Source organism: Arachis hypogaea, chromosome 11 (genome assembly GCF_003086295.3).
Source record: "Arachis hypogaea cultivar Tifrunner chromosome 11, arahy.Tifrunner.gnm2.J5K5, whole genome shotgun sequence".
Taxonomy (NCBI): Eukaryota; Viridiplantae; Streptophyta; class Magnoliopsida; order Fabales; family Fabaceae; genus Arachis; species Arachis hypogaea.
Genome location: NC_092046.1, coordinates 125,799,080 through 125,943,258, shown reverse-complemented (window position 1 = coordinate 125,943,258; position 144,179 = coordinate 125,799,080). Strand labels below are relative to the sequence as shown.

The 144,179-nt window shown below is 37.0% G+C and overlaps 3 protein-coding genes, 2 long non-coding RNA genes, 3 other non-coding genes and 1 pseudogene across 10 annotated transcripts in view; 3 read left to right on the top strand and 6 right to left on the bottom strand.

Moving 5' to 3' along the window:
* The window catches only part of LOC112722538 (uncharacterized), a 3,811-nt gene extending 681 nt beyond the window's left edge, over positions 1–3,130 (bottom strand). Inside the window, exons 1-6 of one of the 3 annotated variants that reach the window (XR_011867718.1) lie at positions 3,073–3,130; positions 2,767–2,875; positions 2,250–2,326; positions 1,704–2,177; positions 1,208–1,427; positions 128–239 (exon numbers count right to left, since the gene is read on the bottom strand). This is a non-coding gene — a long non-coding RNA (uncharacterized lncRNA). Of the gene's footprint in view, positions 1–127; positions 240–1,207; positions 1,428–1,703; positions 2,178–2,249; positions 2,327–2,766 lie in introns of all 3 variants that reach the window. The other 2 variants (XR_011867717.1, XR_011867719.1) reach the window with 2 other exon arrangements.
* Positions 3,131–22,451: 19,321 nt separating this feature from the next.
* On the bottom strand, positions 22,452–22,559 carry LOC112724677 (small nucleolar RNA R71). Its single transcript, XR_003163829.1, has one exon. It is a non-coding gene; the product is annotated as a small nucleolar RNA R71 (small nucleolar RNA).
* Positions 22,560–33,201: 10,642 nt separating this feature from the next.
* LOC112724044 (uncharacterized) lies at positions 33,202–34,579 on the top strand (annotated as a pseudogene).
* Positions 34,580–54,050: 19,471 nt separating this feature from the next.
* LOC140176194 (protein FAR1-RELATED SEQUENCE 5-like) lies at positions 54,051–54,716 on the bottom strand. Its single transcript, XM_072206097.1, has one exon. The coding sequence runs from the start codon at positions 54,714–54,716 to the stop codon at positions 54,051–54,053; it is 666 nt and encodes a 221-aa protein (XP_072062198.1).
* Positions 54,717–54,857: 141 nt separating this feature from the next.
* On the bottom strand, positions 54,858–85,169 carry LOC112721747 (protein FAR1-RELATED SEQUENCE 5-like). The gene is made up of 3 exons (XM_025772782.1): positions 85,056–85,169; positions 81,834–82,014; positions 54,858–55,615 (listed from the first exon to the last, which is right to left on the bottom strand). The coding sequence occupies exons 1-3, from the start codon at positions 85,167–85,169 to the stop codon at positions 54,858–54,860; spliced, it is 1,053 nt and encodes a 350-aa protein (XP_025628567.1).
* On the bottom strand, positions 73,751–73,858 carry LOC112725046 (small nucleolar RNA R71). The gene has a single exon (XR_003164177.1). It is a non-coding gene; the product is annotated as a small nucleolar RNA R71 (small nucleolar RNA).
* Positions 85,170–97,869: 12,700 nt separating the features above from the next.
* LOC112721745 (uncharacterized) lies at positions 97,870–112,318 on the top strand. The gene is made up of 2 exons (XM_025772780.1): positions 97,870–97,978; positions 111,780–112,318. The coding sequence occupies exons 1-2, from the start codon at positions 97,870–97,872 to the stop codon at positions 112,316–112,318; spliced, it is 648 nt and encodes a 215-aa protein (XP_025628565.1).
* A 19,400-nt stretch (positions 112,319–131,718) lies between these two features.
* Positions 131,719–131,826, top strand: LOC112724416 (small nucleolar RNA R71). Its single transcript, XR_003163579.1, has one exon. It is a non-coding gene; the product is annotated as a small nucleolar RNA R71 (small nucleolar RNA).
* A 10,738-nt stretch (positions 131,827–142,564) lies between these two features.
* LOC140176394 (uncharacterized) overlaps positions 142,565–144,179 on the bottom strand; it is a 1,797-nt gene continuing 182 nt past the window's right edge. The window contains exons 1-2 of the long non-coding RNA XR_011867716.1: positions 143,954–144,179; positions 142,565–142,771 (exon numbers count right to left, since the gene is read on the bottom strand). The exon at positions 143,954–144,179 is cut by the window's right edge and continues 182 nt beyond it. This is a non-coding gene — a long non-coding RNA (uncharacterized lncRNA). The remainder of the gene's footprint in view (positions 142,772–143,953) is intronic.

The window sequence follows — 144,179 nt, the reverse complement described above, 5'->3', positions numbered from 1 at the left end:
ATGTTTCTCAAATCTCGTTTCAGGACAAAATTAATAAAATCTAAAGGCCATATAGATAAGCTACAAGCTTTCAACCTAATAATTCATAAATTATAGACCAAAGAATAAAAGAACAGAATGTACTTGCCACTATTTATCATGACTTTAGAAATCACTTTATCACTGATGTGCCTTTGCACTTTGGCTCTCAAGCTTCAAAGGAGTAAACATGAAATTTCCTGAAAATAATGCTTCTTTATCTGCCAATTCAAAAGATTCACATCTTGGTTAAACTCAAAAACTGAAACTCAAAAAGAAATATAAATATCTCCACCAGATCCTTAGAATGCTTCCAAAATCATTTCTTTCATGGTTTCAAGCATTCTAACAGTACGAAGACATGTAACAACCAAGGATAACCCAAGTTTAAAAATCAAAATAACTCTCTTCAGGAATTCACAAGTGGCACAAAGGGAGCATTGGGTAAATATTTAATAACTTGATTGAGATTCTATTTAGTTTATAATTCAGATCATTGCAGACTCAAGGAAGAGATTGGTGTATGACTATATCTTGGAAGTATTTTAGTGAAAAAAAGGGACTGGTACTAAGTATAAGGAAAAGAACTGATAGGGTAGAAGTTTAAAATATATAGATAAGTAGGATATTCTGCATATATAGAGCGAGAGAGACCTTTGCAGAGTGATAGGGAGCACTTCAACTCACTATAGTTTACAAAGTAGTTAGTATACAGTGCACAGCAATAATTAAACTAAAGAAAATTCCATGCTAAGATCAACAAAGTATTAATTAGAGGAAACTGGATTTTAGTTTCAACATGTAGCAACCACGTTATACACTCTAAGTTAAGATATATAAGCTTTTATAATCTATGCTCTAGCATCATATTCAACAAAAATTCATCCCAAACTACTCAGACTGATTTAAACTATAAAATAAATTATAGCCAATGAATTATGGATGCAATTTCAGCCATGAATAGTAACTGTTTTGCATTTTTGCCTTAATGACCAAGACCATCAAAGATATTGCAAGAAAAATTTGGATCAGTCAAGATAAGCCATGAACAAGAGCTGACGTTTTCTTGAGAGGAAGAATTGATGAAGTCTTGGTCAATTTCTCAACAAGAAGACTCATCCTAAACATCATATGAGAGTACAGTCAAACTATCTAAAGTTCTAAACATCGAGGAACAGTAATAAGTTACCTGGTAAAGAATCATAAGTATCACAAGAATGATCCCAACTGCCATTGCGCTGCTATAATAAAATGCTAACGATTTGCTTAAGAAGGATGCCAGTGTTGAGCTAGCAGTCCTTATATCTAAGAGCTTGTGGTCAAAAGGAGACATTGATCGAACCCAAGAACCCTTGGTAACTTTTTCCCACTGGCCTTGTGAGCACATTCCTATAGCAAGAGATGCATTCCTGAACAAGACGCACAAAATTGCCCTAATAAATTAGATATACCATTTTATAAATCCTAGTTCAATTTAATACACGAAAACTGTGAGTTATAAAGGGAATAATATTGCATAATCAAATTGAGACTTGAGGTATAAGCCCAGTCCTAGAGAAAATGGTGTTCACCATGTTCACTCAACAAGACAACAGATCACTAGAACCAACCTCATTGATCAAATACATATTCATACCGTGCACAAAGAGATTCTTCAAAAGCAGATAGGTTACACAAATACACACCTATGAAAACAGATCTCTATGTTTGGAATGCGAATATTTGGATCTGCAGGCAACACCTTCACTTTCATGGAGTGCGCGAATTTACTCAGGTTTCTAAACCTTGACAGCCCGTGTATCCTAACTCTTTCGACAACCACAGCAACACCAGGCTTAGAACCAGGAGATTTTCCCACAGAAAAGCCACGTGATAGCTGCAGTGTCGAATTCTGGTTAAGACCTGCAAAAAGAATAAGCCAAATTTCAGGTTAGATATCTTTCGATTTCCTTTGAAGCCATGAGGTCCTTATGCATCCATCTAGATTGCTGAAAGGCTTTATGTTGCAGCTCTCTGCAGCATCATCTTTCGCTTTCTGCCTTTTGCATCTCTCCCTTCAACATCTTTTCTTCTCCAGCAGTAATTTGAGCTTATTGACCGTTCTGAGCAGCTCCCTTATTATATTCAATGGCATCACCCACCACAGAGGCTCTATCCATCTGTTAATAGCAGACTCAACCTATTAGTTTGATTTGTAAAAATTGGTAAACAAGTTTATAAGTGTTTTATACCTTCGTGGGGCTTGGGATAACACTCCTCAGGATTTTGTATTTGCCATTCAGTTGCTCTCTTCTTTGTTTCTCAGTTACTATGGTTCAAGATGAAAATCAAGATGTAATTGAGTGCAAAATGAAAAGAGAGAATAAATGAAAAGCGCAACAAGCTATTGAGAAACTATCCATAAATAACCGATAGAGAAATCAACGCTTACAAGTGAACAAAAAATGAATAATGAAAATTACATTATTGTGCTTATTTTCCTTCCCCTACCAAAACAAGAAGATTATAGTGCCACTTTAAAAATCTCAAACTTCATCTAATTGGCTTGGCTAAAAGAGATTAGAACAGAACCAATAGGAACATATGTGACATGTAACAATGAATCAAAGAAAAATTCTCTCTATAATTTATATTTACATTGCATTTGAAGAGGCATAGCTTTCTAGTGATAAGGATTAATCCCCTCACCAAAGACTAATAAAAGCCTTTCTAATTTTATACCTGAATAAAAGATCAATTATTTTATACCTGATTAACATAAATCACCACAGGAAAAGGGTAATTATCTTACTCTCCTTCTAGTGCATCATTATTATTGTTATTATTGGCAAATCTTGATGAAGCTGGAGTAGCACATCTGAAATCAACAAATCTTCTATTATCACAAAACTTAATAATACTTTATCAAAAGCCAAGAAACCAAGAAGATTAGATTCTTAATTCGACAATGAACAAAAACAAACAATAAAAAATTAGGAATTTAAAAACTCTAAATTTCAGGAAAAAAGTGAAAAGAAGAAAGAAAGTCTTAATGTAGCGCTGGCGAATGAAGACCATGGCGTGGTGGATTGACTTGGCCACGCCGAACTTGAAGACGAGAGTCTGGAGGCGGTCCTCAAGGAAGTATTTTTAGTTAGTATAATACTATAATTATGATACAAATTATTTAATGCAAATTTAGGAAAAAAATTTGAATGGAACGAGTGATGAATTATACCGTAGTAGTTAAAATTTAAATTTTATATTATCAAGACTTTTGTATTATTGTACAAATTTTATGACATGACCGTATTAATTAAAAAAAGTGGTAAATACTAGTTAATTATGTGAGTATATATAATGTCAATTGCTAATTAAAATAAAAAGATTGCACAATTACATATTTTTCTAATCTCATTCTGAATTTAATATGAAATTTATGATAATCCAACAATTAATATAGTTGAAGGCACGTATTTTTTTTATCTACGTAATTTTTGTCATGTATTATTGATAATTAAAATCACACGAATATACAAAATTAAAAAAAAAATACTCAAATCTTAGATGGCATAAATTTTTTTACATTATCAATACAAAATTTATTGTAAAATAAAATATTTAAAATAAAATAAAACTGAAAAAAAGGGATACTGTCATGCTTCAACGGAAACAGAAGCAAAAGAAAACAAAAAAGTAGATAATAATATAATATAATAATGTAAAACAAAGAAGTAAATAATAATATAATATAATATTGTTAAACAGTTGGTGTTTAAAAAAAAATAAATAATAATAATATATATTTAACGAATTATATCTCAAATGATATAATTTTTTTCATCTTTATTTAGAAGTTTTGAATTTGAATTATACTTTTAATTTAAAAAAAAAGATAATAATATACATTTAAACACATATTAAATTACCCAGAAACAAGACGGTATTTTAAAAACGAAAAAAATTTCAAAAAGATTAGTATGTATTTGTTACTTTTCTTCTTGAATGAAAAGTAAATAAATGCAGAGTATTAATGATTATACCACAAAATTTAATTATATTATATTTTTGAAGCTAGCTAGGTGTGAAGCAATGGAAGAGTTGAATTAATAATGCAAAGCAATGAATGAAAGTGTTTGCGTTTGTAACTTCAATTAATTTGCGTCTCTGATAGGATGAGATAATGCTTATTATTGCAGTGACTGATTCCTTTAGTTCCCATTCCATACTCTTTCTGTTTGATGATACACACAATTTGAATGCTTACCTCTTCAGCAATTCATATAACTTTGCACTTCCTTTCCTCTCCATCAGTTTTCTGCATTTATGGTTCTAACGTTCATATTACTCAATTCTCATTCTCTAGCTAATTGCATTGGAAAGGTAAATTTATCATCTATATGATTCAACAAATATATTATTATATAAAGAACTTTATTAGTAAAGAAATTTCACTCCTTTAATAGTAATTATTTTATTTTATTTTTGTTAAAGTGAAAAGGGCAATAAAAACTTAATAGATAGTACATTTTATTAGTGAAGAAATCTCAGCTCTCCAATAATAATCAACCAAAATTTCATCCATAAATACAATTAAATTGTTATATGTGTCCTCCACAATTTAATCATTCTTTATCGTCCATCATTTTTCAATTTTCATGGCATCCAATCATATTAATAATAACAATAATAGTTCACCCGTTAATAACGAAATCAACTTTATAGTGAGTAACCTTGAGCAACAACAAACAATTATCAAAAACCCCATACAATGAAGAAGAAGCAAAAAAGAAAGAGGAATTTGATTACTCAAAAAGATCCCAATAACTACGTGCAGCGGTGCTGGGAGCTAACAACAGCTGGTATCAACGGTGGCTCTGATGATGGGAGTGGGAGCAATGAGGGAAGACACGAAGGCCATGATATTGTCCGGTTTCACAAGCCTTGTGGCAGGGGTATGTAGCATAGCCATTAGTGAGTTTGTTTTTGTGCATTTAGGGTTAGACATAGAGATTGCTCAAATAAAGAGACAAGAAGAAGAAGAAGAAGATGAGATAGAGAAAAAGAGTTTACCGAACCCTTTGCAAATAGCTGCAGCATCAAGTTTTACATTCTCAGCAGGTGCAATAGTTCCTCTTCTTGTGGTATTTTTCGTAAGGAACTATAAATTCAGGTTGGAACTTATTTTAGAGTCAGATAGTTTTGTTTTGATTTTGTTTGGTTACTTGGTAAGACTCTTCCATTTAGGTCTTATGTTAGAGCCTTCTTTAGTGAATGGTTAGCCATGGCTATAACTTTTGGCCTAACCAAGTTGATTGGCTCAAGTGTCTTTTAATTACCTTTCTTGATAACATTATATCTGTATTGGGCTATCATTTTTATATATTTATTTCTGTTATAAGTGTAGTAGTTATCTTTTAATTACGTGTCTCATGGTTTGAAGTTGGAGTCCCCTATTTAATTTATCGTCATCATCTGTGTGTATTTATCACTAAAAGTTGTATCTGGGTTATAATGTGTAGAAGTTCTAATGTGCCTTTCCATAGGGTAGGAGTCTAGGAGAGAGTAGGTTAAAGTAGAAACAAAACTTGCTCGTAGAATTTGATTTCGAACTCGATCTGGTTTTTTTTTTTTATTTCAGAAAAAAAAAAAAGAAAAAGAACCAAGTTTGATAATTATTCTGAAACAAAAAGATACTGCTACTAGGAATGAAAACATATATGGAAAAGGACATAGACAAGTTAAAATTATCTAGCTATTGAAAATAATTTTAATAAATTTATTTTTAAAATTAGAATATATAACACACTTTTTAAAAGCAAAACCGTTTAAGTTAATATATGTACTTTAAAAAAAGAATGAATTTCAAGAACGTGATTCAGTTATATATCTATTATTTCTATATTTTTTATCACCCTAAGATAGAAATCAAATAATACTCAAGAGAATTTAATTTGATGTTATATACCCTAACTAAGTCAACTAGAGCATTTAGTGAGTTGAAAAAATTAGGATTATCCTACCATTTTTTCCCTCTTTTCTTATGTCAAAATATTATTGAATTTAAGATGGGAGTTTAATTAACTAGACCTATGTATGTGAAGCTGTGAACCCTGTTATTTGTTACAGATTTTTATTTTGCTTCCTCTTTGTTCCTCTCTAGTCGCTTCTAATGTCGGTCTTTACCCAAAAGATGAACACATAGAACATGCATTGTTGTTATATATTCCATGGACGAAACTTGTTAATATGACACTTTTTGCTTTGGACAAGGAACGTGATCCCTGCCATACACCTTTACTAATGGTGAATAGAAAAGACAATTAGGGGAGTGACCCTCGCTTTAATTAGGATAGTTACGCACTACCCATCCCAATATATAGAGAGTCCTTAATAACTTCAAATCAATCTTTTCTCATGTTTCATAGTAAAAGATAGGGCAATTTACGTATTTAAATAAAATGGACGAATCCTTTATCCAAATGTGCAAAATAGATAGTTGTTACGTGCATGTGCAAATTCTCTATTCTATATAAACCGTGGCAACCAACCACGGTTTTTAGATTGTACATAAACCGTGGCTGGCAGGGACGGTTTATGGGGAAATTTTGTTGCGTGTAAACCGTGGGAAGTTCCAGCGGTTTATGAAGGAGGCGTGGAAGGCATAAACCGTGGTAGGCTACCACGGTTTATGAAGAAGGTGCAATGGTCATAAACTCTTGTGGGTTACCGCGGTTTATGTAGTTGGTTGATTCGTGTAGCGCTTCGTGCACGAAAGGGCACTTGGGAGGTTAGGAGGTACAACGGGCCACACACATGCTTGGCAACCTCTATTTCAAGTGATCACCGTCAGCTGGATTATCACGTTATCTGTGCGAGGATTCTTCCTTTGGTTAGGGCAGATGCTGCGGTTACGGTAAAGGTACTACAACAAGCGACAAAAGCCGACTACGGATTCAGGCCTAGTTATAGGAAGGTTTGGATGGCCAAGCAGAAGGCAGTGGCACAAATATATGGAGATTGGGAAGAGTCTTACGCGGAGTTGCCACGTTGGATGCTAGGGGTCCAGTTGACAATGCCCGGAACAATCACGGTGTTGAAGACCTCTCCTGTTCGGCTTGGTGGTGAGGTTGATGAGTCGACGGTGTACTTTCACCGGCTTTTCTGGACATTTCCACCCTGTATGGAGGCATTCCGGCATTGCAAGCCCTTCGTCAGTATTGATGGTACCCACTTGTATGGGAAGTATGGAGGGACGCTGCTGTTGGCGATAGTTCAGGACGGGAACTCGAACATCCTCCCGATAGCATTTGCCCTTGTGGAGGGCGAAAATGCAGAATCGTGGTCATTCTTCTTGTCCAACCTCCGAGAGCATGTGACTCCTCAGGAGGGTATACTTGTTATCTCTGACAGGCATAATGGGATCAAGGTAGCGCTTAAGGCACCTGAGACTGGGTGGCTGCCTCCCCGGGCTTTCCGAGCCTACTGTATTAGGCATGTGGCTGCGAATTTCGCCCTAACGTTCAAAGGTAAGGACTCAAGGAGGATGTTGGTGAATGCTGCGTACGCAAAGACTGAAGCTGAGTTTTACTACTGGTTTGACATCATGCGGACTGAAAATCCAGCAATGTGTGACTGGGCCAACCGGATGGAGTACGACAAATGGACCCAACATGAGGATGGTGGTCGACGGTTCGGGCACATGACCACCAACATCAGTGAATGTGTGAACTCCGTGCTAAAGGGAACTCGCAACCTCCCGGTCACATCATTGGTTAAGTCAACTTACAGGAGGCTTGCTCAGCTATTTGTGGAACGGGGACAGACAGCAGAGGCACAACTCGGATATGGGAATGAATTTTGTCAGGCATTAGTCAAGGCTATTGATCGGAACCTAAGAGACTCTAGGTGCTTCACTGTGACGTTATACGACAGGCATCAGTCCGAGTACACCGTCGCGGAGACGACACCAACCGGGAGCTTCTCGCTGGGTAGCTATAGAATTTCCCTTAAAGATCACCGATGCGACTGTGGCCACTTTCAGGCGCTGCATTATCCTTGTTGCCACGCCATTGCGTGTTGCGCCTACTCCCGCCTTAACTGGGCGTCATATGTTCACGAGGTGTATCGTATGAGTGAGGTGTTCAACGTTTACAAGCAGGGGTTTTTCCCACCTATCCCTGAAGGACTATGGCCTCCATATGCTGGGCCTACTATCATTCCTGACCCTAATATGCGGCGTGCAAAGGAAGGTCGTCCAAAGGCAACCAGGATCCGTGGAAGTATTGATCAGTCTCAGGAGAACCAGCCGAAGCGTTGTGGGCTATGCCGTCAGGCTGGGCATACGCGGAGGAACTGTGACCAGCGAAGACAGAGTGGTGGAAGGGATGCCTAGATCTCATGTCGTCTAAAATGTCGTGGGAAACTGTTTTAGTTGTTTTAGGAACTTGATAATTTTAGTAACGTATGGTTGGTTAAGTCTATGACTGTCAACATGTTTACTTAATGCAAAAATTTCAGATGAATAAATTCCTGTTATTTTACATGTTTGATTGAATCACTTTGTTATCGTTCATATTGTGCATGATAATTGTGACGGAAGAGTTACATATAAAAGAAGCTGAAACCGGTTTAACTACATAGTCAAGAGAAAAATAACATTTCACAGAAGTCTCAAAGCCATAAGTCTCACTAGCATGCTAAGTACATAAACTAACAAAGTCCCTACCAGACGGGAAAATATGACATAACTAATCAGAATCCTCAATGGTGTCACTGTCATCATCGTCGAACTGGCCAAGCAGGTGACCTCCGGTGCCACACAAAGGAGGACGCCTCACCCTCCTCGGTCTCTGATCTGTCGCTGGTGCTGATGGCTGTGCAGGAACCACACTGAATGCAGAGGCTCGTGTCCCTCCTAACGCGAACTATGGGTCAGACGGAGATGCTGCAGGCTCGTTGAGGTCAACGGCCAACTGAGCCTGAACGTCGTCACTCTGTGGCTGCTGATCAGCAAACTGGGCATGCTCCTCAGGCATCTGTGGCCTATAATGGGTACCATCATCATCCCTGAGCATGTCTGCTATATCCCTGTAGAACTCGGACTCAGTAACAGGATCATCAATGTCCATCCCGACAGCCGCGGTAGTAAACTCAGCAAAAGCATGTGGGGTCACGTTCCCAAAGAGCTGAGAGCTACTACCCACGTCAAAGGTCGGCTGATCCATAGCTGAGGCTGAACCAACTACGTCCTCACCGGGCACGTGCTGAGTGCCGTCATCCTGCACGGATGGTCCTCTATCACGAGCACCTCCACGGTCATGCCGCCCAGCCTGCCGTCTGCCTCTACGTCGAGGAACACGGTAATCCACTGCATCCCCAGGCTCAGCTCCAGGGACGTCCTCCTCCAAACGGTCAGCAAACAACCTCCACTTGCGATCGGTGGTCCGGGTCCCTATACGGCGACGCCGATCGACTCGTCTGTTATCTGGTCTGTCGTAAACGTGCACTCTAGGAGGTGCCTGGGACGACCCTCTGTGACGAGCCTCCTCAGTCAACACAATCGGCCTAGGATCCTGAAATGCAACATCTGGGAATAGGAATCTGTGCGCCACACGACACCACCACTCCAGGTACTCTGTTGAGGGACCGGGGTCAAGGACTCGATCGACCCATATGACTGACTGGAGCCGGTTCTCCCAAAGCTGATGCCACTCCTAATAATACGTAGAAAACCACCGGTCCCCACCCCTACCATCCTTCGCATGAAGCCAATCTATGTTCAGAGCTGACTGAGGGAGATGCTGAACACCGCCGAACTGGGGTAGAACCCTATCGACCTGATGCCACTCAATCGCAGCAAAATATATCAGGCTAGTGACGGCCGTCCATAGCCTACGGTGCTCGTCAAGTAGTATCTCCGGATGAATAATAGCAGCAACCTCAACAGAAGAATAAGGCTCCCACACAAACTGTATCGAAACAGTAAGAGTTTCATCAGACAATGACATTTAAGAAAAACCAGTTCAAGTATTAGCAATAAATAAATGACTCACATCGTGGACACGCAATCGATCCAATGCAAGGCGTGCGGAAACTAATCTTTGTGCCCCTGCATCGTTCCTCGGCATAAAGGTCGCCCACCTACAATTTTAATTGAAATGATGCCAAAACAAAGAATAACACATGCTGTTCTACAATTTATGAACGGAAAATAGTAAACCCTACCTGGAAGCAAGAGGAAACCCGAATCCGTCAAAACCAGTGGGCCTCAGAGTGGGAAACCTCCAGAAAATCCAAGACTGTAGTAGCTGTAGCGGCCCAGCCAAGTTAACAATGTTTCTGTTTGTCCCACGACAAAGACACCTATACAACCAGGCCAGTGCAGCCGAGCCCCAGCTATATCTGCCCAAGTCGTCCAATGATGCCAAATAAGGCAACCAGCGAAGATGGACCCTGTTTGCATTCTTGTCCGCAAACAGCTGAGACGACAACAGCATCAGAATATAAGCACGTGCGTATATACGCACGGTCTCATCACTAGCATCTGCTGGGAGAACCCGGAACCTCTCGTGGAACCATGTGTAGCACACTGTCATCTGCTTTACTTTACTCTGTGGAGGTAACTCCCCAAATAACTCCCGGAACCACACCCATGCTGGTCTACCGTGTTCCATCAGATTCTCAAACTCAGTCAGGCACTCGTTAACGGGCGCACCATCGATCGGCAAACCCAGCTGATATGCGACATCCTGCAAAGTAATGGTGCACTCACCAAAGGCCATGTGGAAGGTGTGGGTCTCAGGACGCCACCGCTCAATAAATGCGCTAAGGAGAGGCTCATCAACCCAGAACCACTCACTGTTTAGTCTAGCCAGATGATACAAGCCCGCGGTCTCCAGATACGGTATAATCCGGTCATGTAACGGCATATTCTATTGTCTCCTAAGGGCGCTAATAACCCTACTAGGCTGCAAAATGTGGGTAACAAAATCCCTTAACATTCAACCATTACTAATAACATCAAACATAATTTAGTAAAAATTATTAGAATCCTCACATTAATTTTATTGACTCTCTTATTGTATAATTAACAATGAAACTACGAATACTATGCACTCATGATAACAATAAAAATAAAGAAATAAAATATTTTAACTAACAATAACCATAATAATAGCAATTTTTACAAAAATACTATTAATCAGAATAAAACAAAATAAATAAACATAATAAAATATTTTTACTAACAATACCGATAATAATATGAACATTTATATACACAATATTAATAACAACAACAATAAAAATAAAAATAATAAAATATTTATACTAACAATAACCATAAAAATATTAATTTTTATATAAACGTCTCAAATTTTGATTTACAGTAACTATAAAAATATCAATATTTATATAAATAATATTAATCATAATAACAATAAAAATAAACATCATAAAATATTTTTACTAACAATAATCCTAATAATATCAATATTTATATTAATAATAATAATAATAATAATAATAATAATAATAATAATAACTAACCTCTTCGTCGATATATCCTGCCATGTGAGCAACGCCATTTAGTCGGTACAAGCGATCTTTACCCTCCATTGGCTCCACCACCCACCCCTCCTTCAAACCTCCAAGGTTTTTCCAAATCCTCTCAACACAACAAGCTTGAGAATTTTTTTGCTGAGACAAATGATCCGTCCCAAGCTTCAGCGGATTAGGTTTATATAGCCCCTAACACATAAACCGTGGGAGGTTAGAGGGGTTTCTGTTTATTGCGCAGTCTTCATAAACCGCGGTGGGTTACAGGGTTTTATATTTGATTCAACTTCTTCATAAACCGTGGTAGCCTACCACGGTTTATGCCTTCCACGCCCCCTTCATAAACTGCTGGAACCTCCCACGGTTTACACGCAACAAAGTTTCCCCCTAAACCGTCCCTGTCAGCCACGATTTATGTACAATCCAGAAACCATAGTTGGTTGCCACGGTTTACATAGAATAGGATTTTTGCACATGCACGTAACAACTATTTGTTTTGCACATTTGGGTAAAGGATTCATACATTTTATTTAAATAAGTAAATTACTCTAAAAATACTTTAAAATTAAGATATGGCAAATAAGTACAGTAGTTAAATTTGTTAATAAGATGGTCTTTAAAAAAATTAAATAATTAAAATTTTTAAAATATTTATACCGTATTTATTAGTAAAAATATTTAAATTTTGTTTATTAATGATGATTTAAATAAATATTCTAAAGATATTTATTTGTTACCAAAACTTTAAAAAATTATAAAATTTGTTAAAGTGGACTCATAAACTATATATATATATATATACACACACATACGGCAAACCATTGGAATACCGGAATTACTTGACATTTTTTTTTAGTTTATGTTAGCTTATTTTATTCTATAATAATTTACTGTTCTAAAGAAAGTTTAACTTTCAATCTTTCATCACACAGATATTTTTCTTTTTTTCTTTACTATTTAGTATAGATATATATATTATAAAGAAATATAAAAAAATTATTAAAATTTATTATATTTTTTATATTTTTAATTATTAATTTAATTTTTTTAATTTAATAATTTAATAATATATTTTAATTTATACTTTTAAATATTAATAATTAACTAATGACCAAAATTAATAAATTGTTCTGTTCCTCTTACATTATATTCTCATAGTTGAATAATGCAAATAAGTTGTATTGATGAGAATAATCTGATCGAGTAAATACATATGAAGGCGAGAAGTAATTAACACACCATTATTTGTTGGTATCTAGATATTAGATATTTTGATATAGACACATACACTGTCACCCTTAGTTTGTGTATGTGATATCAATCATCATAATCTAAAATCAAAACCATATATGTGGTTTGTCTTTAATCTTATTATATTTTCTTGCTCATCAAGATATATTAGCGAGCTTTGTTATTGTATGTTGGTTGGTTTGCTTTAATAACCGAACCAACAACTTGCTTATCCATAAAAAACATCAAGACCCCACAAAGCAATCTCACTGCATATACAGCTAAACCATTATTTTCCCCATTTTTTTCTTTTTCTCCGTGACTGACCCATTTAATTTGATTTATATATATAATATTATAACATCATCACTCCACTTATTAAGCCATGTGAATCACAACTTCACTATAAAAAAAAACTATAAAGATGAGTTGGATGTGTTGGAAACCATAAATTTTTATATATTAACAACACAATTTATTATAAAATAAAATATTTAAAATAAAATAAAACTTAAAAAAAAAACTCAAACCTTAGATGGCATAAATTTTTATACATTATCAATGCGAAATTTATTGTAAAATAAAATATTTAAAATAAAATAAAATTGAAAAAAGGATACTGTCATGCTTCAACGGAAACAGAAGCAAAAGAAAACAAAAAAGTAGATAATAATATGATAATGTTTAACAAAAAAGAATAATATAATATAATAATGTAAAACAAAGAAGTAAATAATAATATAATATAATATTGTTAAACAGTTGGTGTTTAAAAAAAATTAAATAATACAGAAAAGTTCTGCATACAAGTCCTAATGACTTGTATGCTTTACAAGTTTATTAACAAATAAAATCTAAAATGCGCTGCTACACATACGTCGTATACACGCGCTATATTAGGGCTCCCGCTTTTATCTAACTACCAAATTTAAAAGATTTTTTCCTTCTTCATTTTCGTTATTTGCGGATTTGCTCGTTCTTCTTCTCGTGCGTCTTCTCTCCTTCTTCTCCATCGTTCTTTTTCTCTCCTTTCTCACTGGTATATTCTTCGTCATTTACGTTAGTTCTTCTCTCTGCAACTCCAGCTTCGTTTTCTATTTGATTTGTTGTTTTCTGAAATCAAAGTTTGAACTCGTTTTGAAGATTATGGATGATTCAAGCTCAGATTGTCAGCTGAATCAGGGCGAAGTGGATTATGAATTTGAATCTAACGAAGTCCCTGAGGTTTGATTTACATACTCTGAATTTTGTTGCAGTCATTTGAATAGCATTGTGTAGCTGAAAAATTCTTGAACATTGAACTAACACGTTAACATGAATCTGTCGATTGAATGTAATGTATTAGTTTTGATTAATTATCTGGAATTTATAGCAGACACTCGGGTGTAGATCAGAACTTTTTTGGGTGTATTTTTGCGAGAAGTGAGGGTGTATTTACAGTTTATGGGTTTTTCTGTTGTTAGCTGAGTTGTTGTCGTTTGAGTGTATTATATCAGACATGATTGGGTGTGTTTTTAGTTTTTGACATGGTGTATTCTGCAGCTTGTGTATTTACAGTTTATGGTTTTTTTTTGTTATTTTAGTTGAGTTGTTGCGGTTCGGGTGTATTATATCAGCAATGATTGGGTGTATTTTTAGTTTTTGACATGGTGTATTCTGCAGCCTCTCTCTGTTGTTGATGACCAGTTTGTTCCGAAGGTTGGAATGACCTTTACCACCCTTGAAGATGCTGGAAAATTTTACAAGAACTATGCCAAGGCTGCAGGTTTTTCTACAAGAGTTCGGAGCACAAATAGGAATGGAAACGAGATTAAGAATCAATTGATTACATGTAGCAGAGAGGGAAAATGGAAATCTAAAATATCTCCGACCGAGAAGACCAATCCGACAGCCGGTTTAAACTGTCCTGCAAGAATTTATATACACACATTGAAGGATGTCGGTGCTTGGATCATTTCAAAGGTTGTGCTGGATCATTCACACCCCTGCTGTCCAAGTAAAGCAGAGATGCTCAAACAGCACAAGGAACTAAGCATGTCCATTCGTCGTACAATAGAGAATAACGAGGAGGCCGGTATCAGACCAAGCAAAACCTACCAATCATTTGTCGCGGCTGCCGGGGGTCACCGCGAGTTAAATTTTATCGAAAAGGATGTGAGGAATTACATTACCAGGGAAGTGCAGAATGTTTCCGAACAAGAAGATGCAAAGGAATTCGGGAAATATTTGTTGAGAATGAAAGAGAAGAATCAGAATTTCTTTTTTGAGCTCAAACTCGAGGAGGATCAATTGATTAAGCTGGCTTTTTGGGCCGATGCAAGAAGTAGAGCTGCCTTTGAGTATTTCGGAGACGTTATTTCATTTGACACCACCTACAATACAAACAGGTAACAAACTGCCCCTGTTTATGATGCTAAATTAATGTATTTTTATGAATCCGCAGCAGAGGTGTATATTGGCTGTTTTTTTGGGTGTATACGAAGCATTTGTTGGGTGTACCTAATGATTTTGCATTCTGCACTATGGTAATTTGTTTCAGGTATAATTTGGTTTGTGGTTCTTTTGTCGGGGTGAATCACCACGGTCAATCAACACTTCTCGGATGCTCTTTGATGAAAAACGAAGAAATTGAATCATTCAAATGGTTATTTGAATGTTGGCTTCGTTGCATGGGAGGAAATGCTCCGAAAGGGTTTCTCACTGATCAATGCGCATCAATGAAAAGGGCTTTAGAGGCCTGTATGCCAACAACAATTCACCGTTGGTGTATTTGGCACATCATTAAGAAGATACCAAGAAAATTAAACGGGTACAAGGGACATGCATATATCGAACAAGAAATGAGCTAAGTTGTTTGGAACTCTCATAGCAAAGACTCATTCGATAGGAATTGGAATGATTTCCTGCTGAATTTTGGCCTTGTGGACAACAAGTGGCTTTCAGGTAATGTTTGTTAAAAATCTGCAGCAGAGGTGTAACTTACATTTTTTTTCGGGTGTATTTATAGTCTGTGTTTGGGTGTATTCTGCAGATCTGTATGAAGACCGTCATATATGGATTCCTATCTATCTGGATCACCACTTCTGGGCAGGGATGAGAAGTACACAAAGGAGCGAGAGCATGCATTCATTTTTTAACAAGTTTATCACCCGGAACAGCTCGCTTATTCAGTTTGTCAAACAATACGATAATTGCCTCGGAAGCCGGGAGCAGGCAGAGAGAGAATCAGATGCTGCAGATTTTCATACGGTCATACCGTGTGCAACCAAATCCTCCATTGAAGCTCAGTTTCAAGATGTGTACACTCATCAAAAGTTTAGGGAAGTCCAAGTGCAATTCAGAGGAAAGGCGAATTGCATCACCAGATTAACGAATTCTGCTCTAGGCTATTCAGTATACGAAGTCGGAGAACAAGTTTCCAGCTCAATATTCAACAAGTTTGTGGTTACTTACGACTCAGTTGCAGCCGAGGTAAAATGCCAATGCTTATTATTCGAGTCGAGAGGTATACTGTGTCGTCACGCACTAAGCGTGTTAAGCTTTGAACGAGTAAGCCAAGTGTCACCGAGATATATATTGGAACGATGGAGCAAGAAGGTAAAGAGGCGATACACACACATCAAGAGTAGCCACGACGAGCCACTGTTGGAGCCAAGAAGCAAGAGGTTTGACCAATTGGTTTTTCGTTCGTAAAATATTTACGAATTTGCATTCGAATCGGAGGAGCTGACTGCAATTCTGCACCGTGCGTACGATAACGTCATGGCTGAGATGGAATCATTAAAAACCAAAAGGAAGGGGACATCTTCTTTATCCCACGAAGACGCCAACTTGGAATCCGTTAACGAGCTTCAAAGCCCGCCAAGGATTCAAACAAGAGGACGTCCAAAAAATAGGCTAGGTTCAAAGTTGGACAAACAGATCGCAAATGCCACAAAGAAGAAGAAAACGAAAGTTTTAAGCGAGGTAAAAGTAATGTTCTTTAAATTTGTGGTGATTGAGTTTATTTTTCTCGTTAATAGTTTAGCTAATATGTGAGTTTCTTATATTCAGATAAACTTGTTTGATGCCGCATCAGTGGTGCATTCAAATTCTAGCCAATATCAAGGACATGTTATGAATTATCAGTTCAGGATACCAGGAGCAGGGGATAACTCTTTGGCTGTATAGTTACAGAATATGGGTGTAAAAGCACTGTTCTTTTGGGTGTATTTTTCTGAATTTTCTTGTGATTCACATTTTACATATAGATACATATATATAATATTAGGGTTCAGGGTTTTAGGGTTTACAGGTTAGGGGTAAGGGTTTAGGTTTTAAGTGTTTAGGGTTCAGGGGGGATAGATTTCAGGGTGTATATCCAACTTTGGTTGGGTGTAAAAAATCGCAGGTTATGGGTGTATATTTGATTTGATGTTTTTCTTCATATTATAGTACTTGATTCATACATTTTGAATACAGCACAGACAGTTTAACAGCACAGACAGTTTAACTATGGAAAAAAATTTCATTGAACAGAAGTTGTTTATAAATGGCAAATTTTTACAGCATTTGTTCAATTTACAAACTAGCTAGCAGTCAGATTACTCAGTTTCTACATCAGTAGAATTTATCTGACAAAATGGACTCAATAAGACTAACGATGGCTTGGACAGTCTTATTGCATTACTCGCTCTAATTGCTTGATCTCTCTCTTTATTCATTTCACTGAATAGTATCCGCGAAGCATATTCTACTCTATAGTGGTCCGCCTCCTCCTACAATTAAAAAGTATATTCTGTTTAAACAACAATATTAATTCCAGTAAAGTAATACAGAGTTATATAGCACAGTCATAGCTGAAAACGAAGAAAATAAATTACAAATCTCATTTAGGAAAGTTTAATGTTCAGAGTCACAAATTTATACCTTGATTTTTGGCCTGAGATTTTAACGTATGTTGCTTTAATTTCCAACTCATTCTCCTTTTTCTTCAGAGGTGCCCCGCCGGTATATGCTCTAATTCTTGAAATTACATATCCCTTAAAAAACAAAACAAATCAGTAATACACCCGAATGAAATACACCCAAAAGAGAACATACTTACACCCAAATCAAAACATACATACACCTTATATTGAATTGAAATACACCTATCTATTAAAATAAAGAACACAGAGCCAACTTACAGTAAATTTATTAAGCTGCTTTCTCCCATCGCTTGGAGCTTTCTTGTGTAGCGGGTCAAATATATAAAATCTCCCCTTTGTTGTATCAATCACCCATAACCACCAATGGCCCGAGTAGCAAACAGGCGCAAAAATATGAAGGATTGCCACATTTCAATAGTGTGTTATTTTATTTGGCATATAAGTAAAGAACGGTACTAACAAATTTTACAAATGAAAACTCACATATCGATACGAAGCTAATTTTTTTCCATCTATGAAGGGAATAAACATTGGGTAGTGATGAGCGGATAATTTATACGCTTTTTGGCATTGTTTTTAGTATGTTTTTAGTAGGATCTAGTTACTTTTAGGGATGTTTTCATAAGTTTTTATGTTAAATTCACATTTCTGGACTTTACTATGAGTTTGTGTGTTTTTCTGTGATTTCAGGTATTTTCTGGCTGAAATTGAGGGACTTGAGCAGAAATCAGATTCAGAGGTTGAAAAAGGACTGCTGATGCTGTTGGATTCTGACCTCCCTGCACTCAAAGTGAATTTTCTGGAGCTACAGAACTCGAAATGGCGTGATTCCAATTGCGTTGGAAATTAGACATCCAGGGCTTTCCATCAATATATAATAGTCCATACTTTGGCCAAGAATTGATGACGTAAACTGGCGTTCAACGCCAGCTTTCTACCCAAATCTGGCGTCCAGCGCCAGAAAAGGATCCAAAACCAGAGTTGAACGCCCAAACTGGCACAAAAACTGGCGTTCAACTCCACAAATGGCCTCTGCACGTGCAACACTTAAGCTCAGCCCAAACACACACCAAGTGGGCCCAGGAAGTGGATTTATGCATCAATTACTTACTCATGTAAACCCTAGTGACTAGTTTATTATAAATAGGACCTCTTACTATTGTATTAGGCGTCTTTTTGACCATCTTTGGATCTTTGGATTACCTTATGATCCTTTGATCACGCTTTAGGGGGCTGGCTATCTCAGCCATGCCTGGACCTTCACTTATGTATTTTCATACGGTAGAGTTTCTACACTCCATAGATTAAGGTGTGGAGCTCTGCTGTTCCTCAAAGATTAATGAAAGTACTACTGTTTTCTATTCAATTCATCTTATTTCGCTTCTAAGATATCCATTCGCACCCAAGAACGTGATGAAGGTGATGATTATGTGTGACGCTCATCACCATCTCCCCTACGAACACGTGCCTGACAAACACCTCCGTTCTACATGAAATAAAGCTAGAATGAATATCTCTTAGATCTCCTAACCAGAATCTTCGTGGCGTAAGCTAGAATGATGGTGGCATTCAAGAGAATCCGGAAGGTCTAAACCTTGTCTGTGGTATTCTGAGTAGGATTCAATGATTGAATGACTGTGACGAGCTTCAAACTCGCGAGTGCTGGGCGTTAGTGACAGACGCAAAAGGAGGGTGAATCCTATTCCAGCATGATCGGGAACCGACAGATGAATAGCCGTGCCGTGACAGGGTGCGTGAGCATATTATTCACTGAGAGGAGGGGATGTAGCCACTGACAACGGTGATGCCCTTGCATAAAGCCAGCCATGGAAAGGAGTAAGACTGATTGGATGAAGATAGCAGGAAGGCAGAGGTTCAGAGGAACGAAAAGCACCTCCATTCGCTTATCTGAAATTCCTACCAATGATTTACATAAGTATCTCTATCCCTATTTTATTATTCATTATTCGAAAACCATATCACTGTTTTATATCTGCCTAACTGAGATTTACAAGGTGACCATAGCTTGCTTCATACCAACAATCTCCGTGGGATTCGACCCTTACTCACGTAAGGTATTACTTGGACGACCCAGTGCACTTGCTGGTTAGTTGTATCGAAGTTGTGACAATTTATGAATTGAGATTAGAGCACCAAGTTTTTGGAGCCATTACCAGAGATCACAATTTCGTGCACCAAGTTTTTGGCGCCGTTGCCGGGGATTGTTTGAGTTTTCGGCAAGCTTTTGGTCCGGTAACATCAGTGCCAGATTCCCTTTTGATCCGGCAACAGCACCAAGTTTTTGGCGCCGTTGCCGGGGATTGTTTGAGTTTGGACAACTGACGGCTCATCTTGTTGCTCAGATTAGGTAATTTTCTTTTTATTTTATTTTCAAAAATTTTTCAAAAATATTTTCAAAAATCTCTCATCTGTTTTCGAAAAAAAAAAAATAAAAATGTTTTCAAAAATTTTTTTTTATTCAAAATTTTTAAGAATGAATTCTAGTGTTTCATGAAGCATGTAAAGCCTGGCTGGCTGTAAAGCCATGTCTAAATTTATTTGGACTGAGGCTTGCAATTTGTTATCAAAGAGCAATATACTCTCGTGTTAAAGACTGAAGCTTGGCTGGCCATTGGCCATGTCTAGTGTTTTGGACCGGAGCTTTCTTTGAAAAGCTTGGCTGGCTAGTGAGCCATGTCTAATTCCTGGACTGAAGCTTTAGACTAAGAATGCAAGATTCCTGGAATTCATATTAAAAATTTTGGAATCCTTATTTTTCTTTTTCATATAATTTTCGAAAAAATCCAAAAAAATTAGAAAATCATAAAAATCAAAAAAATATTTTTTTGTTCTTGTTTGAGTCTTGAGTCAAAGCATAAGTTTGGTGTCACTTGCATATGCATCTAGCATTTTTCGAAAATATCATGCATTCATAGTGTTCTTCATGATCTTCAAGTTGTTCTTGGTAAGTCTTCTTGTTTGATCTTGATGATTTTTTTTTTGTTTTGTGTCTTTTCATGTTTATCATATGCATTCTTGAATTCTTAGTGTCTAAGCATTAAAGAATTCTAAGTTTGGTGTCTTGCATGTTTTCTTTGCATTAAAAATTTTTTCAAAATTGTGTCTATGATGTTCATCTTGACATTTAAAGTGTTCTTGGTGTTCATCTTGACATTCATAGCATTCTTGCATGCATCACATGTTTTGATCTAAAAATTTCATGCATTACATCTTTTTAGTGTTTTTGTCTTGCATCATAAAAATTCAAAAATCAAAAAAATATCTTTCCCTTTTTCTCTCATCAAATTCGAAAATTTGGATTGACTTTTTCAAAAATTTTTAAAATCAATTTGTTTCTCATGAGTCAAATCAAATTTTAAATTTGAAAATCTTATCTTTTTCAAAATCTTTTTCAAAAATCAAATCTTTTTCAAAATTATTAGTTATTTTCGAAAATTCCAAAAATATTTTTCAAAAATCTTTTTCTTATTTTTATACCAAATTTTCAAAAATAACATAATCAATTAATGTGTTGATTCAAAAATTTGAAGTTTGTTACTTGCTTGTTAAGAAAGATTCAAACTTTAAGTTCTAGAATCATATCTTGTGATTTCTTATGAATCAAGTCATTAATTGTGATTTTAAAAATCAAATCTTTTTCAAAAACTAATCTCTATCATATCTTTTCAAAAATATCTTCTCATCTTATCTTTTTCAAAAATATCTTTTCAAAATATCTTTTCTAACTTCCTAACTTCTTACCTTTTCAAAATTTGTTTCAACTAACTAACTAACTTTTTGTTTGTTTCTTAACTTTTTCAAAACCACCTAACTAACTCTCTTTCTCTCATTTTTCGAAAATATCTTCCCTCTTTTTCAAAAATTTCTTTTTAATTAACTAATTATTTTTAATTTTTTTTATTTTTGATTTTAAAAATTTTTCGAAAATTTCTAACATTTTTCAAAAACCATTTTTCAAAAATCACTAACTCTTTTTCAAAATAATTTTCGAAAATTATCCCTCCCCCATCTCATTCTATTTATTCATTCATATCCTAACATCTCATCTCACATCTCTTCCATTCGTACAGTTGTGTTTCTTCCTTTACATCACATTCTTTGTCTCCCCCTCTTTTCTTCCACTCTCAAAGGGATCCCTATACTGTGGTATAAAGGATCTCTATTATTATTATTATTTTTCTGTGCCTTCTTCTTTGTCATATGAGCAGGAGCAAGGACCAAAACATTCTTGTGGAAGCAGATCCAGAACCTGAAAGGACTCTGAAGAGAAAATTAAGAGAAGCTAAAATACAACAATCCAGAGATAACCTTTCAGAAATTTTCGAACAGGCAGAGGAGATGGCAGCCGAAAATAATAATAATGTAAGGAAGATGCTTGGTGACTTTACTGCACCTAATTCCAATTTACATGGAAGAAGCATCTCCATTCCTGCCATTGGAGCAAACAACTTTGAGCTGAAACCTCAATTAGTTTCTCTGATGCAGCAGAACTGCAAGTTTCATGGACTTCCATCTGAAGATCCTTTTCAGTTCTTGACTGAATTCTTGCAGATATGTGATACTGTTAAGACTAATGGAGTAGATCCTGAAGTCTACAGGCTCATGCTTTTCCCTTTTGCTGTAAGAGACAGAGCTAGATTATGGTTGGATTCTCAACCCAAAGACAGCCTGAACTCTTGGGATAAGCTGGTCACGGATTTCTTAGCCAAGTACTTTCCTCCTCAAAAGCTGAGCAAGCTTAGAGCTGATGTTCAAACCTTCAGACAGAAAGAAGGTGAATCCCTCTATGAAGCTTGGGAAAGATACAAACAGTTGACCAAAAAGTGTCCTTCTGACATGCTTTCAGAATGGACCATCCTGGATATATTCTATGATGGTTTATCTGAGCTATCAAAGATGTCACTGGACACTTCTGCAGGTGGATCCATTCACCTAAAGAAAACGCCTGCAGAAGCTCAAGAACTCATTGACATGGTTGCTAATAACCAGTTCATGTACACTTCTGAAAGGAGTCCTGTGAGTAATGGGACGCCTATGAAGAAGGGAGTTCTTGAGGTTGATAATCTGAATGCCATATTGGCTCAGAATAAAATATTGACTCAGCAAGTCAATATGATCTCTCAGAGTCTGCATGGAATGCAAGCTACATCCAACAGTACTCAAGAGGCTTCTCCTGAAGAAGAAGCCTATGATCCTGAGAACCCTGCAATAGCAGAGGTAAATTACTTAGGTGAACCTTATGGAAACACCTATAACTCAACATGGAGAAATCATCCAAATTTCTCATGGAAGGATCAAAAGCCTCAACAAGGCTTTAATAATGGTGGAAGAAACAGGTTTAGCAATGGCAAACCTTTTCCATCATCAACTCAGCAACAGACAGAGAACTCTGAACAAAATGCTTCTAATTTAGCAAATCTAGTCTCTGATCTATCTAAGGCCACTGTAAGTTTCATGAATGAAACAAGGTCTTCCATTAGAAATCTGGAAGCACAAGTGGGCCAGCTGAGTAAAAGGATCACTGAAATCCCTCTTAGTACTCTCCCAAGCAATACAGAAGAGAATCCAAAAGGAGAGTGCAAGGCCATTGACATAAGCGCCATGGCCGAACCTGTGAGGAGAGGAGAGGACGTGAATCCCAAGGAGGAAGACCTCCTGGGACGTCCAGTGATCAATAAGGAGCTTCCTTCTGAGGAACCAAAGGAATCTGAGACTCATCTAGAGACCATAGAGATTCCATTGAACCTCCTTATGCCCTTCATGAGCTCTGATGAGTATTCCTCTTCTGAAGAGAATGAGGATGTTACTGAAGAGCAAACTGCCAAGTTTCTTGGTGCAATCATGAAGCTGAATGCCAAATTATTTGGCATTGATGCTTGGGAGGTTGAACCTCCCTTGTTCATCAATGAACTAAGTGATCTGGATCAACTGACATTGCCTCAGAAGAGACAGGATCCTGGAAAGTTCATAATACCCTGTACCATAGGCACCATGATCTTTAAGGCTCTGTGTGACCTTGGTTCAGGAATAAACCTCATGCCCCTCTCTGTAATAGAGAAACTGGGAATCTATGGGGTGCAAGCTGCTAAAATCTCATTAGAGATGGCAGACAGCTCAAGAAGACAGGCTTATGGACAAGTAGAGGACGTGTTAGTAAAGGTTGAGGGCCTTTACATCCCTGCTGATTTCATAGTCCTGGATACTGGAAAGGAAAAGGATGAATCCATCATCCTAGGAAGACCTTTCCTGGCCACAGCAAGAGCTGTGATTGATGTTGACAGAGGTGAAATAATCCTTCAATGGAATGAGAACTCCCTTGTATTCAAAACTCAAGGATCTCCCTCTGCAACCATGGAGAGGAAGCTTGAAAAGCTTCTCTCAAAGCAGAGTCAACCAGAGCCCCCACAGCCAAACCCTAAGTTTGATGTTGGGAGGCCACAACCAAACTCTAAGTTTGGTGTTGAACTCCCATATCCAAACTCTAAGTTTGGTGTTGGAGAGTCTCAACAAAGCTCTGCACATCTGTGAGGCTCCATGAGAGCCCACTGTCAAGCTATTGACATTAAAGAAGCGCTTGTTGGGAGGCAACCCAATGTTTATCTAATTCTTATTTTTATTGTTTTTCATGTTTTCTTAGGTTCATGATCATGTGGAGTCACAAAATAAATAAAAAAATTGAAAACAGAATAAAAAACAGCAGAAGAAAAATCACACCCTGGAGGAGCATCTGTCTGGCGTTCAAATGCCAGAACAGAGCATAGTTCTGGCGCTGAACGCCCAGAATGGGAGCATCCTGGCGCTGAACGCCCAGAACAAGCATGGTTCTGGCGTTCAACGCCAGAAATGGCAGCAAAGGGGCGTTGAACGCCCAAAATGGGCACCAACCTGGCGCTGAACGCCCAGAGTTGTGTGCAAGGGCATTTTACATGCCTAAATTGGTGCAGGGATGTAAAAAAAAGCAAAGAAACAAAGCTTGCAGAAAAAAAAAATTTAGAAAGAAAAAAAAAAAAGCAAGCAGAAAAAGCCAATAACCCTTAAAACTAAAAGGCAAGGGCAAATAAAAAGGATCCCAAGGCTTTGAGCATTAGTGGATAGGAGGGCCTAAAGGAATAAAATCCTGGTCTAAGCGGCTAAACCAAGCTGTCCCTAACCATGTGCTTGTGGCGTGTAGGTGTCAAGTGAAAACTTGAGACTGAGCGGTTAAAGTCAAGGTCCAAAGCAAAAGAAGAGTGTGCTTAAGAACCCTGGACACCTCTAATTGGGGACTTTAGCAAAGCTGAGTCACAATCTGAAAAGGTTCACCCAATTATGTGTCTGTGGCATTTATGTATCCGGTGGTAATACTGGAAAACAAAGTGCTTAGGGCCACGGCCAAGACTCATAAAGAAGCTGTGTTCAAGAATCATCATACTGAACTAGGAGAGTCAATAACACTATTCGAAATCTGAAATTCCTATAGATGCCAATCATTCTAAACTTCAATGGATAAAGTGAGATGCCAAAACTATTCAAGAGGCAAAAAGCTATAAGTCCCGCTCATATGATTGAAGCTCTGTTTCATTGATAGTTTGGAATTTATAGTATATTCTCTTCTTTTTATCCTATTTGATTTTCAGTTGCTTGGGGACAAGCAACAATTTAAGTTTGGTGTTGTGATGAGCGGATAATTTATACGCTTTTTGGCATTGTTTTTAGTATGTTTTTAGTAGGATCTAGTTACTTTTAGGGATGTTTTCATAAGTTTTTATGTTAAATTCACATTTCTGGACTTTACTATGAGTTTGTGTGTTTTTCTGTGATTTCAGGTATTTTCTGGCTGAAATTGAGGGACTTGAGCAGAAATCAGATTCAGAGGTTGAAAAAGGACTGCTGATGCTGTTGGATTCTGACCTCCCTGCACTCAAAGTGAATTTTCTGGAGCTACAGAACTCGAAATGGCGTGATTCCAATTGCGTTGGAAATTAGACATCCAGGGCTTTCCATCAATATATAATAGTCCATACTTTGGCCAAGAATTGATGACGTAAACTGGCGTTCAACGCCAGCTTTCTACCCAAATCTGGCGTCCAGCGCCAGAAAAGGATCCAAAACCAGAGTTGAACGCCCAAACTGGCACAAAAACTGGCGTTCAACTCCACAAATGGCCTCTGCACGTGCAACACTTAAGCTCAGCCCAAACACACACCAAGTGGGCCCAGGAAGTGGATTTATGCATCAATTACTTACTCATGTAAACCCTAGTGACTAGTTTATTATAAATAGGACCTCTTACTATTGTATTAGGCGTCTTTTTGACCATCTTTGGATCTTTGGATTACCTTATGATCCTTTGATCACGCTTTAGGGGGCTGGCCATCTCGGCCATGCCTGGACCTTCACTTATGTATTTTCATACGGTAGAGTTTCTACACTCCATAGATTAAGGTGTGGAGCTCTGCTGTTCCTCAAAGATTAATGAAAGTACTACTGTTTTCTATTCAATTCATCTTATTTCGCTTCTAAGATATCCATTCGCACCCAAGAACGTGATGAAGGTGATGATTATGTGTGACGCTCATCACCATCTCCCCTACGAACACGTGCCTGACAAACACCTCCGTTTTACATGAAATAAAGCTAGAATGAATATCTCTTAGATCTCCTAACCAGAATCTTCGTGGCGTAAGCTAGAATGATGGCGGCATTCAAGAGAATCCGGAAGGTCTAAACCTTGTCTGTGGTATTCTGAGTAGGATTCAATGATTGAATGACTGTAACGAGCTTCAAACTCACGAGTGCTGGGCGTTAGTGACAGACGCAAAAGGATGTTGAATCCTATTCCAGCATGATCGGGAACCGACAGATGAATAGCCGTGCCGTGACAGGGTGCGTGAGCATATTATTCACTGAGAGGAGGGGATGTAGCCACTGACAACGGTGATGCCCTTGCATAAAGCCAGCCATGGAAAGGAGTAAGACTGATTGGATGAAGATAGCAGGAAGGCAGAGGTTCAGAGGAACGAAAAGCACCTCCATTCGCTTATCTGAAATTCCTACCAATGATTTACATAAGTATCTCTATCCCTATTTTATTATTCATTATTCGAAAACCATATCACTGTTTTATATCTGCCTAACTGAGATTTACAAGGTGACCATAGCTTGCTTCATACCAACAATCTCCGTGGGATTCGACCCTTACTCACGTAAGGTATTACTTGGACGACCCAGTGCACTTGCTGGTTAGTTGTATCGAAGTTGTGACAAATTATGAATTGAGATTAGAGCACCAAGTTTTTGGAGCCATTACCAGAGATCACAATTTCGTGCACCAGGTAGTCTTCTACCTTGAATTCCTTATTGGTTTTAGGTGATATGAATTCCCCGTTTGGGTGCTTCGAAACGGCCATGCTCTGCAACAATTGTGAAACAACAAATGAAATACTGAAAATACACCCAAGTGAATACTTTAAATAAACCCAAATGACTACACAACTTACACCCAATTGAACGTAAAAAATACACCCAAATGAATACAAAAACAGACCCGTTGATCAGAGAATATACACCCTAAGGAATACAGAAAATACAGCCAAAATTCGTAGAAGTAACACTTACCACAATATCAAAGGAGAGACAGTATACTTGTTCTTGAAACCTTTTATCATTTTTCTGGTTGAGGATGAGGCACATGACAGATACAATCTAGAAATATATGCCGAAATCAATTTACATTAATAAACAATGCATTTAACTTTGGTGTTAAAACATTAATGTTATTCTAATATTACCTCAGATTCTATATAAGTTCCTGCCTGGAGCGATGCAAGGTGCATTCTATTCAAAATGTATTTGTCTTGGGCAATCAGAGTGCACAGGTTGTCAAACTCGTTAGTACTGTCATCTGCGTATGTCTTCACTCGCGTCGCCCAGATGTAGCACTTCTCTTTCATATCATCCGTATTCTGATTTATTCTCGCAGGAGTTTCAAACTTCCCAGAACTTTCTCTGCCAGTCTCCTTTTGAATTTGTGGACTTTTACTTTCTTCTTTCGCCGCACTGCTTGCTATTTTTTGTACCAAATCCTCTAGTTGTTCCAGCAAATTTGCAGTTTTTGGAGTTTTTGCCCTGTCTGCCTCCTGCGTTGACGCTCCCTCCTGCGTTGCTGCTTCTTCTTGGCTTGAATCAGTGAAGCCCAGGCTGAATGATGGCATTGGATTTGTTTTAGGAACATATGATGCTGTCCGTGCCATCATCATCAGTGCAGCAGCGTCTTCTTCGGCTGGATAACTGCGTGATCATGTATAACGTATTATAAGAGTAAGAATATACGGATGATAAGTAAAGATTGATTTTAGTCTGATGAACTTACCTTTTAGATGGAGCTGGGGGAAGCGTGGGTGTGCTTTCTTCAAGTTTTTTTTGGGGGGGGGGGGTTCAGGAGTGCTGCACGGCACAGAAAATTAATCATGACATAAGAAAAATTATTCAGGAACAATATGCATCCAAACTGTAACCCAATATACACCCAAACTGTAACCCAATATACACCCATACATTGATTTTACTCTGATGAACTTACCTTTTAGATGGAGCTGGGGGAAGTGTGGCTGTGCTTTCTTCAAGTTGTTGGGGGGGGGTTCAGGAGTGCTGCACGGCACATCAAATTAATTATGACGAAAAAAAACTATTCAGGATCAATATACACGCAAACTGTAAGCAAATATACACCAAAATTCAAAACAAATATACACCCGAACTGTAACCCAATATACACCCAAAATCAAAACAAATATACACCCAATACTATTTCTTACGTTTTTGTAGTTCCTTCAATTTGTAGCAGAGGGGTTGCATAAAATTCTGTCTCAGGTGTTTCTTCAAATTCCGGCACGGTGGTTGTTTGGGACATTGGCACGAAAACTTGAATCGGAACTCTAAACAAGAAGAAAAATGAAAGGTTAACAACACCTTTGAAAATAATAAGGTTATAAGGTTGAAATATTCTTGAAAAACTCACATTGCAAGCGCTTCCGACGGTGTCTCTTCCCTCACAACCATTATATTCGAATCAGCCGGCTCACTGGCTGACTCTTGAACAAGACTCAACTTAAAATACACCCAAAGAGAGTCGAAAAATACACCCGAACAATTCAAAAGGAACACAGGCTTTGTTTTTTGAGAACTTACATACTTGCAGTTTTTGCTCTTTTTTTCCTGCCTTTTTTTTTCGAATAAAATAATAAAGGGCTTTTTTTTCTAAAAAAAATATATACAGAATTAGAAGCAGAAGGTAATAAAAGAACGAAAGTAACGGTTCTTTGAAAGAGAAATTACGTGCTCTCTGCAGGCCTGTTTACACTACTTTGTTTTGTGTGTCTTTGAGAGGAAGGATCATCACTTCCCAAGTTGACGTCCAGTATTCTGAACAGATTTCATGTTATTTCAGACAAAATATGATACATGTAAATCATGATAAAAAGATTTTATTAAATAAAGCATCTTATGTTTTAGAAGAGACATAGCGACCTTCTGTCGATCGCATGTCAGCTTCCTTCTCCCTGCGAAACAAGAAACAATTATTAGCAAAGAAAACACAGTAAAATCTGAAATATATACCCCATCAAGACATACCTCTGTGCACCAGAATTTTCATCGTTTTCCCTTAACAATTCATCTAGATCTTCACTTGATATTTCATATCTCTCACTACATTCATAAAAGAAGATGTTAACTAAAATAATTATGATGATGACGGTAATATATCTTACGTATTACTGTACCCATCATAGGATTGATCTTCTTCAGGAGAAGAATGCTCAGCAACAACCTTTTTCTTTTTGGATTGTGTTTTGGGTGGAAAAAATAAGTATGAATCAGAAATAAAAAATTAATTTTATCACAGAATATTGTCCAAAGAAGTGCTTACTTTTTTGGTGTTCTTTGTGTCTTTTTCTTTTTTCTTTGCTTCTCCACCGGTGATGATTCTTCGCTTCTATAAGATAATAAGAGACACTTCAGTTAATACACGAAATCTTGATAATGAAGCCAAAAGAAAGGAGTAATAATTTCAGAACATTACTCATCAGTTGATTCGGATTCTGAATAAGAATCTGAATCCTCTTGACTCTTCTTCCTTTTTTTGGAGTCCATTCTGGAAGGCAAACAATCATTATTTAGAACATACTAAAGATATAAAATACACCCAGATGAATGCACAAGATACAACCAACTGAATGGACAATATACACCCAACACAACAAACGAAATACACCCAAGTTAATAAACAACATACAACCAACTTGATAAACAAAATACACCCAAATGGTTCCACAAAATACACCCAACCCGAGAAAGAAAATACACCCAAGTATGGTACTTACTTTTTTCTCTTTTTGCTGGGTTGTTTTCTTGCTGAATCCTCCGAGTCTTCTTGAGTCTCAGACTCAGAGGTAGAACTGTCACTATTAGTTGTTTCTTCCTCCGAAGACGATGTTGAACTTGCCTTCCTTTCTTTGTTTTTTTGATTTGTTGTTTTTTTTTCTGTTTTCTCTATTTTTTTCATTTTCTCTCTTGTTTGCGCCATCTTTACAATCCCCTGAAACATCAGATAATTTATTTAGCAGCATTCAGATAAATAAAATACACCCAACATATTATGTTCACTTACCAAAATTTCCTCTGTTTCTGCATTCATTCTTTCGACCAACTGCTCCTTACTCCAGTTGGCAATCCAGAGTTTTGGCGGTCTTTCAGCCCTCTTCTTGCCTTTATTTTTAGAAAGATGAAAGTATATTATCATCAGGGCAAAGAGGCAGCCATCAATTGCCTTATTCTTTTTCTCCTTGTAGTCGGTTATGCCCTTGATGATAAAGGTCAAAACATGCCCTCCCCAGTTTCGCTCCGTTATGCTGTCCATCTCAAAAATTGGGGCCAGGTGTACAGGCGAGATTTTGTTTATTGTCATTGGCAAAAGGAACGTCATCTGTATATAGAGGATGAAAATCCTCTTGAACATTAGGCGATCCTCTTCGTTACCAACGCCAATATCCATCATCTCATCTGTAAGACTTTTGAGGGTCTTACCCTGGAATCTTCTAAAAATTACTTTGTCATCCTCAAAAAGTTTCTTATAATCGACTTTCTGAGGAAATAGATCTCCTACAAAAAGGAAAACAACAAAGTATGAATATCGGTTCAAATACACCCAAGCATCAACTAAAATACACCCAAGCATCAGTTAATATACACCTATAATTTTTAGCGAGTTACCTGTTGCGTTGATGCCAAGCGCATGACCTATTTTTCTTGGGGTTATTTTAAAAGAACCGTATCCGATTTCCAGTCTGTTCTCCCCCAATTTGAAGTTGTTAGCCAGCTCCCTTAACACTTGGTGATGCACCCTTAGTGGTGGGATGTGCATCAAGCCACCGAATCCCAAATCCCTCACAATCGTTTTCTTCTCCTCAGTCATGTTTCTGAATTTATCACTTAGCAGATGTGTTGCACACTTAAGGTCTTTTGTTTGCTGTAAACAGAAACAAAATTATAGTCAGATATGTTTCTATTATATAAAACTGATTTCAGGTAAGACATATATTTGTTCTTACGTTTCTTCCTGGTTGGTTTTTTGCTGCCATTTTCTCTGAAATAAAAAATACACACAAAGTTATCAGTAAGATACACCCATATATATGAGTTAGATACACCCATAGATAACAGTAAGATACACCCATAGATATGATTCAGATACACTCATATATATCAGTCAGATACACCCATAGATATGATTCAGATACACCCATATATATCAGTCAGGTATCACTCAAACATGCATCAATATACAAGGTCAAGCAATATACACCCATGGACAAGCAAATATAAGAACAATTGCAACTGCTGACTATTACAGTATATTAGTTCAGAAAAATACACCCAACAATTTGCGCCATATACACCCATGTATATTACCTCATATACACCCACCAAACTACGGAATATACTCCCAAAAATCAGTTACCAGAAGAACTGGAAGAACAAGAACAGTAACACCTAGAAGAACGAAGAAGAACAGTGTAACATAGAATCAAGAATAACAGTGAAACCTAGAACAAGTAGAACATCATAAACTGTAAAATGAGACGTAGAGCAAGAAGAATAGTAAAACGTACAACAACGTAGAAGAATAGTAAAACCTAGTTCGAAATATGGAAAATATACAGCAATGGTAATGTAACTTACCTTGAGTATTATAGCTTTGTTCTCTCTGGAGATTCTTGATCGAGAGTTCTATGGTGTGTTGATGGAGTTTTCGAATGTTAGCGATGAGGTGTATATCTTGAGTTTCAAACGTTGCTCGAAAATGGAAGGGTTGCTTTTTCTCTGAATGGCTTTGAGAAGTGGAAGAAGTGGAAGAGTTTGCCATTAAGGGCGCGGTTTACGTGAAGCGTAACCGTTTGAGTGGAGCGCGTGTAAATCACGCTCCATTCAATGCTCTTCACTATGCGCGTGTTTTTTTTATGGACTGGGCCAACTTGTAAAACTTGTATACCATTTTTGCTTGTATGTGTAGCAGACCCGTAAATAATAATAATATACATTTAACGAATTATAGGTCATGATATAATTTTTTTTATCTTTATTTAAAAGTTTTAGGTTCAAATCACACTTCTAATTTTAGAAAGAAAAATAATAATATACATTTAGGCACATATTAAACTACCCAAAAACAAGATGGTATTTTAAAAACGCAACATTTCAAGAAGATTAGTATGTATTTATTACTTTTCTTCTTGAATGAAAAGTAAATAAATGCAGAGTATTAGTGATTATACCACAAAATTTAATTATATTATATTTTTGAAGCTAGCTAGGTGTGAAGCAATGGAAGAGTTGAATTAATAATGCAAAGCAATGAATGAAAGTGTTTGCGTTTGTAACTTCAATTAATTTGCGTCTCTGATAGGATGAGATAATGCGATAGGATGGGATAATGCTTATTATTGCAGTGACTGATTCCTTTGGTGGCCTTCCCATTCCATACTCTCTTTTTTATGATACACACAACCTTAATGCTTACCTCTTCCGCAATCCATATAACTTTGTACTTCCTTTGCTCTCCATGAGTACTTATCATTCTACATTCATATTACTCAATTCTCATTCACTAGCTAATTGCATTGGAAAGGTAAATTTATCATTTATATGATTCAAGACATATATTATTATATAGAGAACTTTATTAGTAAAAAAATTTCACTCTTTTAATGGTAACTATTTTATTTTACTTTTGTTAAAGTGAAAAGGACAATAAAAACTTTATAGATAGCACACTTTATTAGTAGAGAAATCTTAGCTCTCCAATAGTAACCAACTAAAATTTTATCCATAAATACTATTAAATTATTGTGTGTGTCCTCCACAATTTAATCATTTTTCATCGTCCATCATTTTTCAATTTTCATGGCATCCAATAATAATAATAATAACAATAATAATTCACCCATTAAAACCAAATTAACTTTGTAGCGAGTGACCTTGAACAACAACAACAATTATCAAGAACCCAGAGAATGAAGAAGAAGCAAACGTATGCAAACACCTAATATTATAACATCATCACTCCACTTATTAAGCCATGTGAATCATGATGGAGCTCCATAGGTTCAGCAGCACAGGTTCTTCATCTGATTACTCCAACCACCATAACCAAACCTCTTTATCCTCAGAACCCAGCTTGGCTTCAGTACCTTCTCTTAACAAGAATTACCATTATTCTTGTTCTAATTATTCAATGGCCTCATACAACTGCATCGCAACCCTAAAAGGACACAACTACTACACATCCTCCGTAACCCTCTCCGCTAAATTCCTCTATAGTGGCTCCTCCGATAGAGAAATTAGGTCATGGTCCAAACAATCATTATTAACTACCAATAATAATATAGTCCTTGCTGGGAAAGGTGCAGTCAAGGCTCTAATTATTCACTCCAACAAGCTCTTTATTGCTCACCAAGATAACAAAATTAGGGTTTGGAAGATCACCAACAATATCAACAACCACCACGACCATGAGCAGAAGTACACGTGGTTGACCACGCTTCCAACGCTCAGCGACCGCGTCTCGAAGATATTACTCCCCAAAAACCACGTTAGAATTCGGAGGCACAAAAAGTCCACGTGGGTTCACCACGTAGATGCAATGTCTTGTTATACTCTGTCTCATGGGACAGGACGATCAAGATTTGGCGAACCAGAGATTTTGCGTGTTTGGAATCAGTGATGAATGCATACGATGATGCCATCAACGCAGTCGCAGTTTCCAACGATGGACGCGTCTACACAGGATCGGCGGACAAAAGAATCAAGGTTTGGAAGAAAAAGAAAGGCGGCGGCCAAGGAGTAGTGGGAGAGAAAAGCAAAAGCAAAAACAAACACTACCTTGTGGACACGTTGGAGAATCACAAGTCTGGGATCAACGCTTTGGCGCTTAACGGCGACGGTTCGTTACTATATTCCGGGGCATGTGATAGATCAATACTGTTGTGGGCGAAGAAGGAAGAAGACAAAGAAAGAGAAGGTGGTGATGGAAAAATGGTGGTGGTGGGTGCGATTAGGGCGCATGGTAGGTCTATACTTTGCTTGGTGGTGGTGATGGATTTTGTTGTGAGTGGTTCAGAGGACAAAACGATTCGTGTTTGGAGGGGTTTTGGCGGGAGAAAGTATAGTTGTGTGGCGGTTTTGGAAGGGCATAGAGGACCAACCGCCATGGTTGATCATAACCATGATGATACCTCCCAAGCATCCGTGGTAGTCTACAGTGGCAGTTTGGACTCTGACATTAAGGTTTGGAAGGTTTTTGTTCCTCTTCTCTAAATTCACGTTCAGACGACTTCACATAAAGTTAAAATAATTTCAATTCTTTCTGCGTATTATTCCAAAATTCCTAACAGAAAAATTTAGTACGTTCTTCTTCATTCTTATTGACCAATTTTTCATTTAAATTTATCTTAAATTTTTATTTATTTAATTTTTGTCAAATATATGTATACAAATTGTTTGAAAAAGTAAAGGTTATTATTCTGAAAAGGAAACAAAATTCACGTTTATTTTTTCTTTATAGGAATGGCATAAATAGTACTATTTGTCTTTTTTTGTCTCTATTTCTATTTTTTTGATGAGCTTTATTTTTGTTCATACCCTGGCCTAATGATAAGGCCCAGGTCCAAACGAAAGGCCCAATCCAAAGGATTAAGCCTCGCTCTACACCGACCTTCACCCCACGAAGTCGGTTCCTACCACGACTTGCTCTAAAGAAGTCGGGATGAAGGTTAGCTGGCAGATAAACACCCATTCAAATGAGTAACTGCCCCTAAAATCTCTCTACCCACTTCCTGGAGGCATATCTCAACCTCCCTAAGATAAAGGGACGGTTATTCCCCATGAATAACGGAACTACACCAACGGTGGTTATGAGTTCACCACTATAAATACATTGACACTTCTCAGGTATCTCAGAAGCCCAATACTCTCTAGACCTGTTTTGCTCCCTTTGCTGACTTTGGCACCGGAGTGTCTTTGCAGGTACCACCCCCCATTCTCTCATACCGAAGTCGGACGGGGGCCTTGGATCATCAATCTGCTTAGATACTCCCTCATTCCAATGATTGGGCCAGCCAAACTAATTCAACCTAATAATCTCCGGTTACCCATCATAACATTGGCGCCGTTGCTGGGGACATGAGAGATCAGCCAGTAATTGCGGATGTATCCCCTGAAGATGGTCATGTGGCGTCGGATTCCGAACAAGAGAATCTGAATACCGGAAACCATGACGCAGACCTGACCCTCCACCAGGAAACCAATGACCAACACAGGGAAGGAGCCTCCGGATTTAAAAATCCGAAGACAAATTCCTCGGAGGGGTGTGAGTCAGAAAAGGATGGACCACCCCACGCAACTGAACTAATGGGGCTAGTCCATGTCCACCAAAGTCGCTTGGAACAGCTGGAACAGGAACAGGAGCGACAAAGGGAGATAGAAAAGCACCTAAGAGAGGAGATGGATCGACGAAAAGAGTTAGAGAAAAAACTCTTGAAGTTAGAATCCTCCCTCAGAGATCGAAACTCCCGTGAAGATCGAGAAGAGTCGCCCCCGGGAGGGGAGGACTTTTTTAGTGAGGATATAATGAGGGCAAAAGTTCCAAAAAACTTCAAAAGCCCCGATATGGACCTCTATGACAGAACCACCGATCCAAAGCATCATCTAAGCAACTTTAAAAGTCGGATGTATCTGGCTGATGCTTCTGATGCAATGCGCTGCAAAGCTTTCCCGACCACCTTATCGAAAGCAGTGATGAAATGGTTCGATAGTCTCCCTCCAAGGTCGGTCACCAGCTTCGAGGACCTCTCGAGGAAGTTTCTGATGAGGTTCTCCATTCAGAAAGATAAAGTAAAGCATGCACCGAGCCTCCTGGGAATAAAACAGGAGGTCGGAGAACCTCTACGAGATTATATGGAAAGGTTCAACAAAGCATGCTTAGAGATTCAAGACCTGCCCACCGAGGCAGTCATTATGGGGCTAGTAAATGGACTTAGAGAAGGTTCCTTCTCACAGTCCATATCAAAAAGGCACCCCACCTCCCTGAGTGATGTACAAGAAAGAGCTGAAAAGTACATCAACATGGAGGAAAATGTCAGGCTGAGAGAGTCAAGCTGACGACCTGGGCACCTTCCCTCAATAAAAGAGAGAGAAAGGGAGCCCAAGAAGAAAGAAGACCTCGGTCCTGACAGACCCAGGAAATATCACTCTTATACTCCTCTAAAGGTTTCTATAGTGGACGTATACAGAGAAATTTGCAATACTGAAAGGCTGCCACCTCCCAGGCCCATTAAAAATAAAAAAGGGGGGAGTCGCAGCGACTACTGTGAGTACCATAAAATATATGGTCACTCAACAAATGACTGTTACGACCTTAAAAATGTGATAGAAAAGCTGGCCAGAGAAGGCCGACTTGACAGATATCTCATAGAAAGGTCGGACAATCATGGGAAAAGAAAGTGAGACGACGCAGATAGAAGAGACCCACCACCGCAGACTCCGGAGAGACATATACATATGATCTTAGGTGGATTCGCGAGAGGGGGACTCACCAAGTCCGCTCGCAAAAGACACCTAAAACGAGTCTACCAGGTCAGAAATGAATCGTCCGACCTCCCCACCATCTCATTTACAAAGGAAGATGGACAAGGAGTAATCCCTGGACACAACGATCCAATGGTAATAACTATGATCCTAGCTAATGCCCATCTCCACAGAACCCTAGTGGATCAAGGAAGCTCAGCGGATATCCTTTTCAAGCCCGCGTTTGACAAATTGGGGCTGGATGAAAAGGAGTTGAGAGCTTACCCCGACACCCTGTATGGGCTACGCGACACACCAATAAAACCACTGGAATTTCTACCCCTCCACACTACCTTTGGAAAGGGGGAAAAGTCCAAAACTATGAGCATAGACTTTATAGTCATCGACGTGGGGTCAGCATACAATGCCCTAATCGGCAGAACTACCCTGAATCGACTCGGAACGGTGGTGTCTACCCCCCATCTTTGCATGAAATTTCCGACACCTGCGGGAATAGCAACAGTGCGGGGAGACCAGAAGTTGGCAAGAAAATGCTATAACGAAAGTCTAAACCTGAGGGGAAAAGGCAAAGAGGTTCACACCATAGAGCTCGGTGGTGCAAGGGCCAAAGAAGAGCTACGACCACAGCCAGGAGGAAAAACTGAAGAAATACAGGTCGGCGAAGAGGAAGGGAAGAATACCAGCATAGGAGCCAACCTAGGGGAAACCCTGAAGCAAGGGTTGACTAAGCTCCTAAGAAACAATTCCGACCTTTTTGCCTGGAAGGCTTCCGACATGCCCGGGATAGACCCCGAGCTCATGTCCCACAAACTCTCGGTACATCCGGGATCCCGACCTGTACAACAGAGAAGGCGCAAGCTCGGCCTGGAACGAGCCCTGGTGGTGGAAGAGCAAGTTCAGGCACTCCTAGAAGCCGGCTTCATCAGAGAAGTTAAATATCCAACATGGCTAGCAAATGTAGTGCTAGTCAAGAAGCAAAACGGCAAATGGAGGATGTGTGTTGACTACACCGACTTAAACAAGGCATGTCCCAAAGACCCTTATCCACTCCCGAGTATTGATACTCTAGTAGATTCTAGCTCGGGATATCAATACTTGTCATTCATGGATGCCTACTCGGGATATAACCAAATCCCAATGTATGAGCCAGACCAGGAGAAAACATCATTCATCACGCCCAGAGCAAATTTTTGCTACGTGGTCATGCCATTTGCATTAAAAAATGCAAGGGCCACATACCAAAGGCTGATGAACAAGGTGTTTGCTTCCCACCTTGGGAGCTTAATGGAAGTCTACGTAGAAGACATGCTAGTAAAAACCAAGGAAGAAGCCGACCTCTTAGCCGACCTCTCGCAAGTATTCGACACCATAAGGTTACACGGGATGAGGCTAAATCCTGCAAAGTGTACCTTCGCGGTGGAGGCCGGAAAATTCCTAGGATTCATGCTAACACAAAGAGGGATTGAAGCAAATTCCGATAAGTGTAAAGCTATCCTGGAAATGAAGAGCCCGACTTGCTTAAGAGAGGTTCAGCAACTGAATGGCCGACTCGCAGCCCTCTCTAGATTTTTGGTAGAATCGGCACTAAAATCCCTTCCACTGTTTTCTTTATTAAGAAAGGGATGCCAGTTCGAATAGACTCCAGAATGCGAAGGAGCGTTCCAGGAGTTCAAAAGATTCTTGAGCCAACCACCAATACTAACCCGACCTCTAGTCGGGGAGGACCTCGTCCTTTATTTGTCCGTAGCAGACAAAGGTGTCGCATCAGCCCTGATAAGGGAGGACGAGGTCGGACAGCATCCAGTTTACTTCATCAACAAAGTTCTACAAGGCCCTGAGCTAAGGTACCACAAACTAGATAAGTTTGCCTACTCCTTAGTAATAGCCTCACGAAGACTATGGCCTTACTTTCAAGCACATACAATAAAAGTCCGGATGAACCAACCCATGAAGCAAATCCTCCAAAAGACGGATGTTGCGGGGAGAATAGTTCAATGGGCAATAGAGCTCTCCGAGTTCGACTTGAAATATGAAACTCGGACAGCAATCAAAGCCCAATGCCTTACCGACTTCATAACAGAATATGCGGGAGATCAAGAGGAAAAGCCAACTACATAGGAACTTTATGTAGATGGATCCTCAAACAAGACAGGAAGCGGTGCAGGTATAATACTGGCCGACGAAAGGGGAACTCAAATAGAGGTATCCCTCAAATTTGAATTCCCAGCTTCAAATAATCAGGCAGAATATGAAGCCCTGATTGCAGGACTGAAGCTGGCCGAAGAAGTCGGTGCGACAAAAGTGATGATATACATTGACGCTCAGGTGGTGACCTCCCAGATAAATGGAGAGTATCAGGCTAAAGACCCAAACATGAAGAGATACCTGGAAAAAACTCTGGAATACCTCGGGCGCTTTGCCGAAACCGAAGTTAAGCATATAACTCGGGATCTCAATAGCAGAGCAGACGCCCTCTCCAAGTTAGCGAGTACTAAGCCAGGAGGGAATAATAGAAGCTTGATCCAGGAAACTCTCCAAGAGCCCTCTGTAGTAAAAGCAGAGGGCAAACAAGATGTCCTTGAGGTATCCGAGCTAAATCTCGGATGGATGAATCCTCTGGTCGAATACCTAAAATTCGACATCCTCCCCAAAGAGGAAAAAGAGGCCAAGAAAATCCGGAGGGAAGCACAACATTACACTCTGGTGAAAAATATCCTTTATAAAAGAGGAATATCAACGCCATTGTTGAAGTGCGTACCGACCTCAAGGACCACTGAAGTGCTAGAGGAGGTCCACAATGGGATCTGCGGAAACCATCTCGGAGCCAGGTCGCTAGCCAGAAAAGTAATCCGAGCTGGATTCTACTGGCCGACCTTGTAGAAAGATGCCACAGAATTTGTGAAAAAATGCCAACCTTGCCAAATGCATGCAAATTTCCACGTGGCTCCCCCCGAGGAGCTCATTAGTATAACTTCTCCATGGCCCTTCGCAAAATGGGGAATGGATTTGTTATGTCCTTTTCCCCAGGCACCAGGACAAGTCAAATACTTAATTGTGGGAATAGACTACTTCACAAAGTGGATAGAAGCAGAACCATTGGCCACCATCACCGCCCAGAGAAGTCGGAGGTTCCTCTACAAAAATATCATCACAAGGTATGGGATACCTCACTCCATTACCACAGATAATGGAACCCAGTTCACCGATTCCACCTTCAGAAGCCTAGTGGCCAGTATGAAAATCAAACACCAGTTCACCTCGGTGGAACACCCACAAGCAAATGGACAAGCCGAGGCAGCCAACAAAGTCATACTGGCAGGGCTAAAGAAAAGACTACAAGATGCAAAAGGAGCCTGGACAGAGGAGCTCCCCCAAGTGTTGTGGGCTTATCGGACGACACCCCAATCTGCAACTGGAGAAACACCCTTCCGACTTGTCTATGGGGTAGAAGCCATGATACCAGTGGAAATTAGTGAGCAAAGCCCAAGAGTGATTCTCCATGATGAAATCGGAAACATACAGGGGCACAAAGAGGAGCTCGAGTTGCTCCCCGAAGTCCGAGAACAAGCCCAGATAAGAGAAGCAGCGCTGAAGCAAAGGATGGATACCAGATACAACAAGAAAGTCATTCCAAGAAGTTTCGCACTAAGCGATCTGGTCTTAATCAGAAACGACATAGGAGTCAACAAATCGGGGGAAGGAAAGCTCGCTGCCAATTGGAAAGGACCCTACAAAGTTAATGAGGTCTTAGGAAAAGGTTATTACAAGGTGACCGACTTAAACGGTGCTGAGCTACCAAGGTCGTGGCATGCTTGTAACATGAAAAGGTACTATAGCTAAAAGCGAACTCTACTCCCTGATGTACTCTTTTCCCAACTTCATGATTTTTTCCCAAAAATTAAAGGGTTTTTTCTGAAAGAGGGTTTTTAACGAGGCATCATAGTAGAGGCTAAGGGGGGAATAGATCATTAAACCCTTAGTGGCCGCAAAAGTACCTCCCCAAATAAATAAAGGTCTTTTTTACAATATCTCTTATAAATTTCTTCTCGTTTACTTTTCTACGAAACGCGCCGACTTAAGCTCGACAAAACGTGAAAATCCCATGAACCGACCTAGATGGTCGTCAGGATAAAACGACGAGGTACAAGTCGGTGTAAAGAGGTTATAAAAGTTGATCGTGAGGAACTCGAAAACATTCCGACTCATAAGTCGAAATGAAAAATCGAGTAGAAAAGAAAACGCATCGCAAAAATAACCTAAGTCATAAATACTCAATAAAACAAAGTTGAGTAGTAGGAATAACAAAAAAGGGATTGAAAAAACCTAGAAAAAGCTTAAAAGCTGTCCTAAAGTCCTTAAAACGAAAAGGCTCAGGAAAACAGACAAGCCAAAAGAAAGGTTTTTTAGAAAAGATCAAGGGAGCTTCGAAAAAACAAAATCAGAAAAAACATGCACACAAAAAGGTAGCTGAAACCCTTATACCGAAAAGGGTATTTTTGTTAAAATAACCCTTATCCAAAAAAGGGTAATTATAAATATTCTTTTTGTTTACGGCCATAAAAGGCCAATGTCGACACACCATCGCCACAAATATAAAGAGTTTAAAAAAGGGGGACCCACAGGCCGGGCCCCCATATAGCCAACAAATAAATTCTTAAAGAGCATCACCACCAGGACCAAAGGGAGTAGTCGGATCACCACCAGAGTCGGGAAGAGAAGTCGGAGCGCCATCAGGACCAGGGAGAGAAGTGTCCATAGGAGTCAGAGAAGAGGTGCCGAGAGGTCTGGAGGAACTCGGAACATCCTTTTGACGAGGAGGGGACTCAATGATTCTCTGCCCCCGAGTCTTCAAATCTGACTCAGTGACGACCTCGGGAGCTGGGGGATAAACTATGGCACCATCAATAACGACCTTGTCAGGATCCAAAGGAGAGAGATCCAGGTCGGGAGCAAGGACTCCGACCTGCTCCTTAAAAATCCTCCAGGCCTCCTCTGCCCCTTCAGCAATAGAGTCCTCCAACTCGGCATAGGCAGTCCGAGAGTTCAACAAATCCCTCCTTACAGCCACAAGGTCCTCAAATAAACTCTGATAACTCTCCTGCGCCTTCTTTCTCAAGCCCTCCTCCATGTTACATAGGGCTTGTAACTTGCTCTCCTTCTCTTGGAGGCCATCCCTCTCCTCCTTCAATTTGGTGACCTCCTTCTTCAACTCCTTCTCATGTTCCTGATATATGAGAAGCCTTCCCTCCAACTCTTCAACCCTAGAGGTTAAACCCAGAAAGCTAAGAGGAGTCTTCTAAAAAATATCGAGGAACTTGGCACAAATCCCCGCCGCCCTGATACTCTTCTCAGCCAGAATAGTGAGGTGGTTCCGAATAGAAACATCATCCATACCTATAGGGTATGGGGGTAGATGAATTTTCGGATAAATGCAGAAGCATCCACCTTAGCCTCACCTTCAAAAGAAGAGCCAGGCTCTAAAGCCTTGCGCTTCTTCTTCTCTGGCTCAGGAGAGGGTCGGGGAGGAGGGGACGGCTGAGAAGAAGCCGAAGAGGAGATAACAATGGGTTGAGAAGGAGTTCCCAAATTTTGGGAAGAAGGGGGAGGAAGAGGAAGAGGAGAGCTAGATACCCTGGCACCACTGGTTCTGGCGCGAGACCTCGCCTTGGCCTCCTGGACTCTCTGGTAAGACTCATTGGAATTCTTCCTCGCCATCTCTGTAAAAGAAAACAATTAGTAAAACAAGTCGGTAAACTTCAAGTCGGTAGAAATAAGTCGGAAACAAAGTAGATAAAAGCTACCTAGTTGTGTCTGGACAAAAGACGACGACCCCTGGAGAAATTTTTTGGTATCTAGATATGGGGCCCTCCCCCATACTTCTCGGAGGAACCCTACAATGGCTGCCTCCACCTCATCCAGATCCTCCAAACCATATTTCTCACAGGGGGAAGCCTCTAACCAGTACAAGGGAAAGCGAGGAGAAGAATTCTCATCCAAGAAAAAGGGGTGGTGACCCTCTACGGCTTGAACTTTGAAAAAATAATTTTTGAAGTCATGGAAAGATTCATCAAAAAGGGTAAAGATCCTCCGACCTTGTATAGCTCGAAAGGACACCCATTGTTGCTTATTATTCTGCCCACTGAAGGGCTTGGTCATGTGGAAAAGAAAGAAAAAAATCCTCAAAGAAGTCGGAAATTCCAAGGCATGGCTGATAAACTGATAAATTTTCAGAAAACCCCAGGAATTGGGGTGAAGCTGGGTAGGTGCAACACGACAGTGACGTAAAACAGCAATCTCAAAATCAGAGAAAGGGAGAAAAATTCCCAGGCGGGTGATCATGCTCTCGTACATATAAAAGAAATGAGGGGCTGCCTCTGAAGCCCTCCCAAAGCAAACCCGGTCTTCCGGACCCGGGGCCACCAGTTCATACTTTGGTTCATTCTCATCAGAGGTGCAGAGCCGGTGACGAGTGTGAAGGTCAGTGATAAAATCAGTATCAACCAGAGGTTCCTCTCCTAAGACCGTGACATCGACCCACTGAGCAAGAGTTTCTATGGAAGTCATTTTTCTTTTCCTAAAAAAGGATTAGCGAAACCTACAAAGGAAAAAGGAAAAAGATCACGAACAGGGTCTCTAAGGGGATACGGAATCAAACAAAAAAGCCTACGAAGTCAACTCCTCTCTCTAAAGTAAAGGCATGCAAACAGAAGCATTTCATAGAAGAGACAAGGAGAAAAAGACTAACCTTTGCCTGGTAATAAGGTAGAGGAAAATGAAAGCCTTCAAACGAAGAACGCTCCACGAACGGATGAGAAGAAAATTTGAAAAATCGCAGAAACGAAGCAACGAAAGAGAAGGGAAGTATTTATAAGCACGTTAGGGGCATAATGGTAAAAACGGACGCAGTCATTAATGGGTGCACCGTTACCAAGACAACCCCTACGCAAACCTCTAACGGACGCGACATTTGATTAGACGTAACTGTGAAAATCAAAAGTCACGAAAAGTCACGTCGGTTCCAAACCATCACGTCGGTCCTCCAACAAGTCGGCTACGACCCCGAGTAGAATACTCGAACCCAAGTCCTAAAAGAAATTGGGCTCGAGTAGGGGCACTATTCATACCCTGGCCCAATGATAAGGCCCAGGTCCAAACGAAAGGCCCAATCCAAAGGATTAAGCCTCGCTCTACACCGACCTTCACCCCACGAAGTCGGTTCCTACCACAACTTGCTCTAAAGAAGTCGGGACGAAGGTTAGCTGGCAGATAAATACCCATTCAAATGAGTAACTGCCTCTAAAATCTCTCTACCCACTTCCTGGAGCCATATCTCAACCTCCCTAAGATAAAGAGACGGTTATTCCCCATGAATAATGGAACTACACCAACGGTGGTTATGGGTTCACCACTATAAATACACTGACACTTCTCAGGTATCTCAGAAGCCTAATACTCTCTAGACCTGTTTTGCTCCCTTTGCTGACTTTGGCATCAGAGTGTCTTTGCAGGTACCACCCCCCATTCTCTCATACCGAAGTCGGACGGGGGCTTTGGATCATCAATCCGCTTGGATACTCCCTTATTCCAACGATTGGGCCAGCCAAACTAATCCAACCCAATAATCTCCGGTTACCCATCGTAACAGTTTTGTTTTCTATGACTTACATTTTTAGTTACTAAATTTTTTCTCTAACACAAATTTTAAATTAAGTTATAAACAAATTTTAAATTAAACTGTAAAAATATGTTCAATTACAAATTTACTGTTAAATTAAATTTCATGGTAATCAATCAATTAACTTTTATTTTACTAATAAGCTATTTTCATACAAATTATTGTTGAATTTTCAAGATTATTCTATAAATAAATTATTTTTTTAAGATAATAAGACGATAATTTACTTGCCAATGAGTAATAGTTCAAATGGCATAGTCTCCAATCATGATTTCACTGTTATGCACGCTTTTGTATTTTTACTAACAAACTAAAATTTATTTTCAATAAAACTAGAATTTATTTTCAATGAAACAAAAGTATCTAATCAAAATATTAATTTGGTCTTTTTAAATAATTGAACATAATATTATTAATTTTGTCTACAACAATATTTTTTAAAATAAAATCGACCCAAAAATAGAGAAAAAAAGAACAACTAATGAAAATATTTATTTTGCCATTGCCATCAAGAATAGGATAATCATAGAAAAAATCCAACCAAATAAAAAGGACCTAACTCATACAATTAAACTACCATCATATCAACCAATCCACATTACACCATAATTACATTTTTGTCTTCCATCACATGAAATTGTAATGAATTATCTTAGCATTTATGATATCTTCCTTAGACTTATAAAAAATCTCTATTTTCGTTTTTTCTGTCTTCATACTAACCAACTATGTTAAGCACAATTCCCACAAAATTATTGACACCAAATTTCAAAGCTAATATTTTTCACGTATTTCATTTGCTAATACAATTATTTTTTAAAAAAAATAAAAAATAAAAAAATAAATACACAATTTATCTCTACACATATCTTTTAGGCTTTTTTATTTAAATAAAGTAGAGATTAATTTTATTTGATTCTCTTAGATTAAATTAAAAAACGTGGATATTCTAAATCTACTGATACATAAACCGTGTTAGAGTAGTGTGTATTAAATATTATATTAAATACCATAATTTAGGACAATTTATGCATCAAACTCCTTCAAAAAATGCTCATAAATCGTTACACGACACCAAGCATCCCAAATTATATATAATTTGTCCTAAGATAGGATGGTTTATTTTTTTTTTCACCTAAACCACTATGGGCCGGGATAGCACGATTTACTTGCAACCAGCTATCTCACACTCCCTAGCACGATTAACGTGCAACAATCTATCCCACACTACCTAACGATTAAAAGAACATGCCTACATTTATTTAAATATATTTATATTATTTTTAAATTAAAAAATATATTTATTTAAAATAATAAAAATATATTTATTTAAAATTCTAAAATTTTAAATCAATCTACTTGTATTAATTTCAAAATGATTTAAAATAATATGAGTACGTTTATTTAAATTTTAAAATAATAAGAGTATGTTTATTTAAAATATTAAAATTTAAAATTTTAAATAAATCTACTTATATTAATTTTAAATTTTATTTAAAATAATACGAATATATTTATTTAAAATAAAAAATTAAAATAATAAGAGTACATTTATTTAATAAATTTTAAGTTAAAAATAATATAAGTGTATTTAATTTTTAGTTAAGAATTAACGGTTTCAAATCGTTTTTTTTTTTAAATTGAAAAAATATAATTAATTATATGAGTACAATAATATAAATATATATAATTTTATAAAATTAAATTTAATTATTAATTTAAATTATATCTATTTAAATTTTAAATTTTTAAATAATACAAATTTTAAAATTTAAAATTAAAATTATTTAAATAAAATTAAATTGATTGAAAAATAAAAATATATCAATACAATTTAAATCGTATTAAAACGTAAGCAAGTTTGCTGAGTTCATAAACAAAGTTTACGTAAATAAATAAGTTCAATCAATGTAATAGGTGAATTTTGTACAAACTTTATGAAAACACTATAAAAATTAAATCCTAAAAAATAAGGTGATTTTAATTTGTTTTGAGAATTAAAATTTTATTATATTTTATAATAGAAAAATAAAATGTGATTAACATTGAGTTGGTTCTAATATACTAAATAATTTTGTTTCTTTTTAATGATTTTTGGTAAACCCCGTTAAATTAGTAAATAATTAGTCAATAAATTAATTTTTAATAAAGAAGATTAGAAGTGCGAATATTATATTAAATTAGGAAAGAGCTCATCGAAACGAGAATTTTGACACTAATTTCGAAGAAATCGGTCCAAGATTAAATTGAATGGGTCGAACCGGGCCCGTGGGCCCAACCGGGCCAGCCTTTAAATGAACCCACGTTCCTTCTCTTCCCCATTTTAGCAGCGTTGAAGCACACAGGGGAGAGGAAAGAAGGAATCCCGTAACCCTTACGGTAAGTTCAACTCGCCGTAACTCCTCCGTCCGAGCTCCGATTGCGGCACCGTTTGCGGCCACGTGAGCACCGCGTCGAGCTCTACGTTTCTACCGAAACAATTTCATAGGTAACTTGCTTTATTGTTCTCAGCCACTTCTTCCCCCAATTTTTGAAAATTGAGTGGAGGTATTGAATTTCTTTACTCTTTGATGTTTTAGGATCCAATTAGCTTGAGGAAAATATTTCCTCTTGCTTATGTGAAGCTTGGGTAAGGTGAGGATACCATAATTCCATTTTAATTTTGCTGAATTTATGTTTCGGGTATTAAATTGGGTATATATGTGTTCTAAATGTGTATTAGGTTGTGAATAAATAATTGGAGCTCGAAATTATGAATATTGGAACTTGGAGGAAGCTGAGCCTAGTGTTTATTGAATTTTTGAAGGGCTGTGTTTGTTTAAAATAAGTTGCCTTGATCACTACGTGGGAATCGGCCAAGGTATGGTTTAGGTTTCTTGCATTTAATATATAATATTTTGTGAAAACTTAGGCTAAATGACCATAGAATAGGTTGGAATGTATGTGTGTGTCATTGTTTAGCATTTTGTTGTTATATATGGATTGGTATGGAGCTGTGGATTAGTTGATGATTTGACAAATTGTAATTGTTGAATTGAGAATATCATTATGTATCTTGTGAGCTATAGTTTTAGTTGCAGGATTGGGTATGTGTGTATGTAATTATTGTTGGGTTAAAGTATGACCTTTATGTGGTTATTGCATTGAGAATGGAGGATACTTTGTGTAGTAAGTGTAGGTTGTTGTGTTGATCTCATGGGTTTTGGTTCGAATGAAGAGGAGGTTTTGAAAGTTTATAAAATCTTGGTTTTGGGCCAAACTTCGGCAAGGCGTAACTTGGCTTCCGGACCCTCAATTTGCTTCCAACTTGTTTTAAAATGAAAATTGGGTTTATGAAGTTTACGCCGTTCGAAGAACGGGTGAAAAATATTTTAAATTGAAGAAGTTATGGGTGTTGGAAGATTGGAACTCAAAACTGGTTTTTGTTACAATTCTGCAACTTTGCTACTGAATCTGTTTTTTTTTAAAGAACGTACGCCCGTGTGATCCACGCGTACGCGTGGTATGGAATTTTGGCGATGCGTACGCGACTGGTCCCATGCGCACGCGTAAGGGGTTAGCAAGCACGTCCATGCGTACGCATGACAAAGGGACGCGCGCGTAAGTTGCAGTTTCACACTCCCATGCGCATGCGTGATCCGCGCAGACACGTAGCCCCTGTTCCAGCAAACATGATTTTTTGAGTTTTAAAACCCTATTTTAAACTTCTAAACCTCTATTTTCATTTCTCTAGTCATAAATAATAGTATTAAACCTGATAATCAGATAAAGTTAGAAAATGGGAATAACTTGGAGACGAAGTCAAACTGAAATGTGATGAATTGATTATGAAATGCTACAGATGATCATGTATGATATTTGGCTTGAATAAACAAATGAATGATCATGTATGATACTTGGCTTGATTAATTAAATGATCTGAGATACGAGATTTCCTGGGTAAAGTATCATGACTTGCCATCACTTGTACCAGGTTGAAAACTCGATACTCTGTTGACGCTACGACGTAAGGGTGACTGGACACTTATAAATTCCCGGGAATGTTAACCCCACATTGAGCAATATTGATTATTTGAGAAAAAGATATGCATAGACTCTTGGGGATGCACGTCGGGGGACAGTCTAATGGTTTAGCAAACCGGACTTGTCGGGTTGGCTGTATAACCGACAGATGAGCTCATTAGCCATAGGACAAGCATGCATCATGTGCATATTACTTGAATTACTTGTTTGTGCTCTAACTGGGTTTGCCTAAGTGCATTTGCGATGTTAAGTGTATATTTGCTACCTGTAGTATTTGTAACCTTCTTGTGTTTGCTTTTATCTATTTATTTGTCTATGAAATGTTGATGGAGAAGGAGGTATGGAGGAATGGCAGTCTGAGACTTAAATTTAAGATTAAGTTAAGTTAGGCTTAGATACTCTTAGAAAACCACCTTTTATGGCTTCTGTTTAATACTTTAAGCTCTATAATCTGAGTGTCGGCGTTCTAGGATTACCTCTGGCATTCCCAGGACCTTATATCTTATGTGTGTGGCACCTTTACCATACTGAGAACCTCTGGTTCTCACCCCATACTATGTTGTTGATTTTCAGATGCAAGTCGAGAGACATTTCGTTAGGCGTCTGGACTCCTGAAGCGAAGTGGTTACTGGGTTATTTTGTTGTACAGTGATATATATATGTACTTAGCTTGACTCTCCGCATAGCTTATTCTTTTGATCCTCTTAGAGGCCTATGGAGAGACAGGATTTTGTTTATGTAAATTTGGATTTTGGATATGTATATGTATATATGTGTATATATCTTCCGGTTAGCCTTGACTTCGCGGGCTAAATTAGGAGCTTGTTATTTTGTATCTTTGGCCCTCTATTCCTACTTTCGTTATCTTATGCCTCACAGCTACAGTTTTCTTTGTTCGCAAGCTAACTCATTTTCTGAACATTGCACTTTTATTTCGTGATTTTTATTTCTCCTGTTCTTCAAGACTCCTAGTTTATTATATTCTTTCTGCTATTATATGTACACATTTTATTTTAGAGTCGTAATACCACATCACATCTATTTTACGACTTAAGTGTAAAGCTGAGTGTGGTAGGGTGTTACATTTTTCAATTATAATTTTGGTTTAAACTAGTTTATTATATTCTTTCTGCTATTATATGTACACATTTTATTTTAGAGTCGTAATACCACATCACCTCTATTTTACGACTTAAGTATAAAGTTGAGTGTGGTAGGGTGTTACATTTTTCAATTATAATTTTGGTTTAAAAAAATTTATAGTAATCAATTAACTACAATTTCTCAATTTAAATTAGTTGATTTATTTTTGATAGGGAATAATTGGTTTCCAATGATCATTGTTCAGCCACAAGAGAAGCTTTGATGACACTAAAACCTGGACAGTCTATTGTTGATGATGTATTGTATTTTTTTGCTTTGTTACACATTTATCCAAAATGTACTCAAATTGGCTTTATTTTGTAGCAAAATTTATTGAATTGTTTATTTTATATAATTTTGGACCTTGTGATTTGATATAACTATAGGTCCTTATCCTTGTTGCTTCCATGCTAACTCATAATGATGATGACCACAAGTGGTTTCTTCCCACAACATTTGCGGTATGTTCATTCTTTTTCTGCATTATAGGTATGTATACTCGATCTAATTGATATGTCTTTTACAGCAAATTGCAATGCATCTAGAAAATGTTTCCATCGAAACTTGGAATTATATTAAGGCCAATTTTATGAGAGAAGCAGATAATCTTACTAAGGTAGACATGTCTCATAGAGGAATTTGCTATCAAAGTATGGTACTAAAAGTGATTTATTACTGTAACAAATAATCTTATAATCTAATGTCATTTGTTAAAGTAGATTTATGTTCCAATTCACGTGGATTTTCACTGGTTCTTAACGGTTGTTAACCTACCTAATCACGAAATTGTATATCTTGACTCCAAAAAATCTAAGATACAGAAAAAGTTAAGGATGACAGCAGTCAATAAAGTGGTGAGCTATTTAAACAAACCAGATTGTATTTAAAAAATATTCTTTCATCATATTTGGATTACCACTTATGGTTGATGATGACCATTCAGGCGTCATTTCTTAAAAATATTTTGGGTGACGGAACATATAAATTGCGGGATATCACCTACAATTTCTACTTATAAATTGGTAGATTCCGAAGTTATGCAGCAAAAAGATGGCTTATAAGTAAATAAAAATTTCGCACTTCATTCACTAATTTAAACTAAATTAATATGAATGAAAAATTATAATAATTACATAAACTTATCTTATTATTAGAAAGCAATATTATTAAAATTTTAAAAACCTAGTATTATCTTTTTTTTTTCTTTATGTGTTCTATTGCAGGAATGATTGTGGTATTAATGTTGCACAATAGATGATAATCTTTGGGGATCATATAAAGTTGGGGTACTATAACAATATATTTAATTTATTAAATTCATAAGTTAGTTTCTAATCTAATATAACATTGTAATTTTATTTTGCAACAGAGAGTAAATAATTTTACAAGAATGGGCCTTCCAATTGATCTTATTAGTGGAGATCACAACATCAAAAAGAGAGAAATAGAAGATTTGCTATAAAAAATTAGAACAACAATTCAAGACCAATTTAATTTTAGAATAATTTAAATTAAGAACAATTTTAATTTTTTTCACTTGGAGAAAGTGTTGTGATTATCTTAGTTTTATAGGGTAATTTAGTCTAGTTATAATTCTATATTAGAATTATTAGTTTATTTCTTTAGAAAATTTCATTACTTTTTGTTTCAGTATTAAAAATTGAGCTTATTAGTTATAATGTATTTGCATAAGAATGATTATTATCTTATCTTTATTTTCTTAATACGTAATATTCTACTGTATTACATTTATATTAAAAGAAGACGTGTACTATTATAAAATCAATGGGTATTTATAAAAAGTATTAGAATACTTTAGATTTTAACCTAATTAACGTAATATAACCCAAAAAAAAAAGTGAATAAAAATTTATAATATCTATCTTAAAATTAAATTTATTTTATTCTTCACATTTTTATTGTTTACATATAAATCGGATAGTAATAATATATTGTCTTGTGTGGGTGTAACTTAAAAAAAATGTTAAAATATTTTTTTAAAGAATCTTATAAAAAATAAAAGTAATTTAATATTTGAATATATCACTTTTAAAAAAATACTTTCACGAATGGTACAACGATGTAAAAATATATTTTGTTTATTTATTATGTTTTATAAAAAATATTTTATATCTACTAAATATATTTGAATATAATAATATAAAATATTATTTATTTATTTATTATGTTTTGTTTAAAGGTAATTTTTTTAACTCGGTACACACTATTTGTTAAAAGAAGTAAACGTTAATTAAAAAATATTTTGCGAACAACATAATTACATATACACATGCATTAAATTATGCTTAATTAAAATATCTACTTTCTATCGTCTTATCCTATGATGTACTTCTAAAGGATTTGTATCTAAGGTACTATATTAATGGATAAGAATAAAATTATACTCTAAAATTTTTCATTACAAAATTTTTTCAAAAATGTTTAGAATTGCAAATAGGACCTGATTAGAAATTCTTTTAATCTTATATTTATTGTTTATTTAATTAATTTATTATGTAATGATATTATTTTTTATAAAAATTATATATATATATAGAGAGAGAGAACATATGAGAACATTAATTTCTGCTAAAACCTAAATTAAATAAATAATATTTTTAGTTATTTATATACTTACATCCATCAAATTATGCATTTTTATCCAATGTCAACTCGGTTTTAACAAAATCTATTCAATAGAATATTGTTCTTAATGTAACTTTTTCTTTGTTCTTTTATAAAAATGAAGTACATTAACTAAAAAAAAAGTCATACTAATGCCGAGTACTATTAAGTTGTTAGTATTAATTATTTAATATAGTCCTAATCTATAATATATTTGTTTAATAATAATATGTGTTTTATTATGTATATAATATGCTTAATAAAAAATTATGAAGAATAAAAGCATAGATTTATTGGCCAAATAATAATAATAATAATAATAATAATAATAATAATAATAATAATAATAATAATAATAAATCGGATTAATTTAATAATATTCACGAACAGTTAGTTACAGATATAGTTTGCATTATTTTCTTTTATCAATGTCTTTAAATAAAAAGTCTCTTCAGCTAATATTCACAAAACATATTTGTATTTCTTTAATTTCGATGTCTTTAGTCCCAAAAATACTTTTTTATGGTACAAAACTGTCTATTACATGATATTAATCTCAAAAATCACTCCTTATTTGACTGTGGTGTATTCTGTATGCCCTGTCAAAATAAAAAACCAAATCATTCATATGCTATTAAATCCCAAAAGATATAAATTTATGGGAAAATATTATTTGAAAACTAAACATAAGATAGATAAATGACAACAAATCTTAATTACTTATAGCAACCATCTATGACTGGGAATGAGACCATATAAGGAAGTTTCATAGCCAGCAGAAGTATGGTTGTTATCTCCTCCAAAAAATGTACAACTTGAACCTTTACAAAGACACAGTCCATAATAGTATCATTCCAAAATGATTGAATTTGAAATATACTAAATTGAATAATGTGCATACTAGAATTATAGACTTATATCTTCTTGAGACAATTGTGGATTCTTTTTCTCACTCCAAAAGTGTATATTTTTAACATTCGCCTCCACAGAAAAAGCTATTGGAGTATGTTCATATAAAATTACAAAAAGTTTGTTCAAAATTAACAAAAGTATAAATTTCATATAAAAAAACAAAGTTAAAATGTACATATTAACTCAAAATATCATGACATTAGTTGTTTAGTCTAGTAAGTAATAATAAATTCTCGTGTTACTTGATAATTTGGAATACTAACAGATTGAACACCATCTTCAAATTCATCTTCGCTGACCATTCTATCATTATGTTGAACATCTTTTTCAGCAGTTCTCTCTATGCATTTCCTTTTTGTGTGACCAGTTTGATTGTAATTGTCGTCTTTTATTTTCATCTTTTCGGAGACTTTTGGTGCACCTTTGGATTTTGCATCAGAAAGATCACCAACTTTGTTGCCTTTTTCCGGTGAAATAGTCTGCTCCAATTTTACTTCCAAGTCTTTCGTCACTCTACAAATTTCATTCATTGTGTAGCAAAAATGAGACAATTTTTTGCCTCCTAAGTATATCATACGAGAACTAGCAACTGATAATGCACCTATCCACATCAGAATGCTCCTTTCTTCATCCTGTTTTCCATTTATGTTACCTTGATCATCGTCAATTTTTTTAACGTCTTTAGTCCATCTTTTCAATACAAGAGTTTCTGGCAATTCCTTGATCTGTTCCCGTTTCAGCAAACAAAACATATGAGAACATGAAATGCCATAACTATCCCATCTTTGACATTGACACATCATTTTCTGAGTATCTTGATCATATAAAACAATTTACTCATGATCAGGTCTTCCATACTTGATGATCTTGTACTCTGAAGTTGTTGAACGACTACCAAACCACACAATATCCAAAGCTGCCACACTTTTAATCTCTTCTAATATTTTCCAAAATATCTCCCTAGTATACACTGACGCAGCACAACGCTCAAGAGAATATAAACCTGTTGTGGGCACATATTCTCCATTTATTATTTTGAATTCAGCAACAATCTCATTCTTTCTGTAGTCCCTTAAAGCACGTTCTAGGTTTTGCACCAATGCAAGTATACTATCCCTTGAGTCAACAAAGCTTTTAATGAAAGAATTTATGCCTTCACATCTGGATGTAGTTCTAAATCCAACGCAAAATTTGCTACTCAAATAAGCAGTAGCCCATTGTTCTTTCCTTCTATATTGTTTCTCTACCCAGTCGTTTCCCATAAGATTAAACCTTTCAACCATGTCATGCCAATACTCTTCAAATTCATCACATTCAAATTTGGCATACAAGCATTTTTTGAATTCCTCACGAAATTCTGGGTCCTTGATATGAGATACTACATTTTTATACAAATGCCAAGCACACAATCTATGGGTAGCATTTGGAAAAACTTCTTCAATTGCACTCTTCATGGCATTATCACCATCCGTTATGACAAGACTCAGATGCTTATTCATCATCACCTCTGAAAAGTTATCTAGTAACCACTTGTATGATTTTGTTTGTTCATCTGCTAGCAAACCGAAGCCAAAAATACAAGTTTGGCGATGATGGTTTGTGCCTAAAAAGATAGCTAGCGGCCTATTATACTTATTTTTTTAGGTAGAATCAAATGCTAGAACATCACCAAAATATTGATAGTCAAATTGACTTAAATCATCCGCCCAGAATAAATGCTCCAATTTATCGTCATCTGTTAAACTATGTCTCACAATCATTATAGGTTCATCCTCTGCTTTTCCATGCAAATAATTAAGAGTTGCATTTACATCTCCTTCAATGATCTTTGAACGTAGATTTCTTTCAATATAGTTATCCAAATCTTTTGCAAATTCATAACCACCGGCTTGTCCAGCAATAAGACCCATGATCTTCGAAGGTGGGAGGCCATGTCTATGCATGCTATCCACTTGTGCTTTGTCTGCATCTATCATTGTACAATAATTTGAAATTTGGTGAACTAATTTAAGCAATATCAAAGGGTGGTTATGATCCTCCACAATCTTTCTAACTTTCCACATTGAACAACTCTTGTCAAGATAAATTGACAACATTGCATTACAATTTGTTCTGGTCTCAGGCTTCTGCTTTCTTATCTTACTAGTAGTTGCGTAGCATTTCTTCTCTCTCACACCTGCTCTATTGCACAAGAATTTACGTCGAACATAATTGCCAATACTATCAGCAGCCGCATCCCCCTTTCGAACTCCAAACCCCACACACTTGGCATACCTTACATAACATTGGTACGCTTCTTCATAACTTACACATTGCTGATTCAAAAAATCATTTGCACTCAAAATAGCTGCCTCCTTACCATCAGTAGTTTTATCATAGCCGTTTTCATTTTTTTCCTCTGTATAACATTCATTCTCTTCAGAAATGTGACATATTTTCCATATTTTTCCTTACCCTATATTAGTATTAAAATAAAATAACTTATAAAATTGACGAATTACAACAATGTAATCTCATGGTTTATTTTCTATTGTTCCCGTATCCTTTCTACTAGTGACAAATTTTTTAACAAATAGACTAGAAAAATAAATGAGAAGATATATAAAATTTAGTTCTAAACATCTTTTTAGTCATATACCTTACTAATATTATATAGGTCAAATTTTGTTATGATCAATGTTAAAGTTTAAATTACTTTTAATAAGTTGTTAATAATTTGAAATATGTTTCTATAAAGTTAATACTTTGCTTCACATGATTCTTTTCAAAAAAAAAAATATACAAAAGTTAAACTTGTACTAAGATAAAAATCTAAATCTCAAAACACTATTTTATTCTTTACAAATATTAATGTGGCAAAATTAAAAAAACACTCAGACCTAGTACTACATTATAGTTATATTTGGAATATTTTTGGTTATATATATTTTTTATTCTAGTACTTATGGTTGATACTAAAATTTTTAACCATACCAACTTTAAATATATATATATATATATATATATATATATATATATAAGAATTTCATTCAAATTCAAGTGACTATAATTAACCTCTTAAAATTAATTTCCCCTACTCCTTAAACATCTTAAATCATCACCAAACTAAATAAAGAGAGTAAGATAGGTTATATTCAATTAGTTAGATATTCAATTGAAAAAAAAATAATTTACTGCTCTTTAATCAAATATAAATATTAAATTAGAGTACATAGTTTATTACTCCCTAATTCAATATCCTCTTTGTGAATTAATATATTTCTTAAAATATAATACAAGACTAGATCACATCTTTGTTAATATAAAATCCATTCATCAAAACTAGTTGAGTTTAAATAAAAATACAAAGCGTACAGACATCTTTAAATATTAAGCTTAAATGTATATACAGTTCAATTGATGTAGTTCTATTGAAAAAATTATCTGTATTTTTATAATAGAGTTAAATCTCATACAATTATCTATTATATTTAATTGGGTATTTGTATGGACAACAACAACAACGTTAATTTTGTAACACCCTAATATTCAAATCCTTTTACTCGAGTCATAAGTCAATGATAATAAGGTGGTACGACTCTCAAGGTGGATTTTTGTTACATAAATATAAGTATAATCGAAAGGAGTATTAGTCGAGAAGCCTGAAAGGAGTAAAAATAAAATCGTGAAGTCATATCACTCACGTATCGACAACTAAAAGATAAAGCATGAAGTCGAAGGCGACATACAGATAAAGGTATGAAGGAGAGTAATAGAGGGATAGTATATAGATATATAATATAAGTAAATAGCCAATAGTCGCGATCCGCGAAGTTTAGGTCGGCTAGGGTACAGTATAACAGTAGTTGACAATAGTATCTCCCAATCTCTCCCAAAAGAAACATAAGAGCCTCTATAGGTGAGTTCAAAAGAGTTCAATACATATTATACGCTTTTCAAAATAAAGATGGAGAGATTCTAAGCGAAATATAAAGTAGAGAATGTAAGGATCTTCACCATCCCTCAGATGAACCACAGCTCATATCTGAGCACCTAGGCCTGTATTTGAAAAACAAGAGATATATACGGAATGAGAACTCCCGACCCATGGGTTTTCAGTACGGTAAAAGTGTCAAATAAATACAATGCATTATAATGAAAACTCGCTAAGCATCCTAAACTTCCTTTCACCAAACATTCACCCTATGTTCTCGCTAATCCATAAATAGGCAACTGTCATGAGGGAATGCTAAGTCTAATTCCTCTTCCTCATGCTTCTCAACTCTCTCAAACTCTCCAACGAATCAGAATCAGAAACATAAGCCAAACTATCAGTTATTTTGTCTCAGCAATTCTATAGCGTTACCTCTTATCCTCACCTAGAGCAAGTGAAATCACATAACTGCTTCTACCCAGGAACAACTTAGGGAAGAAATATACTTCTCATGATATTGTGTTACACGCCATGCAAAGCTTCTTCTTTCCTATTTTGTTGATAGAATCCCCCCGTCCGGAGTTAAGGAAGAAGCTAGCTATGTAGAATGCGGGCTTACGGCAGCAATCAATAGAACTCAAAGAGCGCAGGTAGCCGGCAGAAGCCGACATTGATTCCTTTTAGTAGACGTAAGAAAGACCTTGGAATCCATTACCAGTCTAAGGGATGATCTTACTACACTTGAGGAATTCATCAGTAGTCGTCTTTGAGTTAGTTGAAGTTGTGAGCTCATACCGGCTAATCTCTTCCTTAGCTCTATTACTTGCTTCTAAGGCCATTACAGCGGAAGCAAGGAAAAATGGAAGCATTGGAGGGTCATCCTCAAATTACATCATTCAATAATCATCATCATTATCCAATCACATCATCAATTTATCTCATCAAGAACAGCCCTCAGCGTCCACCGACACCAGCATGAGGGACCTCTCAGTTGTACAAACACAAGCAATACAGGCAAGTAATACACAATTAAAGTACAAGTAGAACAAGTAGCACATAATCAGGTAACTTAGCATATATGATATAGCAATCCAAAACAAGTAGGCAAACCCAAACAATTCAAACATATGCAAATGATGTATGCCTGTCCTATGGCTGATGATATCATCTGTCGGTTATCAAGCCAACCCGACGTATCTGGTAGCTAACCCGGGCACAGTCTCTCTGTTGCACATTAATATTATTAGAGAGAATACGTGCCCTGTCACCATTAGAGGGTATCTGCACCCTATCGCCATTAGAGGGTATATGCGCCCTGTCGCCATTAGAGGGTATATGCGCCTGTCGCCCTTACAACCAGAGAGAAAACACAAGCATGCTCACATTCAACATTTTCCAACATTATTCATTTGCCACATTCGTTCATTAATCATATATGCATCTCCGGCATACTCGCCACATGTTAAAGCTTCCTCAATCAATCATCATTGTTATCAAATCTCAATCATTAACCTGGAGCAAGCGGAACAAACCACAACCCTTGCTACTACCTAGGTATCACAACTACACATTCATTCATAATCATACTCCATTATTACCAATTCTCAAACAATGACTCGGAGCAAGTGAGACGAACCACAACCCTTGCGCCCACCCGGGGAGCCTCTATACTAACCAACCTGTAGCAAGTGGGGCGCAACCGCAACCCTTGCATCTACCCAGGAGGTACGTTCTCATATGCCTAGGAAGAACCAAGGAGGGGATCCTAACCTCCCACCATCTCACTGGGGGCAATTTTACAATACCAGGAAGAACAACGAAGGGGATCCTCACCTTCATTCATCTCTCTGGGGTCGCACTTTCGAGAAAGAGAGCTCAAAATAAAACAATCATTCAAAGACATATTTTCATTTCCAGCCATAAATCAATATTTATCATAGCCATCCGGCTCATAGCATAACCTATAACCAGCCAATAATCATTATCAAATACAGCCCTTTGGCTCACGGCATACACCGCACTTCCATCATCACCCTCAGTAACTCATACAGTCATCATTAATCATAATTCATCATTAATTCTTCCCTTACTTCATCCACAAGTTACCATATCTCATAGCCTCTTCCCATCGCTAGACATACTATAAGTATTTAGGACATGAAGGGTGAGAATAGAGACTTAGAAGTCTGAAATTTGGCTTTAAAAACTCAAAATCAGCTTTGGGGTGAAAATAGAGTCACGCGTGCGCGTCGCCCACGCGCACGCGTGGAAAGCAGAAAAGTTACAGTGACGCGCACGCGTCCCCCATGCGCACGTGTGGATGGGAAAAAAAGCCAAGTGACGCCTGCGCGTCAGCCACGCGTACGCGTGGGTGCGTTTTGTGCCCCAAGCACAAAACCAGCACAACTCAAGCACAACTCTCGGAAAATTTGGCTGGGCAACTAATTTAGCCCATCAACGCGTACGCGTCGGCCAGGCGCACGTGTGGGTAGTGAAAATTTGAAAACGACGCGTGCGCATCGGCCACGCATACGCCTGGGTGTGCGTTCTGCAAAAAATTTTACTAAGTTAAAAAGCTGCAGAATTTCGTTTTTAAACCTCAAACTTCCACCATACATAACTTCTTCAAAAGAAATTCCTTTTTCAACCATTTTTGAACCGTTGGAAAGATCTTTGAATAAGCTTTCATAAAAATCTATTTTTGAAGAATTCAGAACTTCGTGGACCGAGTTACGGACCGCCAAAGTTGGTCAAAAATCAGTTTTTATCCCAAAATTAGAAATCACCAATTTTCTAATGTTCACAAGCCAAATTCATTTCCACTCATCCAAATGAACACAACCCAACCACATTCACATAATTACACTCAACCAAACCAAATCTACCTCATCTACACAATTTCACAAAAAAACTATCAAATTCCACACCTCAATTTCTCAAACCTTATTATTCAATAACCAAACCAAGTATTCACATATTCAATATCTAAATCCATCCAATATCTTATATCATCACACAATACACATATCAACTTACTTTCCTTACCTATTCCGGCCTCCGGCCCAAAATTCACGGCCTCCGGCCCAAATTCACAATTTAAATGCATAGTCCACAAACCAATATTCATTATTCACTTTATCAAATTCTCAACACACCATACATACAATTCACACAATTCTCAACCCAATCATTAATTTACATTATATATCAACTATGCATATTAACACCAACCATTCACACAATCCAAACTTAATCCTAGGGGCATCTAGCCTAGGAATTCTCATCACTCCACACGGTACTTAAATGAAACTTAAATTGTACCTCTTGTAGCCAAAATAATTGGGCTCTTTCTTAGAAGTCTCCACCAACCCTTAGCTCCAAGCCTCACCAAAGCTCCTCAAGCAATATCAATCTTCCAATTGTGCACCAAAATCACCTAATACACTAACATAACCAATTTCACATATATACATTAACCTAGGGTTCATGAAAATGATAAATTACAAGGTTTTGAGTACTTCTTACCTCAGCTCATATGAAATAGGGATAGAATCCACATAGAATCCATGTTAGAGTATCCCTACACAACCAAAATCACGAGATTTCAACACTAACTACCAAAAAACGTATAACAGTGGAGAATTTTGAAAACTGGATAGAGATGAATAGAATACTCACCACAAAACTTAGATAGAAATGTAGAGGATGAGAAGAGTGATGCGTGGCCGTAAACGGCTCGTCAATCAGAGTTCCGTAGCTCAAGTTATGGTGATTTGAAGTTGGAGCTAGGATTATGTTTTCTCCTTTCTTCTCTCTTCTCTCAATGCAGCGCCCCTACCCTCTTTCTTTAGGGTAAATAAGCTGAAATGCTCATAACTAATGTTTATATATGTTGGGTCTTAGGCCCACTTGGGCCCGCTTCACTTATTTTTGTCCGTTGGCCCAATTTTGGGCCAAAACCTTCAAGATTAGAGCTTTAAATCGCATTTTAAATATTTCCACTTGTCCTAATTATAAATCCTAATTTCTTAGCCTTATTCACTTATAATTAATTTTTCCAACTGCAGTACCAGATAAATCTCAGTTGGTACTGTCGGTCAATATTCCAGTGCGCGTTCTTATGCAGAAAACTATGTTTTCTGACTCAGAAAAATCTACTGAGTCCAAATATCATGTTTAAATTATCAAATTCCGATTGCTAGATTTTCTAACCATATTCGCTCCTATTTAATTTATTATTTAATTAATTACGGTTTGACCGGGTTTTATAAATTTCTACATATTGTTGATATCAAACCAACACTTACTACAATTATACTTCACAAATCTATTCTATTATATAAAAATTGGGTTTTTGCACTTAATGATGGAGTTGACGTGGCATGCTTCTGAGAATGTTTCTCGATTTATTTCTTTTAACTCAATAAATACAAGTTATTACGCTAAACTAATTATATCAACTAATTGATTTGATTAGATATTTAAATATCATATAATTTATTATAATTTATATCAATTTGATTTGGTAGTATTTCTTAATTCATTTATTTTAATATTTTGTAAGTGTTTTTTAATTTATTTCTTTTAATTTATTAAACCAAATTTATTATGTGTACTAATTAATTAATTTGATTAATTTATTAGTCATTAAAATAATAAATTTATGAATAAAATAGGCAATTGAGATATTTTCAACTAATAATTAAATCAAATAAAATTAAATCATATATATTGAGCTAAATTCAAATCATATGAATTAAGAACTAAATTAAAAAAAAGATAATTTCTTACTTAGTCAAGTTGAGTGTAATAAATATAAATTAATTTTGTTAGATAATCATAATTGTCTGATCTACTATATATAGATGGCCACACAAAATTATAACAATCATGATTTTTATCGCCCTTGCTATTTCAACTCTTCTTTTTTTCTTCTTTTTTTCTTTATGTATAATTTTTTTTATGTATAAATGTACCCAAAATGAGAAAGTACGGATGAGTGTTTTATTGATTGTTTGTTTGGTGAATATATCTCAATTTTTCAAAGTGGCCGATGTATTTTTTTATAGTATTAGATAGAAGAATATTTGTTAAAATGAATATACCCATTGTAATGAATTTTTTTTCAATTGTTATATTTTTATGTCAGTCGTGTAAATTCTTTGAAGGCACAAGATAATAAAATCAGTTGACTTTAATATCATTAGAAGCTAAATTTAATGGTTCAAATAAGCACCACTAATTATGTTAAAAAGTAATTTTGTAATAATAATGTGATTTACATATTAATTTTGTCAAGTAAATTCATTTCAAAATGTAAAAATTAGACTCAATTACGCTAAAATTTTAAAGGTAATATAGAATTTGGCAACAAAATTAACATTCTGGAAATAAATTTATTTATGGCTATTTTCTAATTATAAATAATAACAAGACTTATGAAAAAATATTAATGTCATCATTCTTATTAATTAAATCATAATATTAGGTAGTTGATAGTTTTATAGGCGGAAATTATTAAGTAATTACGTAAAAATTAGCAACGAACAAGCAATAAGGATTCAGAAAAAATTTATTATATAATAACAATTTCATAATTAAAATATGTCATATATCATATTCTCATATATTCTATTTATTATTTATTCTATTATATAAAGATCAAGTTTCTGCACTTAATGATGGAGTTGATGTAACATGCTTATGAGAGTATTTAGCGATTTGTTTCTTTTAACTCATTAAATATAATTTATTATGATAAATTAAATATATCAACTAATTGATTTGAATATATATTTAAATATCACATAACTTATTATAATTTATATCAATTTGATTTGGTAGTATTTTTTAATTTATTTCTTTTAATGTTCTGTTAGTATTTTTTAATTTATTAGATTAAATTAATTATACTAATTATCTGTATTAATTAATTAATTCTTAAAATAATAAATCTATGAATAAAATAGGTTCTCAAGATATTTTTTACTAATAATTAAATTAAATCAAATTATATTTATTGAGCTAAATTTAAATCATGTGAATTAAGGACTAAATTAAAATAAGATGATTTTTTACTTATTCAAATTGAATGCAATAAATAAAACTAATTTTGTTAGACAATCATGATCTTTTGGTCTTCTATATATAGATAGCCACACAAAATTATAAAAATCATCATTTTTATCACTTTTACTATTTCAACTTTTATTTTATGTATAAATGTACTCAAAATGAGAAGGTATGGATGAGTGTTTCATTAATTATTTGTTTGACAAATATTATAGTCTAAAAATGTCTCAATTTAGGCATTCTATCGCTGTCGATGGAAGTTGAACCTGTGATAATTTAGGGTGACCATGATATTTTTTTATAATATTATATAGAAAAATAGTTTTTTGAAATGAATATACCCATTGTAATTAATTTTCTTTGTTAATCTGTTATCTTTTACCTAACAAACAATATCCATGTTTAATATATTATTTTCATCAGAAACCATACATAATTGATTGATAATTCTATATATAAAAGTACTCATGTGGTAACTAAATACTATATTGTAATCTCACTAAAGTTAATTCTCCTATGATTATGCGAATGTATAGCACTATCAAGTAAAAATTGATTGGATTACATTTATTTCCAATGAGATAGGTGATCTTTTAAACCTAATCACGGTCAAAGTTGAGAAAGGTTTGAAAAAGGCTAACAATACAAATACTTTTTATTTTTAATACCTAATAATAAATATATAAATTAAAACTAATATTGTTTCGTATAAAATCATAAAATTTGTAGCATACTCAAAACATATCCAATCCGTATTAACTGTCATTGTTCATCAGTTACGTTATGATAAATCTGGTTATTAAAAAAGATTAAAAGTAACTTAAATATACACAATATTATTTCATACTTTTTATTTTTATTTTATTATCATAAAAAGTCATACATATTATAAGAGAACTTCATCTTTTTACCAACGGTTCTTCCATTCAATGGTTTCTATAAAGAAAAAAAAGGCATAATAATATTGTGTTTGGCAAGAATATATAGAATTTTGAAAGGTTGAAGCATATGTTTAGTCCTTAATATATTCGTAGATAAAGTGTAGAGTAGATAAAAAGATAGCTAGCTAATAAAAGAATAAGTGGTTAAAGCTTTCTCAATACTAACAGTCATAGTGCATGATAGGTCGGTGTTCTATAACTTTTTTGGATTTCATTGTTTCTTTATTATTATATGTTGTTCTATTTAATTTATGCTAAAAAGACTTATGATAATCATCTTATCGTGGTAGTGTAAAAGATGTAGATATTATATTTACTTTGTATTTTTTTTATGAATTTTTTTAATTTATTGCGCAATTCACTTTAACAAAAATAAATTAATTTATGAAAATTTAAACTTGAGCGCTTGCTACGGTTAAACTCAAACTTTAATTTATTTTGTCGTATTATTATATAAATATTAAATTCTTTGATTAAATACTTATTTGATTACGAAATGATATCATATGTTACTTTTATATTGGCAATTAAATTTCAGTTACTACACAAATATTATATTTTAGGTAATTATATATTTTTTTGTTATTTTAAAAATTATTATATAATTTTAAGATCATTTAATTATGTTTATTTTTTTAAAAGCATTGTCATTATTGAAGAGTAACTAATATTTGTGATAGTCTAAAATTGAGAAATAAAAATATAAAATATTAATATACTAAATTTTTGAAGTATAAATCTTGAAGTAAATATATGTGATTATAATTAATAATCATAATTAAAAGTCTTTATTTTATTTCAATTTGTTCAGGACATATTTATCTTAAATTTTATTTCTTTATTAATTAGTATTTTTTTGTACATTTAATTATCATTAATTTATATAAATTAATATGTAAAACTTAAAAAAATAGATACGTGTCTAAAAAATAAAAAAACATTTTTTTATTAGTAAAAAAATTTATGTCGCTTTAGCTTTTTTCTTGGCATCATATCTTACATTTTTACTATAATTAAAAGTTAGAGGTAAATTCTTAAATATAAATTAGTAAAAAAAATATAATACTTAATAAATTATCATAATTACATTTAAAGGTATTTAAGTTATTTTCATATAATAAAAATGATATGCTTCAAAAAATATTTGTATATAATTTACTAACAAATATATGAGATATTTATCATAATTTTTATTTTTAATAAAAATATCATTGTATTAAAATGATGTATTTTAAAGATGTATAAATGAGATTTTTATTAAAAAAAATTTACAAGATAGCAAATGCATTTTTATTTTAATTTTATCCTTAACATTTAGTTTTAATTTTACCTTTAGAGTTTCAATATGTTTCAATTATACCATTAGGGTTAACAATATTAATTATAACTAATCAATTATCTAATTTGACCAAAATTAAATAAACATTAAATTATTTAATAAGTAATAAATAAAAAAATAAAATAAATAAATTTAATTTGAATTATTCTCTTATTGTTTTTTATATCTAAGAATAAGAATATGCTTTTATGTATTTTGATTAATAATTCTTAAAGGAGTTACTATTTTATTTACTAACATTTCAATTTTTTTATAATATTTTCATAAAACTTGATTAATAGGTTCTTCTTCACAATGTTTTTCTTGAATTTTTAACAAAAATATATCTTAATTTTTGTCTTTCATTTTTTATATTCATTGATTATACTAATTTATTTATGGTGTATTTTTATCAACTACATACATTATTTTTTTGTCTTTTTTTTTTTACTTTTTTTAATTATTTTATTACCTAATTTTTAATTATTTATTTTACTTTCACTCCTCATATGTTTATTGTATTTCACTTCATCTTAGTTTCAATTTCATAGTTAACTTTCAATTATATAAAATTCAATAGTTTCTTTCAAAACATGCTCAAATATATTATCTATTATATACAATCATTAGGATAAATAAATAAATATAAATTGAATATATAATTTAATTTTAATTTAAACTAAAAACTAAATGAATTGTCAGAAAAATAGCAACTAATTTTATTTTTAATTTTTTTATAATTTATTTAAAGGTAAAAATCTCTCTATAACCACTAACATCGCCGATAACAAAATTATAAGTCTTTATAAAATAAAAAATATATATAAAATAATAACATATATATAATTTTAAAGTTATTAATCATAGACTATGGACAAATTTTTTTTTATAAAAAATCTTATGGATCAACATGTAATTTTTTTATATTTTTATTTTTTTTCTAAAATTTTTTAGACTTATCAACATTTAAGTTGTCTATACATTATGTAAGAACCGCAACTAATCAACCGGTTAATTAAGTGATTAATATTTTCCAAAATAGGATCCAAAAAGTTAGAATGAGAATTTGAGATTTTAAATGTGATTTTTGGACTCAGTGGGTCTTTCTGAGTAAGAAAATGTGTTTTTTGCGAAAAATCGCGAACCGACAGTTGAACCGGTTCAAGTCTGCCCGGTGCTGCGCAAGAAAAAGTAAAAACAGTCAAAAACCTTAGAAAAATATTAAAAATGGAAAATCGGGTGTTAATTTTAAAGGTTTGGCCCGAAGTTGGGGCAAACGGACTAAAAATGCTAACGGGTTGGACCGGGCCCAAGTTGGGCCCAAGCCCAACATATATAAAGGCTCATTTAGTGAACCCAATCCAGCACACAACACTTAAACACACACACACACCAGCTGAAAGGAGAAGAGAAGAAACCCCCATTAACACTATTCACTTCCATCTTCTCAAGCTCATATCTTGAGCTATAGAGCTCCGATCGCCACACCGTTTGCGGCTACACATTCCTTGTGAAGAGCTCTACAAAACCCACCAAGAAACTGGTAAGGAAAGGTCAAATCCCTCTCTGTTCTTCTCTTCAAAATTTTGGATTTCTAGGGCTTTTGATTGAGTGAGTTTTTATGATTTTGGATGTTTAGGTTCACTCTAATCCTTGTTTAGCATTGGATTTTGGCTACCAAAGCTATTGGAAAAGGTAAGAGGCATTGAACTCTTGTGCGATTATGTTTATTTTGAGTCCTAGGTTGATTTGTGATGGTTTATGTATATATAGCTTGATTATTGTGAGTTTGGAGCTTGTTGGTGCTTGTTGGAGTTACATTGGAAGCTCGGATTGTGTTGCAAATCTTGTTGGTGGTTATTGTGTGCTCGTTTTGGGTTAAAGACATATTGGGAATCGGCCAAGGTATGGTTTCCCTTTCCTCTATGTAGTATATAATATTCATGGACACTTAGGCTAGTGACCCATATGATAGGTGGCGAACGAAACTCTCGCGCGATCTAAAATTTTCACAAATAAATTCCCGTTGTAAGTATAGCTTCTAGACCGACAAGAATTCCTTTCGCACAAAAACTTTGGTTGTCACAAGTAACAAAACCCAATAAAAATCTATAGCCGAAGTATTTCAACCTCGGGTCGTCTCTCAAGGAATTGCAGGGCAGTGTGATTTATTGTTGGTTATAGAAAAAGATAGAATTTTTGGGTTTTTGAAATAAGGAGCAAGTAATTTAAATGACAAGGAAAATAAATTAATAATAATAAAATCTCTTGGCAAGGTATAAGAATTGTAATTTCTATCCTAGTTATCCTTATCAGGTGTGATGAGAATTGGGTTTTAATCCCACTTAGTTAACCCTTACTAAAGCAAAGGAAAGTCAAGTGGACTAATTAATTTGATCCTCAAGTCCTAGTCAACTCCTATGGGAAGACTAGCTTTTAGAGCGATTCAAATCAATTAGCAAATCCAAATTCAATCAACAGCTGAGTTTGATAACTCAAGTGTTACCAATCACTTAACCAAAACCAAAAGGGAAAATAAATCTAAATTAAATTGAAAGTATCATAAATAGAATAAGACAATCATTAATCTGAAATACCTCAAATAATACTAAATAGAATATTCGAATCTCGACATGAAAAGGTTCATAAGCTAAATTGGAACATTAGCAAGTAAAAGCATTGGAATAAATAAAAATAGAAGAGAAACATTAATTAAAGGAAATATTGAACCTGGCATTGAAGTATTAATCATAAAAGGAATCCTAATCCTAAAACCTAAGAGAGAGGAGAGAACCTCTCTCTCTAAAAACTACATCTAAAACCTAAAAGTGTGAATTATGAATGTTGTATATCGTCTCTAAGTTGTTGTTTGATTCCCCCATTCTCTGGCTTATATTCTGTGTTTCTGGATTTGGAATTGGGCCGAAAAAGGGTCCAGAAATTGTTGGGGGCGTTTTCTGCAGATTCTTGTACGTGGCGTCTGTCACGCGTTTGCGTGGGTCACGCGTTCGCGTCATGTTCGCGTCATTGGGAGTTTTCCTTGTCACGAGTATGCTTCAGTCACGCGTACACGTCATTTGCGTTCTGCTCAAGGCACGCATCCGCGTCTTCCACACGTACGCGTCGATGCCATTTCGCGCTAGGCATGCGTTCGCGTCGTCCATGCATTCGTGTCGCTGCCTTTTCTTCAAAACTCCATTTTTGTGCTTTCCTTCCATTTTTGTATGTTTCCTTTTCGTCTCCTAAGCCATTCCTGCCCTATGAGACCTGAAAATACTTAACACACAAATCACGGCATCGAATGGTAATAAAGGGTAATTAAAATTAATATTTTTAAACCATAGGAAACATGTTTTTCACATATATCACATAATAGGGAAGGAAAAGTAAAACTATGCAATTCATATGAATAAGTGGGTGAAGAATTGATAAAAACACTCAATTTGAGCACAAGATGAATCATAAAATAGGGGTTTATCAACCTCCCCACACTTAAACAATAGCATGTCCTCATGCTAAATCCAAGAGAAAGGGTAAAATTAGAATGGTGGAATCTTATGCAATGCAATCTATTCTAAATGCAATCTACCTACATGAATCATAAAATTTTAATTATCATCCACCTATATATAGAGAGCTTACATGTGATTAATTTGATTCATATTTTCAAGGAATTATATATGTATAGCCAAACCTAAATCATGTTAAAGCACTATCACAATTGAGTTGGGTTAAAATATTTCACAAGCTTGCAAGACAGTTAAATAATTAAATATGGATATATGGAGATGAGCTATTGAACCCTCACTGGATTTGTGTTTACTCTCTAGTCACTCAGTGTTTGGGGTTAATCACTCTATTCTTTTCTATTCCTGCTTTCTAAAACTTTGTTCTTCATCTAACCAATCAACAAATATACAATGTATACATACAAATATCATGAGGTCTTTTCAAGGTTGTAATGGGGCCAAGGTAAAGGTAAGGGTATATATAAGGCTAAGTGAGCTATAAGTTGAATCCTTAATTAGTCTAGGATCTCACCTAACATATACATACTCTTTTATAGGTTTGAGAAATTGCCTAGCTACCCTATTTTCCACTTTTTTATTACATACTCATGTACTAACTTTACTTTGATTTTTACCTTATGTGCATTGATTTCTTCCCTAAGCTTATTATTGGGGTAATTTTGTTCCCTTATTTATTTAATTAAAAAGGAAAGATTTTTTTTTAAACATAAACATAACATATATCAATGCACTTAGTATTTTAATTTAAATTTATTTCACATGAGCATGCTCCCAAAATCCTTATTATTTTATTGATTTAATCCTTTCCTATCAACCCATGTTCCCACATTTCCCCACACTTGGTGAATACACAATTTCTATCTTAAGCTAACCAAGGATTCAACTTGGGATTTTTAAATTATTTTTCTGCTTAAGACTAGTGATGTGGTTATAGAACAAGAGGGGATTAAAAGGCTCAAGGGGACTAACAAAGGTGATGTAGGAGGTAGGCTTATGATGAGCGGATAATTTATACGCTTTTTGGCATTATTTTTAGTATATTTTAGTTAGTTTTTATTATGTTTTTATTAGTTTTTAAATAAAAATTATATTTCTGGACTTTACTATGAGTTTGTGTATTTTTCTGTGATTTCAGGTATTTTTTGGCTGAAATTGAGGGACCTGAGCAAAAATCTGATTCAGAGGCTGAAAAAGGACTGCAGATGCTGTTGGATTCTGACCTCCCTGCACTCGAAGTGGATTTTCTGGAGCTACAGAAGCCCAATTGGCGCTCTCTCAATTGCGTTGGAAAGTAGACATCCTGGGCTTTCCAGCAATATATAATAGTCTATACTTTGCCCAAGCTTTGATGGCCCAAACCGGCGTTCCAAGTCAGCTTAAGAATTCTGGCGTCAAAACGTCAGAACTGGTACAAAAGCTGGAGTTAAACGCCCAAACTGGCACAAAAACTGGCGTTTAACTCCAAGAAAAGTCTCTACACATGGAAGCTTCAATGCTCAGCCCAAGCACACACCAAGTGGGCCCAGAAGAAGATTTCTGCATTAATTACTTATTTCTGTAAACCCTAGGCTACTAGTTCTCTATAAATAGGACCTTTTACTATTGTATTTTCATCTTGGTTCTTCAGGTTCCCTCTCTGGGGCCGAAGCCAATGACCACCATTATCACTTGTATTTTCAACGGTGGAGTTTCTACACACCATAGATTAAGGTGTGGAGCTCTGCTGTTCTTCATGAATTAATGCAAAGTACTACTATTTTTCTATTCAATTCACACCTACTTCTTCTCTAAGATATTCATTCGCATACAAGAATATGATGAATGTGATGATTATGTGACACTCATCACCATTCTCACCTATGAACACGTGCCTGACAACCACTTCCGTTCTACATGCAAACAAGCTTGAATGTGTATCTCTTGGGTTTCTAATCTAAGATTAGAACCTTCGTGGTATAGGCTAGAATTATTGGCGGCCATTCCTGAGATCCGGAACGTCTAAACCTTATCTGTGGTATTCTGAGTAGGATATGGGAAGGGATGACTGTGACAAGCTTCAAACTCGTGAGTGTTGGGCGTGTGACAGACGCAAAAGGATCAATGAATCCTATTCCAACATGATCGAGAACTGACACATGATTAGCCGTGCGGTGACAGCGTGCGTAGAACATTTTCACTGAGAGGACGGGAAGTAGCCATTGACAACGGTGATGCCCAACATAAAGCTTTCCATGGAAAGAAGTATGAATGATTGGAAGAAGGCAATAAGAAAGCAGAGGTTTAGGAGAAACAAAGCATCTTCATACGCTTATCTAAAATTCCTACCAATGAATTACATAAGTATCTCTATCTCTATCTTTATTTTATGTTTTATTTATCTTTAATTATCAATCCTCCATAACCATTTGAATCTTCCTGACTGAGATTTACAAGATGACCATAGCTTGCTTCAAGCCGACAGTCTCCGTGGGATCGACCTTTACTCACGTAAGGTATTACTTGGACGACCCAGTGCATTTGCTGGTTAGTTGTGTGGAATTGTGACAAAGTGTGATTCACGTTTGAGAGCTCCAAGTCTTTGGCGCCATTGTTGATGATCACAATTTCGTGCACCAAGTTTTTGGCGCCGTTGCCGGGGATTGTTCGAGTTTGGACAACTGACGGTTCATCTTGTTGCTTAGATTAGGTACTTTTCTTTTTATTTTTCAGAATTTTTAAGAATGAATTCTAGAGTTTCAAGGTGATGTTCTTATCATCACAAAAGCTGATTGATTCTCATCAATTTAGCTGCTGAATGTAATGCCCTGCTGAAGCTTGGCTAACCATGTCTAATCTTTTTAGCCTGAAGCTTTAGACTAACATTGCATGATTCCTAGAATTCTTATTAAAAGTTTTGAATCTCTTTATTCTCTTTTCCATATAATTTTCAAAAAATAATTTTTTTTTATAAAATCATAATATCAAAAATATTTTTATGTCTCTTGTTTGAGTCTAGTGTCTAATTTTTAAGTTTGGTGCCAATTGCATGTTTCTATTCTTCTTGCATTTTTCAAATATATGCATTATGTTCTTCATTGATCTTCAAGTTGTTCTTGATGATTTCCTAGCTCTGATATTTAAATTCTCTTGTTTTGTGTGTTTTGTTGTTTCTTACATGCATTTTCAAATTGTTATAGTCCTTAGTATACAAACTTCTAAGTTTGGTGTCTTGCATGCATTGTTTATTTGATCTTAGTTGCATTTTTTTATTGTTTCTCATCTTTAAAAATTCAAAAATATTTTCAAAATTGTGTCTTTTCAAGTCAACAATACAGAGAATTGAAGATTCAGAACATTCAGTAGAGGAATTAAACAGAAAAAGCTGGGCGTTCAAAACGCCCAGTGAAGAAGGAAAACTGGCGTTTAAACGCCAGCCAGGGTACCTGGCTGGGCGTTTAACGCCCAAAAAGGTAGCATTTTGGGAGTTAAACGCCAGAATGAATGCCATTTTGGGCGTTTAACGCCAGGATGACACCAGAGGGAAGATCTTGTTTTTAATTCAAATCTTTTCCAAATTTTCATAATTTTTCAAAATCAAATCTTTTTCAAATCATATCTTTTCAATCATATCTTTTCAAAATCAATTTTTTTTAATTTTTTTTATTTATTGCTATTTTTGAAAATCCTTGCTACAATTAGTTATTTAATTCAAAATTTTCAAGTTGTTACTTGCCTATTAAGAAAGGATCAAATTTTAAATTCTAGAATCATATCTTCTAATTTCTTGTTAGTCAAGCAATCAACTTTAATTTTAAAACTTTCTCTTTTTAATTTGATTTTCAATCATATCTTCTCAATCATATCTTTTCAATCACATCTTTTTTAAAATTAATTTTCAATCATATCTTTTTTATTTCTAATTTCAAAATCTTTTCAAAAATCACTTAATTTCTTTCCCAATCTTAGTTTTCGAAAATCATCAATCAAATTTTCAAAATTTCTTTTAATTATTTCAAAATCTTTTACTTTAATTTCGAAAATTCTTCCCCTCTTCTCACATCCTTTTATTTAAGGACTAACACTCCTCCACTATCAACAATTCGAACTCTATCCCTCTTGATAAGTTCGAATTCTTCTCTTTCTACCTTCTCCTTCTATTCTTATTTTCCTCTGACACTTCACGGAATCTCTATACTGTAACATAGAGGATTCCATACTTTCTTGTTCTCTTCTCTTTCATATGAGCAGGAGCAAAGACAAAGGCATCCTTGTTAAAGCTGATCCTGAACCTGAAAGGACCTTGAAGAGAAAGCTAAGAGAAGCTAAAGCACAACTCTCTCTAGAGGGCCTAACAGAGCTCTTCAAGGAGGAAGAAACCATGGCAGCCGAAAACAACAATGCCAATAATTCAAGGAAGGTGCTTGGTGACTTTACTGCACCTACTCCCGACTTCTATGGGAGAAGCATCTCAATCCCTGCCATTGGAGCAAACAACTTTGAGCTTAAGCCTCAATTAGTTTCTCTAATGCAACAGAATTGCAAGTTTCATGGACTTCTATTGGAAGATCCTCATCAGTTCTTAGCTGAATTCTTGCAAATCTGTAACACTGTCAAGACCAATGGGGTTGACTCTGAAGTCTACAGACTTATGCTCTTCCCTTTTGCTGCAAGAGACAGAGCTAGGACATGGTTGGATTCACAACCCAAAGAAAGCCTGAACTCTTGGGAAAAGCTAGTAAATGCCTTCTTGGCAAAGTTCTTTCCACCTCAAAAATTGAGCAAGCTTAGAGTGGAAGTCCAAATCTTCAGACAGAAGGAAGGAGAATCCCTCTATGAAGCTTGGGAAAGATACAAGCAATTGATCAGAAGGTGTCCTTCTAACATGCTTTCTGAATGGAGCATCATAGGTATCTTCTATGATGGTCTGTCTGAACTGTCTAAGATGTCATTGGACAGCTCTGCTGGAGGATCTCTTCGTCTGAAGAAGACACCTGCAGAAGCTCAGGAACTCATTGAGATGGTTGCAAATAACCAATTCATGTACACTTCTGAAAGGAACCCTGTGAATAATGGGACAAATCAGAAGAAAGGAGTTCTTGAGATTGATACTCTGAATGCCATACTGGCTCAGAATAAAATATTAACCCAGCAAGTCAATATAATTTCTCAAAGTCTATCTGGAATCCAAGCTGCACCAGGCAGTACTAAGGAAGCTTCCCCTGAAGAAGAAGCTTATGATCCTGAGAACCCAGCAATGAAAGAGGTGAATTACATGGGAGATTCCTATGGAAACACCTATAATCTTTCATGGAAAAATCATCAAAATCTCTCATGGAAGGACCAACAGAGGCCTCAACAAGGCTTCAATAACAATAATGGTGGAAGAAAAAGGTTTAGCAACAGCAAGCCTTTTCCATCATCTTCTCAGCAACAGACAGAGGATTCTAAGCAGAGCCACTCTGACTTAGCAACTATAGTCTCTGATCTAATTAAAACCACTCAAAGTTTCATGACTGAAACAAGGTCCTCCATTAGAAATTTGGAGGCACAAGTGGGTCAGCTGAGTAAGAAAGTTACTGAACTCCCTCTTAGTACTCTCCCAAGCAATACAGAAGAGAATCCAAAGAGAGAGTGCAAGGCCATAAACACGTCTCACATGGCCGAACCTGGAGAGGAGGAAGAGGCAGTGATCTCCACTGAGGAAGACCACAATGGACGTCCACTGGCCTCCATGGAATTCCCTGATGAGAAACTATGGGAATCTGAGGCTCACACAGAGACCATAGATATTCCATTAAATTTACTCCTGCCATTCATGAGCTCTGATGAGTATTCTTCTTCTGAAGAGGATGAAGATGTTACTGAAGAATAAGTTGCTAAGTACCTTGGAGCAATCATGAAGCTAAATATCAAGTTATTTGATAATGAGACTTGGGAGGATGAACCCCCCTTGCTCACCAAAGAACTGGATGACTTGACTAGGCAGAGATTACCTCAAAAGATACAAGATCCTGGAAAGTTCTCAATACCTTGTACCATAGGCACCATGACCTTTGAGAAGGATCTGTGTGACCTAGGGTCAAGCATAAACCTCATGCCTCTCTCTGTAATGGAGAAGCTATGGATCATTGAGGTACAAGCTGCAAAAATCTCACTGGAGATGGCAGACAATTCAAAAAAACAGGCTTATGGACTTGTAGAGGATGTCTTGGTAAAGGTTGAAGGCCACTACATCCCTGCTGATTTCATAATCCTAGAGACTGAGAAGTGTATGGATGAATCCATCATCCTTGGCAGACCCTTCTTAGCCACAGCAAAAGCTGTAATTGATGTTGACAGAGGAGAATTGATCATTCAAGTGAATGAAGACTCCCTTGGGTTTAAAGCTCAAGGATATCCCTCTGTAACCATGGAAAGGAAGCATGAAGAGCTTTTCTCAATACAGAGACAAACAGAGCCCCCACAGTCAAACTCTAAGTTTGGTGTTGGGAGGCCACAACCAAACTTTAAGTTTGGTGTTGAACCCCCACATTCAAACTCTAAAGTTTGGTGTTGGGAGGTTCCAACATTGCTCTAAACATCTGTGAGGCTCCATGAGAGCCCACTGTCAAGCTATTGACATTAAAGAAGCGCTTGTTGGGAGGCAACCCAATCTTTAATTATCTATGTTAAATTTCTATTTTCTTTTGTTATTTTATATTTTCTGTAGGTTGATGATCATGTGAAGTCACAAAAATAATTGAAAAAGCAAAAACATACTGAAAAACAGAATGAAAAAATAGAACACCCTTGAGGAGAAATTTACTGGCGTTTAAACGCCAGAAATGGGCACCAGATTGGCATTTAACGCCAGGAATGGGCAAGAAGCTGGCGTTAAAGGCCAGAAATGGGCAGCAGCCTGGCGTTTAACGCCAGGATTGGCAAAAAGGGGCATTTTTGCACGCTACTTGGTGCAGGGATGAGATATCCTTGACACCTCAGGATCTGTGGACCCCACAGGATCCTCACCTACCCCACCTCTCTCTCTCTTCTTCACCCATTCACCAATCACCTCAATACCTCTTCCCCAAAAACCCCTCACCTATCAAATCCCACAATTCTCTTCACCACTCACATCCATCCTTCATAATACCCCACCTACCTCACCATTCAAATTCAAACCACTTTCCCACCCAAACCCACCCATAATGGCCGAACCATACCCCCCTCTCCACTCCTATATAAACCCATCTTCACTCCTTCATTTTCACACAACATACACACTACTTCTCCCCCTTGGCCGAAACACTAAGCCCCCTTCATCTCCTCTATTTCTTCTTCTTCTACTCTCTTCTTTCTTCTTTTGCTCGAGGACGAGCAAACCTTCTAAGTTTGGTGTGGTAAAAGCGTTACTTTTTGTTTTTTCCATAACCATTTATGGCACCTAAAGCCGGAGAAATCTATAGAAAGAGAAAAGGGAAGGCAAAAGTTTCCACCTCCGAGTCATGGGAGATGGAGAGATTCATCTCAAGGGTGCACCAAGACCACTTCTATAAAGTTGTGGCCAAGAAGAAGGTGATCCCCGAGGTCCCTTTCAAACTCAAAAAGGGTGAATATCCGGAGATCCGACATGAGATTCGAAGAAGAGGTTAGGAAGTTCTCACCAACCCCATTCAACAAGTCGGAATCTTAATGGTTCAAGAGTTCTATGCCAATGCATGGATCACCAAGAACCATGATCAAAGTGTGAACCCGGACCCAAAGAATTGGCTTACAATGGTTCGGGGGAAATGCTTAGATTTTAGTCTGGAGAATGTAAGGTTGGCATTCAACTTGCCCATGAAGCAAGGAGATGCACACCCCTACACTAGAAGGGTTAACTTTGATCAAAGGTTGGACCAAGTCCTCATAGACATCTGTGAAGAGGGTGCTCAATGGAAGAGAGATTCAAGAGGGAAGCCGGTTCAACTAAGAAGGCATGACCTCAAGCCCGTGGCTAGGGGATGGTTGGAGTTCATCCAACGCTCAATCATTCCCACTAGCAATCGGTCTGAAGTTACTATAGACCGGGCTATCATGATCCATAGCATCATGATTAGGGAGGAAATAGAAGTTCATGAAGTTATATCCCAAGAACTCTACAAGGTGGCGGACAAGTCCTCTACTTTGGCAAGGTTAGCCTTCCCTCATCTCATTTGTCACCTCTGCAATTCAGCTAGAATTGACATAGAGGAAGACATCCTCATTGATGGGGATAAGCCCATCACTAAGAAAAGGATGGAGCAAACAAGAGATCCCACTCATGGACATGAGGAAATTCCTCACCATGAAATCCCTGAGATGCCTCAAGGGATGCATTTTCCTCCACAAAACTATTGGGAGCAAATCAACACCACCCTAGGAGAATTAAGTTCCAACATGGGACAACTAAGGGTGGAGCACCAACAGCATTCCATCCTCCTCCATGAAATTAGAGAAGACCAAAGAGTCATGAGAGAGGAGCAACAAAGGCAAGGAAGAGACATTGAGGAGCTCAAGCACTCCATTAGATCTTCAAGAGGAAGAACAAGCCGCCATCACTAAGGTGGACCCGTTCTTTAAATTCCTTGTTCTTTATTTTTTGTTTTTCAAATTTTTACGCTTTATGTTTATTTATGTTTGTGTCTTTATTACATGATCACTAGTGTCTAAGTGTCTATGCCTTAAAGCAATGAAAATGAATCCATCACCTTTCTTAAATGAAAAATATTTTTAATTGAAAAAGAAAAAGAAGTACTTGAATTTTGAATTTTAAAATAGTTTAATTATTTTGATGTGGTGGCAATACTTTGTGTTTTCTGAATGAATGCTTGAACAGTGCATATTTTTGAATTTGATTGTTTATGAATGTTAAAGTTGTTGGCTCTTAAAAGAATGATGGAAAAGGAGAAATGTTATTTGATAATCTGAAAAATCATAAAATTGATTATTGAAGCAAGAAAAAGCAGTGAAAAACTTGCGAAAAAAAGAGGCGAAAAAAAAAAGAGAAAGAAAAAAGAAAAAACAAGCAAAAAAAGCCAATAGCCCTTTAAACCAAAAGGCAAGGGTAATAAAAAGGATCCAAGGCTTTGAGCATCAGTGGATAGGAGGGCCCACAGGAATAAAATCCTGGCCTAAGCGGCTAAACCAAGCTGTCCCTAACCATGTGCTTGTGGCGTGAAGGTGTCAAGTGAAAACTTGAGACTGAGCGGTTAAAGTCGTGGTCCAGAGCAAAAAGAGTGTGCTTAAGAGCTCTGGATACCTCTAATTGGGGACTCTAGCAAAGATGAGTCACAATCTGAAAAGGTTCACCCAGTTATGTGTCTGTGGCATTTATGTATCCGGTGGTAATACTGGAAAACAAAATGCTTAGGGTCACGGCCAAGACTCATAAAGTAGATGTGTTCAAGAATCAACATACTTAACTAGGAGAATCAATAACACTATCTGGATTCTGAGTTCCTATAGAAGCCAATCATTCTGAACTTCAAAGGATAAAGTGAGATGCCAAAACTGTTTAGAAGCAAAAAGCTAAAAGCACCGCTCATCTAATTAATACTGATCCTCATAGATGTTTTTGGAATTCATTGTATATTCTCTTCTTTTTATCCTATTTGATTTTCAGTTTCTTGGGGACAAGCAACAATTTAAGTTTGGTGTTGTGATGAGCGGATAATTTATACGCTTTTTGGCATTATTTTTAGTATGTTTTTAGTATATTTTAGTTAGTTTTTATTATGTTTTTATTAGTTTTTAAATAAAAATCACATTTCTAGACTTTACTATGAGTTTGTGTGTTTTTCTGTGATTTCAGGTATTTTCTGGCTAAAATTGAGGGACCTGAGCAAAAATCTGATTCAGAGGCTGAAAAAGGACTGCAGATGCTGTTGGATTCTGACCTCCCTGCACTCGAAGTGGATTTTCTGGAGCTACAGAAACCCAATTGGCGCGCTCTTAATTGCGTTGGAAAGTAGATATCCTGGGATTTCCAGCAATATATAATAGTCCATACTTTGCCTAAGATTTGATGGCCCAAACCGGCATTCCAAGTCAGCTTAAGAATTCTGGCGTCAAAATGCCAGAACTGGCACAAAAGCTGGAGTTAAACGCCCAAACTGGCACAAAAACTGGCGTTTAACTCCAAGAAAAGTCTCTACACATGGAAGCTTCAATGCTCAGCCCAAGCACACACCAAGTGGGCCCGGAAGAAGATTTCTGCATTAATTACTTATTTCTGTAAACCCTAGGCTACTAGTTTTCTATCAATAGGACCTTTTACTATTGTATTTTCATCTTGGTTCTTCAGGTTCCCTCTCTGGGGCCGAAGCCAATGACCACCATTATCACTTTTGTATTTTCAACGGTGGAGTTTCTACACACCATAGATTAAGGTGTGGAGCTCTGCTGTTCTTCATGAATTAATGCAAAGTACTACTGTTTTTCTATTCAATTCACACCTACTTCTTCTCTAAGATATTCATTCGCACACAAGAACATGATGAATGTGATGATTATGTGACACTCATCACCATTCTCACCTATGAACGCGTGCCTAACAACCACTTCCGTTCTACATGCAAACAAGCTTGAATGTGTATCTCTTGGGTTTCTAATATAAGATTAGAACCTTCGTGGTATAGGCTAGAATTATTGGCGGCCATTCCTGAGATCCGGAACGTCTAAACCTTGTCTGTGGTATTCTGAGTAGGATCTGGGAAGGGATGACTGTGACGAGCTTCAAACTCGCGAGTGTTGGGCGTGTGACAGACGCAAAAGGATCAATGGATCCTATTCCAACATGATCGAGAACCGACAAATGATTAGCCATGCGGTGACAGCGTGCGTAGAACATTTTCACTGAGAGGACGGGAAGTAGCCATTGACAATGGTGATGCCCAACATAAAGCTTGCCATGGAAAGAAGTATGAATGATTGGAAGAAGGCAATAGGAAAGCAGAGGTTCAGGAGGAACAAAGCATCTTCATACGCTTATCTGAAATTCCTACCAATGAATTACATAAGTATCTCTATTTCTATCTTTATTTTATGTTTTATTTATCTTTAATTATCAATCATCCATAACCATTTGAATCTGCCTGACTGAGATTTACAAGATGACCATAGCTTGTTTCAAGCCGACAGTCTCCGTGGGATCGACCCTTACTCACGTAAGGTATTACTTGGACGACCCAGTGCACTTACTGGTTAGTTGTACGGAATTGTGACAAAGTGTGATTCACGTTTGAGAGCTCCAAGTCTTTGGCGCCATTGTTGATGATCACAATTTCGCGCACCAGCTTATTTGGGATATGTAAGGGAAAATTCAAATGATGGCCTCAATCATATGCGTGGATGTATCTACATTCTATATTGGACATATAGATTAAAACAAAGTAAAGATTACACGCATAGAAAAGAAGTGCGAAACACACAGGAATGAAATTTATGGTTGAATATAACCATACAATTAAGCTAAAAAGCTTGCGGGTTGTGTGTTCGTTGGCTCAAAAACCATATATCAGTTATGTATGTCATGCAAGTAGAAATCAAGAGTTCCCATTATTCTCAATGTGAATCTTAGGATGGCTCTTAAAATCTTAGTGTTCTTCCTTGAAGAAATGTTGTTAATTAACCAACATTTGTTGCTATATATATACAGTGTGTGGATTGTTGTGATTCTGTTATACTAACGTCTTTAGTTTACTCTTTTTTTCAATTAATCTAAGTTATCGTATGCTAAAAGGGTAAACTAAGCTAATTAATCTATATATTCTATATCACAACTTAATAAGCTAAAAGTGCAACTAGACTAAACTAAATATCTAAGATAAGTATATAAACCAAAGTGCAAAATATAGAAATACAGTAAAAATACAATAAAATAAGAAAATGTGCAAGTACCGGAAGATAAATAAGATAAGGTAAAATAAAAATAAAAATAAAAATAAAAATACAGAAAAATAAGCAAAATAGGATAAAAAGAGGGTCTGAAAAGTGGTTCACCAAAATAAAGTACGCCAGAGATGGCGACCTCCCCACACTTAAATAATAGCATCGTCCTCAATGCTCACTCAAGCAGGGTGTGAAGAAGTGTCATGTCTGGAAGGATGTGCAGTAGGTGTCTCTGTGGTGGTCTGAGGCTCTGCAGTCTGGATGAGTGTCGGAGGGTCTGCCTGCTGAAGTGGAGGCTCTGCTTGAAGAGGGATCTCTGGATCAGCTGGCTGTATCTAATGGGGCTCCTCATGGTGTGGCGCAGCCTGCTCAGATCCTGCCTACTCAGCCTCTGCACGTGCCTCCTCCTCATGATCGTCCGCCTCCTCCTCAGATGGCTCAGAAGGGGTGTCAGGCTCGGAGGGGATGTCGTGGTGGCCAGATCGGATCATCAACTTTAAGTGCTCATAGCGTCACTTGTTGCGACGCTCCATACGATACAGGCATGCGAAGAGTCGGTGCACGAGATGATAGACAGGATTTGAGGCAGGTGAGGGTATAGTGGTGGCTGGTGGGGCAGTGGATGCAGAAGGGGCAGCAGAAGATGTGGCAGCCTCAGCAGAGTCAGTGAGAAAAGGAGGTTGGTAGCCCAAAGCCTGAAACTTTCTGCTGTAAGGGATGATCTTCTTACAGTCCGCGGCTATTGGCTTCTCATTTGCTAGCTCCCAGGGCACCTCAGCTCGGTGGCCCAACTGAGTAATCAAGTATGGAAAAGGGAGGGTGCCTCTGACATGGACTCGGGCCATGTAATACCGGATGAATCGGGGCAGATATAAGTCCTTTCCCTCCATCACACACCAGATGAGGGTGATCATAGCAGCTGGCACCTCCGTCTCATGAGTGCTTTATTCCCTTTGGGGTTGTAGTTGTCTTACCCATGACCCAGGGGACAGTAGGATCAATAGCAATAGTCCTCTTAACTGCGTCCCAGTCAAATCTCATAAATCGTATATTCTCCTCAGCCTTTTGGTAACCGTCTGGCTGATCTGACTTAGGTAGGAGGTGGATGATTTCTTCTATTGCTTCCTCAGTAACCAGTATCTGCTTGCCTCTGAGCTGTACTCCATCCAAGGATGTTTTAAAGTAGTTACAGTAGAATTCTCTGATCCAGGATGAGTTGACTTCAGTCAGGTTCCTTTCCAAGAAGAACCAGCCTCTCTGTTTGATTTGGTCTGAAGTGTATTGTTTGAGTTCTTCTGGAATTTTGAGGGTTCTTTCTAGGTATAAGTTCCTGGAAGTGGCAAAAACTGGGTACTTCAGCTCACAGTATTTGTTTGCAAATTTTTTTGGGTCAGTGGCAGGCACCAACTGATCAGCCTTTTCTTGCGGGGTGAAATTCTTTTCCCGCCAGGAATCGTCATGAAGGATGTCTAAGATAGAGGTAAAGGATTCGCCTCTTTTCCTTTTGCCAGTGGTTGCTTTGCCTTTTCTCTTACTTTTGGGATCAGACATCCTGAAAAGCAGAAGTTGCAGGATACCATTTAAGAATTAAAGCAGGAAAACAGGTAAGCAAATAGGATTTATCAATATAAGCATAAAGGCAAAAGAGGAATAGAAGCATGAAATGAGTGAAATATAAGTAAATTTTGGACTGTATGCAAATGAAAAGTTTGAGAGTAAAAATCACAATCCAAAATATATGATAAGTGGAATTCATGTTAATTAGGAAAAACAGTAATCATGCCTTTGAGTTGGAAAGTTAAAGTAGTTAGGTGAAAAGAAAAGTTAGAAAGTTAAAGCGGTTAGTAAGTAAAAAGAAAGTTAAAGTAAGTGGCATGATAATGGGTTTCCTAGTTAACAATAAATTCACAAACTTGAAGAACAATCAACTCATATTCAAGCAAAGATTTGCAGTTTATTTATGATAATTTATAAAATTGCAAAAGGGAAAAGAAATCATCAATAATGCAATTTAGTAATCCAGGAACCAGAAATGGTGAGAATGCAAGCCCATTCATTCATGAATTGGCTAGCCTGAAACCAAACAGCGCAAAACTTGAAATCGCCAAAACCAATTCATGAACGGGAGTTGAGTGAAACAATTTCCAGAAAAAATTTGGGCAGCATTCCGGCTAAAATTAGATGTTCCCGGGTAATAAACAACAAGAAAATCAGTTCATATGATAGTAAATAGTGCTGAAAAGATTAACAAATAGCATGAGAGAACAGTGTAACAGCAGCATCAACATGAAAGAACAACATATGAACAGCACATCATCACAGCAAATTCAGAATTGCGAATTAGATAAAAACAGGTAGCAAGAACAGCACAATTATCAGGCCTAAATCCACTAACCACATCCTAGATACCTAACCACCTAAAATCCACTACAATCATGCATCTCTAACTATCCTAATGTTGAAAAAAAATTGAAAAACTAACTAACTAATCAACGAGAAACAGGATTCAGTGTATGGCGGAACCTGGTGCGTAGAGGAATAGAATCAGGGCTCAGAGAGATGTTGTTGGTTTGGGTGGTTGACACGGCAGCACTGGGGTTTCGCGGTTGTGGCAGGGCTGTGAGGCGGCGGTCCTTGGCGGCAGTGGGGTTGGCTGAGAGAGAGGGGAGAAGAGGAGCGAGTTGGGTTAGGGGAATGGGGGTGGTGGTGGATGGCTGGAGGTCTGGTAGGTAGCGGCGGCAGTGGGGCGGGGTTGTGGAGGGGAGGAAGAAGGGGGAAGAAGGGAAGGGGGAGAAGAAGAAGGGAGGGGTTTCGGCGAGGGCCGCGCGGCGGATGGGATGGCGGCGCAGCGGTCGGAGCTGGATGGCTGGGGGTGGTAGTGGTTGGGGGATGGGAGACGGGAGAGTGCAGAGGGGGAGGGGGGTTTTGGGGACGCGAAAAGGGTAGGGTTTCGCGTGGGTTGGGGTTAGTGATTCTGAATCCACGCGAACGCGTGGAGCACGCGATCGCGTGATTGGGGCGAAAAGGGCTCTGACGCGAACAAGTCATTAACGCGATCGCGTGATTGTGGGATAACGAAAGTGACGCGTACGCGTGGGGCACGCGTACGCATCACTCAGAATTGTGCTAAACGCACAATTCCAGCATAGTTTTGGCGCAACTCTCTGTTTCCAATAGGTTCCCTAAAATCCATGCGACGCGTACGCATCGCTCACGCTTTCACGTGGGGTGTGTGTGGTGCAAGTGACGCGTTTGCGTCAGGGGACATGAACGCGTGGGCCAACTTTCTGGGTTCTAAAGACACACCAGCCGCACGATTTTAGCCCAACTTTTTGGGTGTTGGATCTTTACGCTGAGTTTCAATCGACGCCCACGCGTGGCCTGCGCGCTCGCGTGGGGTGTTTTTTTTTATATATGCAGGATGCAAAATGCAAAGGTAATGTAGATTCTATGACTAATTCTAGGTTCAATGAAAATAGAATAAAATAAAACTTAAAAACAAACAAAACGAAATAAAATTGTAATGAAAAAGGAACGATCATACTATGGTGGGTTGTCTCCTACCTAGCACTTTTAGTTAAAGTCCTTAAGTTGGACATTTGATGAGCTTCCTGCTGTGGTGGCTTGTTCTTGAATTCATCCAAAAATCTCCACCACTGTTTGGAATGCCAACAGCCTCTGGGGTCCCAAACTAGGCATGTAAAGCCCTTGAGCAGCTTCAAACAGGTTCTCAGGCTCCCGGGGTGTTGAATGTCAGAATAGATTCCATGATCCCAAACGTTGCTTTTGTACCCGCCTTTGTCTCGATCTATATTTTTCCAAGTGGGTGGTTTGGAAGTTGTATTCTCACCAAGATGACCAAGCATCTTCCTCGACCCATTCAATCGAACTCGAAACCAATCTTTACACTTCAAATTGAAGCGTGGAACCTTATTGAATCTTGCATACCATCCTTGAGCACGAACCATTTCCCTTTTACTCTTAAAGCCGCAAAGAGCTCTAAGCTGGCCATCTGTTTCAAGCAAACCATATTCAAGTGGAAAAATAAAGATAAAAGCTAAGGATTTTACCCACTTGAATTTTGTATTGGGTGGTAATGGCCTTGGGATATGTGTTTCCAGTGGTTTTGCAAGCTCTACTCCCTTGTGTTCTTCTGTGAATTCCTCCACTTCATTGCAAATTTCTTCAACTTCAACCACATCTTGATCCAAGTCTTCTATATCTTCCTCATCACTCAAGTCATAAGTTGGAGGTTGCGAAAAATCTACCTCGGCATCATCTTCGTCTTCACTTGGGGAAGATTCTTCCATCTCAAAGAGTTCACTTGCAGATGCAAGTTCATTACTAGGAGAACTTGGTTCGGGATTATCATTATCAAGGAAACTTGCTTGTTGAGTTATTCCGTCCAGTTCTTCATAAGATACCTGCTTCGGGGGTTGTGCACTATCCTCCTTAGCATCAACTGCACTTTTTCTGACGGAATTCTCCATAATTCTGGATTCCCATGGAGGTTCAGCGTCTCCTAAGTCTTCAACCAATTCTTCCTCTTCGATAATTTCGGCTTCCTCCACTTGTTCTAGTACAAAGTCATGCTCCTTACTGTCCAGTGGGATTTCTAGTATCTCCTTCATGTTGCGTTCTTTATTAGATTGCCCACATGAAGCCATGGGGGTTCCTTAAGTGTCCGAACATCGGGAAGGCAGTCGATTTATCGCTTGATTCAATTGGTGAAGTATGGCATGAAATTTTTCTAATGTTTCCTTGAGTTGCTCCCTTGATTCTTGGGGTGATGGATATGGACATTGTGCATAGGAAAGTGGTGGTTCTTGGGAGTAATTGGGTTGGAATTGGGGTGGATAAAGGTTGGGGTCATATGGAGGTGAATGGTGGTAGGGGACTTGTGAGTGTGGTGGTTCAAAGTTGTGTTGAGGAGGTGGTTCATGGGCATATGATGGGGCTTGTCGGTAATTACAAGGGGTCCACCATATCTATCATCTTGGTACGCACCTCGGAATGGTTTTTGACCATAGTAATTTGGTGGGTGATGGTTGTCACGAAGGGGTCTACCATAATTGTTGTCTTGACATGCATTATGGAATGGTCGTGGTCCGTGGTATCTTGGAGGGTATTCTTGCCTAAAGGGTTGATCAGATCCTTGTGGCTCCTTCCATCTTTGATTGTTTTGACCTTGATGCATGTTCCTGTTATAGCTTCCATTCCTTTCAACAATATTAGAACCAAACTGAAAGCGACGGGGGTGAGAACTCATAATAGCTAATAAAAATTAAAAATGAAAATAAAAACAAATAGACAGGTAAAAGAAAATATTTACAATAACCAATAATAAGGCACACAGTTGCAATTCGCCGACAACGGCGCTATTTTGGCGAACGAAACTCTCGCGCGATCTAGAATTTTCACAAATAAGTTCCGTTGTAAGTATAGCTTCTAGACCGACAATAATTCCTTTCGCACAAAAACTTTGGTTGTCACAAGTAACAAAACCCAATAAAAATCTATAACCGAAGTATTTCAACCTCGGGTCGTCTCTCAAGGAATTGCAGGGCAGTGTGATTTATTGTTGGTTATGGAAAAAGGTAGAATTTTTGGGTTTTTGAAATAAGGAGCAAGTAATTTAAATGACAAGGAAAATAAATTAATAATAATAAAATCTCTTGGCAAGGTATAAGAATTGGAATTTCTATCCTAGTTATCCTTATCAGGTGTGATGAGAATTGGGTTTTATTCCCACTTAGTTAACCCTTACTAAAGCAAAGGAAAGTCAAGTGGACTAATTAATTTGATCCTCAAGTCCTAGTCAACTCCTATGGGAAGACTAGCTTTTAGAGCGATTCAAATCAATTAGCAAATCCAAATTCAATCAACAGCTGAGTTTGATAACTCAAGTGTTACCAATCACTTAACCGAAACCAAAAGGAAAAATAAATCTAAATTAAATTGAAAGCATCATAAATAGAATAAGACAATCATTAATCTGAAATACCTCAAATAATACTAAATAGAATATTCAAATCTCGACATGAAAAGGTTCATAAGCTAAATTGGAACATTAGCAAGTAAAAACATTGGAATAAATAAAAATAGAAGAGAAACATTAATTAAAGGAAATATTGAACCTGGCATTGAAGTATTAATCATAAAAGGAATCCTAATCCTAAAACCTAAGAGAGAGGAGAGAACCTCTCTCTCTAAAAACTACATCTAAAACCTAAAAGTGTGAATTATGAATGTTGTATATCGTCTCTAAGTTGTTGTTTGATTCCCCCATTCTCTGGCTTATATTCTGTGTTTCTGGATTTGGAATTGGGCCGAAAAAGGGTCCAGAAATCGTTGGGGGCGTTTTCTGCAGATTCTTGTACGTGGCGTCTGTCACGCATTCGCGTGGGTCACGCGTTCGCGTCATCTGGGAGTTTTTCTTGTCACGCATTGCATTCTGCTCAAGGCACGCGTTCGCGTCTTTCACGCGTACTCGTCGATGCCATTTCGCGCTAGGCATGCGTTCGCGTCGTCCATGCGTTCGCGTCGCTGCCTTTTCTTCAAAACTCTATTTTTGTGCTTTCCTTCCATTTTTGTATGTTTCCTTTTCGTCCCCTAAGCTATTCCTGCCCTATGAGACTTGAAAATACTTAACACACAAATCACGGCATCGAATGGTAATAAAGGGTAATTAAAATTAATATTTTTAAAGCATAGGAAACATGTTTTTCACATATATCACATAATAGGGAAGGAAAAGTAAAACCATGCAATTCATATGAATAAGTGGGTGAAGAATTGATAAAAACACTCAGTTTGAGCACAAGATGAATCATAAAATAGGGGTTTATCAATAGGTTTGGAAATTTATATGTTGTTGATGATTGTTTGGGTTGATAAGGTATAATGAATTGATGTTGTTGTTGTGGTTAAATGATGAAGTTGAGATATGATGGATTTGGATGAGTGAATATTGTTGATTATTAATATGAATCATGGTTGAGTTGATGATGAAAATTGATAGTGATATAATGATGATTGGTGAATATGTGATATATGTGATGTTGAGGTTGAGAATAAAATGTGAAGAAAAATGTGGTGAGATGGATGTAATATGACACAAATGGTAGATTTTGATGAGAAATGGAGTTTGGAATACTTTGGTATGGTGCTGGTTGTGTTTTACAAGAAATTGTGGAAATTGTGAATTTTGGTAAAAAGGAAATTTTGGTGAACTTTGTATGATCATAACTTTTGTCTCGGTTTTCAAAATTGGTTGAAATTTGTATGAAATTAAAGCCTATTGAAAACTCTTCAAAACAATATAAAGTTTGTAAAATTTAGAATTTTGAAGAGGAAGTTATGGTCAAACAAAGATTGGTGTTAAAATCTGAAATTCTGCAAAGTTGCAGAATTTTGTGATTTCTGGTATGTGCGTATGCACAGCCTTGTGCGCACGCACAACTCTGCGAAAATTTTAACATGTGCGCCTGCACAGACCTGTGCGTACGCACATGCAGAGGCAGATAATCTGTTCAAAGCGTTAGCACAGTTTGTGCGCGCACATACCCAATGAGGAATTGCAACCTGTGCGTATGTACAGCCCTGTGCGCACGCACACGTTGGGAAGGCCAGTCTGTTAAGGGGGCTAGCACAGGTTGTACGGGTGAACAGACATTATGAATTTTAGTACCTGTGCGTACGCACACTTTTAAAATTCCTCCTGGGCGTGCGCACGCACACTCCTGTGCGGACGCACACGCCTTGTTTCTCAAATTTAACTTTATTTTTAACTATTTCACCTTCCCAAAAAGATTGTAAGCTTCTATAACACCATTTTAAGGCTTTTGGGCTTAATTTTGGGTATGAGAACATGGGAAATAAACTAAGGGTTTTAGTTGATGAGTTTTATGAAAATTAGAAAACGGAGGATTAGGTTTCGGGTGTACTGAGGATGGTTTGATGGTATGTGAAGGATGATTGATATATGAGATGAGAAAAGAGGAACTATTGAGTTCAGAACTTAAATGTGAATTTACAATGGTTGAGATGAGTCGAGGACTCTGAATGAGATGATGGATCCATGTATACTAAAAATATTTTCTGAAAAACCACTGAAGTACTGATTTGTACTGAGATTATGAGACGCTATGCGCCTGGCAGGGACGGTGGTTAATCCCGCCTGTCGAGACAGAGGCGGCGGCGGCGTAAGGACGGTGGTCAATCCCACTTACGTTGAGATGTGAGGTCTGAGGCAAGAGTATCCCACTCACATCCTTTCGGATCAATAGAGTGTGCAGGCGCAAAACCCTGGACAGTGATCCGAGCAGTATATCTCGGGGTTCCCATTGATTATTCCGAAGGGCGACATCTCCATGGAGATGTGTCGGGTTGGCAGTTGAACCGACAATGTGATATCACAACCAATAGGACAGGAATTCATCATATGCATTTTCTATCTGTTTGTATGCTTTGACTACTTGTAATGTTTTTCCTATTTGTATAACATGCCTATTTGCTATTTGAATTATCTGCCTTACATGACAATAATTATGTTTTACTGGCATTGTAATTAATTGTGAATTCTACTAGGATTGAGAAGGTTTGGAAGGCGGTGGTGATGGGATTGCATGGAGGATAAATTGGTGAAGGCTGTGGGACAGCGGTGTTTGGTTAGAATAGAAATCCCCAAAGATAGATTACCCGGTTTACTTATGTTAAGATTTATATAATTATGCTTATTTATTTTAGTGTGCCTAAGATGAGATCTTGTGATGGATATGAAGTCTAGGATTGCCTTTGGCATCCCAGGATCTTATATCCTACATCACTGGGCACTGTTACCATACTGAGAACCTCCGGTTCTCATACCATATTTTCTGTTGTGTTTTTCAGATGCAGGTCGCAACCCACCTCGGTGAGTTATTTTGGATGGTGACAGAAGCGGAGGATCCAGATACCTGTTGGGTCTTTTTGATGTATTTTGCTATACATCTCTCACTTTTGTATTTTGTTTTGCCTTGAGGCTTGTATTGAGAGAACAAAACTTGTATAAGCTGTTTTTACTGTCTGGTTTCATGTACGGTCTGTATATGACGAGCCGGCTTAAACTCTGCGAGCCGTTGCTAGATTCTTTTGGATATACTACTATTATCTTTGCTATATCTTGTCCAAATCTTGTTCTTTAAGTTAGTAGCTTTGCTAGTACATTTGCACTTTTTAAATCCTATTTTTGAGCTATATCCTTCATCGGGCTTCTAGATTATAATAATTCTTTCTATATTATTCGTATGAGTTTAGAATTGTCGTAGTCTCTGATTAACCTTTGCTTTACGATGCGAGGTAAAGCTTAGGCTAATTAGGGTGTTACATTTAGTGGTATCAGAGCGGTTCGTCCTCGTGAGCCTGAGGGATGGACCGATTGTGCTTCATTGCATACTCTGTATGTATTTTCTTTGATGCTATTAGGTTATCTACTTGATATATGCATAGCATGCTTGTTTGTGAGTGCCTGTTTGGGATAATTGAAGCACTAGGCTTTTGATATTGAGACTGATCACCTTGATATCGATTGTTGGTGTAGACAGGAACCCTAATGGCCACTCGCGGACGAGGTCGAGCATGTTCCCGAGAAAGTAGAAATGCGCAACCGGCTGACAGCCATGCCAAATTCATGGCGGCTATGGCTAATCTGGCAAACACTATAGAGGCTAATGCTGCTGCGACTCTGCAAGCTGTGTAGAGATTGGGCCAACCGGCCGGAAACGGAAATGGGAATGGAGAAGGGAATGCTCATGATAATGCTGAGGGAAACGGCGATAATGCGGGAGGTGTTCCGATGACTTTGGCGACGTTCCTCAAGGTTCATCCGCCAATTTTTCGAGGATCAACCAATCCAACAGAAGTGGACAACTTGTTCTAAGCCATGGAACGTGCTTTACAGGCGCAACACGTTCCGAATAATCAGTATGTTGAATTTGCTGCTTATCAGCTAGCGGGAGAGGCCCAGCACTGGTGGCAAGCAGAGTGCCGCTTGCTACAGCTCTAGAACGCTGATGTCCCTTGGGATGTATTTCAGACGGCCTTCTACAAGAAATATTTTTCTGAGTCTGCAAAGGAAGCGAAGGAAATGGAACTTATGCAGCTGAAGCAAGGTTCCCTATATGTGGCAGACTACACAAGCAAGTTTGAGGAACTCTGTAGGTTTTCTAGGGTATGTCAGGGTGCCCTAGAGACCTATGAGAGCTGAAAGTGCATCAAGTACCAAAGAGGCTTGAAGGACAACATTATGACCGCTGTGGCTCCAATGGAGATTCGTACTTTTTCTGACTTGGTGAACAAGGCGAGAGTGGTGGAAGAGTATGCCAAGATGGTAGCTTTGTCCAAGGACACTCATGGAGGAAGTTCAAGTTAGGGATGTGGCAAGTATTTCCATCCGAGGGGTCAAAGCTTCAAGAGAGGAGAAAATGCGCCTCAAGGTCAAGGAGGCTTCAGAAAGAGCACTCAGGATCAGTTTCAGCGTGGCAGGCAAAGGGAGAGGAAATCAGAGTAAGGTTTCTCCGGATTTGACTTATGTGCGTTGTGGACGATTTCACCCATATGAATCTTGCAAGATTGGTTTAGATGGATGTTTCAACTGTGGCTTGCCTGGTCATATTGCGAGGGATTGCACTCGTGGGAAGAATCTGAATGTGGGTCAAGGTTAACATCAAGGTCTAGTCTTTGCTGTGAACGCCAAAGATGCTTCCAAGGCGGATCCGTTGATGAGAGGTATTTGTTTAATTGGTGATTAGACTTTAATTGCATTATATGATACTGGAGCATCACATTTGTTTATTTCGTTTGCTAAAGTTGAGGAACTAGGCTTGAAAGTGTCAGAGTTAGCATTTGATCTGCATGTACATACTCCGCATCAGACGGTTATAACTAGGTCAGGGTGTAGGCAAGTAGATTTCAAGCTTGAGGGTAGAGACTTCGTGCATGATTTGATTTGCTTACCAATGGTTGGGTTGGAGATGATTTTGGGGTTTGATTGGTTGGCGAAGAACCGAGTTTTATTGGACTGCTTTGAACGGTCAATTCAGTTTATGCCAGAAGGAGAAAAGGGAGCAGTGATAGCTGAGGGCTAGTACCTGAACTCTGTGATGGTGCACTGTAGTGGGGAAGAGTGTCAGGGTTATATTTTGTTGGCTGCGAACACGTTAGGTGATAATCAGGAACTAGATCAGATACCGGTGCTTAGAGACTTTTCGGAGGTATTCCCAGAAGATATCCCTGAATTCCCACCTCAATGGGAGATTGAGTTTGCGATTGAATTGGTGCCGGGAGCCGGACCAGTGTCGATTGTGCCGTATAGAATGGCTTCGATAGAGCTGGCAGAATTAAAGACTCAGTTGGAAGAGCTTCTGAACAAGAGGTTCATTCAACCTAGTGTATCTCCGTGGGAGCGCCACGTTTACTGGTGAAGAAGAAGGATGGAGGAATGCGATTGTGCATGGATTATCGACAGTTAAACAAAGTAACTGTGAAGAGCAAGTATCCATTGCCAAGGATAGATGACTTGATGGATTAACTACAAGGAGCTGGAGTGTTTTTTAAGATCGATTTAAGATCCGGTTACCATCAGATAAGGGTGAAGGAGGATGATATCCCTAAGACTGCATTTATGATGCGTTATGGACACTACGAGTTTGCGGTGATGTCCTTTGGGTTAACGAATGCACCTGCTATTTTCATGGATTACATGAACAGGGTCTTTCGTCCCTTTCTGGACAAATTTGTGGTGGTTTTCCTAGATGATATCTTGGTTTACTCTAAGAGGTGAAGGAGCATGAGGAACACTTGAGAATTGTGTTACAAATATTAAAGGAGCAAAAATTGTATGCTAAGCTGTCGAAGTGTGAGTTCTAGAAGGAGGAAGTAAAGTTCTTAGGCCATGTGGTAAGCAAAGGAGGGATAGCTGTGGATCCTTCTAACGTAGAGGCAGTGATGGAATGGGAAAAACCAACTATGGTGACGGAAGTCAGAAGCTTCTTGGGCTTAGCTGGATATTACCGGAGATTTATTGAAGGATTTTCCCGGATTGCACTACCGATGACTAAATTGACAAGGAAGGAAGTGCCTTTTGTGTGGACGTTGGAGTGTGAAGAGAGTTTTCAAACTTTGAAGCATAAGTTAACTTCAGCACCTATTTTAATCTTGCCGGAACCGCATGAACCATTCGAAGTGTACTATGATGCTTCCTTGAAGGGTTTGGGTTGCGTGTTGATGCAACACCGGAATGTGGTGGCTTATGCGTCGCGTTAGCTGAGACCGCACGAGGTAAATTACCCAACTCATGATTTGGAATTAGTGGCGATTTTGTTTGCATTGAAGATTTAGAGACACCACTTGTACGGAGTGAGGTTTAGTGTCTTTTCTGATCACAAGAGTGATCTCAAGTACATCTTTGATCAGAAAGAGCTTAATATGCGCCAGAGAAGGTGGATGGAGTTTCTTAAAGATTATGATTTTGAGTTGAGTTATCATCCTGGAAAGGCGAATGTGGTAGCAGACGCATTGAGTCGGAAATCTTTAACAATTGCTTGGATGAGAATCAAGGAAAAGGAACTAGTGGATAAGTTCGTGGATCTTAAGCTGGATATTGGTGAAGTTGCCAGAAGAGTTTGTTTGAATCAGTTGCAGATCTTGAGTACCTTTAAAACAAAGATTCAGAAGGCTCAGCAAGATGAGCAAAAGCTTCAACCATTGTTTCAACCTGTTGGTGATAAAAGGCTTGGAGAATTCACCAAGGATGATGAAGGGTTATAGAGATATAAGGGGAGAATTTGTGTACCAGATGTTGGAAGTTTGAGGCAAGACTTGTTGTCAGAAGCTCATAATAGTGGGTTTTCTATTCATCCCGGAAGTACGAAGATGTATTATGACTTAAAGAAGATGTTTTGGTGGCCTGGGATGAAAGGTGATGTAGCTACAGTGGTATCCAAGTGCCTGACATGTCAGAAAGTGAAGATAGAGCATCAGAAACCGTCAGGGATGCTACAGCCTCTTGATATTCCTCAGTGGAAGTGGGAAGGAATTGCAATGGATTTTGTGACCGGTTTACTGACGAACGGATTTTTGCTAGTAAAGAATTTCACAATAAATTCTCGTTGCTAGTATAGTTTCTAAACCAACAAAGAATCCTTTCATACAAAAATTTGGTTGTCACTAAAGCAAACCCAATAGAATAAATCGAAGTATTTAAACCTCGGGTTGTTGATGAACTGAAGATTGATGGTTTAGAATTTACAATAAATTCTCGTTGCAAGTATAGTTTCTAAACCAAGCAATCATCCTTTCATACAAAAGTTCGGTTGTCACAAGTAACAAAACCCAAAAAAAATAAATAACCGAAGTATTTAAACCTCGGGTCGTCTCTCAAGGAGTTGCAGGGTAGTATGATTTATTATTGGTTATGGTAAAATTGTATATTTTTGGGTTTTTTGAAATAAGGAACAGGTAATTTAAATGGCAAGAAAAATAAATTAATAATTAATAAAATCTCTTGGCAAGGTGTAAGAAATTGAAGTCCTATCATAGTTATCCTTATCAGGTGTGATAAGAATTGGATTCTGCTCCCACTTTAATTAACCCTTGCTAAACAAAGGAAAGTCAAGTGAACAAATTGATTTGATCCTCAGATCCCAGTCAACTCATATGGAAAGACTAGAGTTATTGGAGTACAAATCAATCAGCAAGGAATTCCAATTTCATTTAACAGCTGAGTTTGATAACTCAAGTGTTGCTAAGTACTTAACCAAAGCCAAAAGGGGAAAATAAATCTAAATTGAATTGAAATCATTCATAAATAAATTAAAGCAAAATCAAATCTGAAATACCTCAAATTATATTAAATAGAACATTCAAATCTTAACATGGAAAAGTTCATAAGCCAAATTGAAAAGATAAATAACAATTAAAGTAATGGAATAAATAAAACTAGAAAGTAAATTAAAGGAACATTGAACCTGTGATTGAAGAGATCATAGCTTAAACATAATAGAAATCCTAAATCCTAATCCTAAGAGAGAGAAGAGAATCTCTCTCTATAAAAACTACATCTAAAACCTAAAAATTATGTATTACTAAGTTGTTCTATCTCTCTATTTTTGATTCCTCCATTCTCTGGCTTATATTCTGTGTTTCTGGCTTGGATTTGGGCCGAAAAAGGGTCCAAAAATCGCTGGGGGCATTTTCTGCAGATTCTTGTACGTGGCGTCTGTCACGCATTCGCGTCATCTGGGAGTTTTTCTTGTTACGCGTACGCGTCAGTCACGTGTATGCATCAGTCACGCATACGCGTCATTTGTGTTCTGCTCAAGGCGCACGTCTGCGTCGTCCACGCGCACGCGTCGATGCCATTTCGTGCTAGGCATGCGTTCGCGTCGTCCATGCGTTCGCGTCGCTGCTCTTTTCTTCAAAACTCTATTTTTTTGCTTTCCTTCCATTTTTGTATGTTTCCTTTTTGTCCTTTGAGCCATTCTTGCCCTATGAGATCTGAAAATACTTAACACACAAATCACGGTATCGAATGGTAATAAAGGGTAATTAAAATTAATATTTTTAAAGCATAGGAAATATATTTTTCACATATATTATAATATAAGGAAGAAATAGTAAAACCATACAATTTACATGAATAAGTGGGTGAAGAATTGATAGAAACACTCAATTTGAGCACAAATTATATCATAAAATATGGGTTTATCAACCTCCCCATACTTAAACAATAGCATGTCCTCATGCTAAATCCAAGAGAAAGGGTAAAGTTAGAATGGTGGAATCTCATGCAATGCAATCTATTCTAAATACAATCTACCTACATAAATCATGCAATTTTAATTATTATCCAACTATATACATAGAGCTTACATGTGGTTAATTTGATTCATATTTTCAAGGAATTATATATGTATAGCCAAACCTAATTCATGTTAAAGCACTGTCACAATTGAGTTGGGTTAAAAATATTTCATAAGCTTGCAAGACAATTAAATAATTAAACAGAGATATATGGTGATGAGCTATTGAACCCTCACTGGATTTTGTGTTTACTCTCTAGACACTCAGTGTTTGGGGTTAATCACTCTATTCTTTTCTATTCTTGCTTTCTAAAAATTTGTTCTTCATCTAACCAATCAACAAATATAGAATGTGTACATACAAACATCATGAGGTCTTTTAAAGGTTGTAATGGGGCCAAGGTAAAGGTAGGGATATATATATATAAGGCTAAGTCAGCTATAAGTTGAATCCTTAATTAGTCTAAGATCTCACCTAACATATATATATATATATATATATATATATATATATATATATATATATATATATATATATATATATATTCCATATAATTTATAACTTTCTTGGGGTTCCCAATTTTTTTCACTTTGTGTCACATACTCATGTACCAAATTTGTTTTTGCTTTTACTTCTATGTGCATTGATCTCTCTACTAAACTTATTATTGGGATAATTTTGTCTCCTTATTTACTTATTTAACCAAAAAGTTTTTTTTTTGAAACATAAGCATATATCAATGCAGATGGTGTTTTGGTTTAATTTGATTTTACATGAGCATGCTCCCAAAATCCTTATTATCTTATTGAATTAATCATTTCCTATCAACCCACGTTCTCACGTTTTCTCACACTTAGTGTGTATCACAATTTCTATCTTAAGCTAACCAAGGATTCAACTTGGGGTTTTTATTTTATTTTTTTGCTTAAGGCTAGTAATGTGGTTATAGAATAGAAGGGGATTTAAAAGGCTCAAGGGGGTTGACAAGGGTGATGTAAAAGGTAGGCTAATTTGAGATAAGTGAGTAATTTAAATAATGGCCTCAATCATATATTGGTATGTATCTACATTCTATATTGGACATATAGATTAAAACAAAGTAAAGATTACCAGAATAAAAAAGAAGGGCGAACACACAAGAATGAAATAATTATGGTTAAATAATGTAACCATACAAATAAGCTCAAAAACTCACAGGTTGTGTTTTCTCTGGCTCAAAAACCATATATCAGTTATGTATGTCATGCAAGTAGAAATCAAGGGTTCCCATTATTCTCAATGTGAATCTTATGGTGGCTCTTAAAATCTTAGTGTTTTTCCTTGAAAAATGTTGTTTAAATTAACCAATCATTTATTGCTATATATATACACAGTGTGTGGATTGTTGTGATTCTGTTATACTAAAGTCTTTAGTTTACTCTTTTTTTTATTTTTAATTAATCCAAGTTATCGATGCTAAAAGAGTAAACTAAACTAATTAATCTATATGTTCTATATCACAACTTAATAACTAAAATTGCAACTAGACTAAACTAAATATCTAAGATAAATATATAAACCAAAGTGCAAAATGCAGAAATACTGTAAAAATACAGAAGAAAAAAATGTGCAAGTATTGGAAGACAAGATAAGATAAAAATAAAAATAAAGATAAAAATACAGAAAAATAAGCAAAATAGGATAAAAAAAGAGTGTCTCAAAAGTGGTTCACCAAAATAAAGTATGCCGGAGATGGCGACCTCCCCACACTTAATTAATAGCATTGTCCTCGATGCTCACTCAGGCTGAGTGTGAGAAGTGTCATCTCCAGAAGGATGGGCTGCTGGTGACTCTGTGGTAGGCTAAGGGTCTGCAGTCTCGGTAAGTGTAGGAGGAGCTGCCTGCTGAAGCGGAGGCTCTGTCTGTAGAGGAATCTTCGGATCTGCGACCTAGATCTGGTGGGGCTCCTCATGGTGTGGTGCAGCCTGCTCGGGTCCTCCCTGCTCAGCCTGGGCGGGTGCCTCCTCCTCATGATCATATGCCTCCACATCAGAAGGCTCAGAAGCGGTGTCAGGCTCGGAGGGGATGTCGCTGCTGGATCGGATCATCAACTTTAGGTGCTCATAGCGTCGCTTATTGCGACGCTCCATACGATCCAGGCGTGCGAAGAGGCAGTGCACCAGATGATAAATGGGCTCAGGAGCAGGCGGAGGTACAGTGGATAGAGCTGGTGCAGCAGTGGATGCAGAAGGGGAAGCTGAAGATGTGGCAACCTCAGCAGAAGTAGTGAGAAAAGGAGGTTTGTACCCCAAAGCCTGAAACTTTCTGCTGTGAGGAATGATCTTCTTACAGTCTGCAGCAGTTGGCTTCTCATCAGCAAGCTCCCAAGACACATCAGCTCGGCGACCTAGCTGGGTGATCAGATAAGGGAAAAGGAGAGTGCCTCTGACATGGGCCTTGGCCATAGAATACCTGATGAAACGTGGAAGATATAGGTCCTTACCCTCCATCACACACCAGATGAGGGTGATCATAGCAGCGGGCACCTCTGTCTCATGAGTGCTCGGCATCACGTAGTTACTCAGGATCTGCTGCCAAAGCCGAGCCTCATCATTCAAATATATCAGCTTGATTCCCTTAGGCATCACTGTATTCTTTCCCATGACCCATGGGGCAGTAGGATCAAGGGCTATTCTCTGCTTGACTGCGTCCCAGTCAAATCTCATGTATCTCATATCCTCTTCAGCCTTTTGGTAATCGTCAGGCTGATCTGACTTAGGCTGAAGCAGAAGGATATCCTCAATAGCTTCTTTAGTGACTAAAATCTATTTCCCTCTAAGGTGCACTGCATCCAGGGAAGTCTTGAAATAGTTACAGTAAAATTCTCTGATTCAGGATGCATTGACCTCTGTCAAGTTCCTTTCCAAGAAGAACCAGCCTCTTTATTTTATTTGTTCGGAAGTGTACTGGGTGAGTTCTTCTAGGATTTTAAGAGTTCTTTCTAGGTAGAGGTTCATGGAAGTGGCAAACACTGGATACTTTAGCTCACAGTATCTGTTTGCAAATTTGACTTGATCTGTGGCAGTGAGGAACTGGTCGGCCTTTTCCTGTGGGGTAAAGTTCTTTTTCCGCCAGGAATCGTCGTGAAGGAGATCCAGGATAGAGGAAGGAGATCCAGGATAGAGGTAGAAGATTCTCCTCTTTTCCGTTTGCCTGTAGTTGCCTTGCGTTTTCCCTTACTCTTGGGATCAGACATCCTAAAAAGCAGAAGTTGCAGGATATAATTGAAGAATTAAAGTAGGAAAACAAGTAGGCAAGTAGGGTTTTGTCAATGTAAGCATAAAGGCAAAAGAGCAATAGAAGCATGAAATGAGGTAAATATATGTACATTTTGGATTGAATTCGAGTTAAAAGTCTGAGATTAAAAATCACAATCCAAAATATATTATAAGTGGAATTCAAGTTAATTAGGAAAAATAGTAATCATGCCTTGAGTTAGAAAGTTAAAGTAGTTAGGTAAAAACCAAAAAAAAAAGAAGTTAGAAAGTGAAGCTGGTTAGGAGTTAAAAAGGGAGTTAAAGTGAGTGGCATGAGAATGGTTTTCCTAGTTACCAAGAAATTCACAAACTTGAAGAACAATTAACTCATATTCAAGCAAGGATTGCAGTTTATTGATGATAATTCTTATAGATAAAGTAAGTGTAAAATGAGAATGAAATCATCAATAAGCAATTTATTACTCAGGGAACCAAAAGGAATAAGAATGCTAGCCCGTGCATTCATAAATTGGGTTGGTTGTAGCTAACTAAAGCAAAATACTGAATTTCCAAATGAATACATGAATGGGGTGGATTAAACCATAAATTTGCAGAAAATTAGGCAGTATTCCGGCTAAAATTGGATGTTCCCGGGTAGTAAAAAGCAGGAAAAATCAGTTCATATGAAATTAAATAGTGCTGAAAAGATTAACAAATAGCAAGAACATTAAAGAACAATTTAACAGCAACATCAAATATGAAGAACAACATATGAACAACACATCATCACATCAAATTTAGAATTACGAATCAGATAAAAAAAGTTAGCAAGAACGGTGCAATTATTAGGCCTAAATCCACTAACCACATCCTGGCTACCTAACCACCTAAAATCCACTACAATCATGCATCTCTAACTATCCTATTTCGAACAAAAACTATAAAATATGTAACTAATTGACTAATTGGAAAACAAAATCGGTGTTTGGCGGAACCTGATGTGTAGAAACAGAAAGTAGGCTCAGAGAGATGGTGGCGGTATGGTGGTGACACAGCGGCGATGGGTGGCAGCGCGGCGGCGGTCCGAGGTGGAGGCAGGGGCGGTTTGGTGGTTGTGGGTGGATAAGGGTTAAAGGGGGGGGAGGGATTGAAGGTTGTGTTGTGGTGGCTGGTGGTGGCGCGGTGGTGGCGGCTCAGTGATGGGGCGGCAGCAGTGGGGGTTTGGTGGTTGTAGAGGGAGGAGGAAATGGGAGAAGGGGAAGGGGAGAAGAGGAGGGAGGAGAAGAAGAAAAAGGGGGGGGGGGTCGGCGGTGTGGTGCGGCGCGGCGGTCGGGGCTGGGCGGCCAGGAGTGGTGGTGGTTGGGGGATGGGAGAAGAGAGGTTGCAGAGGGGGTGGGGGGGTTGGGTGACGCGATGGGTAGGGTTTCACGTGAATGGGAGGTTAGTATTTTTGAATCCACGCGAACGCGTGGAGCACGCGATCGCGTGATTTGGGCGAGAAAGGGGTGTGACGCGGTCGCGTCGTTGACGCGATCGCGTGAATTAGGTAAAGGGTAAGGGACGCGTACGCGTGGAGCATGCGAACGCGTCGCTGAAAATTGTGCTAAACGCACAGTTCCAGCGTCGTTTTGGCGCAACTCTCTGTTTTCAATGGGGTCCATAAAATCCACACGACGCGTACGCATCGCTCACGCTTTCGCGTGGGATGTGCATAGTGTGAGTGACGTGTTCGCGTCAGGGACGCGAGCGCGTGGGCCGATTGCACTCAACGCACAACAGCCGCACGATTCCAGCCCAACTTTCTGGGCGTTGGATCTTACGCCGATTTCCAGTCGACGCCCACGCGTGGCCTGCGCGCTCATGTGGGTGATTTTTTTTATTGCAATTATGCATTATGCAATATGCAGTGCTAATATGGGTGATATGAATAATTCCAGGTTCAATGAAAATAGAATAAATTAAAACTTAAAAACAAATAAAACGAAATAAAACTGAAATTGAAAAAGGAACGATCATACCATGGTGGGTTGTCTCCCACCTAGCACTTTTAGTTAAAGTCCTTAAGTTGGACATTTGATGAGCTTCCTGCTATGGTGGCTTGTGCTTGAAATCATCCAAAAATCTCCACCACTGTTTGGCCAACAGCCTCCGGCATCCCATACTAGGCATGTAAAGCCTTTGAGTAAATTCAAACAGGTTCTCAGATTCCCGGGGTGTTAAATGTCAGAATAGATTCCAGGATCCCAAACCTTGCTCTTATATCCGCCTTTGTCTTGATTTATATTTTTCCAACCGGGCGGTTTGGAAGTTGCATTCTCACCAAGATGGCCAAACATTCTCCGAGACCCATTCAATCTAACTCGAAACCAATCCTTACACTTCAGATTGAAGCGTGGAACCTTATTGAATCTTGCATACCAGCCTTGAGCACGAACCATTTTCTTTTTACTCTTAAAGACGCAAAGAGCTCTAAGCTGACCATCTGTTTCAAGTAAACCATATTCAAGTGGAAAAGTAAAGATAAAAGCTAAGGATTTTACCCACTTGAATTTAGTATTGGGTGGTAATGATCTTGGGATATGTGTTTCCAGTGGTTTCGCAAGCTCTACTCCCTCGTGTTCTTCTGTGAATTCCTCCACTTCGTTGCAAATTTCTTTAATTTCAACCACATCTTGATCCAAGTCTTCGAATATCTTCCTCATCACTCAAGTCATAAGTTGGAGGTTGTAAAAAATCTACCTCTGCATCATCTTCGTATTCACTTGGGGGAGATTCTTCCCTCTCAAAGAATTCACTTGCGGATGCAAGTTCATTACTAGGAGAACTTGACTCGTGATCTTCATTATCAAGGAAACTTGCTTGTTGAGTTATTCCGTCCAGGTCTTCATAGGATTCCTGCTTCGGGGGTTGTGCACTATCCTCCTTAGCATCAACTGCACTTTTCCTGACGGAATTCTCCACAATTCTGGATTTTCATGGAGGTTCAGCATTTCCTAAGTCTTCAACCAATTCTTCTTCTTCGATAATTTCAGCTTCCTCCACTTGTTCCAGTACAAAGTTATGCTCCGTACTGTCCAGTGGGGTTTCTAGTATCTCCTTCATGCTGCGTTCTTCATTAGTTTGCCCACATGAAGCCATGGGGGTTCTTTGAGTGTCCGAACGTCGGGAAGGTAGTCTATTTATCGCTTGATTCAATTGGTGAAGTGTGGCATGAAATTTTTTGAATGTTTCCTTGAGTTGCTCCCTTGATTCTTGAAGTGATGGATATGGACATGGTGCATAGTGAAGTGGTGGTTCTTGGGAGTAATTGGGTTGGAATTGGGGTGGATACGGGTTAGGGTTATATGGAGGTGAATGGCGGTAGTTGGCTTATGAGTGTGGTGGTTCAAAGCTGTATTGAGGAGGTGGTTCATAGACGTATGATGGGGCTTGTCCGGTAATTACAAGGGGGTACACCATAACTATTGTTCTGACATGCATTATTGAATGGTCATCATCCATGATAGTTTGGAAGGTGTTGTTGCCTAAAGGATTGATCAGATCCTCGTGGCTCCGTCCATCTCTGATTGTTTTGACCTTGATGCATGTTCTTTTTATAGCTTCCATTCCTTTCAACATTATTAGAACCAAACTCAAAGCGATAGGGGTGAGAATTCATAGTAAATAATAAAAATTGAAAGCGAAAATAAAAACAAATAAACAAGCAAAAGAAAATATTTACAATAACCAATAATAAGGCATACAGTTGCAACTCCCCGGCAACGGCGCCATTTTGATGAACTGAAGATTGATGGTTTAGAATTTACAATAAATTCTCGTTGCAAGTATAGTTTCTAAACCAAGCAATCATCCTTTCATACAAAAGTTTGGTTGTCACAAGTAACAAAACCCAATAAAAATAAATAACCGAAGTATTTAAACCTCGGGTCGTCTCTCAAGGAGTTGTAGGGCAGTATGATTTATTATTGGTTATGGGAAAATTGTATATTTTTGGGTTTTTTGAAATAAGGAACAGGTAATTTAAATGGCAAGAAAAATAAATTAATAATTAATAAAATCTCTTGACAAGGTGTAAGAAATTGAAGTCCTATCATAGTTATCCTTATCAGGTGTGATGAGAATTAGATTCTGCTCCCACTTTAATTAATCCTTGCTAAACAAAGAAAAGTCAAGTGAACAAATTGATTTGATCCTCAGATCCCAGTCAACTCATATGGAAAGACTAGAGTTATTGGAGTACAAATCAATCAGCAAGGAATTCCAATTTCATTCAACAGCTGAGTTTGATAACTCAAGTGTTGCTAAGTACTTAACCAAAGCCAAAAGAGGAAAATAAATCTAAATTGAATTGAAATCATTCATAAATAAATTAAAGCAAAATCAAATCTGAAACACCTCAAATTATATTAAATAGAACATTCAAATCTTAACATGGAAAAGTTCATAAGCCAAATTGAAAAGATAAATAACAATTAAACTAATGGAATAAATAAAACTAGAAAGTAAATTAAAGGAACATTGAACCTGTGATTGAAGAGATCATAGCTTAAACATAATAGAAATCCTAAATTCTAATCCTAAGAGAGAGGAGAGAACCTCTCTCTCTAAAAACTACATCTAAAACCTAAAAATTATGTATTACTAAGTTGTTCTATCTCTCTATTTTTGATTCCTCCATTCTCTGGCTTATATTCTGTGTTTCTGGCTTGGATTTGGGCCGAAAAAAGGGTCCAGAAATTGCTGGGGGCATTTTCTGTAGATTCTTGTATGTGGCGTTTGTCACGCGTACGCGTCATTTGCGTTCTGCTCAAGGCGCGCATCCGCATCGTCCACACGTACGCGTCGATGCCATTTCGCGCTAGGCATGCGTTCGCGTCGTCCATGCGTTCACGTCGCTGCCCTTTTCTTCAAAACTCTATTTTTGTGCTTTCCTTCCATTTTTGTATGTTTCCTTTTTGTCTTTTGAGCCATTCTTGCCCTATGAGATCTGAAAATACTTAACACACAAATCACGGTATCGAATGGTAATAAAGGGTAATTAAAATTAATATTTTTAAAGCATAGGAAACATGTTTTTCACATATATCATAATATAAGGAAGGAATAGTAAAACCATGCAATTTACATGAATAAGTGGGTGAAGAATTGATAGAAACACTTAATTTGAGCACAAATTATATCATAAAATATGGGTTTATCAGTCGTCTCTCAAGGAATTGTAGGGAGGTGTGTTGCTTATAATTGGTTTTGAGATTGTATCTTTTTGGGTTTTTTGAAAGGTTGAACAACGAATGTAATTGATAAAAAAATAAACTAATAATTAAGAAAGCTCTTAGCAAGGTATGGGAATTAGAAGTCCTATCCTAGCTATCCTTATCAATTGTGACATCAATTGTCTATTGCTCCCACTTAGTTAACCTTTAACTATAAAGAAAAGTCAAGTGGATGAATCAATTTGATTCCTCAAGTCCTAGTCAACTCCTAAGGAAAGACTAGCTTTAGAGGGATCCAAATCAACTAGAAATTTTCAATTATCAATCAACAAAGGAGTTTGATAACTCAAGAGTCTCCAATTACTCAACCAAAGCCAAGAGGAGAAAAACCTACTCTAAAATCCAACCAAGCATTTTATCAAACACTTGGAAGGCACAACATAAAAGCATAGAAAAGCAATAAGAGATAATAAAATCCAAACAACCAATTGAAAGCATCAATAACATAAATTGAAGAAAGCAATCATAAATATGAAATACCTCAAATCGCATTAAATAGAAAATCAAATCTAACATGAGAATTCATAAACTAAATTGGCAACATAAAGTGATCAACAAGAGAAATAGATAAACTAAAATACTAGAACAAATAAAAGTAGAAGAGAAACTAAATTAAGAATCCTAAAACCTAAGAATCCTAAAACCTAGAGAGAGGAGAGAGCCTATCTCTCTCTCTCTCTAGAAACTACATCTAAAACCTAAAAATTATGTGAATGAAAGTTGTATGAATGAATGAATGTGTTTCCCCCCACTTTGCAGCCTATAATCTGTGTTTTCTGGGCCGAAAACTGGGTCCAAACTCAACCCAAAATCACCCTCAGCATTTTCTACGATTTTTGCATGTGGCGCATGTCACGCGTACGCGTCACTCTCGCATACGCGTCAGGTACGTGCACGCGTCGCTATGGAATGCGCCAAATCATGCGCACGCGTCAGGTACCCGCACGCGTCGTTCCTCGCTGGTCAGCTCCTTGGTTTCTTGTGTTCCTTCCATTTTTGCAAGCTTCCTTTCCATCCTACAAGCCATTCCATCGAATGGTATAAAAGGACATTAAAAATACACAATTTAAAGGCATAGGAAGCAAGTTTTCAATCATAGAACAGAATCAGGAAGGAATTGTAAAATCATGCAAATTATATGAATAAGTGTGCAAAGACTTGATAAAAGTCACTCAAAGTAGCACAAGATAAACCATAAAATAGTGGTTTATCAATCTCCCTACACTTAAACATTAGCATGTCCTCATGCTAAGCTCAAGGAGATAGAAAGAATGAATGGGAGAAAGTAAGACTTCATGAAATGCAACCTATATATGATGCAACTGTATGCTAAGATGTTTCTATCTACTTGGTTAAAAGTAAACAAGTTCTCCAAGACAAACATAAATCAGATTTCACTAATTCAAATCACACAATAAAAGACAAGTAAACTTGTAAGAAGATAGCTCATGAAAGCAGGGAACATAAAATCAAGCATTGAACCCTCACTGGAAGTGTATATGCACTCTAATCGCTCAAGTGTCTAGGGTTAATCACTCTACTCTTCTCTAGTCATGCTTTCTAAAACTTTGTTCTTCATCTAACCAATCAACAAATATTTAGTATACAAATGCAAACATCATGAGGTCTTTTCAAGGTTGTAATGAAGCTAAGGTAAGGGTGAGGATATATGTATGGCCAAGTGAGCTATAATATGAATTTTTGACTAGCCTAAGCTCTCACCTAACACACACACACTCTATGTAATTCTAAAATCATGCCTAGCTACCCAAAATCTCACTTTTGTACATTTCACATACTCATGCATCAATTTTTTTATTCCATCACATGTGTTTTGATCTTTTTATTGAACCTAGTATTGGGGTGATTTTATCCCCTATTCATTTGTTTCTTTTCTTTATATATATATATATAATTTTTTTCATAAATGAAAATATAATATATCAATGCATATGGTTTTTTTTTCTGATTTCACATGAGTAAGCACCCAAATTTCCAATATTTGTCAGTAAAAACACAACACATTCTCATCAACCCAAGTTCCCACAATTCCCCACACTTAATTGATATACAATCTCTATCTTAAGCTAACCAAAGATTCAATTGGGGTAATTAATTGTTTTTCCGTTTAAGGCTAGTAATGTGGTAATATAAAGAACAAATGGAAATTAAAATGCTCAAAGTGGCAAACAAGGGTAATTGAAATGGTAGGCTATTTGGGATAAGTGAGCTAATAACAATTAATGGCCTCAATCATATGTATGCATGCAAATACACTAAACAAAGGACATATAGAATGGAACAAACCATAGATTGCAATCATAGAAAAGAAAACACACAAGAATAAAATTTATGGTTAAATAATGTAACCATATAATTAAGCTCAAAATCTCATAGGTTGTGTGTTCTTAGCTATAAACCATGTTCCAAATTACAATTTTCAAACAAGTTTTATGGAAAAAGTTTTAATTTAAATTAGTGAAATGCTATAAAAAAGGTTCTTGCAAAAGAACTTATCACTCCAACCAAGTAGTGGTAAAATATGCACAAAATCAAGCAAACATGCAATCAAACGTTCAAATGCAACAACTAATTTAACAAAGAAAATTAAACATTGGTGTTGAGAAGGGAATAACTAACCGACGAAAGTCGGTATCGACCTCCCCACACTTAAAGATTGCACTGTCCTCGGTGCATGATAAGATGTGCAAGTGGATGGGCTGCTCTAACTGATGCTTTTCTCCAAAAATTGTGCAGATTAACTTGTCTGTCGTCCCATGTAAAATTTTTCAGTTTCCCTTCTTGATGGCCACCCTGAAAGAAGAGAAAAGAAGAAAAGTAACCCAGAAACAAAAATAGGAAAACAAATAAAATATGGGTAGGTTAATGCCAAATAATGAGGGTCTCAATTACATGGTAGCTACAACATGCAAGTGAGAAAACAGTAGAAGCAATTGGCATATCAATAGTGCAAGAATTGCAACAATTGGGGAGAGAGAGTGGGTAATGAGAGATAATATAAATTTATGTCAATGTAAAAGGAATACAAGTATCATAAAAGATTGGCATTGACGGATAAATAATATCATCCAACAGTGTAAAACAAGTCACTAAGCACCAAAATAATACCAGAAAAGATACGACAGTTGAATAAGAACAATTAACACCAATGGTAAAATAATAAACTTAGAAAAGAAAATAAAACAGGCACAAGATTAAAACGCAATGAATGAAAGTATGCAAACCAATTAAGTAAAATAGAATGAAGGAGAATAAGGATGAGAAGTTAAAGAAATGAAGAAGAAGAAAGTAAGAAAGGAGGAGGAAAGAAGGAGAAATAAGAGAAGAAAAAGGAGAAGAAATGAAAAACAGGGTGCGACGCGGGTGCACAGGTCACGCGTGCGCGTGAAAATGGACACGGCCATGCGACGCGTAAGCATCTGGGATGCGTACGCGTGGGTGGTCTGAAAGAGAAAGGACGCGCACGCGTTAGGGACGCGTATGCGTGGGTGATTTTGTGCCTCTAGCACAGTGCCATCCCCAGACCATCACAACTCTCTGTTCAGCATGCTATTTACACCGATTGCCATATCCACGCGTGCGCGTGCTTGACGCGTACACGTGGGCTTGCTTGTGCGCAGAGCATGCTTCCTGACCCACTCCCGCCCAACTCTCTGTTCAAACTTAATGTTTTTCGCACTCACATATGACGCGTGCACATCCTAAACGCTTGCACGTCGAATGAGTTTTTTTTATATGCAGAATGCAGGTGATGATGCAGAATTTATGAATTAACACTGAAAAAATAAAATAAAATAAAACTAAGAATAAAAATGAAAGATCATACCATGGTGGGTTGTCTCTCACCTAGCACTTTTAGTTATTGTCCTTAAGTTGGACATTTGGTGAGCTCCTTGTTATGGTGGCTTGTGCTTGAACTCATCCAGGAATCCCCACCAATGTTTGCAATTCCAATAGCCTCCGGGATCCCAAACTAGGTGCATAAAGCCTTCAAGCAAGTTAAAGCATGTGACAAGGCCCCAAGAGTGTTGATTGCTAAAATGAATTCCGGGGTTCTAAACCTTGCTTTTGCACTCGTCTTCAAGTTGATCATCATGATTCCATTTGGGTGGTTTAGCCTTGGAATTCTCATGTAAGCACCCAAACATCCTCCTAGACCCAACCAATTGAGAATTATACCAACCCTTACAATTAGGCCTTGAGCTTCCAACCATAATGAACCTAGGATGGTGTTGCCAACCGCTAACCATCTCCCTTTTACTCTTAAAACCGCAAATAGCTCTAAGTTGTCCATCCGTTTCAAGCAAACCATATTCAAATGGGAAGGTAGAGTTTAAGGATAAGAATTTTACCCACTTGAATATTGTGTTGGATGGTAATGGCTTGGGGGAAGGTATCTCCAGTGGCGGCCTTGCCAATGTATGCTTCACTCCCTTGGGCTCCTCTTTGATGATCTCCACCTCTTGACAAGATTTTGCAACATTAACCTCTTCCTCTAGTTCAATGGGAGAGGGTTCAATTGTAGGTAAAAACTCATTAATTATTGAACCCATCTCATGATCAACCCCTTCAAAGTCTTTAACCATGATATGCCTTGGAGGTTGTACACTATCCTCAATGACTTGAGATTTCTGTGGAGGTTCCGCATCTCCTAATTCTTCAACCACTTCCTCTTCTTCTATAATTTCGGCTTTCTTCACTTGATCTATTACAAAATCGAACTCCTCCTTGATGTCTTTCCGTACCAATTCTTCAGCTACTCCTTCATCTTCAAGGGTCTCTACTTCCACAATTTGGGCCTCCTCGTGCTTCTTTTGAAGTATGGGTGCGTGAACTCGATCCATTAAATCCCTGTGCCGATCCCTTCTCTCTTGTTCCGTGTCAATAGCATAATTGGGATCATGTTGCTCTTAGATTGATGCATCCATACAGGATATAAGAGTTTAGAGAGTAGAGGTGAGACTAGTGAGAGTAGAGGTAAGTGTGGTTTGAAGCTTTATTTGCCCTTGGCGAATAACACTAAGGGTGTTTCCATCCAGTAGAGGTTGGGGTGGACAGGAGGGTTCATTTGTTGGGAGAAAGGGCTCATAGTGGGAAGGCGGTTCTTCTTGGTAAGGATATGGAGATGGTGAATATTGAGGTGGTGGTTCTGGGTATGGTTCATATGGTTCGTATGGTAGTTGGTGTGGTGGATAAGGGTTATGGGAAGGTGTTTGGTAGAAAGGGACTTATGAGTATGGTTGAGGGCTATATTGAGGATGAGGCTCATAGGCATGTGGTGGTAATTGTTGACAAGTACAATAAAGAGCACCACATCCATTAAATTGATATGCATTAGGATTAGAGTTATACCTCTATGAGACTGAAGAAGGTTGTTGCGAAGAGGGTTGATCAAATCCTTGTCGCTCCTCCCATCTCTGATTGTCCCAACGTTGATGCATGTTCTCATTATAGCTTCCATTCCCTACAACATAATTTGAACCAAACTCATAGCCAAAGGGGTGAGAATTCATAGTGTCAAGAGAAAATAAAAACACAAAAACTAATAAGGAATAATGAAACTAAACTACTAAAACTAGAAACAACTAACAAAGAAATGAAAAAGCAAATTTATTCACAATATTCACAATAACCCATAATAAGGCACATGTTTGCAACTCCCCGGCAACGGCGCCATTTTGACGAACGGATTTTTGCTAGTAAAGAATTTACAATAAATTCTCGTTGCTAGTATAGTTTCTAAACCAACAAAGAATCCTTTCATACAAAAATTTGGTTGTCAATAAAGCAAACCCAATAGAATAAACCGAAGTATTTAAACCTCGGGTCGTCTCTCAAGGAATTGCAGGGAGGTGTGTTGCTTACAATTGGTTTTGAGATTGTATCTTTTTGGGTTTTTTGAAAGGTTGAACAAGGAATGTAAATGATAAGAAAATAAACTAATAATTAAGAAAGCTCTTAGCAAGGTATGAGAATTAGAAATCCTATCCTAGCTATCATTATCAATTGTGACATCAATTGTCCATTGCTCCCACTTAGTTAACCTCTAACTATGAAGGAAAGTCAAGTGGATGAATCAATTTGATTCCCCAAGTCCTAGTCAACTCCTAAGGAAAGACTAGCTTTAGAGGGATCCAAATTAACTAGCAATTTTCAATTATCAATCAACAAAGGAGTTTGATAACTCAAGAGTCTCCAATTACTCAACCAAAGCCAAGAGGAAAAAAACCTACTCTAAAATCCAGCCAAGCATTTTATCAAACACTTGGAAGGCACAACATAAAAGCATAGAAAAGCAATAAGAGATAATAAAACCCAAACAACCAATTGAAAGCATTAATAACATAAATTGAAGAAAGCAATCATAAATATGAAATACCTCAAATCGCATTAAATAGAAAATCAAATCTAACATGAGAATTCATAAACTAAATTGGCAACATAAAGTGATCAATAAGAGAAATAGATAAACTAAAGTACTAGAACAAATAAAAGTAGAAGAGAAACTAAATTAAGAATCCTAAAACCTAAGAATCCTAAAACCTAGAGAGAGGAGAGAGCCTCTCTCTCTCTCTAGAAACTACATCTAAAACCTAAAAATTATGTGAATGAAAGTTGTATGTATGAATGAATGTGTTTTCCTCACTTTGCAGCCTCTAATCTGTGTTTTCTGGGCCGAAAACTGGGTCCAAACTTAGCCCAAAATTGCCCCCAGCATTTTCTGTGATTTCTGCATGTGGCGCATGTCACGCGTACGCGTCGATGGTCTTCTTCGCGTGTCACGCGTACACGCGTCGTTCCTTGCTGGTCAGCTCCTTGGTTTCTTGTGTTCCTTCTATTTTTGCAAGCTTCCTTTCCATCCTACAAGCCATTCCATCAAATGGTATAAAAGGACATTAAAAATACACAATTTAAAGGTGTAGGAAGCAAGTTTTCAATCATAGAACAAAATCAGGAAGGAATTATAAAATCATGCAAATTATATGAATAAGTGTGCAAAGACTTGATAAAAGCCACTCAAATTAGCACAAGATAAACCATAAAATAGTGGTTTATCATTTACCAAGGACTAGGTCGGGATTTGATGCGGTTTGGGTGATCGTGGATCACTTAACCAAATCTGCTCATTTTCTGTCTATTCGAGTGAACTGTTCTATGGAGGAGTTAGCAAGGTTGTACATAAAGGAGATAGTAAGGTTGCATGGTGTGCCATCGAGCATAGTATCGGACCGTGATCCCCGATTCACATCAAGATTTTGGGGAGCTTTTCAAAGAGCTTTCGGTACGAAGTTATGTCTCAGTACCGCATATCATCCGCAAACTGATGGACAGTTGGAAAGAACTATTCAGACGTTAGAGGATATGCTGAGAGCATGTGTTTTGGATCAACACGGGAGTTGGGACCGTTACATGCCATTGGTGGAGTTTGTGTACAACAACAGCTTTCATGCGAGCATTGGGATGGCTCCGTATGAAGCCTTGTATGGACGGAAGTGCCAATCTCCACTTTGTTGGTATGAATCTAGTGAAGTGAGTGTATTGGGTCCAGATTTGATAGCAGAGACCACTGAGAACATTAAAAGGATTCGTGCAAGGATTCTAACTGCTCAGAGTCAACAGAAAAGTTACACGGATCAGAGAAGAAAACCGTTAGAGTTCGAAGTGGGAGAACATGTATTTCTAAGGGTTACACCAACAACTGGGATTGGAAGAGCAATTAAGACTAAGAAGTTGAATCCGAGGTTCATTGGACCATTTGAGATTCTAAAGATATTCGGGCCGGTGGCATATCAAGTAGCTTTACCACCTCATCTGTCTAACTTACATGACGTATTCCACGTGTCACAGCTCCGCAAGTACACGTTGGATGTTGCTCATGTGTTGGAGCCTGAGTCAGTTGAGTGGAAGGAAAACTTAACTTTTCAAGTAACACCAGTGCGTATTGACGACACTAGTGTGCAGAAGTTGCGAGGAAAGGAAGTTTCATTGGTTAAGGTTGCTTGGGAGCGAGCAGGAGTTGAAGAACATACTTGGGAATTGGATTCCGAGATGCAAAAAGATTACCCCGAGCTTTTCTCAGGTAATTAAATTTTGAAGGCAAACTTTCTTATTTGGTGGGGAGAATATAAGAACCACAACTAATCAACCGGTTAATTAAGTGATTAATATTCCCCAAAATAGGATCCAAAAAGTTAGAATGAGAATTTGAGGTTTTAAATGTGATTTTTGGACTCAGTGGGTCTTTTTGAGTCAAAAAATGTGTTTTCTGCAAAAAATCGTGAAAAATCATGAACCGGCAGTTGAACCGGTTGAATCGGTTCAAGTCTGCCCGGTGCTATGCGAGAAAAAGTGAAAACAGTCAAAAACCTTAGAAAAAGATTAGAAATGGAAAACCGGGCGTTAATTTTAAAGGTTTGGCCTGAAGTTGGGCCAAACGGGCTAAAAACGCTAATGGGTTAGACCGGGCCCAAGTTGGGCCCAAGCCCAACATATATAAAGGTTCATTTAGTGAACCCAATTCAGCACACAACACTTAAACACACACACACCAGCTGAAAGGAGAAGAAGAGAAGAAACCCCCATTAACACTATTTATATCCATCTTCTCAAGCTCATATCTTGAGCTATAGAGCTCCAATCGCCGCACCATTTACGGCTACGCGTTCCTTGTGAAGAGCTCTACAAAACCCATCCAAGAAACTGGTAAGAAAAGCTCGAATCCCCCTCTGTCTTCAAAATTTTGGGTTTCTAGGGCTTTTGATTAAGTGAGTTTTTGTGATTTTGGATGTTTAGGTTCACTCTAATCCTTGCTTAGCATTGAATTTTGGGTACAAAAGCTATTGGGAAAGGTAAGAGACATTGAACCCTTGTGAGATTATGTTTATTTTGAGCCCTAGGTTGATTTGTGATGGTTTATGTATATATAGCTTGATTATTGTGAGTTTGGAGCTTGTTGGTGCTTGTTGGAGTTGCATTGGAAGCTCGGATTGTGTTGCAAATCTTGTTGGTGTTTATTGTGTGCTCGTTTTGAGTTAAAGACATATTGAGAATCGGCCAAGGTATGGTTTTGGTTTCCTCTATGTAGTATATAATATTCATGGACACTTAGACTAGTGGCCCATAGGATAGGTTTGGAAATTTATATGTTGTTGATGATTGTTTGGGTTGATAAGGTATAATGAATTGATGTTGTTGTTGTGGTTAAATGATGAAGTTGAGATATAATGGATTTGGATGAATGAATATTGTTGATTATTCATATGAATCATGGTTGAGTTGATGATGAAAATTGATAGTGACATAAAGATGATTGGTGAATATGTGATATATGTGATGTTGAGGTTGAGAATAAAATGTGAAGAAAAATGTGGTGAGATGGATGTAATATGACACAAATGGTAGATTTTGATGAAAAATAGAGTTTGGAATAGTTTGGTATGGTGCTGGTTGTGTTTTACAAGAAATTGTGGAAATTGTGAATTTTGGTAAAAAGGAAATTTTGGTGAACTTTGTCTGATCATAACTTTTGCCTCGATTTTCAAAATTGGTTGAAAATGGTATGAACTTAAAGCCTATTGAAAACTCTTCAAAAGATGTAAAGTTTGTAAAATTTGGAATTTTGAAGAGGAAGTTATGGTCAAACAAAGAATGGTGTTAAAATCTGAAATTCTGCAAAGTTGCAGAATTTTGTGATTTCTGGTATGTGCGCATGCACAGCCTTGTGCACACGCATAACTCTGCAAAAATTTTAACATGTGCGCATGCACAGACCTGCATGTACGCAGACGAAGAGGCAGGCAGTCTGTTCACAGCGTTAGCACAACTTGTGTGCGCACATACCCAATGAGGAATTGCAACCTGTGCGTACGCACACGTTGGGAAGGCCAGTCTGTTGAGAGCGCTAGCACAGGTTGTGTCGGTGAACAGACATTATGAATTTTGGTACCTGTGCGTACGCACACTTTTAAAAATCCTCCTGGGCGTGCGCACGCTGACGATCGGATTTCTGCCGGTAAAGAATTTTATAAAAATAATCGCGTTGTAAGTATAGCTTCTAAACCGACAAGAATTTCTTTCGTACAATAGTTTGGTTGTCACAAGTAACAAAACCCAATAAAATTTATAACCGAAGTATTCAAACCTCGGGTCATCTCTCAAGAAATTACAGGGAAGAAGTATGATTTATTATTGGTTATGAAAAAAGGTATATTTTTTGGTTTTAGAATGTATAAGATAAAAAGCAAGAATAGTAAATGGCACGAAAGTAAATTGTAAGGAATTAATTTAAATAAATAAATAAACTCTTAGCAAGGTATAAGAACCGGACGTCCTATCCTAGTTATCCTTATCAATTGTGATGAGAATTGGATTTTGCTCCCACTTAGTTAACCTCTAACTATGAAGGTAAGTTAAGTGGATGAATCAATTTGATTCCTCAGGTCCTAGTCAATTCCTAAGAAAAGACTAGAGTTATTGGAGCTCAAATCAATCAGCAAAGAATTCCAATTTTCAATCAACAAGGAGTTTGATAACTCAAGTGTTACCAATCACTTAATCAAAACCAAAAGGAAAGAAAATCTACTTGAATAAAAATGCCTTCAGATTGGAAGCAACAGTAACATAAATAAAAGAAAGGAATCTTAAATATGAAATACCTCAAATTCCATTTAAACATAAATTCAAATCTGACATGGGAAGGTTCATAAACTAAATTGAAAAGATAAATAATAATTAAAGTAATAGAATAAATAAAATTAGAAAATAAATTAAAGGAACATTGAACCTGTGATTGAAGAGAAGTAGCCTAAACATAATAGAAATCCTAAATCCTAATCCTAAGAGAGAGGAGAGAGCATCTCTCTCTAAAAACTACATCTAAAACCTAAAATTATGAATTATGAGTTGATAATCATGAATGAATGCATTCCCCCACTTTATAGCCTCTAATATGTGTTTTTTGGGCCGAAAACTGGGCCAGAAACAGCCCAGAAATCACTGGGGGCGAAATCTGCCACGCTGGATTTTGTCACTGCGATACGTCCGTGTGGAGCACGCGTTCGTGTCACCTAGCTGTATGGTCACTATGGAAAATTATATATCAAATCGAAGCCCCGGACGTTAGCTTTCCAACGCAACTAGAACCGCATCATTTGGACCTCTGTAGCTCAAGTTATGACTATTTGAGTGCAAAGAGGTCAGGCTAGACAGCTTAGCAATTTCTCCAACTTCTTGTATTCCTTCCACTTTTGCATGCTTCCTTTCCATCCTCTAAGCCATTCCTGCCCTATAATCTCTAAAAACACTTAACACAAATATCAAGACATCTAATGGTATAAAGGGAAATTAATTTTTGGTAATTTAAAGGCTTGGGAAGCAAGTTTCCAATCATAGCACAAAATCAAGAAGGAAAATGTAAAACCATGCAATTAGTATGAATAAGTGTATGAAAGATTGATAAAATCCACTCAATTGAGCACAAGATAAACCATAAAATAGTGATTTATCAACCTTCCCACACTTAAACATTAGCATGTCCTCATGCTAAGCTCAAGAGAAGCTATAAAGGTGAAGAGGAATGGTAGATAAGTATGAACTGCAACCTATCTATATGAATGCAACTACATGCTAAGATGTTTCTACCAACTTGGTGAAAAGTAAATAAACCTTTCAAGAACAAACATGAACTCGATTTCACTAATTCAAATCATAAAAATGAAGTACAAATAAACTTGCAGAAGAAAATAGCTCATGAAAGCCGGGAACAAAGAATCAAGCATCGAACCCTCACCGGAAGTGTATACACTCTAATCACTCAAGTGTTTAAGGTTCGGTCTCTCAATTCTCTACTAACCTTGCTTTCTAAGGCTTGCTCTTCATCTAAAAATCAACAAAAATTTAATGCACAGATACACATATCAAGAGGTCTTTTAAGGGTTGTAATGGGGTTAGGGTCAAGGTAGGATTGTATTTGGTCAAGTGGACTAAAATATGAATCCTTAATTAACTTAAACTTTCCATCTAACTTTAGACAATCCATGTAATCATAATACCACATCTAACTATCCATTGACCATGTTTTCCATATATTCATGCATCCGATTTTGAGTACAATACATATATGCATTACTTTCACCATTTACTTTTGGACATTTTGTCCCCTTTTACTTATTTGCTCTTTTTCTTTTCTTTTTCTCTTTTTCTTTTTTTTTTTAAATTTTTTTTCATAATTTTTCTTTCTTTTGCTTTTCTCAAGGCATATGATTAAGATATTGAATGCATGAACATATTCTCAACATTCTTTCACATTTTCAGAAAATTCTAACATACTCAATTTTCAAACCAAAAGTTTCCAAACCCAATTTTCCCACACTTAAATCATAAGCACTCTCACTAGTCTAAGCTAACCAAGGATTCAAATTAAGGACATTATTGTTTTCCGCTTAGAGTTAATGATGTGTTAAAGTAAAGAACAAATGGCTATAATAGGCTCAAAATTAGTTTGCAAGGGATAATGAAAGGGTAAGGCCATATGGGTATGTAAGCTCAGTGAAACAAATGCCTCAATCATATAAGTGCATGCATACATCAAACAATGGAAATATAGAATTAAGCAAGACAAAGATCACAATTTTAGAGAGAAAAACACATACCAAAAATAAAATATTGGTTGGTAAAATGCAACCAATCAAATAGGCTCAAAATCTCACTGGTTTTGTGTGTTCGAGCTCTAAACCATGTTCCAAAATAATATTTCTTCAAACAAGTTCAACAAAAGTTTTAATTCAAATTAGTGAAATACTCTAAAAAGTTTCTTGAAAAAGAAAATATTACTTTAACCAAGTGGTTGTAAAATATGCACAAAATCAAATAAATATGCAATCAAACATGCAAATACAACAACTAATTTAACAAAGAAAATTTAAACATTGGTGTTGAAAAGAAGATAACTAACCCATGGAGATCGGTATTGACCTCCCCACACTTAAAGATTGCACCGTCCTCGGTGCATGCTAAGATGTGCAAGTGGAAGGGTTGCTTCAACTAATGCTTTTCTCTAAAGATTGTGCTGATGGACTTATTTGTCTCCCCATTTAGAAGCTTTTCCTTTTCCTTCTTTGGTGGCCAGCCTAAAAGAAGAGGAAAAAGAAGAAAAAGTAACCCAGAAATAAAGATAAGAAAATAAATAAAGTCTAGGTGGGTTAATGCCAAATAATGAGGGTCTCAATTACATGGTAGCTACAACATGCAAGTGAGAAAATAATAGAAGCACATGGCATACCAGTGGTGCAAAAGTTGCAACAATGGGGAGAGAGTGTGTGTAATGCAAGATAGTATAAGTGCATATCAATGCAAATGGAATGCAAGTATCATAAAAGAATAGCATTGACTTATGGATAATAATACCCAATCAGAATAAAACAAGTCATGAAGCACCAGGATAATTCAAGAGAAGATGCAACAGTTGAATAGGAAAATTTAACACCAATGGAAAAATAATAAATTTAGAAAAGAAAATAAAAATATGCACAAAATTAAAATGTAATGAATGAAAGTATGCAGATAAATTAAGTAAAATAGAATGAAAGTGAATGAGAAGTTAAAAAGATGAAGAAGAAGAAAGTAAGAAAGGATGAGAAAAATTAGGATTGGGGAAGAAAAGATAAGATATTTGGCTGATCTGGATAAGTTGTGCGCCGCATGTGACGTGGACGCGTGGATCACGCGGTCGCGTGATGTGTGATTTATGTCAAGTGACGCGGACGCATGGGTCACGCGGTCGCGTGACTTGATTTGTGCGAATGGCGCGAGGGCAGCTACGCGTTCGCGCAACTCTCTGTTTCAAACCCATTTTGCCAAAAATTTGGGGTGACGCATTCGCGTGGGTGATGCAATCGCGTGAATGGCCTGATTTTGTAAAACGACACGGCCACGTGGGGCACGCGGTCGCGTGATAGGGTTGGTGCTTCCAGCATCATTGCAGCCCCACTCCATCATAACTTGCTGCCATACACCTCTTTTACGTCGATTTTTTAGGGGCACGCGTTCGCGTGGGTGACGCAGACGCGTGGGAGGCTATTTTTCAAAATGACGCGGCCGCGTCAGCAACGCGGTCACGTGGGCGTATTTGTTCCTAAGGCACGCCTCCAGCCACGCTTTCGCGTGACTCTCTGTCCAGTTTTCTTTTCTTCAAAACGCACTGGTGACGCGGACGCGTCAGCGACGCTACCGCGTCGCGTGCGTGCTCTTTTTTTTTAAATAATATGCAAAATGCTCATGCAAACTATATGCAGCTATATGCAGGGATGATAAGAAGATTCATTAACATCATAAAAATAAAGTAAAAATAAAACTAAGATTGAAACGGAACGATCATACCATGGTGGGTTGTCTCCCACCTAGCACTTTGCTTTTACGTCCTTAAGTTGGACGCTCGTTAGGCTCATTCTTCTTCTCTTGGTGGGTCTTCCAAGAGGAAAATCTCTAGTTCCTTTTGATTCTTCATCTTCTCACCATGATAAAGCTTTAGGCGATGTCCATTGACCTTTAGAAATTTGGAGCTAGTAAGGTGACGCAGGTGGAAAATTCCGTATGGCTCTACCTTTTCTACTCTGTATGGACCTTCCCATCTTGATCTCAGTTTACCCGGAATGAGCCTTAATCTGGAGTTATATAGTAGAACTAACTCCCCTGATCTGAATTCTCTCCTTTTTATATGCTTGTCATGGACAGCCTTCATTTTCTCCTTGTAACGTCTGGAGTTGTCATAAGCTTCTAGGCGAAGGTTCTCTAGCTCTGCTAGTTGCAGTTTTCTTTCAGCACCAGCTTTCGTAAGATTCATGTTGCACTCTCTTACAGCCCAGAAAGCCTTGTGTTTCACCTCTACGGGGAGGTGGCAAGCCTTTCCGTATACTGATGACAAGTCATCTTAGCCCATTTTAGCTAGTCTTTTTCTTTAGTTTTCATTAGAATTATGCACTTTCTTGAGCTACAAGCAAGCTAATTGAGTAGATTTTCATGTTTCCCTTGATTGAACCAACCATATGTGAATTCATGCCATTTCATGAGGTTTTGAACTATATTTGTTGCATATTGTGGAAGATTGAATACCTCATGATTTTGAGCAAAGCTTTGATTAGTTTGGTTGATCAATGATAGGTGAAGAAGGCTTGGAGAAAGGTTGAAGCAAAGAGGAATGGCTAGAAGTGAAGAATGGAAGTTGAAATTGAACTTGGAGGCTTAAAGTTAGACCCCTAACGTTGGGCATGAAGTACTCCCTGGGCTCCCACGTTTGAGCCAACGTTAGCCCCCTAACTTGGAGGCTAACGTTGGCAAGAGAAACTTCATCCCTGGGCCACCAACGTTTGCGCCAACGTTAGCCCCCTAACTTGGAGGCTAACGTTGGCACTTAAATCACAATGGGGGAGTAGGCCAACGTTTGCGCCAACGTTAGCCCCCTAACGTGGAGGCTAACGTTGGCGCCAATCACACCAAGCAAGGCCAACGTTAGGGTCAAAGTTAGACCCCTAACGTTGGCACCAACGTCCACACCAGGAAATCATGCTTGCTGCCATGAAAAGTTAGGGGCAAAGTTAGACCCCTAACTTTGACCCTAACGTTGAGATCAACTTTGGCCAACTTCAAAAACCGGTTCAATTGGTTCACTTCGGTTCTTCTTCAATCTTCAAGAGCAATCAACCAAGGCCTCTTTCAACCCAATTCCACCAAGAACAAAGGCCCAACTCAAGGCTTGAAGATCATTTTGGAAAGTGTATAAATAGGATAGAATTCAATTTGTTTTGGAGAGCTTTTTTTTGGGGAGCTTTTTTTGGAGAGTTTTCTTTTAGAGCTTTCCTTTTAGAATTTTCATAAGAGTTTTCGGAGAGCTTTTGGAACGGGGGTGAACTTTAATTTCTTGCTTTCATTGCTTTTAATTTCATTTTACTTTTGTCTTGGATCTTGGATTGGAGAATTGAAGAAATTCTGTTTCAATCTCAATCTTGGATCTCTCTGTTTCCTTTACTGTTAATTGAATTAGCATTTCTGTTTCTGTTACTTGATCTTCATCTCTTTTCTTTGCAATTTACAATTTCCTTGCTATTGTTCTTGTTGGATCTAGGAAGGCATTGAGATCTAGACTTGGTTTTCTAGTCTCTGGGTCCTGAGATCTAAATTCTCATTTCAATTCTCTGTTTAATGCTTTCATTGTTCATTTACTTTGCTGTTATAAGATCCGGTTCAATCCCAGCTCCCTTTTCCTCTTCTGTTTGATGCAATTTAGTTTTCCCTTGTTTAAATTCTGCAAATCCTCATCCCAATCCCCTTTACTTTTCAAGCAATTTACATTTCTTGCACTTTAAGTTTCTGTCATTTAATTTCTTGTCCTTTAAGTTTCAGCAATTTACTTTCCCGCTCTCTTTAATTTCATGCAATTTACATTCTGCAAATCACAAATCACCCAACCAACACTTGATTCGCTTGACTAAATCAACCACTAAACTAAAATTGCTCAATCCTTCAATCCCTGTGGGATCGACCTCACTCCCGTGAGTTTTTATTACTTGATACGACCCGGTACACTTGCCGGTTAGTTTTGGGTGTTTTGGTAGAAATTCGTTTCTCACCAAAATATCTCATCAAGTTTTTGGCGCCGTTGCCGGGGATTGACTAAATTGACAATGATTAAGTGAGGTGGTGACCTAGATCAAGCACTTTTTCTTTATTTTTCACTAACTTTTGATTAACCCACTAACTGTTTGAATTTTTGCTTAAACTAAACTTCATTCTAGCAGTAGATTGAAGTGATCTTGCTGGTGTTTCTTTTGTCTTGTTTGTATGTCAGGTACAAGGAGATCCGCTCCTGTGTTATCTGAAGTTGATCAGAGAACTCTTAGAAGGATAAGAAGAGCCGAAAGAGGGAAAAGTATTGTTGGAGAAGAAGAATCAGACGAAGAATTCCACGAGATGGAAGGAGATACATCTAATCCAGGAGAAGGAGTTAATAATCCACCACAACAGAGGAGAGTATTGGCTTCCTATACTTTTGCAAATGCTAGACATTGTGGAAGCAGCATTCTCACCCCTAATGTCAATGCAAATAACTTTGAACTGAAGCCACAACTCATCACATTGGTCCAGAACAACTGCTCATTTGGAGGAGGACCATTGGAGGATCCAAATCAACATCTATCTACCTTCTTGAGGATCTGTGACACTGTCAAATCCAATGGTGTGAATCCTGAAACCTACAAGCTTCTGCTATTCCCGTTCTCATTAAGGGATAAGGATGCACAATGGCTTGAAACTTTTCCCCAAGCAAGTATCACTAGTTGGGATGACTTGGTGACTAAATTTCTAGCCAAATTCTATCCACCCCAGAGAGTCATCAGGCTGAAAACTGAGGTGCAGACATTCACACAATTAGATGCTGAATCCTTGTATGAAGCATGGGAGAGGTACAAAGCCTTAATCAGAAAGTGTCCTCCAGAGATGTTCAATGAATGGGACGTGCTGCAAAATTTCTATGAAGGCCTGACATTGAAATCTCAGGAGGCATTAGATCATTCTGCTGGAGGTTCACTACAACTAATGAAAACTGCTGAGGAAGCTCAGAATCTTGTGGACATGGTGGCCAACAATCAATATTTCTTTGCTCATCAAAGAAGCCGCCAACCATCACAAAGAAGAGGAGTAATGGAACTAGACGGAGTGGATTCAATTCTAGCTCAAAACAAGATGATGCAGCAGCAAATTCAACAACAATTTGAGCAAATGGCCAAGAGGATTGATAGTCTCCAAGTTGCAGCAGTCAACACTAGCCAACCATCAACCACATGGGGACAGAGTGAAGAGACTCAAGAGGAGCAACAGCAAGAACAAGTCCAGTACATGCACAACCAAAATTCTGGGCCAAATGAAGTATATGGTGACACTTACAACCCTTCTTGGAAGAACCACCCAAACCTTAGGTGGGGAGACAATCACAACCAAAATCAACAACCATGGCAGAGAAACTCAAACCAAAACACTTTAAGAAACAACCAAAACCACAACCAGCAGCAAACTAACCAAAACCCCTACAGAAAACCTCAAAACAACTACTCCAACCCCAACCATTACCAATCTAATAACCAACCCACCAACCAAAATGCCTACCATCCACCATCCACATCTCACAACCCACCACAAGCATCACCTGAATCTCAAAGACTCACCAACTTGGAAACCTTGATAGACAAAATGTGGAAACACCAAGAAATGACAACTAAGAACCATGAAGCCTCCATGAAGAGCCTAGAGAGGCAAATTGGGCAAATCTCCAAACAGATTTCTGTTGAGAGATCTTCAAGCTCACTGCCGAGTGACACAATCCCAAATCCTAAGGAAGAATGCAAGGCAATACAATTGAGGAGTGGAAGAGTCTTGGTGAAAAATGAAGAAGCAACCAAGAAGCCAAAGGAAAGTGACAAGAAACAAGCCGAAGAAGAGAAAGTCAATGACAAGAAGGAGACAGCAAGCAAGCCAACTCAGAATCAAGCTCAAGAAAAAGAAGATCAGCCACAAAAATCAAGAAAGGGAAAGGAAGTAATTGAAGAGCCAACTGAGGACCAAAGGCAGGGAAATAACTTCACTCCTCCCTTGCCATATCCTCAAAGGTTTAACAAGGAAACTAAGGACCAACACTTCCCAAAATTTCTTGAAATCTTCAAGAAGTTAGAGATCAATATTCCCTTAACTGAAGCACTTGAGCAAATGCCCCTGTACGCAAAGTTCTTGAAGGAACTTATCAACAAGAAGAGGAGTTGGCAAGTTAATGAAACTGTACTGCTCACTGAGGAATGCAGAGCACTAATCCAGAAGGGACTTCCTCCCAAACTTGAGGACCCTGGGAGTTTCTTTCTACCCTGCGCCATTGGCAGTATGATTATCAAGAAGGCGATGTGTGACTTGGGAGCTAGTATCAATCTGATGCCTGCCTCTCTAGTGAAAAAGTTAGGCATAAAAGAGGTAAAACCAGTACAGATGTCTCTAGAATTGGTGGACAAATCAGTGATATGCCCCAGTGGTATAATTGAGAACCTTCTAGTCAAGGTAGATAGATTCATCTTCCCAGCAGATTTTGTGATCCTGGATTCGAATCAGGATGAGGGCGACTCCATTATACTGGGAAGACCGTTCTTAGCCACTGCTAGGGCCATCATAGACATAGAGCAAGGAGAATTAACCCTCAGGATGCATAATGAAAGTATCACTCTGAGTGTACTACCAGAAACACAGAACAGTAATGAAAAGAAGGATGGTACAGAAACAGACAAGGAGAATCTGCAGTGGAGGGAGGAAATCAACAAGACAAACAACAACTGCCCTCCCAAGCAAGAGATAGATGATACAGCAGGCCAAAAAGAGAAAGAGACTGTGCAAAGTAATGAAGAAGCTCAAGGGAACATTGTAGTATTGGCAACTAAGAAAAGGAATTTCAAAAGGGAGCCTGTTTTCAAAGAAGAAGAATTAACAAAAGGAAGGAAGAAAAACAAAAACAGAATCAAAAAGGGGTGGAAGAACAAAAAAATCCCAACAGAAGGGCTCTCCAAAGGTGACAAAGTGCAGTTAGTCTATCAACAACTGGGAACAGACCAACAGACTAACGATTACTACACTGTGAGCAAAATATTATCACTAGAACATGCTGAGATAGAGCACCAAGGAACAAAGAAGAAGCTCACGATCAGAGGGGACAAGTTGAGGCACTACAGTCATCAACCACCATAAAAGAAAGCTTCAATGTCAAGCTAGTGACAATAAAAGAGCGCTCCATGGGAGGCAACCCATGCTTTAAGATTCTTGTCATTTTACATTCAATAAACTATGGTCACTTGATGCATGAATTCTTTTCTCTTTTCATGAACATGTCCATTTATTGCATGCACTATTTTGAAACATATGCTAAGTTGATATGTCTTTAAGCACACTTAACCAATATCATAAAGAATTTTGTTTTACATGCTTAAAATGTTTTGATAGAGCATATGAAGGATTCTAAGTTTGGTGTTCCACCAAAATCTTACTTAAAAGCACATTCTCACTTTCTATATAAAGAGTTACCAGCTCCAAGCAATCTGACAAATCATTTAAGCATTGTCTGTTTCTAGTTTTCAATTTTATTACCTTTAGCAAAGATTTAAGCTTTCACATATGGTTATGGATAAGAAACATGGCAAGAGACTAAGTTTGGTGTTCACACACCAAAGTAAGTTCAAACGCCTACAAGAAAGTCTTGCACACTAACAAATCACATAAGGGCTTGAGAAACAAGCAACTTCCATTAACACTGCAGAAAATCAATCACTCTTCTGGGAGGACTACTCACCATTAGCTGAGATGAAAGAAGAAGGAGCCACCAAGAGGTTGTATTGTCATTTAACTCCATCAGTATTGAATTGCTCTAATTTGGAAGTATGAATATGCCCATTTTAACAGAAACTGTTAGTGTAGTATGCATCAATTATGTTTTTGTAGGCTGGTTTTTATGTTGGCTTGTGTGTTCATTTTCACTTGACAAGAAGCATATGTTGTCCCCTGCATCTTTTAATTCAATAAAAGAACAGTTTGAATGTGAAGAATAATAGTCTCTGTTAGTTAGAAGTAGAATAAAAGTAAGTGGTGGTGTGTGTGTGATTGTATAATAACTCACTTTTAGTGAATAAAGAGCTAGGATATCTCCTTCTAAGTAGAGAGTGGCCTATTGTCTATGAATCTCAATTGAATAGAATTCCTTGGTTAGAAAGAAAAACAAAAAAAAAAGAAAGAAAGAACAAAGAAAGCTAAAAGGTGGCAAAACAAAAGAAAAATAAAAAGAAACAAAGCTGGACACCAATAGCTTGAACTCTGAAATATATGCCTGTGATGTTTTTGTACTAGGATCTGCTTGGATTAGTAAGCTCTTAGGAGTGCCTCAACACTTGATGACTTGGGTTAACTAACCTGGGATCATCAGCTGAAAATCCACTATCAAGAGCAACCTAACTACAAAGCATTTAGTAGCCCAAAGAGGTGCTGGGCATCAATGTTTTAAGAAGGAATGTGAGCCAAGTGTCTATAGTGAATAATGTGTCAAGTAGAAAGAAAAGAAAATGAACTTGCTACACATGACACTCAAATAAAGCTTGAGAATAAAGTAAAAGCCAAGGATGAAGGAATAATGAGAGGTCATAGCAGTATGTCACTTGAAGCTTGAAGGAGACTTTCTAAGCCTAGGAGTCAATAAGAAGTGAGCATTTGCATATCCACATAAAACCCCATGAACTATCAATAACACTTTGCTAGCATGAACTTCCTCTTCCATTTCATTCTTTCTTCTTAATAATTCATTCCTTGCTTGGGGACAAGCAAGCTTTAAGTTTGGTGTTGTGATGACAAGTCATCTTAGCCCATTTTAGCTAGTCTTTTTCTTTAGTTTTCATTAGAATTATGCACTTTCTTGAGCTACAAGCAAGCTAATTGAGTAGATTTTCATGTTTCCCTTGATTGAACCAACCATATGTGAATTCATGCCATTTCATGAGGTTTTGAACTATATTTGTTGCATATTGTGGAAGATTGAATACCTCATGATTTTGAGCAAAGCTTTGATTAGTTTGGTTGATCAATGATAGGTGAAGAAGGCTTGGAGAAAGGTTGAAGCAAAGAGGAATGGCTAGAAGTGAAGAATGGAAGTTGAAATTGAACTTGGAGGCTTAAAGTTAGACCCCTAACGTTGGGCATGAAGTACTCCCTGGGCTCCCACGTTTGAGCCAACGTTAGCCCCCTAACTTGGAGGCTAACGTTGGCAAGAGAAACTTCATCCCTGGGCCACCAACGTTTGCGCCAACGTTAGCCCCCTAACTTGGAGGCTAACGTTGGCACTTAAATCACAATGGGGGAGTAGGCCAACGTTTGCGCCAACGTTAGCCCCCTAACGTGGAGGCTAACGTTGGCGCCAATCACACCAAGCAAGGCCAACGTTAGGGTCAAAGTTAGACCCCTAACGTTGGCACCAACGTCCACACCAGGAAATCATGCTTGCTGCCATGAAAAGTTAGGGGCAAAGTTAGACCCCTAACTTTGACCCTAACGTTGAGATCAACTTTGGCCAACTTCAAAAACCGGTTCAATTGGTTCACTTCGGTTCTTCTTCAATCTTCAAGAGCAATCAACCAAGGCCTCTTTCAATCCAATTCCACCAAGAACAAAGGCCCAACTCAAGGCTTGAAGATCATTTTGGAAAGTGTATAAATAGGATAGAATTCAATTTGTTTTGGAGAGCTTTTTTTTGGGGAGCTTTTTTTGGAGAGTTTTCTTTTAGAGCTTTCCTTTTAGAATTTTCATAAGAGTTTTCGGAGAGCTTTTGGAACGGGGGTGAACTTTAATTTCTTGCTTTCATTGCTTTTAATTTCATTTTACTTTTGTCTTGGATCTTGGATTGGAGAATTGAAGAAATTCTGTTTCAATCTCAATCTTGGATCTCTCTGTTTCCTTTACTGTTAATTGAATTAGCATTTCTGTTTCTGTTACTTGATCTTCATCTCTTTTCTTTGCAATTTACAATTTCCTTGCTATTGTTCTTGTTGGATCTAGGAAGGCATTGAGATCTAGACTTGGTTTTCTAGTCTCTGGGTCCTGAGATCTAAATTCTCATTTCAATTCTCTGTTTAATGCTTTCATTGTTCATTTACTTTGCTGTTATAAGATCCGGTTCAATCCCAGCTCCCTTTTCCTCTTCTGTTTGATGCAATTTAGTTTTCCCTTGTTTAAATTCTGCAAATCCTCATCCCAATCCCCTTTACTTTTCAAGCAATTTACATTTCTTGCACTTTAAGTTTCTGTCATTTAATTTCTTGTCCTTTAAGTTTCAGCAATTTACTTTCCCGCTCTCTTTAATTTCATGCAATTTACATTCTGCAAATCACAAATCACCCAACCAACACTTGATTCGCTTGACTAAATCAACCACTAAACTAAAATTGCTCAATCCTTCAATCCCTGTGGGATCGACCTCACTCCCGTGAGTTTTTATTACTTGATACGACCCGGTACACTTGCCGGTTAGTTTTGGGTGTTTTGGTAGAAATTCGTTTCTCACCAAAATATCTCATCATATACCAGGTGAAAGGGGCTCATCCCAATGGGTGTCTTGTACGCTGTTCTATATGCCCAGAGTGCATCTTGTAGCCTGGCACTCCAGTCCTTCCTATGAGGTTTTACTATCTTCTCCAGAATACGTTTAATCTCTCTGTTAGAGACTTCTCCTTGCCCATTGGTCTGGGGATGATAAGCTGTTGCTACTTTGTGAATTATCCCATGCTTTTTCAGTAATCCTGTTAGTCTCCTGTTACAAAAGTGGGTTCCTTGATCGCTCACGATTGCTCGTGGTGATCCAAAACGACAGATAATATGGTTTCTAACAAAGGAAACAACAGTGTTAGTATCATCAGTACGGGTAGGAATTGCTTCCACCCATTTAGAAACATAATCTACAACTAACAGTATATAAGGGTAACCATTAGAATTTGGAAATTGACCCATGAAGTCGATGCCCCAAACATAAAAAATTTCACAGAAAAGCATAATCTGTAGAGGCATCTCATCCCTCTTGGATATATTACCAAACCTTTGGCATGGGGAACAAGATTTACAAAAATTCAGCAGCGTCTTTAAAAAGAGTAGGCCACTAGAATCCACAGTCTAGAATTTTTCTAGCTGTTCTTTGAGGGCCAAAATGTCCTCCACTCTCAGATGAGTGGCAAGCCTCTAAAATAGACTGGAATTCTGATTGAGGCACACACCGTCTAATTACCTGGTCAGCACCACACCTCCATAAATATGGATCATCCCATATATAATATTTGGACTCACTTTTCAGCTTGTCTCTCTGATACTTAGTAAAATTTGGAGAAAAAGTGTGGCTAACTAGATAATTAGCTACAGGTGCATACCAAGGAACTACTTCAGATACTGCTTGTAAGTTATCAAATGGGAAATTATCATTTATAGGAGCGGAGTCATCCTTAATGTGCTCAAGGCGACTCAAGTGGTCTGCCACTAAATTTTGGTTACCACTCCTATCCTTAATTTCTAAATCAAATTCTTGCAGCAGCAGTATTCAACGTATTAGCCTTGGTTCGGACTCCTTTTTAGCTAATAAATATTTTAGAGCTGCATGGTCTGAGTACACTACTACCTTAGTACTAAGTAAATAGGCTCGGAATTTATCCAGAGCAAAAATAATAGCAAGAAGCTCTTTTTCAGTAGTAGTATAATTAGACTGAGCAGCATTTAAGGTCTTAGATGCATAAGCAATTACAAAAGGGTCCTTACCTTCGCGCTGAGCCAACGCTGCTCCTACTGCATGGTTGGAAGCATCACACATGATTTCAAATGGCTGGCTCCAGTCAGGTCCTCTCACAATTGGAGCTTGAGTCAGGGCGATCTTTAGCTTATCAAATGCTTGCATACAGCTCTCACTGAACTCGAACTCAATATCTTTCTGCAGCAATCTGGATAAAGGCAGTGCTACCTTAATGAAGTCCTTAATAAATCTCCTGTAAAAACCTGCGTGGCCAAGGAACGAACGGACTTCCCTCACGGAGGAGGGGTAAGGTAAACTAGAAATAACATCCACATTTGCTGGATCTACAGAAATGCCAGTATTAGACACCACATGTCCTAGTACAATTCCTTGTTTGACTATAAAGTGACATTTTTCAAAATTTAATACAAGGTTTGTACTAACACACCTGTCTAATACTCTAGATAAACTATCCAAGCAAAGGCTAAATGAATCACCATATATGCTGAAATCATCCATAAAAACCTCCATATAGTTCTCAATAAGATCAGAGAAAAGACTCATCATGCATCTTTGGAAAGTAGCTGATGCATTGCATAAGCCAAAGGGCATTCTCTTATAAGTATAAGTTCCAAAGGGACATGTAAAAGTAGTCTTTTCCTGATCTTCAGGAGCTATATGAATTTGAAAGTACCCTGTATAGCCATCTAAAAAACAATAATGAGATTTACCTGACAGGCGATCAAGCATCTGATCAATAAATGGCAAGGGGTAATGATCCTTGCGAGTAGCTTGGTTGAGACGCCTATAGTCAATGCAAAATCTCCATGAATTCTGCACTCTAGTTGTTAGAAGCTCTCCATGCTCATTCTTTATTGTTGTGACTCCAGACTTCTTGGGCACTACTTGTACTGGGCTGACCCATTCACTATCTGAAATCGGGTAAATGATATCTGCTTTAAGTAGCCTGGTCACTTCCTTCTTGACAACTTCTAAGATGGTGGGATTCAATCTTCTTTGTGGCTGACGGACAGGCTTTGCTCCCTCTTCTAAGAATATTCTATGTTCACAAACTTGGGGGCTGATGCCTACTATATCCGCCAAGCTCCATCCAATTACTTTCTTATGTTTTCTCAGCACACTGAGTAGTTTTTCTTGTTGAGAAGTGAGTTTCCTTGCAATGATGACTGAGAACTTCTACTTGTCCTCAAGGTAAGCATACTTGAGGTATGGAGGAAGGGGCTTTAACTCTAATTTCTTCTCATAGCTAGGCTCTGGATCATCTGGGGCGGGTGATAATGGTAAAGTCTTCTCATTGTTTTCAAAAAGTGTCCCCACACTTGGACCTTGCTCCATATACTTCTCTTCTAATTCTTCCTGGTGAACTTCAGCTACAGTTTCATCAATAATGTTGCACTGAAAGATAGAATAATTTTCCGGAGGATGCTTCATAGCTTCATTTAAACTGAAACTCACTATTCTTCCATCTATCTCAAAAGAGTAAGTTCCTAAGAATGCATCCAGTTTAAACTTTGAAGTCTTCAGAAAGGGTCTTCCAAGCAGGATTGATGATGGTCTTCCTGAGTCATTAGGGGGCATTTCCAGGATGTAGAAATCAATGGAAAATGTAAGCCCCTTAATGCTCACTAATACATCTTCAGCAATTCCAACTACTGTAATAATGCTTTTATCTGCTAACACAAAACGAGCTGCCGACCTTTTTAAGGGAGGGAGCCTCAAAGTATCATATATAGACAAAGGCATTATACTGACACATGCTCCTAAATCGCACATACAGTCAGAAAATATCATACCTCCAATGGTACAGCTAACCATACATGGACCTGGATCACTATATTTTTCAGGTATACCCTCCATTAAAGCAGATATAGAACTACCTAAAAGAATAATTTCTAATTCATTAATCTTATCTTTATGTATGCACAAATCCTTTAGAAACTTTGCATATTTAGGTACTTGTTGAATAACATCAAAAAGGGGAATAGTTACCTCGACCTTTTTGAATATTTCTACCATTTTGGGATCAAGTTCCATATGCTTTTTGGGCTTCCTTGCAAGTTGCGGAAATGAGATAGGATGGGCGTGATTTGCAGCTTCAGCATCCCTTGGGGCTTCATTCTGTGGTTGAGCTTCTTCTTCTTCAACTATGTCTTGTATGTCCTCTTCTTCTTGAGCATCTTCCACTTCCACCACATCCTCTGCTGGCACGTTTTCTGGTGGGTTTGGCTCCTCATGGTTCCTCTCCGTAATGTGGTTCCAGACCTCAAAGTGATGGCGTTGATGCCACCTTTGGGATTAGGCAGTGGTTGAGAAGAAATTCCATTAGAGCTTGAAGGTTGATGTGTGGAATTAAGTGAGGAATCCATCCGGGAGACGAGAGCTTGTAAAGTGGCAGTCAAGCCATTTGGACTAGAGTTCAGCTGCACATGCATGTCTTGTTATCCTTGCACAAGAGAACGGAGCATCTCGTCATTTGATGAGGAATTAGAATTGCTGGGGTCCTTGTGATTGTCTTAGGTGAGGTGTCCTGTAAGGTTGGTTTTGATTCTGCTGTCTGTTGTTATTATTGTTATTCCACCTCTGGTTTCCATTATTGCCTCTGCCTCCTCTGTTAAAGTTATCCCTCCAGCCATGGGTAGAATTATCTCTCCAGCCTTGGTTGGAGTTGTCCTGCCATCCATGGTTATTGTTGCCACCTTGTTGATTGTATCCTTGATTCGGGCGGTCATAGAAGTTATGAGTGGCTGCCACAGTGTTGTCTTCCTGGAACTGCGGGCATTCATCAGTATAATGACTATAATCAGCACAGATCCCGCATACTCTTTGTGGAACCAACTGTTGGCTTTGTTGTGATGAAGGCTGAGCTTGTTATGCCTGTTGTCTGCATCTGTTTCAGTAGGTTGGTCATTTCACATATACTCTGTGTCAGAGCAGTAGTTTCTTTGCTAGAGGAAATCTCCGCAACAGCTTTGGGGTTGCGCCTCTGTCTGTGATTCCTAGTGGACTCAGCTAAGTCACTGATCAGTTGCCATGCTTCATCTGCGGTTTTGTACTTTTTCAAAGAACCATTACTGGCACCTTCCAGTGTAGTCTAATCCTGGGGGTTCATGCCTTGAGTGAAGTAGCTGATCAATACTAGTTTACCAATCATGTGATGGGGACATGCGTCCAGGAGATTGTTGAAGCGCTCCCAATATTCATAGAAAGTCTCTGATTCACCTTGAACAATGCAGGAGATCTCTTTTCTCAGTCTATCTGTGAGTTCAACTGGGAAGTATTTTTCCAAAAATTCTCTCCTGAGTGTATCCCAGTTGGTAACAGTTGCTTCAGGTTGGGAGTAGTACCACTCCCTTGCCTTTCCCTCAAGAGAAAACGGAAAAACGGTTAACAGAATAGAAGTTTCATTTGCACCATGACGCCTAACAGTAGAACAGGCTGTCTGGAAATCCCTAAGGTGCTTGATAAGCTCTTGAGCAGGTAAGCCATGAAACTTGGGCATCAAGTTGATCAGTGCGGTTTTTAGTTCAAAATCTGCAGCTGTAGTCGGGTGATGCACTTGATACGACTGCAGTGTAAAATCTGAGGCTCCTGCCTCCTGGAGAGTAATCCTCCTAGGTGCTGCCATGTTTCCTGCACGTAAATCAACTGGATCAGTAGTAAATGAGCTTGTCTCGCTCTCAGATGGCGGTTCAGATTCGCCCTCAGATGAGACTGGTGAATTGATAATAATCACTTCACCACCCTCAGAGGCTAACCGATGTCGAGTTCGTCTAATATGTGAAAGAGTTCTTTCAATTTCAGGATCAAATGAGACTAAACTCGGATCAGGCAATGAACGCGTCATTCAATGAGAAAGACATGTAACTCATGGTAACAAAAATAAAAATAAAATATGCAAATAAAAATAAAATATACACACTAATTAATAATTTAGCACACTATTGCAACTCCCCGGCAACGGCACCAAAAATTGATGTAGCGACAGAAGTTAACCAATTTAGAGAATTCAATTAAGAGGACAGCGTTTCACGTATAGCTCTTAACTGGCTAAGATCTGCCTCACCAATTTAAAAAAGGATTGTCACAAATTTTAGAAATAAAATACTGGGAGTATGAGTCCCAGGTCGTCTCCCAATGAGTTGCAGGAAAGAGTGCTATTTTATTAACTAGGGGTTTTCAGAAAAATTGAGTTTTGATAACGAGTAATTAAAATGATTAAAAATTAAGACAATAAAAATAAACTAAGAATAGTTATTGATACTCTGAATAAAAGGCCTTGACTGGGGGAATAATTAAATGGAATTTCTATCCTTGTTGGAATCTTCTCAAGTGTAGTGTAGTGTAGTGTAAAAAGGTTGTTGTTCTCACTCGGTTACCCCTTACTAAATAAGGAAAAGTATGCTGATTAAACTAACTCTTACCCTCAATTCCTAGTCCTCTCCCTTAGGGAGGTCTAGTGTTAGTAGATATGGAATTAGCTAACAACGTCCAATTTCCACTAAGCACTTGAGCATTCCAACTCAAGTATCTCCTTTTAATCAACCCCATGTCAAGTAGAAATTTTACTCCATTGAAATGAAAGAAATAATCATAAAAATATGAGAAGACATAATTAAATAAAATAAAATAGAGAATTAAAATTAATTAAAATAAAAATAACTTCGTATATTAATAAATTCAAAACGCAACATGATTATCTGAACAGAGTTAATGAGTAACTAATTAAAAATAAGGGAGTAAAGAAACAAACTAAAGTAATGTCTTCAACGGAGGTAATGGCTCTTCAACATCCACAATTCAAAGCAAAAGCATAAACTATCAATGTAACACTAATCTAGATTCAGATCTAAAACTAAGAGTAATCCTAATGTGATGAATCTGAATGTGTATGGATGCGTCCTCGAGTTTTTGCATGTTCCCTAGGTTTATTCTGTGTTTCTGGGCCAAAAATTGGGTCAAAATGTAGCCCGAAATCGCCCCCAGCAAATTCTGTTATTTCTGCAGATCGCGCAGGTCACGCGTACGCGTCATCCACGCGTTCGCGTCATTCAGCATTTTTCCTTGCCACGCGTTCGCGTCGTTCACGCGTTCACGTCATTTGTGCAGACTCCAATCCACGCGTTTGCGTCAGGCACGCATCCGCGTCGTTGCGAATTCTCCATTTCGCGCGTTCGCGTGGCCATGCGCTCGCGTTATTTCTCGTTGGTCATCTCCTTAGTTTCTTGTGTTCCTTCCATTTCTGCATGCCTCCTTTCCGATTTCCAAATCATTCGTACCTTATGAAGCCTGAAACACTTAACACACGGATCACGACATCGAATGGGATAAAGAAGAATTAAAATACATAATTAAAAGTATCTAGGAAGCAAGTTTTCAATCATAGCACAAAATCAAGAAGAAAAATGTAAAACCATGCAATTAGTATGAATAAGTGTATGAAAGATTGATAAAATCCACTCAATTGAGCACAAGATAAACCATAAAATATTGGTTTATCACACGCACACCCCTGTACGGATGCACACACTCTGTTTCTCAAATTTAACTTTGTTTTCAACTATTTCACCTTCCCAACAAGATTGTAAGCTTCTATAACACCATTTTAAGGCTTTTGGGCTTAATTTTGGGTATGAGAACATGGGAAATAAACTAATGGTTTTAGTTGATGATTTTTATGAAAATTAGAAAACAGAGGATTAGGTCTCGGGTGTACTGAGAATGGTTTGACGGTATGTGAAGGATGATTGATATATAAGATGAGAAATAAGGAACTATTGAGTTTGGAACTTAAATGTGAATTTACAGTGGTTGAGATGAGTCGAGGACTCAGAATGAGATGATGGATCCATGTATACTGAAAATATTTTCTGAAAAACCACTAAAGTACTGATTTGTACTGAGATTATGAGATGCTATGCGCCCGGCAGGGACGGTGGCTAATCCCGCCTGTCGAGGTAGCGGCGGCAGTGTAAGGACGGTAGTTAATCCTACTTATGTTGAGATGTGAGGTCTGAGGCAAGAGTATCCCGCTCGCATCCCTTCGGATCAATAGAGCGTGCAGGCGCAAAATCCTGGACAGTGATCCGAGAACTATATCTCGGGGGTTCCCATTGATGATTCCGAAGGGCGACATCTCCATGGAGATATGTCGGGTTGGCAATTGAACCGACAATGTGATATCACAGCCAATAGGACAGGCATTCATCATATGCATTTTCTATCTATTTGTATGCTTTGATTACTTGTAATGGTTTGCCTATTTGTATAACATGCCTATTTGCTATTTGAAATATCTGCCTTACATGACAATAATTGTGTTTTACTTGCATTGTAATTAATTGTGAATTCTACTGGGATTGAGGAGGTTCAGAAGGCGGTGGCGATGGGATCGCATGGAGGATAGGTTGGTGAAGGCTGTGGGACAGCGGTGTTTGGTTAGAATAGAAATCCCCTAAGATAGATTACCCAGTTTACTTATGTTAAGATTTATATAATTATGCTTATTTGTTTTAGTATGCCTAAGATGAGATCTTGTGATGGATATGAAGTCTAGGATTGTCTTTGGCATCCCGGGGTCTTATATCCTACATCACTGGGCACTGTTACAATACTGAGAACCTTCGGTTCTCATACCATATTTTCTGTTGTGTTTTTCAGATGCAGGTCGCAACCCACCTCGGTGAGTTGTTTTGGATGGTGACAGAAGCGGAGGATCCGGATACCTCTTGGGTCTTTTTGATTTATTTTTTCTATACATCTCTCACTTTTGTATTTTGTTTTGCCTAGAGGCTTGTATTGAGAGAACAAAACTTGTATAAGCTGTTTTTACTGTCTGGTTTCATGTACGGTCTGTATATGACTAGCCGGCTTAAACTCCGTGAGCCGTGGTTAGATTCTTTTGGATATACTACTATTATATTTGCTGTATCTTGTCCATATCTTGTGCTTTAAGTTAGTAGCTTTGCTAGTACGTTTGTGCTTTTTAAATCCTGTTTTTGAGCTATATCCTTCATCGGGCTTCTAGATTATAATAATTCTTTCTATATATTATTCGTATAAGTTTAGGATTGTCATAATCTCTGATTAACCTTTGCTTTATGACGCGAGATAAAGCTTAGGCTAATTAGGATGTTACACATTACTTCTCAAAATATTATGATTTCACAAGTTATAATATGCAGGGTAAATCACCTTCATAAACCATTTGCAAACCAATTTTACGTATATCTCCCAAAGTAAAAAAGGCTACGTGCATGTCTCAATTTACATATCTATGTAAATCAAATTTATGAAGTTCAAATTATGTGTTTCCGTAGTAAATCGAATCTATAAGATTCGAATTACTTGGATGCTATCTATGCTACTAAATCGAATGAAGGAGATTCGATTTACAATGAGTTGGATTGCTTCTAAGTGAGTATAAATCGAACCTTACTGCTTCGATTTAGTATGGACCATATAAATCAAAATTTATAGATTCGATTTAGTAGGGGCCGGGTTGACATAATTCGAATTCTTTGAATTCAATTTACTTTCGAATCACAATGTCAAGTAATTTGAATCCTATAGATTCGATTTACTACTTATTACCCTAATTCGAATTCATTAAATTCGATTTATATAGAAATGTAAATGGAGACAACTAGGTAACGTTTTTTGGGTTTGGGTGATTCAGGTAATTTTGGAGTAACTTTGGTTTATCAACATAAATTAACCTAATATGTGATATTAGTTATTGTTATATATATGAAAAATGTGACTTATTTATGCATTGTCTGGATTAGAAGAATTTGTAGGAAAATAAAATACTAGAGAAGAAAATGGATGAAAAAAATTAATTTTTTATTGTTTGGATCAACAAAGAAATTGAATGAAAAACATAAAAGTGTATGTGGAGCTCATGTAAACTTTTTCTCTTTAAAATTATGAAAAGAATTGACGCAGAAGTGCAAACATAGGTAAAAATACAGAGTTACCATTTGAATTATAATTTATATATAATATATAAAAACATTAATATAATTTTACTCTATTATAATTTTTTCTCTTTTTATTTTTTCTTCCATCCAAGAAAAAAAAAAGAATTTCCTTTATTTTATTTCCATTCATTTTTTCTTCATCTAAACAACACACAAAAAATATAATTTTCTTTTCATTTTCTTTCTTCTCATTTTCTTTCTTTCCATTTTCTTTCCTCTTATTTTCCATCTTATATCCAAACAATAGCTTAGTTTTTATCCATTTATCTTCTATTAATATTGTTATAACAAGAATACATGTGACTTTATAAAAATGATATAACCTAAACTTTGATTATCTAAGAATTTTTTGAGTGGCTAGAATAGCTCCACGTCACGAACCAATGAATGCTAACAATAGGGATGATCACAAAAACAATCAAAACAGGTATTTGCAGGGATTACTCGCGTTTTAAGGCTAGATGGGGACTTGTGAAATTCTCACGACTTGCCACGTGAAAATGGATAGGGACTAGGGGTGGCAAACGGGCCGAAACCCATCGAGCTGACCCGCATAACCCACCAAAAAAAATGGATTGGGCTGGAAATTTGAGACCGCCAAACTTAAAAATCCCGCCTACCCCGCACCGCATAATCCATGGACTTTGGCGAGCTTCGGCTAGGCGGGGGCGGGGCAGGCTTCCCCGTTGGGCCAAGCTTTTATTTTGTCAGGGCCATTTTTTTACAAATTTCTATGATGTTATTGATCTATAAGATGATGAAGATGATAATTGAAGATGTTCTAAGTGATATTTTGGATTATGTTTTATGTTTGATTGGTTATAAACTTGAAGATGTTTAATTATATATTTTGGATAATATTTGTTTTGCTTTGGAGAATGTTGGTTTTATTATTTTGTTTCAAAAAATTTGGTTTATAATTATAAAGACTTTAATGTGTGTGAATTTAAAAATTATAATTTTTTATGTTTTTAGAAATTATAAATTTATTGAAATTATTGTAAAATTATATATATATTGTTTAATATTTAATGGTTTATAAAAAAAAGGGAGAGCCCCTAACCCGCCAGCCTACCATTAGGCGGGGCGGGGGAAAAATTCAGGACCACTTTACTAGGCGGGGTGGGCCGGGCCAACCCACTAGATGGCGGACTTTTGGCGAGACAGGGCAGGCTTTCCCGTTTGCCACCCCTAATGGGGACACACACATAAGTACCCACCCCATGGAAGCTATTAAATATATGGAAATATAAAATTATTAATTTATCCTAATTTATATATACATAAATCTATTTCTTGAATTTATTAACCTTAATTTCTGCTTCCAATTCAAAATTTTTCTTTTTCTTCCAGACTCATTCTTAACCTCGATCCTATCTCTCTCTCTAACTCACTTTCTCTGCCTCTCAAGTTCGTCACTACGTTGTTCAATATCGTCCCAAAAAATTATGTTATGTTATTATGTTGGAATATATTTTTATGTTTTCTCCTTTTGAAATGTTATTTTTCATAACGAATATGTTATAAATTATGTTGAATTATATTTAATTGATTATTTTATGATTATTATATTATGTCTTTTTGTGTTAATATTTTCAAAAATTTTCAAAGAATATTCGTAGATACCCGAGAAGATCTACATTCCTTAAGGGTAATTAAACAGAAACTTGTAATGATGGAGAAGGAACGGGGACATTTTTTTTAAAATAGGAGTGAGGGATGGAAAGGGGGCTTCTTACGCTCTCCTGAGTACTCATTACCATATCTAACTAGCAACGGAAATCCAATCTGAGCCGATTTAAGAGGAGACACGTGAACTTCATCTGTATTAAGCCTTTAAGGTAATGAACCTAAGTCAGATTTGGGACCCTAACAATAGATTTTAGTTGATCTTGCTTGCATTGAGGTCTTACTAGGCCCAAATATATCTTGGATTAATATTTTGAGTCATTGTTATAGCAAATACAATACTATTTAATATTATAACACTTAGTATATATAAAATTTGGATATGTTTACAAGACATTTTTTAATTCAAATTAAGAAAATTAATTATCTCTTTTTTTTAGTTTTAAATATTATTTTCTAGTGTAACAAAAAAGTGAAAATAACAATAATCATTCACATAATTAAAATAGATAATCTTAATTTATACATGGCACTATATATATCAAGCATTATTATATATGATATATGATTTTTTTTTCTTTTCTGTAATGACTATTTGTATAATTTATTGAACAATTTTTTTATCTTAATATTTAATAAATTTAACATACAAAATATTATTTAATATACAAAATAAATAACTTAAGTCATCATCTAGGATAATAAGTATAATAGTGCAAATATTTATTTATTTATTAGTAGTGAAAAAATATGTAAATAGTATAGATTGATATTTTTTAGTATAAAAGTAATAACAAAGATAATATTATTATTTACGTACTAATATAATATATATATATATATTATCGACTATTAAGTTTATAATTAATTTTTAACTAAATTTTTGGTAATTAAAATTTAAATAATTAAAATTATTAAATGTTAAATATTTTGCATCTAACTAATTTATTTTTTTATTGAAATTAAAAAAGGATGAGTTGCTAATCAATTCTAAATTTAAATTTAAATTTGAGTAAGAAAATAAAAAAAAATATTTTAAATTTTATCTCACTAACTAGAATTAATTTCAAGATAAGAAATTACTTTGTACATCATATATATTGTAGGATAGTATAGTTATTTGCTATTTTTTAATGGTAAATATTGTCGAATAAAATGGTGTAATAAATTAGAAGAAAATGTATTTACAAGTTTAGAAAATATTAATTTATTTTTCAATAGAATAAGTTATATATTGAATAACAAAAGTTGTTATTAGTTTCTTTTTACACTAATTAATACTCAACGATGGTATTTCGGTACACCATGTTACCAAGAAATATTAATCAATCTAATAACTTTTGTAATGACATAAGTTTATGAATTTGAAAATTTAAAAATCATTTCATAAAATGTGAAGTTTTAACAAGTAACAATGTTGATCATATTGTTTTGACTTCAAGAATAAATATGATACCCAGAAATAAAATTGTCCCAAGTAAATTTCAACAAAGACAAAAGTCCATAAATATTGCTATTAATGAAAAATTATTCTATTTTAAAGAGAAATATAATTTTTTTCTACGGATTTTCTAACTCGGCAAGTGGAGGACTAATCCACCACATATTGATGCTCTATTTATAAGGGTCTGTCGCTAACTAATGGATTGTTATACACACAAGGCGAGATTTGAACTCTAAATATTTGCTTAAACAGACAAATGAGATGACCATTCAACCAATTCAAATTAATTAAAACAAATATTAATTATTTTTAATATTTTTAAGTTGTAAAATATTTATAATAATAATTACTATAAATATTTTTTATTTAAATTTTAATAAAAAAACTTATATAATTTTATATATTACCCCGTGCTTGCACGGGAACATATACTAGTTATTTATAAAAAAAAAGCATAACTCAGTAATTCAATACTTGCAGAATAAAGGTACTAACTTTACCTATAATGACTTGAATATGAGAAGTAACGACAATCCAATCAATCTCTATATTGACTCTAGACAAAGATGAGAACAGTAGAACTCCCAAAATTGTTGTCTAACGTCCAATCAATTTCATTCTGAACATCAAAATGGTGTGATAGTTACGTATTTATTAAATAATTTTTATCAGAGGAGTGAATAAAAACATAAATTAAGAAATATATTTGAAATAATAAATTTGATTAAGAAATATAAATAAGAGGAACATACCTAATTGAAAGTTTGATATTAGTTCTGAAAAAGGGACTGGAAGAGAACGAATTTTAAGTACGAAACGAAGAAGAAGGGAATAAAAGTAATTGTTTGGTCCAATTTAAAATGGTTTTTTAAAAAAAAAACTATTTGTATAAAATAAACCAATTTTTTAAACCATATGGTAACACGTGTCAGCCATCCAAAAGTAACTTCGTGTGACGTCTATTGCAGGTGAGTTTCTACCAAATGGATGGCTGCAGGTCAGTTTCTACCAAATAGGTAGAAACTGACTGCAGTTGACTTCACATGAAGTTGCTTTTGGATGGCTAACACGTGTTACCATATGGTTTAAAAAAATCAGTTTATTTTATACAAATGATTTTTTTTTAAAAACCATTTTAAATTGGACCAAATAGTTACTTTTATTCCCTTCTTCTTCGTTTCGCACTTAAAATTCGTTCTCTTCCAATCCCTTTTTCAGAACTAATATCAAACTTTCAATTAGGTATATTCCTCTTATTTATATTTCTTAATCAAATTTATTATTTCAAATGTATTTCTTAATTTATGTTTTTATTCACTCCTCTGTGAATAATGAAAATTATTTAATAAATACGTAACTATCACACCATTTTTATGTTCAGGATGAAATTGATTGGACGTTAGACAACAATTTTGGGAGATCTACTGTTCACATCTTTGTCTAGAGTCAATACAGAGATTGATTGGATTGTCGTTACTTCTCAGATTCAAGTCATCATAGGTAAAGTTAGTACATTTATTCTGCAAGTATTGCATTACTGAGTTATGCTTTTTTTTTAAATAGTTTATGAAATATAATTGTAGTAAGTGTTGATTTGATATCAACAATATGTAGAAATTAACATTGTTGGTGTTGTCTGGTGCGAAATTTATAACCCACAAACTAACCGGCAAGTGCACCGAGTCGTACCAAGTAGTATCTCAAGTGAATGAGGGTCAATCCCACGAGGATTGATGGACTAAGCAACAATGGTTAAGTGATTTACTTAGTTAGACAAACAAAAAATAGTGTTGAGAGTTCAAAGAGCATTAAATAGTAAACTCAGAATATCAGAAGACAGGCAATAAATAAGCTGGGAATAATATATGGAGAAACAGTTAGGGTTTCAGAGTTATCTATTTTCCAGATTGACTTTTCTTAATAACTATTTTAATCATGCAAGATTTAATTCATGGCAAACCATATGTGACTAAACCCTAATTCCTTAGACCTTTTTAGTCTCCTCTAACTCTCATCAACCGCCAATTCCTTGGTCAATTTATTCCAATTAGAGGGTGAAGTTTAATTCTGGTTATTATGCCACAAAAATCCTAATTATCCAAATATAAGAGGATTATATGTCATGTATCCCGTTAAATCCAAATAATGAGAAATTTAGGAGAATATGTTTTCAAGCTGTTGTTCAAGTAAAGAGCTTTTCCAAGTTATACAAGAACTCAACTAGAAAGAGGTTCATACTTCCGTTCCACCCAATTTCATAAAATAAAGAACGAAAACAGTTCTTGAATTAAATGAATCAAAACATGAATTAAAATACAAAAATAATAGAATCAATCCATAAAATAGACAGAGCTCCTAACCTTAACAGTGGATGTTTAGTTGCTCATGGAAAAGAGTGAAAACTAGGATTCTGGTAAACTGTAAATTGGACCCAGGTGGAATAATTCCTGAAGAGAAGTTTCTTTTTTCTTTTATATCTAATCCTAATTAATGTAAATTATAATTTCTAAAACTAAATAATATCTTTTTCTATTTTTGATTGAATTAAAGTTTAATCAGAATAAATAAAGATCTCGCATGGCTTGTGCAACGGTGTGGGGACCACTTGATTGAGGGAGAGCTTGCGCCTGACTTCGCATGAAGCTGCGCCTTACTTGAGGTGGGCAGCGTGTGCTGGTGTGGAATGCTTGAGCATTGGCGCCTTACTTGAGTAAATCATGCGCCTAACTTGAAGGAATTAACTACTCTTGCGTGTTGTTGTTATGTCTTGCGCCTAACTTGAGAAATCTCAAGTTAGGCGTTGTAACACCCTAACCTTTAGCACGTCATGATCGTACCGAAAGTAAGGAGTTACTAATCTGTTCTCCTTATTTACTATTTAATATTGAGCCTTTAGGTCGATATCGCGTTTCAGTTTATAAGAAAATACCAGAAAATTATTTGTAGTAATTAAAATCACACAATTATTAATAATAGTAAATGCTATACAAATGAATTCAATATAAACTCAAATACAATACCTATCCCTCTGGATAAAATAAAACTTAAAGCAACAAGGGCGAGGGAACATCTATAAAAATAACAGGAATCACAAGTTAATCTACTAGTCGTCTGCATCTTCTAACTGAATCTTCGAACCTGTGTCACTGAAAGGGTGGAAGATTTTGGGGTGAGAACAAACCACACGTTCTCAGTAGGAAATGGGAATGCCGTAAAAGTAATGAATTTGATGCAAATAATTAACTTACTTGGTAAAACTATTTTGTTAACCCTTTGGAAATACTTTTATTTCTACTTTAGATAAATAATTACTTTTCTTTAAATTTCTAAACTCAAAACAAAACTTAAATATAAAACTAGTCACATTTTCTGTCTCTCAGCCACATAGTTAATCCTCAGTCAAAAGTCAACTCGTAATCACTTTAATACACTCACAAACAAATAGTGCAAGCAAGAGATTCAATTCAATGCACAAGCAAGTCACAACAAGACAAACAATACAATCACAAAGTAATAAAACAAGCAAGCGCAATCAAATGCAAATGTGCAAACAACATGATGCATGTCTATCCCTAACGCAGGCCATGAGCTCATGTGTCGGTTGCCTACCCGCTCCCGACATTACCCGGGCACAAGTCCCAGATATGGCTTTCCAGATGTATCAGTGTGCTTATAAGTCGTACGGCTAGGCCGCATCAGTGTGACTTTCCAAATCAATAAGCGTACATCTGAAAAACAGTTCTCAGTGTGTGGGCGTCCCCACTTTACATTTGGCACTAAGGCCCAAACAATGTCACATCTGCTCTCCTGTGGCAGACGCTTCATTAATTAATATATTCCTTTAATCTTTGTACTCTGCTCTCCTGTGGCAGAGATTCTTTTTTCTTAAAAAAAAATAAGCTCAAAACAACACTTAGAACAAAATCTCTCCTTACAAAATTGGATTTAAAACATTATGTTTTTTTTAATAAATCTAATTTAAAAATAGAATACACCTTTTCTCAACAAAATAAATCTCAAATAATTTAATTTTTTAAAACCAAATCTTTAAAAATAACTTTTCAAATAAAACCTCAGATTTTATAAAATTTCGGCAACACTTCCCCTAAAACTCGGGGTTAGCCACCCTTTTTCGGGTCCCAACTGAACCATTTTCAACCTCTTTTCAATCGAGAAATCAAGTACATATTCATCAAATTCAGTCACATACACAACTCAAACTCATCATTCAGTCATTTCAAACAATCATAAATTATTTACAAATACCCACTAGACTTCCATGGCATTCATAGTTTAAAAACAGTTAATTTCAAAATAAAATCCCCTACCTCCGTACGAAATCAAAACAACAGAACCTCCGGAGAAGCTTTCTGATCGAGCTGCTGAAGGAGAAAGCGTCAAAAATCGTCTGTACTTCCTAAAACTCCAGTTAGCCGAACTCAAGGAGCAGGAGAGCTACGTCACCGTCGACTTCCACCGATCAAAAGTGACGCCAATACGTAGAGGAGAAGGATACGAACATTTTTATCGGATTAGATTTTTTATTGGATTTAC

What these genes read in the sequence shown, in the direction of transcription:
- LOC112721747 (XM_025772782.1), bottom strand. Translation starts at nt 85,169, where the DNA reads ATGGAAGAATCTTCCCCAAGTGAAGACGAAGATGATGCCGAGGTAGAT. An exon ending in AAGACTTGGATCAAGATGTG is followed by an intron (nt 82,015 to 85,055) that starts GTTGAAGTTGAA and finishes GATGGAGTACAG; the next exon opens with CTCAGAGGCAAGCAGATACT. An exon ending in TACTGTCCCCTGGGTCATGG is followed by an intron (nt 55,616 to 81,833) that starts GTAAGACAACTA and finishes AATGTTATACAG; the next exon opens with AGGAAAAAAATGAAAACGGC.
- LOC112721745 (XM_025772780.1), top strand. Translation starts at nt 97,870, where the DNA reads ATGGGCTCAGGAGCAGGCGGAGGTACAGTGGATAGAGCTGGTGCAGCA. An exon ending in AGAAGTAGTGAGAAAAGGAG is followed by an intron (nt 97,979 to 111,779) that starts GTTTGTACCCCA and finishes TATTGGGTCCAG; the next exon opens with ATTTGATAGCAGAGACCACT.
- LOC140176194 (XM_072206097.1), bottom strand. Translation starts at nt 54,716, where the DNA reads ATGAATAAGCATCTGAGTCTTGTCATAACGGATGGTGATAATGCCATG.